The sequence below is a fragment of the Hydractinia symbiolongicarpus genome, chromosome 1 (assembly GCF_029227915.1).
Source record: "Hydractinia symbiolongicarpus strain clone_291-10 chromosome 1, HSymV2.1, whole genome shotgun sequence".
NCBI classification, from domain to species: domain Eukaryota; kingdom Metazoa; phylum Cnidaria; class Hydrozoa; order Anthoathecata; family Hydractiniidae; genus Hydractinia; species Hydractinia symbiolongicarpus.
The window spans coordinates 3,197,593-3,341,771 of NC_079875.1; the positions used below are offsets into that span (position 1 = coordinate 3,197,593).

Genomic DNA, 144,179 nt, shown 5'->3' on the forward strand with positions numbered 1-144,179 from the left:
ATTTTACTTAACTAACCAATTTCTTGGAAGGTTTACATAATTCTTAAGGTTATAAATTGACCCCTTATGACTTGATTACAGAAACTCTTCCAAGAAAGGTTTTCACATTTGGAGAAAAGTTAATTAAAACAACAGTATGAGCTTTCTGACAAAATAAACATTAAACTTTTTTGAACTAGCTAGCTAACTATATTCTTTATGCAATGTTATTTCACATAAACCTAGTTGAAGTTACAACCACGACTTTTTAGAAGTATTTATTGTCTTTTTAAAGCTAGTAACTAAATATGAAAGCTCGCGTTGCTTTTGTTTCCTTGTCAAAATAAAGTTCTGATTTAGTAAAATTTAATAAATTTTACAGATCGTAGCTCATTTTACCACCTCTAAAAGAAAGAGCTTCTTTTTTTAAAAAATAGCAAATTTCATCATAATTAAGTAATTATTCATAAACAGGTTGTCTATACGGTGAAAGTGCTTATAATTTCTTCTACTTTACATGTCAAGTAGTTTATTTATTACACACCATGTTAAGAATGTGCAAGGATGGAGAGCTTATGACGGAGATCTTACTTGAACCGTTTCGTAGCCCTTAACATCTAGATAGCATTATATCTTTGGGGTTTTGTGACTTCGTAGTGGCTTATCGACTTCTTTACACCAAGAACAAAAAATGGGTGAAGTATGTGAAATATGTAAAGTAAGTAAACCAGAGAATTAGGAAAAAACAACATGATCAAAAAAAAAATCTGGAGAATCATCATAATCGGAAAAGTTTAGGCACGGAATATTACGCTTGGTCGCCAGCGAATTTTCTGCGAAAATGATCACGATGTTTGATTGTTTTTCTTCTATTGTTCTATACTCACGTGATTATTATCAGGAAATCCTTTAATTTAAGCGCAAATAGCTTCACTCAGTCGAACAAATAACATCAATTCTCGTAACATTTAAAGAGGGTAAGATGTTCAAAAGTCGGCTCTGTGGTCATTAGTTCATTTTAAGTCCTGGTTTGCTCTGAGGAATTATTTTGTGTGTATAATTGTGAATACAAACCTGGCTGCCTCGGTTTACTGAGATTTAACCTCTATTAACAAACTCTCACATAACACAACTTGTTATCACATAAGAAACGAGCTGGCGCGACTAACCGGAATGTCGCTTTCTCAAAGGGAGATCCCGGTTATTTCCCGAAAATCTTCCATATCACAGCTTCAACCGGCAAACCAGACTAAATGTCATTGCAGTGCGTATGCGCGATGTCTGCATAGCATAAACAAAATGGTCGAAAAAAAGACAAAGCCGTTCCGATGATTGATTGAAAATTCAGTTATAATTCTTTACAAGAATTCAAAACAAGAATGAGCTATGAAGGCCTCGACTTTGATGGGGACAAACCTTTTCTATATTCCAAAGTCAAGAAAATAATGGCTGCTACATACGATGAAGACAATGTGCAGTAATTTGGTGCTGTTGAAAGTAAATCCATTTTCAATAAACAACGATCAAATGGAAATACTGTCCCAACAACAATATTAAATGTAAAAAAGGAAATGAAAGTTCACAATTCGAGAATCAGTTAGGGAAAAAGTAGACTCTACTCTCTACTCAAGTAAAGATAAAAGAAATTAAACAAAACTTTGCGAAAGCACTCATCAATGGGACACGATCTGGTAGTTGGAAAATTGTTTTTATGATTCATTTGATTTCAACAACAGCAAAAAAACTACCAGGAACAGCTCAACCTCGTCCCCAGGACTATTTGCTTCTTAACGGCGCTGCGCTTTCTGATAGTTCTAGCGAAATAGCCCTGGACCAGGCTGGTCACCGTATCGCATCTGATTGGCCCACGGCATTAACCTAATTATGCAACGCTTTTAGCTGGCGTCAGCAAAAATCCTAAAAGTGATACATAAACAAATATGGCACCGGAAGATGTGGCGTCGTTGTTGGTGGTGGTTTTCAATCCTTAAAAAGCATTATTTTTCCTTTTTAATCTCATTTTCTCCCCCTTTTTTTAAGATGTCTTAGCTAAAGTAAGAATTTCTTTGAAATGTACGATATTTTTTGTTAAAACGTATTGGGTGTTGTTGCTAGCCAGTCCATAGGTAATGCATTCATAAATATGGCTCGAGAGAGAAGTGAAGTGTTGCAGGTGCTCTTCTTGTTCATCTCTCATTGCAGAAGATGTTACCATCTACGCCTAAAAAAGTTTATAAAGGTGGTAAAGGAGTGTGCCGAGTTTGTGCTGAAGAAACATTAGCACATCACTTGACCAGAACTTTTTCAAAAAGTGGAAAGGAAAAATCCTTACATCACAAAATATTTAAAACATGTGGATTTAACGTTTTCGAGTTTGAACCATTGCCTACAACAATTTGTTCCAAGTGTGACAGGTTTATCAATAAAATGTTTGACTTCCAGAATAATGTACAACAACAAAAAATCCATTTACAACAGCAAACAACAGTAAAAAGATGTGCAGCCTTTTCACCAAACCAGCAGTCAAAACCAAAAAAAATCAACATTAAAAATGAAAATTATCCTGCCCAAAAAAAATGTTTCCAGTCAAAAAAATCTCTACAATTTACGCCTTTACTGAACATAACAAATGAAACAGACATAAAGTCAAACACAGAAATACTTCCTAAAGAACTTGGCAAAACAAAACAACCTGAAAGCGACTTCATTACTGAAGATCAAGAAAATAAAATTATTACTGCATTACAAACAAGGAGAATTGATATTATCATTACTACCATAAAAAAATAATTGCCCTAAATTAATTGATGGCATTAAGCAACTTGTTACAGATGAAATAAGCACTGCATGCAAAAACTTGTGCAAGAAAAGTGGTGGCTCTGTCTTGTTTGACTTGTTTGAAGAATTGTGACAACATGATGTTTTTTAAAGAAGGTAATTTATGGTCAGAAGTCACACAATATAATCCATTTTTAATAGACATATTGACAGCTGTAGCAGTCAGAAAACATATTGAGCTTGATCTACAGATAAAATTGTGTTTTATTTACTCAATTTCAATGCGGCACAGATGGCATGAATTGTCCTAAATCCAAAGAATAAATACAGCACTTGTTATTGAAGGTGGCTGCAGCAAACAGGTAAAAAATACATTTATTGATTAAATAACATAAGTCGTACAAATCTTAAAAATCAATTAAAAACAATAAATACAAAAAAACTTCACACCATGGTTAAATTCCTCTCAAATAAACATCCGTTGGTTAGTTATAAAAATTGTTAAATAGTTGTTTAATAAAATTATTATGCTTTATATTCTATATTTTTATTGCAAATTTATTAAATTTAAATAAATAATTGTCATAGGGTAGTTTTGTTTTTTGTGCTTTAACTCTGTTGCGATAGGTAGTAATATATCCTCATATCCTGCTAAACCTAAGCAATTACTCATTCTTATTTCTGTTTTTAAAAAACATTGGCCTGATTAAGTACGGCGGCTTGCCCCGGTTAAGAACAGGGCAGGAAATACATAATCAGGACAACATAATCAGGACAGGCCAGCTTATTACTCAGAAAAAATTATTATGCACTTATAAAAGGAACATAATAAGGGCAGGCCAGTTTGTATACAACAGTCTAATATTATTTCTCACTTATTGTAGAACGCACATAATCAGGGAAGGTCGGCTTATGTATGCCAGTCAAATATTATTTGAGACTTATAGAACGAACGTAATCCGGGCGAACTAGCTTATATACGATGAATCCCGCAAAAAGAATAATTTAGATTCCGTGAAATTTAGTTGCTTCAAAGTATGTATATTATGTTGAAATGTATTTACTACAAGAGTACTTTATACTAAGAATTACGTCGAGACTTATTTCTTTCGCCATGTCTAGTTTTTAGGGGTGTTCTATCTTCCAGAGAATGTTTAATTCACAAAAGTTCGAAGAAAATGCCAATCACAGCCTGCCTGGCCAGCCATTATATCAGCGTTCATAATCCGTCACCACGACATAACCAGTGCAAAAAAAACATAATCGGACCATGCATACATAATCCGGCTGTCCCAGTTGTAAACAGGCCGTTTTCGCAATCTGGGCAGAACATAACCACTTTGCAATTTTCTATTTTCAAAGCTTTTTTAAAATTACGTAATTTTGTGGGTGAAGCAGTTGCAGTCAAAGCTAACATGATACTGTGAGGGAAGAATGCTTGGAAAACTGATAAGTATTTAAATTCTGTACTAAATTCTCCACCCCTAGATATAACATACAGTAATTCATCAATTTTTTAGCTTAACCGTATTATGTGATAAATTTATATTATTCAATTATCATAGCTATACATATACACATATTTTGTTTGTGAAACTTTTTCAAATGGATATATAATATATATTAGTTTGTTTATATATATTTAGTTGCTATATTTAAGGCATATTATTTTTATATATAATAGCTATGTATGTAGCTAGATTTTTAATACGTTATGTTTACAAAGAAAGCTAGCTAGCTACACTTACCATAATTCCACACAATGCACCTTGCCTATCACACAAGCCAAAACATTTTCCTCAAATTTTGATCTTAATATTTTCCTTCCCTGATCTAATAACAGGGACTCTGGATGTGCAAATAAAATTTTACATTTGCCTGCAACAATGCTTTTTGAAATTTTGAAAATAGAATTTGATGCATCATTCAAATCTTCTTCAAACAAGGGTTCGTACTTCTGACTATTAGCTTGGTCTTCGAGTTGTAAGAAACCACATTCAATGCCTACTTTAGTTAAACATACTAGCTGATCTTGAATAATTGATGTTAAAAAAGAGACAACAAGTACAATATCGCCTCTGCCTTTCGTTCTGGAACAAAGTCGGGTAAAAGTTGATAAATTAACGATTTACCAAACCCTGTAGGCAAAACAGCTATAACGTGGTGTTCTTCTCCTAAATACTCGAAACATTGAACTTATTTTGGTTTCAAAATAAACAAGGGCAACTTTTCATACTTTTCAAAAACATTATTGAGCCGCCTGAAAACACGTACCACATCTTTCCAGCCCATCGCCAAAATCGTAAATATGCAGAATTTGCATAAATTAAAAATGAACCAGAATCTGGTTCATTTAATGCCCACGTGACCAGCCTGTGCCAGCGCCTTTTCGACGCCACGGTAAAAGGTGCTGGGTTCGAGCTTGGGAACAGCTGACAATGAGAAAGGGGGTTATACGGCCACTGAGGAGGATGTAATTCTCCCATTTCAAGACGAGTTCAGCAGTAGTAATCAATCAGATAAATATATTAGCGATAAACAACAAAAAAGAAAGTCTTCCATTCCAGCTGGGTAGATAATAAACATGGGAATCAACGAACATGAAATTGGTATATGTGATTTAAAAGACTGCTGTTTTTTAATATTATTTACTATTGAATGCAACCTTGATCCAAGGCCTGTAGCGTTTTTAATATGAGGATGAACTATAGCTTTTGTATCTTATATATTAATTCCCTTGCGTGAGTAAAACTGTGAGTCCACGACACGGAAATCACGGGTCACTTTCTTATGACGTGGCTGTACGCTAAAATTTAACTAAAAAGATTAGGGATGTACTTCATAGAAATCGCACATAAGGTGTAAATATATAACCCGCTGCTAATAACGATATAAATATATATACCCTTATGCCAAAAAAACTCTATGTTAGCATATATATATATAGGTTTCGCTACGTATGACACGGTATTAGATATTCACAAAGCATACGGACTGTTAAATGAAGTTCATAGCATAAAACGGAAATTGTGTTTACGAAAAAGATGGCTGTTCTTTTTGAGTATTCTCTACTCTTTCATTCAAAATAAATCTTTAAAAAAACATTTGAAGAAGAGCATGGTTTTATAAATTAATCATAGCAAGGTTCTGTAAGGTTTTTTCATGTTTTATTTTCAGTTTTGATTATATTATTGTTGCCAGACATGTTTTATAGCTAGCATCATAAAAAGCCAACCACCACCAACAGCTAGCTAGGAATATATATATATATATGTAGCCATGTTCTTTATACCTAGCTAAGTCTCCAGTTTATATTTAAGTGACTAGCTATTAGCTGCTGTAGCTAGCTAATGCTAGCTTTAAACTAAAGATTCCCAGTATATATATTCCCACAAAACACATCAAACGTTATTAACCCTGAAAATTTTAAACATTTTCCTGGTTTTTTTTGGTTTGCGAAGTTCTTTTCCTCCAAATATTCTGAAAATAAAGTTCAGAAATTACTTATTTTTAAAATGTAAATTTAATTTGTTTCAAATTGTGGTTTTGACATTTTCATGTAAGAATTTGTGGGCAAAAACCTTAATCAGCATGCTAAAAGAACTGACTTTTCTTAATTTAGAATTACTAAACACAACCATTTTCTTACATTTAGTGTAAACTTTTGTGCGTATGGCTTATATTTGATACACCCAAAAGAGCTACTTTGTTGATTTCAATTTTATACTCTTTGTAAGCTATTTTTTTCTTCTTTTTGACATTTTGAATTAACTTGTTGTTGTAGAAGGCATATAATATACATGCATATAAAAAAATGGAATTTTGCAAATTTCTGTTTTACCACTCAATTTTTACATTTTATAAGTTATTTGGAACAGAATGGTATGAAATAGACCAAAATACCTGATCTTAGTTGTTTTTAATTTACAGGCTGTGTCTGTGAAACTTTAAGGGGAACATTTGGTGGAAGACAATGGCATGACATATACTGATAGAACTGATTTTTGTTGTGTTAGATGTTATATCTGAACCTTTTTGACATTTTATGTTAATTTTGCGAGGAAGGACCATATATATATACACAGAAGAAGAATTCAATTTTACACCTTGCAAGCTTTGTTTTTCTATATTTTGTATAAATTCTTACTGGGGAGGACTCCGTGCAATATATCGAAATGTGTTCTAAATCGTATATAGTTTTGGAAATTTTGTGTAAGATTTAATGGGTAAGGGCTAGATGCAATATGTCAAAAAAACTTTTTTGTTGAATCAGAAGCACTCCCTACAACCATTCTTTTTTTTACAGTTTGTGAAGCTTTTGTGAGAAAAGAGTGTATGCAATATTATCGAAATAACTGATTTTTGTTGCAAACTGTTTTTCTTTGGCATTTTGGATTAAAATATTGTTTTAGAGGGCAAATGCAGTAGATATATGTACCGAAATAATACCTCTCATTTTTTACATTTTGATTAAACATTTGTGGGAGACCGTCGGTATGCGAAGGACCAAAATAAGAGATTTTAGTATTATTTAGAATTTGTATTTTGTGTTGCAAAATTGGTGCAAAAATTGACATAAATTGAACTTATATACAGATTGATTGCTGTTGTTTAACATGACTCATTATGACTTATATATATATTTTATGAAAAATTGTGACAGAATACTATGTGAGATTTGAAATTTTGTTTACTTTATTGATGGTAAAACAGCATGCAAATTGCTAAAAGGACTTTATTAATTTTAGATTTAAACACCGTTATTTTGTTGGCATTTTGTCTAAAGTTTGGTGAGGAAGGACCGTATGCAATATATCAAATAATGTTTTATTGCATTATAATTTATCCTTGCAAATCCCTTTTTAATACCTTAGATAAAAATTTCTACCTAGGCAAAATTTATTGTTTATTTTTCACATTTTGTGTCAACCTTTGGCAGGGTTTGCAATAAACTAACTGATTTTAACATATACAATGAGAGAGATTTGTGTTTAACATTGATCAGTTTTTTTGTATATATGTGGCGTTTTGAGTGATTTCAATTTTATGGGTGAGTTGTATGTTGAAATGCTTTTGAAAACTTCTTTCCGAATAATTTTCGCATTTGTCAGATGGTCAGATCAGTAATTTTAGTAGATTTAGATTTTAAATGTCACATATATACTGCAGTTGTTGGACACCTTAAATTTTTTTGGTCATTTATATAATAATGCAGATGTAAGATGCTACATAAATTAAATGAGAATACAGTGGATTCTTCCACGGGAAACAGCTAGTATGAGGATGAAACGCGTACGGGTTTCATCCTCGTAACAAAACACGCTACAAGCCCTGGAATCGAGGTTGCCACTGAATGCTAAGACGCAATATAAAGAAGAAAATGTAACACTAATTTTTTCGAACTATTTTATATTTATGTCATTCCTATTTAATGTAAACTTATTAAAACTTTCCAAAATTTGAGACTAGAACGTAATCATTGAAAATGTTGATAACAAGAACTTTCAACAAATTTTTATTAGCAATCCAAATGTCGTTAAAACAATGCACGTCACCCACGATAACACCAATTCCAAACGAGAAAAATATTGACAGGCAATTTCCTAAAGTAACTTAAAATATGTTAAACATGTATAAATAACCTGTTAACCTCATAAACAAAAATCGCTAATGCAATGCATCCCAGTTTAAGTGTGTTAATTAATTAATCCTCTGTAACTGAATTTGTTCTCTCCTTCCTTTCTCGTTGTTTGTTTACAGCATGCTACCATTTTAGTTTTTTAACGCTTGACTATGATCAGGTGTCTAGGTCTATTGTTTTATTGAGAGATTACCGTTGCTGACATCAGCGTGCTGAGACCAATCTCTATATATTATTGCATATCATTTTTGATTTATTAGGAAAATTGGACCTGTCGTCTCTTTTCTTATATCTAACATCGAGCCGGACACCAACCATACAAACAGTTATTGTAATAGCTATAAATTTTTCTAAAGAATTTATTGCTGTTCTAATGAGAAAGTTATCGCAAACTTCTAGGTAATTAATAGTCATATGGGACTTTGCTCGACATGTAGTGAAGGGGATGGAAAGTCGCAAAGTTTTGGACTTAGAAGTACCATCAATTAAGCGTCGCATCGCAAACCAGCTCTACGTGAGGTATTTTTGAAACCATTTAAAATAGTTTTAGATTTTGTAAAATTTATTTTCAATATATAAAATTTAGAAAAAATTTTTTTATAATATGATTTGCTATTTTGCATATACCTAACAAAGAATATCAGATGTTGTCGCATTCACAAGATAAAAAGACGTTACCTCGATTTAATTAAAAACACAGGCTGTCCAGCATGTAGTATTATGGGTTGTTAAGTACAATACCGTCATTGCGAAAAGTGATGTAACATTAAATTTTAACTTATGTACTGGATAATTCTACAAAATAATCTATTTAATCATGAAACTATTTGAAATTCTTTTAAATGCGATGAATAAAATGGTATTTAAAAAAAGTATTTTAATTAATAATTAATTAATAATTCATTTTATATGTCTACAGTTATTAAATAGCATACGGCTATGATATATCCTCACGAACTTATATGGCGGTAAACTTAATTTTAGGTAATAATTTTACCCGATTAGTCCTGCTAGCAATTTTGAAGTAGGCAGTATATAAAACTGTACTTAAAGTTAAGTCCCGTGACTTCTGATTTTTACAGAAATATTTAAAAAATGACTCTCGGTATAACGGATTTATACCAGTTTAATGAAATAGGGTCAAAATTTTTTGAAAAATCATCATAGTTCTAAATTTAGACATTTTTTGTATGCAGTTTTTGAATTTAGACTTTTTCTATAGACACTTATAACATTCTCCGGATTACTTTACCAGTACAAAAAGTCAGCCAAGAAAATTGGTTAGTGAGGTTCTATAGTAACATTTCCTAACGAATTTTTAGAAAGAAAAATAAAACAAGGACTGTTTTGAAGTTAAAATGAATAAAAGTCATGCCACAAATCTTTCTTATTGTTAGTTGAGATTTCCTCTTTCCTCTTTCCTTGAATTTTCAAAGCTTTTTACTCTATGTACGAAATAAGAAAAAGAAAAAATCTTTATAAATAAAGCATATATTCGGTAAAAATTTCTCTTATCCTCGAAAAAATCACAGAAAAAGAGTGCGGGATGACCCCCCACCGGTTAGGGTAGATAGGCAGTTTGCAGTAGGGCACGTAGTCATTTTAATACATTGGAATCCAACGGATAAAGTTTTAGTTGGAAATCAGATGGCAGATCTCTTACGGTTTCTTGCCTCACTCCGCTAATAGCTAGCTAGCAAAATAATACCTAACTAGCTGTTTCCCGTGGAAGAATCCACTGTATTCCATTTAATTTATGTAGCAGATATATGTCCATCAAAAAACAAACAATACAGCAGTGCGCATCTTACATCTGCATTATTATATAAATGACCAAAAAAATTAAAGGTGTCTAACAACTGCAGTATATATGTGACATTTAAAATCTAAATCTACTAAAATTACTGCTCTGACCATCTGACAAATGCGAAAATTATTCGGAAAAAAGTTTTTAAAAGCATTTCAACATACATCTCACCCATAAAATTTAAATCACTCAAAACGCCACATATATACAAAAAAGCTGATCAATGTCAAACACAAATCTCTCTCATTGTATATGTTAAAATCAGTTAGTTTATTGCAAACCCTGCCAAAGGTTGACACAAAATGTGAAAAATAAACAATAAATTTTGCCTAAGTAGAAATTTTTATATAAGGTGTTAAAAAGGGATTGCAAGGATAAATTATAATGCAATAAAACGTTATTTGAAATATTACATACGGTCCTTCCTCGCCAAACTTTAGACAAAATGCCAACAAAATAACGGTGTTTAAATCAAAAAATTAATAAAGTCCTTTTAGCAATTTGCATGCTGCTTTACCATCAATAAAGTAAACAAAATTTCAAATCTCACATAGTATTCTGTCACAAATGTTTCATAAAATATATATATAAGTCATAATGAGTCATGTTAAACAACAGCAATCAATCTGTATATAAGTTCATTTTATGTCAATTTTTGCACCAATTTTGCAACACAAAATACAAATTCTAAATAATACTAAAATCTCTTATTTTGGTTCTTCGCATACCGACGGTCTCCCACAAAAGTTTAATCAAAATGTAAAAAATGAGAGGTAACGACAAAATCAAAGTTTGCAAAATTTAATTATTTCGGTACATATATCTACTGCATATGCCCTCTAAAACAATATTTTAATCCAAAATGCCAAAGAAAAACAGTTTGCAACAAAAATCAGTTATTTCGATAATATTGCGTACACTCTTTCCTCACAAAAGCTTCACAAACTGTAAAAAAAAGAATGGTTGTAGGGAGTGCTTCTGATTCAACAAAAAAAGTTTTTTTGACATATTGCATCTAGCCCTTACCCATTAAATCTTACACAAAATTTCCAAACCTATATACGATTTAGAACAAATCAAATTTAAATCAAGAAGGATCAGTCATTTCGATATATTGCACGGAGTCCTCCCCAGTAAGAATTTATACAAAATATAGAAAAACAAAGCTTGCAAGGTGTAAAATTGAATTCTTCTTCTGTGTATATATATATGGTCCTTCCTCGCAAAATTAACATAAAATGTCAAAAAGGTTCAGATATAACATCTAACACAACAAAAATCAGTTCTATCAGTATATGTCATGCCATTGTCTTCCATCAAATGTTCCCCTTAAAGTTTCACAGACACAGCCTGTAAATTAAAAACAACTAAGATCAGGTATTTTGGTCTATTTCATACCATTCTGTTCCAAATAACTTATAAAATGTAAAAATTGAGTGGTAAAACAGAAATTTGCAAAATTCCATTTTTTTATATGCATGTATATTATATGCCTTCTACAACAATAAGTTAATTCAAAATGTCAAAAAGAAGAAAAAAATAGCTTACAAAGAGTATAAAATTGAAATCAACAAAGTAGCTCTTTTGGTGTATCAAATATAAGCCATACGCACAAAAGTTTACACTAAATGTAAGAAAATGGTTGTGTTTAGTAATTCTAAATTAAGAAAAGTCAGTTCTTTTAGCATGTTAATTAAGGTTTTTGCCCACAAATTCTTACATGAAAATGTCAAAACCACAATTTGAAACAAATTAAATTTACATTTTAAAAATAAGTAATTTCTGAACTTTATTTTCAGAATATTTGGAGGAAAAGAACTTCGCAAACCAAAAAAAACCAGGAAAATGTTTAAATTTTCAGGGTTAATAACGTTTGATGTGTTTTGTGGGAATATATATACTGGGAATCTTTAGTTTAAAGCTAGCATTAGCTAGCTACAGCAGCTAATAGCTAGTCACTTAAATATAAACTGGAGACTTAGCTAGGTATAAAGAACATGGCTACATATATATATATTCCTAGCTAGCTAGCTAGTTGTTGGTGGTGGTTGGCTTTTTATGATGCTAGCTATAAAACATGTCTGGCAACAATAATATAATCAAAACTGAAAATAAAACATGAAAAAACCTTACAGAACCTTGCTATGATTAATTTATAAAACCATGCTCTTCTTCAAATGTTTTTTTAAAGATTTATTTTGAATGAAAGAGTAGAGAATACTCAAAAAGAACAGCCATCTTTTTCGTAAACACAATTTCCATTTTATGCTAGGAACTTCATTTAACAGTCCGTATGCTTTGTGAATATCTAATACCGTTTCATATGTAGCGATACCTATATATATGCTAACATAGAGTTTTTTAGCATAAGGGTATATAGTTATATCGTTATTAGCAGCGGGTTATATATTTACACCTTATGTGCGATTTCTATGAAGTACATCCCTAGTCTTTTTAGTTAAATTTTAGCGTACAGCCACGTCATAAGAAAGTGACCCGTGATTTCCGTGTCATGGACTCACAGTTTTACTCACGCAAGGGAATTAATATATAAGATACACAGTGGACTATCGACATAACATAACCAACCTCCAAGGGAAATAGGATAAAGTTCGTTATATCGATAATAGTGAATATGGAAAGTGGTTACGACGTTGAAGTTGTTTCAAATGATCTTCCTGCGATGTATTGTCCAATTTGTCTGAAGTTGATGTACTTACCTATTCAGTTTAAATGCTCACATGCATTGTGTAAGCCATGTTTTGATATTTTAAAGTCGACATTTGAAGAATCAGATGATAGTGATGATGATGACGATGATGGTGTGTAAGTAGAAAAAAAAATTGCACTGCATTCACTGCATTATAGGGCATTTTTAGTTTCTCTTAAACCATTCAAAATACTTCTTGACAAAGATTTGCTAGCGGCTAGCTAATTTGTGGTTATTCCTGACAGACTTTCTAGAATTTACCTAAGTTATCTCTGAAAGAAATATATAATAGTTTGTACTTAATTCTATTGACCTGTCAACAAAAAAGACAACCCTCAAAGAAAACAGTTGTATGACTCTATTAACCATGTGTTTATTATCAAGCAAATTGTATCGAATTAAGCTTCTTCAAAAACTCAGTCCCCAACAAACAGTCATTTAAGATTCAAGGTTCAATATTGTAGTACTGATAAAACTCTTGCCACTACACCAAAGCTTTCTTTTCTTGTTGAGAGAGGAAATAATGTTGACTGAAATTCTTTTTTTTATGGACCATCTTTTATACATCAAAAATATATATTTTTAAAATAAACAGTTTTTATGCGACTCGACATAAAACACCTGCACCTTTTACAGTATATGTGATCATCATGGGTGTTAACCATGATAAAGTGTCAGCACCGATGTGTGTTCAGTGCAAAGGTATATACTCTTTTCACATAAATATAAAAAATGCTTTACTGTTACAGAATCCGATTCACACCATCTTGAATTGCCCAAAAGCTTAAAGTCCAATGATATTTTTATAAGAACAAATCCTCGCTTCTGCAAGCTCTAGCATCTTTTTTGCTTGTCACACAGTAGATTTAAAAACATTGCCTAAAATGATAAAATTAAAAATTATATATATGTCAATTTTGTTTAGTTCATGGTAGCTACAATTTTGCCAGTCAAGTAAAATGTTGAAAATGTTTGTTGTGATGAGCAGGTTAGCAAATGCTAAAACTGCTTGTGTTAATGAGTATTTTTAAAAAGTACATCTAGTTTGCTTTGCCAGATATTAAACATCTTTTTTCCTAATTACACAAAGGTCAAGAAGAAGGACAATATTCAGCTTAATCCACAGGGTGCAAAAGCAATAAAAGAAGAAAAATAGTGCTCAAGAATCTGGTTGAGATCATGTCTTTAGTGTACAGTTATATTGTATATCCTTCGACAAATATAAGAAGTAGAGGAAAAAATTACAAACATGATCATTCAACTAAAATTGGTTTCAACATTGGAAAGTTCATTGAATGGATAATAAAAAAATCAATTATTTGATACAAAAAAGATATACTTTTTTTATCTCCAATTGCCAAAATAATGTTTACCCTAAGGGTAAAAATTTTCCCAGATAGAAAATTTGTGGATTTGGCCGCAAACCGCAAAATTAAATATACCTGCAAAAATTTTCAAGAATCTCAATCCATGAATTAAATACCTTAAAAATATACCATTTAGCCCCTTGCGAAATTAAATACCCGCAAAATTTTGTACCATTAAGGTAATTAAAAATAAAATGAATTGATTACTGGGATATTGCCAAACCAACTTTAAATTTTTATTCAATTGTCTCAGGTGATAAAATGTTTTTGCCAATGTTGCACGCATATCAAAATCACAAGCACTAAAAAACAAGCCTCTTGTTTAAGCCTCTTGTTTTAAGAATAAAACTATATAAAATTTAAAGACTCATATGTTGTCTAATGGAAAGGCCCGTTTATTATTACACATTTTATTGAGATAGGCATTGTTAGATTGATTCAGAGATCTCTGCAAATCAAGTTTTTGGTGTGACACTTTGTTTAATGGATAAATGTTACATTTACTTAACCTGTAAATGTAGTCAGTATAAATAAAGTTGAAGAGCTTGTCTGAAGTAAATAATGTTACGTAAATAATTTCTCACCTGACAGAGATATTATACCTTTTTGACTAATTTTTACGCGTATTAAATTTCATGCGTATTAAATTTCGCGCAGCTAGACAAATTTTTTTCTGCGCATATTAATTTTTGCGTAATAGTTAAAAGTATTTTTCACGCATATTAATTTTGCACATTCGAAATTTTCTTGAATTTAAAATTTTAATTGACCACTTTGAAAAGATAGATTACATATTATTTATTTTGTATAACTGACTAACTGTTGACTGTTTCAGTTATTTCGCTAGCAAAAACTATTCTCAAAGAAAAAATAATTTATGCGCATATTATTTTTTCGCCATCACCATTTTGAACTTAAATTCTGTACTAAATTTTGCACAAAAACAGAAATTTTTGCACGACTGTGTGAAAATTCATATGCGCAAATGTTAGTACGAATTAGTTAATGATTTATTAAAATCATTGACCAAAGATAATATTATTTTGCTTATGTGCTGTGTTTTGTTTAATGTGTTTTGAAGGCAACAAGTGTTGCTGACTGAATTTTACACAGTGAAAAGTAGTACCTTCACAAAACATTGCTGAGGCAAGATTTATATACCTTTGCAATCACTGATTGCAAGGTAAATTGCAAGGGCTGTTTTTCACTACCTATGTATGGTGTGCTACAGGGTAGAATTTTACAATCCATACTTTTTAAGCTTTACCTTGCAGAATTATTCACATGCATTGAGTCAAAATCAATCCAATATGCAGATGGCACAACCCTTTATGAGTTGTGTAAATGCGTCAAAGTACTGCCTATACAATACAAACACTGGAATTGTTCAAGATTTTGTGTAAAAAGAGAGGGGGGATCTGCCAACTATACCTTAATTGAACCATGTGCTACATAAAAGGTGTGTGCTAAATGCAATAATTACAATATATATTTTTGTTTTTAGCCCTAATTTGGTTTGTCCTACTTGCAAAAAGGCTATCGATAAAATGGAGGTAATTTTCCATCTTATTCATTGACCAACGCTTTTTAAAAGTTTCTTGATTCAACGAACCACATGTTTAAAAAATTACCACTTAACTATTCAGTCATTGAATGACTATATATTTTACTCTAGGCTTCAGCAGTCTTGATGGGCCATGATTTTTGTTGGTTATTATAAGTTAGGGAGATAATTAGGGGATTGAAAGTAACCAATCAGATTACAGCAATTAAAGTAATTAACATTTTCTCGACCTAGATGGAAACTACAGCTTGATTAAAATCCCAGTCTATAATCATTCTTCAAGCTATAGTCAGCAATCTCTCTTTTTTTCTGTACCAGCATTACTCATGGCCTTTTGTGTTTCTGCAGACAAACATCCCTACATTAAACATCCCTACCAATTGTAATAAGAAAGGCTGCAATAGGTGACTCCAACTTAATTAGATAGTAGCTTACGATCGGTCAGCCTGTGAAATAAAAATAATTTTTTGATAATGTTTTGTCGGACGACAACAAAAATAATAATAAAGAAAAACGCATTAACAACAGTGGTCGTATAAAGTATATTACGTTATTGATTCACCTTGTTTAGTAGAATTATAGATTGACATTTACAGCCCTTATAATTAGATTTTTTTATGGCGGCAGTAAAACTGCTGACGTGAAAAGTTTTTGAGAAAATAAGGGTTGGTTGGGCTAGTAGAACAACTATTTAAGTTGGGGTATCCATAACAAATTAGTCAGGAGATTCCAAAAATGTTTATGCTAAAGCAGCCTCCCCAAGCTAATTTAAGTGATATATTAATATTAATTAATAGCCGTCGTCTGTTTGTGTGCCTGTTACGGAAACACGGTATATGATATATAAAGGATGGCGAGCCCGTGGAATTTTTCACCGGGTGATGGCTAGTACCAAAGACTTAGTGAAACAGAAATGAAAAATAACTGCGTAAAAACAGAAAAGTAAAAATGTGTAAAAATGCATAAAATTAAAATGAATTAATAAATTTTTTTATTTTAGTGTTACCAAGACAATTTGTTGCACCGCATGATTCTTAGTGTGGCAGTAAAATGTCCAAATCATAACAATGGCTGTACATGGGAGGGTGATTTGGGAAACATTGACGTATGTATCTATGTTATTAATTCCTACAACTTAATATTTTTACTTGTAATAGAGAAATAAGTATTTTTGTAAAACAGTATGCCACAAAAGTATGTTCTGTAAAGCTACATATTTTTAAGTACATATAAATGTACCTGAGGCTTGTTGTGTTTTTGTTTTACCCTTTTTGGATTTAGTTGTTCTTTGTATTCTGCAAAGGTAAATCTTGTACACTATTGCTTCCCTTAAATTTTTTTATAAATATTTTAGAGAAAACAGAAAAATATGGGTCAGGTTAGGTGTTAAAGAGGTTATATGATTACAAACAGATTTGTATAATAAAAGGGGATCTTTTGTGTATTAAAGAAAATATCTGAAATTACAGATTAATCTTGTCCTTCTTGCCGACCCAAAAAGCAGCGCCACTTTTTTTTTAAAGGAGGGAGGGAGGGCGCAGTTATTAGAGCGGGGTTTTATAAAAAAATATGAGATATCAATTTTAAAACTTGATCACAAAGGTCAAAGTATTATTCAAGAAACCTTTTGATGCCATGCAGCATATTAAAGAGTTTCTCAACCGCTTTACATCATCAGAAAAGTATTATATTACAGTTGGCTGTTTTTTGTCATTTTTACATCCATTGTCATATAGGCTCACCTCAAAAACTCTTGTGCTGCTGTTTTGGTAACATGCTCCTTTGAAGGATGTTTGGAGAAAATGGTAAAGGCGGATTTGACAGAACATCATGATATTTGTCCATATCGCACAGTTGAGTGTGTATATTGTGACAAAGAGTATTGCATGAAAAAAGAACTTGTGAGTTTATTGATGATTTTTATTTATACACCTACAAATCAAAAATATGGAATTACCTAAATGTGTGGAGAATTATGTCACTTAAAAAAAGCAATGGGTGGAATAAAAATTGAAAATTTGACTGCTGTAGTCCAAAGCGTTCTCCACATAATTTAAAAGCAAAAAAGTATTAAATGCAGACCATGTACTCTTTAACAGACCATAACTTTCTTATTTAATAAAAAGGTTATGAGTACTTGGCCAAACAGTAGATAATCAGTGTATTTATCATTTAAAACATAAAAAATTGAAAATTTCTTGTGAAGTATCCACCATTTTGAATGTTTTACTTTTCAGCTTGGCTTTTAACTTACTGTATAGTTTTGTAAAGGGAACTTAACGTCAGAATTACTTCACAATAACAAAATAAACACACATTTCTTTTACGGATTTAAACTTTCTGCTTGGTTGGCATTAAGCTTGGTATCCATTTTAAAGTGTTGAGACAGTGTTGTACAACAGTCACACAACTTTATTGAAAACACATGTCATACAACTAACCGACGCAAGGGATGTCGCACAACAAAGTCAAACAAATACGAATTTTAAAGAAACCTAACTGTAGACAATATGTTACCCTTTCTCTATTATCACTATTGATTGTTGCCTTCTAAGATTTAAAATAATAAAATACACAATTTAAATAACAGTTTTTGTACTTTTGTTGAACCTATGCTTTTCAGGTAAAGTGATTTTGGTAACTAATTATATTTTTAGAGTCACAATGCCCAATGTAAGCGATACCCAATTAACTGCAAATTCAATTGTGGTAATGTTGTTGCAAGAGACAGTGTAAGTTTTGTTTTTATCATCGACCTCTAAAAAAATTGCAGCACTAAATAAATAATTATATACTCGTAAGTAAGTAGAGCCGCGTATTTTATATTTCTAATATACAATAGAAGTAATACAATTTCGGGTTGATTTCGATCATCAAATCGTTGAAGGTCTTGTGTTTGGGACTTATTTACTATACCAGATTGCCTGATGTACGTTTTGAAATGTTCTAAAATAACAACAAACACCTTTTTGCAATTTTGAAAACCCACACAATGGAAGAAGTGAATGCGTAAAATTTAGATTAAATTTTAAAACAGGGATTTATTCCGCATTTTACCCTATCCTAGATATTTTTCATCGTAATCTAAGCGAATGAGGGAAATGCAAGGAAATTTAGTCAAAAATATTAGGACAATGAGTTAATCTTGAGTGGACTTCTTGAATTTTTTTTCTTTATCTTCACAGGCTGCTGAACATTATGAAGAGTGTGAACTCAGAGAAGTAGCATGTCCCTATCAATTTTGTGGTTGTGAGAAAAAGGTATGTAAGATTTTTTGAACTAGAAAATTTTTCAAAAATTTAGTGTCGCAAACATGTTTTAGGGTTTTTTACACATTCGGTGGTAAAAAAGTGTGTTTTTTCAGATGCCTTTGTCGTGGTGGCTGTCGGGTAACACTATTGCGATTTTTCGTCCACCTTATCAGGAAAAAAAAGTCGGGGGAATTTTAATATCCCTGTAGATAACTTCACAAGGGAATTTGAATCAATTTTTTTTATTTATCTATGTATATCTTTCATACAAAAACAACTAAGAAATTAAGTACAAAACTCCAATCCAAAACAAATATGTCGTTTTTTTTGGACTATTGATTTTATAGTTGTATGATTGTTTCATGTTTGTTTAAACATAAAATTTCTATTTTTGTTTCCATTATGTTTTTTATGTCCCGATCCTTTTTTGTAATCTTCTTTACAATTTATTAAGGTGGTAACAATGAGAAAAAAACTGTAGGATAAAAGAAAAAAAATCGGGTAATTGACTTTTTTTTTCCCGATAAGGTATTTACAAATTTAAAATATCGATGAGCACCATATCATAGTTTAGCGTCTAAGCAAGTATTTATAAATGCCACGAAATGGGACTCCTCGTCTTTCTAAACCACTCGGCCACCAACCACTTGCATCGCCGAACTTTATAGTGTTGTTTTTCCTTTTTCCAAATATCTAATTTTTTGAAGTTGGTTAACCACAATGTATTATTGGAACTTCTCTCAAAATTAATTTAAACATTGCGTTCAAACGTAGTTGATACTTGTGTGCTTCTTTATTAAAAAAAATTATCAAGATTTAAGGACTATATTCATCATACATTCATACAAAACATGCAGCATGTATTTAAAATTAAGTAAGTAAACTAAGTATTTAAAAAATTCATTTGTTTTCACATTTCAGCCCACTTCATTAACCCTATGCATAGGTGTGAAGTTGAGACACACCAACGTATTTTCCCACCCCGAACTTCCAAGGATATTTCAAATTGGCCAACTAAAAACTAGTTTTCAATTTTACGACATCTTACAATGAATGTGTGATCAAACTTGTTGTTTTTTCTTCTGATGTTTTGAAATCGTTTGTAAGAGTTTTGCGCGTTTTATTTCAATATTTTTTGTGAGATGCAATGAAAGTGTAATTTTTAAAACATAAAATTTAATGTTAAAATTCACAAAGTTTTTTTCTGTACTTATCTTAATTACCTATATTAAGTTTTATGAAATCTGAAATATTGTGCTACAGCATACTAACATGCAGTAAAACTGATTTTCTGAAATATGAAAGTAATATAAATATGGAACATTGAAAGCAATAGCATCTCAAGGTTGCCTCAATTCAGTTAATTGACATGTTATGGTAGTGTGACCACTCCTTGCATTTAAATATCTCTGTGATTCGATTACAAACAAGTCAGTTATACTTGCCCATCTCAATATATGTATAAATAAGAGTGAGTTGGAATAAACGGAAGGGATAAATACTCTAGTATGAAATAATCGTTCACAAAATTTAAATCCATATAAAGATCAAACCACTTATTTATTTACAGGTTGTCTGGAAGTCTGTAGAAAAACATATTGCTGAAGCAGTGGAATATCACCTTTCTCTGACGGTGAGGACTACTGCTCTACATAACGTCTCCTGCGAAAAATTAGGTGCAAAAATGGACGAAAAATTTGAAATATTGAACAAAAAGATGTCCGCAGATATGTCGGCTTTAGAAAACAGAGTCAATAGAAAAATTTCAACTGTTTTAAATAAAGTTGAGATTCTGAGTAACAATGTCATGAAGAAAGATAGGATGTTGATGAACACAGCAACAGCATGTGTTGCATTTGTGTCCAAGTTGGTAGAAAATGCAGATACTTTGTTAAATCTAAAGGAGATGGTGGCAAAATTTGACGAATGGTGCGTTGAGACATTTGAAGAAGGAATGTTTACTGAATTGAAATTCGATATGAAAATTTCCGTAAGTGCTAAGTACAATGAATTGAAGACGAAAATAGAGGACATAACAGAAGAAATTCGTGAACGCAAGGAAAGGCTTCAACTTTTTGCAGATGAACTTGGTGGCACGATGGATACAGATGGATTAAGTGAGGATCAATCTTTAGCATCGTCGCTAAACAATACCAACAAAATTGAAGAAGAGATAGGTGCGTTAAAAACGGTTCTCGCTAAAAAGTATCGCGAAAATTACTGTTTCGCTTACCAAGAGAGGTTTAAGATCTTCGTTGAAAACTTAAACAAAAAAGCATGGAATAACCATCAATGCGTTTGGAAGATTGATCTGTCGAAATTACGCGAAGGTAGAAATATGTTCTATAAAGTCGACAGGGATTATTTTGCTGCAAAACTGTTACCAGAAGAACAGGCTACCAGGGAAGAAAAAGAAATCACCATTGTTACTGTTAATGTTGTTAATAATGAAGAAATTTCTGTTGTTAAAAAGGAAAATGAGGAGTATTATCCCCAATTACACGTGCAAAAAAATGGTGACGAAATAAATTTTGATTATCGTTTTTACAAACAAGCATCGTGGATTAATGCTTCTGTTTGCATTTTCAACCAAACTGATTTCGATCATATCAGCTCGTATCGAAATCATATTTGCTCGTCATATAGTGCCAAAAAAATGAGAGACGTGCATGAAGTTCTGTCCAGGTTTCGTCAAAGCGAGTTATTGGCAGAGAATCGGATATATATCCGATTTAATATTACATGAAACTTTTTTTACGTAAACAACACAAAGTTTTGACTAAGGCCTAATTTTGCCGAAGGTTTAGCAATAATTATGAAACTGAAAGTTTTAGAATGTTTTTTTAATGTTTGTTATTTTCTGCAAAAAAAATCTAGAATGTTTATTATTTTCTCCTTTTTTGAGCAAAATTTCCAAAAGTATGGAGAAAAAAAATTAGTGTTTGCTCTTAAAATTTGTCTTGAAAACCTCCTAAATTTCACTGCACTCTCCTAGAGCAATTTTAAATCTGTGGCCATCTATCACAAACTTTCGCGAATGGTAATTTTTAAAACTATCACAAGACAAAGTTTGCAAAATACTTTAAAAATCATAAAATTTTTGTTTGATCAATGTAAGCTGTATAATCGTTTTTTGTAGTGTTCTTTTGATTGTAAAAAACATATCTCGTTGTGAACATGTAGTAAGCTTTTAGGGAGTTTTCTTGTATGTATTTTTGTGTATGTATGTATTTTTATCAATAAAGATTTTAGATAGCTCTATTTTAGATAGCATTTTTTGGTGTGAGTGCGTTGCCAATAGAATTCTTATGAAGTTTTGTTTTGTTGGTTTAAATGCAATAGTGTTATGTTCTTATTTTTTCTTAATTAATATTTTATATACATGTTTAAATATGTAATGATGCGTGTTGTGAATCCTATGACAAAAATTGAATGAACTATTTTTGTAAGAGTAGCACAGGATATCAATTTCAATGTTTTGATTTTTTTATTACCCGATTTATAATTTGTAAAATTATCGGCCCTTCTAAAAGAGTGCAGTTAAGATTCTACAGTGCAATTACGATATAATTACTGTAGAAGAAGCGCCAATCAAGAAAAAATAGGTCATCGTGTGATTAGAAGATTAAAGGTACTGTCCAGTAAATATATAATAATAAAAAAGTAGCCTGAACTGAATTCAATTTATCTTACTTGTTACTAAAATATAATTGCTTCTCCCTCATAACTCGAAAACATTTCCTTATGTTTACAAATATCCCATATTGCATCTTTTCAAAAGCAAATTCAGATGGCAGCGATCCCTTATGAAATGGAGGGTAAAATAATATGTTTGTTGTGGCAGAAGCGTTGAGTTCTCCGGGAATCAAAACGTAAATAGAAAACGATCGTTATTGAGAATGGCATGGTCAAGTTAACAAATTTAGTTAAACTTGTGAAAGTCAATTTAGGTTGTATTTAAATGCTTTGTTCTTTACTTTTGTACCAAGATGTAAGTAATATCAAGTTTTAATTCTTACCGGACAGCACCTTTAATAACTCCCCCCTGCAAATTTCTACTAACGCGCATGCTCCTTTCTTTAAAAACACGCCTCACTTAGAAAATATGTAATGTTTTCTCTTAAGTTTGTTAAAAGGTTGTTATTTTTCTTTTTTTTCATAAATTTTTCATATCTCCCTAAAGTTGAAAGTTTTTTGTAAAAGGGTACCTCTCTCCTCTACGGATGTGTGACAAGGCGTATATATATATACCTTTGTACAAGTGCTCAGCCCAGTGTCACGATTAATTTTTAACTTATTCCGCACAACAAAATAATATTGGCCGACTGTTGTTTTGGGTAACAACGGGTTGTAAACTGTGTTTTTATTCCGCTGAAGTTGCAGGAAAGTTTTTTCTTTTTTAAAAAATATATTTACACCCGAAACTCTGATTAATCGCTCCACAAAGTATATAACGCCTAGTAACATAGTCACTTTTGTCTTTACCCGTCCTTTTAACACTGGGTCTCCCAACTACTTTTATATTGTGGAAACACACAAAATTGACGTCAATATGTTTTGTTAAACGAAATTATGTGAAGATATGTTTAAAGACTCCTTACAATAACTACAAAACATTCAAACTAGAGTTTTAACCCTATTCAAGCTGGTGGTAGGGGCTAAAAAGGAGCCCCTCTCGCGTATTGTGATAACTTTTAAAGTACGCCATATTATGGGCTAAACTTTTCTGACTTTTCATCAAATTTAGTAAGCTCCACGAATATATAAAAATTTTTGATATGGCACATCTGTCAACAGGTGGTATCAAAGAAAATTAAAAATGTAGAAATTGTGTTTTTATATTCATTTTATGTATTTTCTATAGGTTTTTTAAACATTTTGTTTGTTTATGGGTTATAATCCTTAACTATATGTCTTAAATTAATTTTTCAAATTTGTCATATATTTAATCTTTCTATATTTCTTTTCTATAATATCGCTGACGCATTGACGTCATTCATTTTTTTTTTATCTCAACGATGTTCCAATGACTTACAACGATGTTCCAATGACTTACAATGATTTTCCAATGACTTACAATGATGTTCCAATGACTTACAACGATGTTCCAATGACTTACAATGATGTTCCAATGACTTACAACCATGTTCCAATGACTTACAACCATGTTCCAATGACTTACAACGATGTTCCAATGACTTACAACGATGTTCCAATGACTTACAACGATGTTCCAATGACTTACAACGATGTTCCAATGACTTACAACGATGTTCCAATGACTTACAACGATGTTCCAATGACTTACAACGATGTTCCAATGACTTACAACGATGTTCCAATGACTTACAACGATGTTCCAATGACTTACAATGATGTTCCAATGACTTACAATGATGTTCCAATGACTTACAATGATGTTCCAACGACTTACAATGATGTTCCAATGACTTACAACGATGTTCCAATGACTTACAACGATGTTCCAATGACTTACAACGATGTTCCAATGACTTACAACGATGTTCCAATGACTTACAACCATGTTCCAATGACTTACAATGATGTTCCAATGACTTACAACCATGTTCCAATGACTTACAATGATGTTCCAACGACTCACAATGATGTTCCAATGACTTACAATGATGTTCCAATGACTTACAACCATGTTCCAATGACTTACAATGATGTTCCAATGACTTACAACGATGTTCCAATGACTTACAATGATGTTCCAATGACTTACAACGATGTTCCAATGACTTACAACCATGTTCCAATGACTTACAACCATGTTCCAATGACTTACAACCATGTTCCAATGACTTACGATGATGTTCCAATGACTTACAACCATGTTCCACTGACTTACAACCATGTTCCACTGACTTACAACCATGTTCCAATGAAATAGACCGCCCGGGTTAATCTTAAAAATTTGGCAAGTTTTCCAAAATAGGCGCAAAAACACGGATCTCTCAATTTACTTAGAGGAATTCCTCTCCTGTTTTATACTTGTTTTGATTTGTTTCCAAAATATTAGCTGGGAAAGAAGCTTCGTCCCAGCCACCATCTTTTCTCCCGAATGTAAATAAATTGCTTTGCGGGAGAGGTTGTGGAGTCAACTCACAAGGTAATTTTGCTGGCTTAGTCGTGTCTGACGATTTGTGTTTTTTTGTGTTTTAATATAACATGTACTGAAAATGAGTAATGACTTGTTCTGCTACTTTCCTCACGAAAAAAGTTGTGGGCTTTCGGTTTAGTAAAAAGGTGTGCAAATGTGTAAAAAAAGTACAGAAATATCCTAATAGACAGTGTTTGTTGTTTACATTTTGACTCGGCAAACGTCTTTGATTCTCTAGCACCCAGACTTAAAATTCACGCAACCTTGTCCCAAAGGCCTATAAAAATTTTTTGATATAAAGATGAAAGACGTCCATGACACGAAAAACAAATAAACTTGAAGCAATAAAAAAAGAAAGAAAGAAGAAACAACAACAACAACAAGTACGTATTTTATCCCCGATATTACAAGAACGCTACATTTCCTGCGATCGACGTTGAATGAAACAATAATAGCCAAACAATAAATAAGAATAATGACCAGCCTGGTTAGAATTTTCATATTCTCATAAAAAAGCCGTATCATAGAGAAGCCCTGGCCACACCACAAATTGACTCTGTAAATGAGCTCGTTGTTTCTTAGGAATGCTGAAAAAATGAATGCTTTCTTTAGCGCTAAGACATTATATAATTATTCACAAAATTAAACTTAGTTATACTAGTTTACCTTCTTCTTTTATTCTAAGTTTCGTTTAAGGGGTTTTGTGGCAGAATGTTTTTTTGTAATCCTGGATCCGTCAAACTGGATTTAATCGGGGAGAAAAGAACAACAAAATGACGGCTTTCGATTAGTATGCTGTAAACACAAGTAGGTGGCTTGATATTTGTTTTTTCATTTCGAATTTTATTTAAATTTTTGCGGTACAACACGAGGTAATTATTTATTATTATGTAAAGAAAGACCATTGCTAAAGCAAAATTTTTTTCAATTTTTAGCTCTGCACATAAGCCAGAAATTTGCCAAAAATTGGTTTCCTCCATTTTTTTCATGTTGCGTGATCTGTCAGAACAATTTAGGGCGGCAAAATAAAAGTCCATTACCAATCTAAAAAGTGTCGCGTAGCCTATTCGTTATGGCGTTTGTTTAGTAATCACAAGGTCCGTGGTTCGGTGTACAGTGTGGGCATGTTTAGCCTGTGTCTTTATCGCATGTGTAAACACATGCCATGCAAGCCAAAATGCGAAGGAAATACCGAATTATACTCGATGTATACCTTCAGAACACATTGGTAAAAGTGTTTCCAATAAATAAATATTCAGAATAATAATTATAAAACCATATTAAACAATACGTCAGAGAAGGACAACAATATTTTTGGCTAACTATTTCCTTACCGCGAAATAAGGTTTACTCAAAATTATTCACCACGGAGCCAAAACTAGAAGAACAAGGGTATGTCGAAAAATGTCTATTGATGTAAACACCTCTCGATGTTGTTTATGTTAAACCTATTTACGTACAAAATATGCACTGCAATATCACTGATTCCATTACCTTCCTCACCCTATGACGTAAAATATGTTTCAATAAAAACTTCGAATGGTTTCAATTTCCAACGACATTCGTAGCTTCTATCAATTATTTATTATTTTTAGCGAACTTAATTTTTTGTTTTTATTATAACTCTTCTTGGTAAGTAATACTAAAAAACGCTATGACGCTCACAAAGAGCTGAAAGGACCGCGCGAGAGTATATTTCTGATTATGTGTTCCTTTGAAAATCATAAACCGAGCCATTATAATTAACAAAACATAGACAAAACTATTCAAACTATAAAACTATTCAAATTACTTAAGTTTGTCTCGTTTCTACCCAATCAACGTCAAAAGCAATGATAACGATCAAACGTTGTATTAAAAAAGCTAAACAAAAAAAAATGAAAATCCTTGAGTTTTATTTTTGAACAGCTTTTTTACACATTTGGATATACTGTATATACATTTACATGGTTTAACCTTTTCATTATTGAGAGACTCAACAACATTTGGATATGATGGTGACAGAGATACTCTAGTCATTCGATATCACTTTTTAAGGAGCCTTCGCAGAGACATGCAAACATAATCATACAATAAGCATAAAACTGTGTTAAAACTTCACATTACACAGCATGGAAAGCATAGCATTTTACATTGTGCAGTATATCTTGATTATAGTTGCAATTTTTACTAATTTACTTGGAATTTACTGTTTGTACGCACAAAAACAAAGAAAGGACAATCAACGTATTTTTTTGTACGCACTTAGTTCATGCGAAACATTATTGGAGGTGACCTGGATTGTGATATGGGCCTTTGAAATAAAACCTCCAATGAAAATGATGAATCTAGCCCTTTCCGCGTCAATGGGATTCCGATTTACATTCTACTTGATAATGCTATCAATTACATTAGATAGATTAATATGTGTTTTGCTTCATATAAAATATAACTATTACATCACAAATAAAGTTGTTCGTAGAGTAATGTATGGTTGTTACTTTGCTGGCCTGACACTCATAATAACGATATATCTTGGTAATCCTTTCGTATTATTTGTAGGGGTATCATACGCTCTCGTAGTTTGCGACGGTTTGGTGTTCTTAACATTTCTTTTTTCCTATGCTTGGATTGGATTAAAATTAAAGCGTCATCGAAATGACTTATCTCAAAATCAAAACAAAAGATCTCTAAGAAAGCAACATGGCATTCCAGCTTTAATTATTATTTCGTATATTCCGTTATATCTCATACCAGATTTGTTGTTTCAGTTTAAATTTTCTGGAATTGAGAAATGGATTATTACCATCCTCTGGAGCATTGCTTTTATCCTAGACCCTATCATATACACGTTTCTAGATCAACGAACCAGACATGTAGCATTGAACCTATTTAAGTGTTGCTCCTCCAAAATTAATACTACAGGTGTCTATTGTAATGCCAATTTAGATTCTAAAGTGTAATTCCTATTGAACGCAATCGGTCGTTTAACATGAAAGACTGCAAAAAGAGATTCTATCATTAATTTTGTTGTAACAGCAGCAGTAAAGAAGAGTTTGAAAATCTGATAGCTTAACGGCGAACTTCTTGTATAAGCGACCTATTTGATTGATTGAGTGGAAATAATGTGAATGTGAAATATATCTCCATATCTTACCATCTCTAATAATCCTAAACTAATGTAAATTAGAATGTAAAATCTGCATGTAAATATATAGAAATTTTTAGTAAACTTTCTTTTGCCATACATATAACAAAGAAAGGCGTATTATAATTTTTAAGAAGATTTTCGTGTACATAGTGCTTATACCAAACAATTTTCTTGCATAACGCCTCGTGGACACTTATCTTCCAAACAAAATACTGTCACCAGATCAATGACCATTCTTTAATGACTGTTATAAGTTATTTTGTATCTGGAATGTACAGGAACAAGACAGAATTTCAGAAAACTGACAAAACACGATAAAACATTCAAATGTTTTTACGATGCATCAAAGACCATGTCAGAGTGTTCAAATGAGATGTCAGCAGAATGAATTTTCTTGAAAATTGTGGCACACCCGAATGTAACTCTTAAATGGTTTACTGCTAACAGAGAAGGTTAACGGAATTTAGATGCACATGTATTTTGCAATCTGGAACTTAGTTACTGGTTTCAATCTATTTAGCAACACAGAGAACACCCTTGTACATTATTAAATTGGATAGAATTTGAATGCATAAAAATATTTCAAACCCTACCTCTAATAGGGGATGGCACATTATTTCACCCTCCTTTCCAAACTTCTGAGGAAAACTTTTGTTGACGATGAGATTTTTCATAGAGTACTTTTAATTTTCTTCAATTTGTCATTAAAAGAGTCCTAATGACGTCTTAGGTTTTGCTAACATCATCAAAATTAAAAACTATACAATCTCATAAATTATTTTTTGAGCAACCCAACGATGTATGTATAAAGAGCAGTTGCAGAGATAGGGAAATGTTTGTTCTAGCGCAGTCGCGTGCGCGTATGCATTGACGTCACAACAAATCCAGTACCCTGCGGTACCATACCATGTATAGCTATGGAATTCAAGGGGTAAAGTACCTAATAGGCGGTGTTGAGTAGGGGTAATTCCCTAATGAGTAATGACGTTATATAATACAGCAAATGAGTCCAAAATTCTAGCGCAGAAGGAATACCCTGATATTCATCAAAAATCAACGCATGGGCAGTAAAAACTAAACTTACTCTGTAATCTTCGGACTTTGTTGAAATATTATAATAAGTGAGTTGTTTCAAAACACAAGACATGTGCAATAAAGCTGTTGAAAAGAAGGACTGGGTACTCGAGCATGTCCCCAACAAGTTCAACGCAGGACATGTGAAACAAAGTTATTGAAAAACATCCCCATCTATGCAAGTATGTGCCGAATCAATTCAGGGCACCGGACATGTGTAACAGGGCTGTTGAAAAATATCCCTTTATGCTGAGGTATATACCGGACCGGCTCAGGACGCAGGATATGTGCAACAAAGCCATTAAAAAGGATCCCCTTATTCTTGAATATGTGACGGATCGGTTCAAAACGCAAGACATGTGCAATAAAGCCGTTGAAAAAGATCCCCAGGTGCTCAAATATGTGTAACGAGACATACGCGACAACATGTGAAATTCATAGGTCATCTTACAACGGGGTTGTAAGATGATACTAATAAATGTGCGTCAACCGTCAATCGAAATTCGATATCTTCGGAACTGCAGCATTGATGACCTTTGTGGCTGGTATCGGCATCTCGCTACCCCTTATGGCCCTGGCATTAGTACAAGAATCGGAGAGGGAGAACGTAGGTTTGTGGTAACGGTAAAATGTTATGCTGGTATTGCTACCATGAATATACCATATATAAAAGGGGTGGCTGCGTATGTACAATGACATGCAATTCTCTGCAGTCGTTCGAAATACACGATAAACAAGATGCTACAATTTGATAATGAGCTTGTCAAACCTAAATTATTCTACTCATTTGCTCCTACCTTTACAGATATCGTTGATATCAATGTGGACTATCTAACAGTGTCGGATCCCATTTCTTCTTATAGGGGTAAAGATTAACGGTATATTATAGGCTACCATACGCGATATCTTGTGGTAGCCCTCGGGGTAAGAACACCAAAATCTAGTTTCCCCATGCAGTGACCAGGTACAACGCAAATGCAGTACCGGAAATGAGTCTCGATTTCGAAGAGTACCCCGATTGGATTGTGAAATATCGTCAAGTCTGGTCCAAAATCGAGGAGTTGATTTCTGAGCAATTGACGACAGGCCTGTGAAAAAGGACCGTTATGTGAACGCTAAATTCTACGGTATGCCAGTACCCTATGATGAACCCTGCCAAGCCAGTACCATCCTAGATTTTTCATCGGTGTATGTGCAAGGTAAAAACTACTACCCTCAGGTACATGTTGTGGAATGTCGGTATAAGGACTTTAAAAAGGAATGGTTGCTGAGTGAGGATTAAAAACCTTATATTTTATAGGTATTTTATGACCTATAAAATATACCAAATTAAGGCTTATACTTAGGTGGTGACTCTAGGTACCGGACACATACTGAACAGATTGAAGTTTTTTTAAAACGTCGTCTTTAAAATGCCTCCCTTCTTCCCAACCCTTAGAAACTAGCTGGTCACGCTCTTGTTCGTTGATGCTATTCACGATCCTATTAAGCCGCTGTCGCATCTGTTCTTTCAGTAGCATATACCATTCCTTTTCACGGCTAATTAGGCTGTACTCGTAGTCACTAATCACACCATTTTCCATTGCCTTCGAGATCAGATCAACAATAGAGTTCAATTTACTTTCGGCAAGTAGCCTGATACATTCATGTTTCTTAGATTTGACACGGAACCTTTTCCGGCTTCAATGACGAGCCAGACCCCAAGCCAGAGGCCATAGCTCCAATCCCTAGCCCCGACGTAATCACGCTCACGCCAAGCAGTCCGTTGTCACAGAAGTGTACCCACGTATTATGCATTTTAAACTTCTTAGCAAGCCTGTTCCGCTCCTTCATTTCATCTCGTGGATATAATTAATTATACACAATTGTGTATTCTTGTACTAGATATTGATAGCCACGATGTACAATATGTTATGACTTCAAAGGTCACAAGAATTTTTTAAATCAAAACTAATTCCTATTGAATCAATTTCCAAAGAATTAAATATGTCTATTTTCTGCTCATTTAGGCATTATTGAAACCAAAGTGTAAACTATTTATTGTAAATAACTATACAGAATTGTGCACTACTTACTACAATGAATTGTACAATAATTATGTGTAATATATTGTAGCACTGAACACTATCTAAAAAATAATAATACGGTGAAAATTTTTTTTCTTAACAAGGAAATATTTTCCAGATGAACAACGCCCTAAAATAATAATAAGACCCACATGTGCATAAAGTAATAGTGATTTGGATTTCATGTGGCCGGTTTTACTAATTTTGAGCGAGACTATCCTATAATTATTTTTAGGAGGACCATAAAGACAGTTTTTTAGTGTTTAAGGTTCCCTTTTGAGCTAGAAAGACTTTTAAAATCAGAAAGCAGCTTCCTATGGAATCGAACTAACGACTACAGCTCAACCGATTAGGCTATTTTCCCCTGTAACAAGACATAGCACTTACTTTGTTTGCTGTTAAATTAAACGTTTTTCTTGCTATTTACTTTTCCGTACTTTTGCCTTAATTGGAGGCGCTTAATTTAATTAAAAGATAAACACGAACTTAAGTCGACTAATGAGCACAAACATCTTACACCCTTTTAAACAGTTCATGTTTTGAGTAAGTAAGTGCGATTATTCGGAGCAAAAGGTTTCCCTGATATTGGTCGCGTGAGCATATAACAATAGAAGTAGCCATCAAAAAATCGCTTTCAGGAAAACATTTCCTAGGGATAATGTCAATTACTGACCAATCCGATGGAAAAGTTGACTGTCACTTCAATTTTTATGACGTCAGCAAATACCCGTATGTACACACAAAAAAATTTATAATTCTGTTTACCCCCGTTTCCACTATTGTGTTGGACTTGAAACGCTGATAAAATGATGTATAGGATCACGTGCTTTCGACGAACGGTTAAGGAGATACCGGGGTTTAAAAATTATACTGATGTAACGAAGGGCCTGCCAAAGTACCAATCTTTTTTTAAAAAAAATTTGATCAGCAGCTACTTTTATTTTATAGAGCTTACAACGCTGATCAAGAAAATGTTTAGAGTCATGTCCTTTTGAAGAACGGTTGCAGAGATATTATAATTTAATGGTTTGTTGATGACGTCATCAACCCGTCTGTTCCGAAACAGAAGGTTTGATACAGGTTTGAAAATTGGTCCCACTTTGGTTCCAGGTGGTCCCTAGTTACCTAGGAAGGATGACATCAACTATTTCCATCCATTTCCAGGATATTAAGCCTTAAACTAATGTATTAATGGCAACCAGTAGCTAGTTTGTTGGTAAACATATGATACTTATTGTCGTTGCAAAAGTCACAGACTAACATACGAGAGTTATTATCATTCTCCTGCCTAAGTGGATTTTTCGACGGTCTTCATCGACTATGGATTTTTATTTGAAATCTGGTACTTTTTCAAAGGATGGAAATATGAAACACTTGTTGCACAACTCACTATCGCCTATTATTCTTGTGGTGTGCAAATAATGACCACAACCTCGTTCCCAGCGCCTATTGTCTTTTTCCTATAAGCGGGACGGCGAGAGGTATCGCCGTCCGATGTTAAAAAAATACAAGATGCCCTGGGGACGAGGTTGCATTATGACGCAATACAAAAAGCTTTCTCTTATATAAGTGATTTCACAACAAATAGGGCGGTATGAGAGAAGTGAGAGAAGTGAGAGAAGTGTGAGAAGTGAGAGAAGTGAGAGAAGTGAGAGAAGTGAGAGAAGTGAGAGAAGTGAGAGAAGTGAGAGAAGTGAGAGAAGTGAGAGAAGTGTGAGAAGTGAGAGAAGTGAGAGAAGTGAGAGAAGTGAGAGAAGTGAGAGAAGTGAGAGAAGTGAGAAAGGTGATTTTAAAGGTTTTAATTAAAACTTTTTATCGAACTCAGACAGCAATATCATTATTTGATTTGTCGTTCTGATTATGTAAAATTTGATCTAGCCAAAGTTTTTTCTGGATGGGAGGTCCCAAGTTTAAAAATATTGATTTAAAATACTTTTCTGATGAAATAAATCATTTGATATTCACATTTTCCCTTTTATATTTTCTTTTTCTGTTGTCGTTTTCCAAATATGCACCTGTTGAATTCCATAAATCAGAAGTTTCTTTCAAAAACAAATATGATGACAAAAATGAATTTAAAGATTTGAAGTTGCCGCTTAAGGAAGCTTTTGTTAATGTAATTTTTGATTTAAATACGGTGACCTTAACTATTGAAAGAAGGTCTATGCGCACAAGTCAATCTGTAAGAGTAGATCAAAAAAGTAAATCCATAAAAATTAATTTCTGACACGGAATTCCCTTTACAGTGTATAAAAACACCATTTTAATGATTTAGAGGCAAATTATAACCAAAATTTTCTTCAAGAAAAGCGCCTATTTAATTCCATTTGCCCTGACTTGACGCTGTGAAGAGAGGTAAATGACTTTAGCTGATAGTAACACTAAAAAAAGTCTCCATTTGATGTACACTCGCAATCCATTTCTATAACCCTTATAATGAGCTCAAATACCATAGAGAACACATGGGCTGCAACCAATCGAAATCAGAAAAGCGTTGAGACCTACTGCTGTTTTCCAATACAATATTAAATTACCATTGTTTTAAAGGATTAAGATTTGTTTGCACGTAGTATTTTGGAACAGTTGTTTTAGAAAAGAAATTATACTTATAATTTCCATTCTTTTTCTTCTTTGTTTTAATTAAAATGTTTATTTTTTAAAACAGTTGTTTTAGAAAAGAAATTATACCCTTTATTTTTATTCTTTTTCTCATTTGTTTAACTAAAATTATTTTTTTTAACAGTCATCCACCTGCCAATGCAAAGTTTGACAGATCGGAATGCTCCTTAAACAAAAGAAAGTTGAGAGAGTACAAAAGCTCAACTGAACAAAATATTTTTTATACCATTGAATCTTAGGAGGGAAACAATATCGTTGTTGTTGGACATTACTCATAGTTTGGATATTATTATTTATATACAGCCAGTTTTATGAGAGATTATATGAAGTAAAAAATGTCAGTCTCTTGAATATTTAGACATCACTGGTATCTATAAGATTTATATTCCACCAAGATTGTTTGTAAATATGTAAAAAGAATATTTTTGTACTCACTTAGCAATGTTGATATCAATTTGGCATGTCAAACTTGCATTTGAATTCCTTTTTTTTATGAATAATTTTGATGTGCGGTTAGTTCTGAACTTTCTGTTTTATGATGTCCCAATTTGAAGGGTTATCGAGTGTCTACAGATCTTAGAAATTGGGAAAGTGTATTTTTCCGCTTCCCTTTGTTTGGAGTATAAAGCTTATGCATAACAATGTGAACAAACACTTTTGACGACATTTTATGTTAAGGATATCATGTATCAAAAAGCTGTTATAATAGAAGATTTATTATGTGAAATATGAATCATGCATTCTGTGCCAGAAAAGAAGAGCCTGCAGTAGGACATTTGCTGTTTAAAAAAAAAAAGTTATTCTTTAAAGCAACCGAGTTCACTGTACTGTACCATATATATTCTGCGAGTTCAGGAGATCGAAATAGTTTTCGTCCTTTTTTCGTATTATCAAACTTTTTTTTAAATTTAGTAAAAAAGCTTTTTAACGCAAGGTTAGGATAGTGCTCTTAGATACTCTCAGGTGCTTAATACAAGGGTGGTCTTGATAGCTGGGGGCAGCGGGGGGAAGTTACTGAGAGAAGAGATACATGAAACGACTGCAGTGTACAGCAATACGCATCACTTCTACAACCAAGAAGAATTACATTCGAAAACAACATTCGGCAACAATAGTAAGTAAATACTAGCAAACACACAGAATGTATGAACGTCCAAAACAAAAAACAATTTCCGAAATTTTTTTTTGACTATTAGGAGCTTACTTATTGGCCGAAATTAATAAGCGGGGATGGTTCTTATCTTATAAAGGTGTGGGTTGGTGGGGAAAAAAATCTGAAAATTAATAAACGTCCACCTCCCTTGTATTACTCTATATTTTTCAGTAAGATTTTACCGCAGTGAAGAACAGAGATCTCACAAGCTTAACCTGCACTTATTTTGACCTCGCGGCTTTGCATCTTACAGTACCGCATCAAAACCAGTCAACACCTGTTTGGCATCTCTCAGCTTAGTCATTTCACATCTATAAAAACTACTAGACTGTTCTATGGAGGATTTAATTTTCTGATCCAAAGTTACAGGCAATATGCGCATAGTTATCTCTTGACAATCAATATTCGTTTCAGGACGCCTTCTTTTCGAAAGGAGCGAGGATAAACTAAAAGAGTTTCTTGGTAAATCCAAGACGTAAGGATATAATTGGAAGAATCGAGAAATACTCCGCTCCCATTGTGATATTTAACTCACTGTTTAACTTCCTAGACATTTACTTGTCATCAATACCACAACGGTTTATCTCTATCTTTGCAAGTTATTCATGTCATTAGTAGCTCTGTATGAAACTAGCATGGAATATATTCAATTCAGTGTACTCTATTTATATAGCGACTTTCCTTTGAATAAAAAGAAATTCATTTACCTTTATTATTTTAGAGAATCTGTTTAACATTCAAGCTTGTCTTAAATTAAATCAGATGAATGCTTTAGACTAATAACCAATATATTTTAGAGTGTACATAAAAAGTTATGGGTGAGATATGGATTTACAAATTTATTTTCACAATGTGCATAATCCCATTACTTCTGAATATATTAGGAATTTATTGTTTGTACATGCAAAAGGGGCGAAACGACAATCAAAGGATATTCCTGTACTCACTTAGCGCAAATGAAATTATAACTATTATTGTATGGGTTGCACTGCTTGCATTTGAATTAAAGCCTCCCATTGATGGAAAGATTGTGAAGATGGCGATATCTGCATTTGGTGGTTTTCACATTACATTCTACTTGATAATGCTATTACTTACATTAGATAGATTAATATGTGTTTTGCTTCATATAAAATATAAGTATTACATCACGAATAAAGTTGTTCGTCGAGTAATGTATGGTTGTTATCTTGCTGGTATAGCTGCTATAATACCACTGTACCTTGCTGAAGATGAAATAACTAACAGTATTGTTTTTGCTTACGGGTTAATTATTTGCGACAGTGTGGTTGTCTTTACTGCTATTGTTTCATATGCTGTTATTGGATTGATTTTAAATCGTTATCGCAGGGAATTACCAGATCAAAATCAAAACAAAACAACGCTTAAGAAGCAGCATATGGTTCCAACGTTGATAATCATTTCTTACGTTTTATTTTACGCTATACCAGATTTCATTTTGCTTGTTAATGGATATACTGGAGCAGAAAAGTGGGTCATATGTATTGGTTGGGTAATAGGATTAACATTGGATCCAACTATTTATATATTCCTGCATGAAAGGACAAGAAAGATCGCATTGAATGTGTTTAAATGTGAAGCACACAAACGAAAGACTGCCACTTTTCAAGATTCTTGTACCGAAAGCAAAATATAAGTTTTTTAAATGTTTTTCCTTCAACTGAAGTAACCGAAACTTTTTTCTCATTTTTGTCACCTTATAACCATTGTATTTTTGCGCCGGGCCTTTTCTATTTTCAAGTGCTGCTAAAAAGTTATTAAATGACAATACTTTCAGTTATTATAAAAATCTTATATGCTCATTTTATGTCTAAATATAAACAGATAAAGAGAAGAACCAAGACGTATCAAGAAAGACTCACAAAGAAATTAAGTATATATCACAGCCGGGGAATAATATTTTAAACAAAAAACTACTTTTATTTTAAACATTTTGTTGACATTTTTCGGTTCTTTTAAGCCACCTTCAAAATAAAATGCAATGTTGAAAACTATATATTTATAGAAGACTAAAAATGTCGTAATAGACAAACAGTTACTCAATAGATCTAATTAGTTTAATAAAGTTGAAAGATAAAAAATAGACCAAAGAAATATATGTTGTTTATAATTCCAGCTATAATGATAAGACACCTCAGAACAAAAGGAAACTCAAACAACTTAAAACACCTTCATTCTGTCACAGTATGTTTTACTAACTTTTAAACTAATTATTTTATAATAATTAACGTGACTAATATTCGATTTGATTTAAGGATCAAATAAGCACTCCACATTCAATATCAAACAGAATTACACGCCTTAAGGACACAACTGATCAGGTCATTATCAATCTAATTGGAGTATCTTTATTCCCTGTGCACTTTTGTTTTGATAATTATTCTCCACATTTTCTTTTTCCTTTTGTTTTTTCCGTATACAAGTAAAGCTACTTTGTGCATCGCTATAGTAGCCGTATCCAAGCGAACTGCACTTCTTAATGACTACGCTTATACTCATCCCTCTTGATCGGGGGTGTTTCTATTTTTTTCTTTCAACTTGCGGATATTAAACTAAATCGATTGATTGAGTAACTATTTGTTAATTGCGACATTTTTATTGCTGCAAATGTATAGTTTTAAATATTGTATTTTATTCTGAAGGTGTATTATAAGAATTGAAACATTTATACGAGAAGATTTTTTTGTGAATTTAGCGGATTTTATTTACCATTTTGTGAAATTTAATTTTTGCGAAATATTTCAGAGCGCTTTAATCGCGAAAATATGCTCTTGTAAACAATTTTTTCAACACACAATTTGCGAAAATGTATATTATTATTGTACCTTTGTGTTTGATTGGTTGTTTGATTTTGTGAGCCAATGAAATTGTGTAATCTAACTACAATTGCAGACAACTTCCGATAATTTAAAACCATTATAACGTAAACAACCGGGTAGATCCTTTCTTTTTTTGACTTGCTTATTACTCATCTCCTGTATTGTCGCAAAAAGTAAGATTTCTGTGTAAACCACTTGACTTATGATGGTCAGTAGCGATAACACGTGCACAAAATAACATATCAAAATATCAACAAAGATCAAAAATTATAACGAATTTTGCCAACAAATAAGCGCAAATTTTTTTTATTAATAGCTAATTTGAAATGAAAACAAAACATAGACACACTGGATGCGTACGGCAACAGAAAAGCATTGTGATTTTTTAAGACATAACTGACTCGACCATACTACTAAATAATCAAGTGAATTAAACGGACAATTAAAATCCAACTGTCCGGAAACTTTAAGTTTATCAAGAAGGCAAAATCTTTCTAACCAATCAGGTAACTAATATATTTTTATTTCGCCCAGTTTAAATTAACGAGAGGGAAAATACAAATTCTTAGCACTGATTAAACAGCTTGTTTAGCAAACTTCAGACTCCATACTTATCCCCTAAACACTTATTTTTTTTCATTAGAAACTTTTTCATCCTAGTTGCACTGTAGCAAACTCTTCTTAGTAGGTGGTGGGGGGGTGTAGCGATATACATCACTATAGCAAGCTTGTGTGTTGAGTTAACTACATTCGCAATAAATTAGGCTAACTAAGGTAAGAGTGATCGAATGAACGTCACAAGCGAAACAAATTTGGTGCTAATGGACCGGACAAGTAATATAATTGCCATCCTCTTCTATAAGCCACGGTAACACCTTTGTAATAATAATAATAATAATAATAATAATAATAATAATAATAATAATAAATATTTAAAGTGGCTAGCCCAGAAAATCACAAAAACCTATAGTTAGTGGATTGTTTCCACTGGGGGCTACTAGAACAAAAAAGAAACAAAAAATGATAAACCTTAGACTGCCTAAGCTCAATCAAACATAGTAACATTTATAATCTGTGAAAATTGAAAAGAAAAAGAATAAAAAACAAAAATTAAAAAGTTAAAAAGTGATCTCTATTAGAATTTGCCAAATACATTAGAGATGGAAGTCTTAAACGAAAGCAGACTTCCATCACAGGTCACTTGGTCTGGAAGATTAGTCACAGGTTTAGTTTAAATGTCGAAATAGTGAATTTAAGGACTATTTTTAGTATAAGATGACTGAGAAGTCCAAGCATAACAAATATACCAACTATGTTTAATCTATAATATTATCCTCCTCATTGCCACATCCCTTTTACGGTAAAATAAGAAATTATAGTGTATTATCCGTATTTTTTCTGTTTCAAATAGATGCGTGCAGCTCTGTGTCCCCCACAGAGTAATTTGTTGATCTTATGCTTGTTAGAAGCAAACAAGAATGCATTAAATACTGATGCGGGAAATATATGTAGCTAGGACGAGCGAATTGCTGCAGATGTTTTTACAGGCTGACGACTAATTTATTGTACATTAGACCATAAAACTCTCTGATTTTTTCGGCCATGTTTTCAACACTGCACTTCAATCTTGCTCAATATTTTCTTTTACTTTGTATATATATTCAGCTGCGTTATAAGTACCAATAATGTTTTTGTTAAAAGTTGTGCAATCAAAAAAGAAAGAAAAAAACACTAAAAGTGCAATTAAAAATATTTTTACAGTGCATAAGATTAAAAAGCTTATGCAAGCAACAAAAAACTAAGCAATACAGTATAATTAAAATTTAATTACGACGTTTTTTGCACAATCCTAAAAAATAAACGAGACAATAACAAACATTTTTATGACTTCTGTTACACTAAATTTTAAGTAGCTACAATATATGTCTAAAAAGGGACTGGGATTGAATATTAGCATTATCTATAAATCTGAGGAATTCATTTAAATCGGAAATCACGTAATTAACTTTGCAGGTTTTGTAATTATGAACATAAAGGTTATCATTCAGGTACATCGTTGCTAAGAGGATGGTGAGTTCGAAATCTTATGTTGTTAGAAATACTTTTATTATTTAATAGAATCACATTTGTTTATGTATCAAAATCTTACGATATCCACTGCTTTTCCTGAGATTGATAAATAAAGTATCTTATATGCTTTCATATAACTTGGTATGCGGTTGATTTGATAGAAATTCTAATTTTTTATGACTATCCTTTTAAACTTTTATAAACAAATCAAAAGTTCCTAAGCCCTTCTCTGGCTTTTTTTCTGAACTGGCTTTAAAAATATAATATTTAGTAAGTTCTACAATTTTCTTACTTTTTAAACTTTACTGACAAAGTTACGTTTAAAATGATGCATGAATATGCATGAAGAAAGAAACAGATGGACATTTTGTTCGAATTGAAGTTTGCGTATAAGTGTGTAGCTGAATTTCTTTGTGGCTATCATTTGGTATAGTGTTACCATATGTTCCTTCTTAAGTTTCATCAGTTGTTTTAAGAACATAATTTATAAAAAAAATCAAAAAAATTCTTGTGGACGCAAGAAATTTTATTATTCTTTATCATTACAGTATGGAAAAGCGTTCTGGTTCGCAATACATAACTAATAAACTCTAAACACCTTCTCTATCCTACCTTTTTTCAGCACATACAATAGGACGAATTACAAATGTAAAAATAGGAAACTTTTAGCGCTTAAAAGCCTACTAAGTTACGCATAAAAAAATCGTTTCAATCTTTTCTTTTTAAAATGCGCTTTATCTCCATATCTACAATCCTAATAAGTTGCGTGTAATTCTTTGCGTGTTTAAATCTGCTATTCATGACACTTTTATATAACCTTCTGTAAATACTTCCTCCCATTCTTAATTTGTGTAAAGTAAATACACGCTTTCTTAATGAGAACCTGGAGTTGGCTGTTTTTATTTCTCGAGCCTGTTTCAATATGGTTTGTTTCTTGCTTGTTCTTAGTTAGAACACTTAATTTCAGAATTTAGCCTAATTTTGTTCTCATTTATGGAATGTTCTTCTCAAATCTCTTTGAAATTGTGATGTTCAGATAGAAATAGGTGTTATTTGTTGTTAATGAACCTATAACTGTGTTCATTAACAATCGAGTCATAAAAGAGAAACAACCACAAGCAATCGTTAGCAAGACAGTATTAAAAGGGATATACATCCTGATTGTTTTTATTTTATAGCAAGATTCAAACTGTAGGGGCTCTTAGTTGATTTTGAGCATAAAGCTGCTCTTATTTTGTTCTTATATTGTGAGAAATTTTGACGTCCGTTTGCTTAAGAAGTTGTTGTTATAAAAAAATTCGTGTAATACGCTCAGAAAAACGCAAACACATCCACATTTAAAGTTTAGGTTCATGAATGTGAAGGTACTGCAGGGTTCATATATTTTTTTATTATTTTGTTTTTCCATACTATAGTAACAGAGTAACTAAGCCTTCGTATATTGAATAAAATCAATCGTTGAGAAAGCTTTTTGTTTGTTTATTGATTAACGTGCTATCCAGCGTACTTACATAAAATCAATTAATTAGTAATTATGCAAGCATAATTAATATAATCAATATTCTCTATTACAAGATTTTTAAATTTTAGAAATTTAAATTAGCAAAAATGGTGTGGTATCTCAGATCTGTATTTAATTTTATGAAAAATGTCAGTTTTTTTGTTGGAAGGGCGTGGGACATTACTTCTTAGGAAAAATCTGTCGGGTGTGGTGGAACGTTAAAGAAGCACTGCTTGCAGTCTCACGATTTTAGCAACTTAAAAAAAGTTAACGCAGGGACCCACAAAGGTCAAGGAAACGAGAAAACAGGTAATGCTAACGTCAGCAAGAATTAACACAGTTTGAATTTTTCAAACTAAATCAATAGTCTAAAAACAGGAGTCGTAAGTGCGTTGTGGATTTGGCCAGTCAACTTTGCGGAGTTCAACATGTGTGCATCTAAAATAAAAAAGTCGTAAATCATTGCTTGTGTGTATGACCTTTGAAAATAAAAATTTTTGAAATTTTTTAATAATGTTTTTTAAACAGGATTGCGGTCAAAATTGTTTATTATTTTTGACGGTATTCAATACCAGAGACTTTCATAATGGGCTTTATAACAAAACAAATTCTATGAACTGTGGACAAGTCCAAAATATTTGTCCAACTCGACATAAATTGGAGTGTATATAAAATAACTGTCATGTTTTATACTATAAGTTATAATATTTTCAGTAAAATTTCTTAATAACAAGTTTCTTTCGGTCCCATTATATAGTATATTTTTATTTTTTGGGTGGTCTAATATGAAGGTTCTTATAAATTATTTTCCTATTGACAAAAAACCTGCGACAGTTGGCGAGGTGTGTCTTAATACTTAATAAAAATAGGTTTGTCTTGCTAAACGTTATAACATAAATCTTAAAGAATATTTTTTTACGTTGTTTCATCTCTACGACAACCATTTAAATGCTCTCAAGTATTGTTTATTCTTTTGTAAGATTGTTTTCTTGCGCCATCTTGATAATAGTCAATCAAAAGTGTGCAAATAAGTATGAGAAAGAAAATAAATATATACTTTTATATTCTACGAATGTGCAAAGCTGTGTAAGAAGTTTTATTAAAAAAGAAAACTTGGGTGTTTTGTTAAAATCTAACACATCACTTGTGGAATATGTGTGTCAAAGAAAAGGTAAAAGATTTCATACTAATGTTAAAGTCTATGTGCTAACTCAGACTGTATAAAGAGAGTATAGGTTGTGTAAGGTAGCAGATAGCCCCGTATCGCTAAACCGTCCAAAACTTGCATTGTCAGTTGTATGAAAATAAAAATTGTGGGCCAACCCACCTGCTATTAAATTTAGTGCGTTTGATTATATCTATAGTTGCCATACTTTCACCTAAATCAAACTTTTTTGGCGTGCTCCAAGTTCTCAAATATTTTCTCTTCATTTGTGCGGCTTCTGTAACTCTAATAGAAGTTTTAAATGAGTCAGAAGCTTTTCTTCCTACTTTTTTCTGAATGCTGTGATAGCAAGAACCTTGATAAATAAAAACACATTTACTAAAGAACACAACGAACATTCGTTACAAATTCCAATTGGCTAATGGAATCGTACCGCTACTTGTCGTTTAGCTATACTTAGTGCCGCTATTTACCGTTTTCTTGCTTATTTTGCGTGTTGCTATTTGTCTTTATGCTATGTATCGTGTTGCTATTTGTCTTTATGCTATGCATCGTGTCGCTATTTGTCATTACATTAAATATCGTGTTGCTATTTTTCTTTACGTTCTGCATCGTGTTGCTATTTGTCATTGCACTATGTATTGTGCTATTATTTCTCGTTATGTCATGTATCGTGTTGCTATTTGTGATTACACTAAATATCGTGTCGCTATTTGTCTTTACGTTATGTATCGTGTCGCTATTTGTCGCTTCTCTATTTACGGCGTTATGCTTCTTATTATTATAGGATTTATATTGTTTATATTCATTATTTGATAGCTATTATGTACTTATTCTTTCAATAAAAACACCATTTAAAACAACGGAAATAAAGCTTGAGGCTGCCTTAGAATGATTTAAATTGTTTTTCCTTATTTGCGGATGTAATCCGTTCTTGCATGTTGTCAAATTGCTCAACAGGTTGTGTTGGTCCAGGGTTGGTAAAAAAAACCATCTCCTAAATACTGAAAAAGTGAGCGCATATAAAGCAGTAGTCCTCCTTTGTCACTTCTCATTTCTCCATGTTCATATTTCCTCCGAATCACAATTAACAACACAGTTTCCATGGCAACTCCCTAAATAAGTTTTAAAAACATTTTTATGAATAGTTACTAAACAAGACAAATATTAAAATTAACCAAGCTAGAGTGGAGTTATAACGAAAGAATTCATTTGGCGATGAAGCACAGCCACCCCCCACTGACACCCACCCATACCCACACCCACGAATTTCCCTTATCCCAACCAACCCAGTATGCATGGAATCAAAGCCGCTCAAACTAACAAATGTCTTACGCTTTAACTTCGATTTGCGGACTTGTAATTGATAAGATCGAAGGGGAATGCCAACTTTTTATTGCATTACGACTAACATATTTAAAATACCTCCTTAAGCTTTATATTATTTTAGTGTACATTCGCTTTGCATTCCTTTCTTTTCCACCCATATGAGTTTTTAATCCGTATAATTAATTAATCTTATTTTATTGCAAAGAGAGTTGATCAGTAGAATTTGTTTACATATGGTATGGAATCGCGTTGTACAGTTTGTCTACAGAATCGCCACACACTAAAAGTTTGTGAATAGTGGTTTGAGTTTCCTCACCTTAAATCGAACTACGTTTTCGTGTAATTTTTATTTAACAACCTATTCGTAACTATATTTCTTGTTTTAGTAATGTTTGAATTTCTGTGATGTTATGTTTTTTTGCTGTTAACTGTAATGAGTTGGCACATTATACTAGAATAATTTTAGGAATAGCGTTGTATTGATTCTGTCATTATTTTTTAATTGGTAATACTAAGAATCAAAATGCTTGTTTTAAGACGATAACGTAAGGAATATCTGTATGAGATTTTTTAAGATTTAGGTGGTTAAAAAATCACTGTTTTTTAAGATTTTTAATGTAACGAGGCTTGAAAGAGCTTACACGTGTATAATATTTAACTTTTTGCGCAGAAATTACTTAGCGAGTTTGATGTCCATTCTATTTGCCAAAGGATCAAAATTGCATATACCGTGGTTTCGTCAACGAATTTACGTAATCAAAGTTTGCTGCTTTGGACATTTTAGTGCGTTAAACCACGGACATACATATTCTCGATAATTTACTTATAAAATTTGCTCATTAACTCTCACTTTCGCTTTTTTGAACTGTTTCGGCCGTCGTTTTTGAGCTTGCGTTTGAGAGCGATGATTTTATGTGACTATTATGTTAGAAATGAGGAAAAATAAATGGAACCAAATATTGAAATTGTAAAAGTAGAATATCACTGCAAACAAGTCCAGAACTGACCATAGCATTTGTAATCACGTAAAATACAAAAAAACAGTTGAAATTTGAAGCACTCTAAGCACTAAAAAACGATTTAATAAAAAGAGATTTTTCTTCTTTTGTATATTTTCAGCCTTTAATGTTCTTATTTCTATTCTCAAAATTAGGAAAACATAAGGTCAAATTTAAGGATGCATGATTTATTTGGATTGGAAGAAAGAAATGTTGAAATTTGTTGAAGCTGTTCTAAAATTCAAATAATCTATGAAATAACTTAGGCTGAGAATGTTCTTAATTTTGTGCTAAATATTAACTTTAACGTTCTTATAAACTAGGTTTTTAAAAAAGAAAGTTTATACGAACAAAATGGTACCATCTTTGTTTTGAATTAAATTTATTGTAACCATGGAGACATGATACTGAAATATAAGCCAAAAAACTCCATGTAATCGTTGTCATAGCAAACCAACATCTACCGTACTAAAAGTCGCATATCGATTTAAAAGAACTACCCAGCTAAGATCCTATAACTTTTAAAAAACTTTACTTCCTGCAAAGTATGACCTATGTTGTGATTCCTCTTCGCCCTCCTACTTAGATCATATTTTTTCCACAGCTTTGGTCTAGATAGAAGTTTACATCACGCTCGCTTTGCACCTTTCGTTCCAGCATTGGCGAAAAAACAGCAAAATAATTTACAAATAAAGTTGGGGTCAAGGCAATAAAATTATTTTTACATTATTCGAAATATATATAAGCTTGGGTTTTTCATAAGTAGGTTAGTTTACACGCTCTGCAGGATAAAGTACACTTCAAACATCAACGATGAAGAACAAAATATTTTACTCTCCCTCGCTGTGGTTATCTTTGTTTTTCTTCCTCTTGTATAAATAATTTACTCACTGCTGAACTCTCTTTAATTGAAAAAAGAACAAATGAAAATTTATGAATAATTTTTTGTCAAGAGAAGACATGTGTTGAGTTTGAAGTAAAGGTTAACATGAAAGTTTATAAGAAATAAATTTTGTTATAAGTTATATACAACATAGTGAAATAACGATGCATGAAATAGATTCAGAATCTTCGAACAAAGAAAATGAACTGTCTGAAATTTCCAAACCGTTTGAGTTTCATGATTACTTTGAAATGATGAAGACATCTCAAGATCTTCTACATAACTCAAAACCAAAAAAATCATATGATATTATAAATTCTGTATATCGTGTCTGCCCCAGACCGTCAACGCGGTAAGTTTAACTTTTTACCGGTGAACGCAATTTCGCGCTGTTTTTTATGATCACATGAAAAGAATCTTTTTTAGCCCGAGTGCAAGCTAAATGACTCGATTTTTAGTGATATCTTTGTTTTTTGATGGAGTATGGACGCTTTAGGGACTGTGCTTGCATGCAGTGACATTTTATGCTTCTTTGGATACGATTTTCGTAAAAAAAGGAGAAAAATTACTTTTGTATTTTATTGATGTAAAAAAAGGAGTTGTGGCACCTAACTACTTTCTGTCTTTCTTATGATCTTACAAATACAATTTTTTTAAAGATCAAGCTATAGAAAAACATAGGATTTCTTCACAACATGTTAAGAACATTCAAGCCTTTATCAATATTAAGAAGTATTGAAATGCTCCTTTAAAATTCCAAAATCACAAAATGAGAGGGCGATTAAGAATTTGTTGAGAACATGTTCAGGCTTTCTATATTGGGTAGGGGAAAGGTTGCTATATTGGGTCCAATAATGTTAACACGAAATAATTCCTTTTACATTGATAAAAATAATATCTTTAATCGCGCAATATGGACACAATAAGATTAATGTTGAATTAATATAGCGCAATGTTGGACATCATAATAGAGATAGATTATTTATTTGTATGTAGGATAAGTGGTAGGAGTGACAGATGTTATCAACAAATTAACCGTGGCAAACTAGACTTTAGCCTACGTTCATGACTCCAACCTCGTCGCCAGGGCTTTTCTTTTCTTTTCGTTGTCTGAAATTATCAGAAAGAGAAGAAAAGCTCTGGAGACGAGGTTGTCCAGACCCCTTTCTTTCTCTTTCTGTCAATGATTATAAACTGATTGTTTTAGGTATATAAGATGAGTTTGATTCATAAAGTTAAACAACTTCATTCTGACTTAAGATAGTTACCTATTTTAGGACAACTTTGTTTCCAGTACTAGAAAAACTTAAAGTGCACTAGGTGTGAGGTTGCTCTATGAAGGTAAACAATTTACTTCTGGCTTAAGATTTTATTTCAAGATAACTACTTAAACAACTTCGTTAGCGCTAAGAAAACTTAAGATGCCCTGGGTAAAAAGTTGATTTATAAAATTAAATGTTACATAAATAGTCCTTGAATAAATGTTTTTGTTTACTTAAGCATATTGTTTTAACCTCGTTTTCGCGTTATTTTTCTCCATCGAACTGTTACGGTAATATTGCTAGGGACCAAGACCATGTATAAACTTTGAAGATAAATATAACTCCGGAATGATCTTCAAGTTTTATTAGATAGTGCGTCCACACTGTTCTGGTCCCAAATACTGGAGCATTGTCACTATGCAGTAAAAAGTAAAATAATTTAGCTTCTATTTCGTTCTGTCTTTATGTAAAAAGTCTGTCGCGCTACTTCTGAATGAGAACTGTAATCCTATATTGAGTGAATTAGCCAGTAAGTTAATTAAAGTTAATTAACTTGGAATGAGGAATGTTTATTCCGTTGTGTATGTGTTTTACTCTGAGTAGTGTACTCCGAAGCACAGTTTGAAAAGGAAAAAGATTGGTAGTAAATGCCGGTAACCGAAGAAAAGCTGGTTTTTATAAAGTTTGAATTCGGGCGCCAAGGTTTAACGTAAACAAAAATGAATGAATGATTTTTTTAGTATTTATATAAATGTTTCACAACTGTATACAATCTTTTTATACTTTAGAAATAAGAAAGCCATGGCGTCTCCCGCAAAGGCTTCCACCTGTTTCATTTGTGGTAACGAATTTCCGCATGCTGAACTGTCAGCACACGAAAAATCATGTTTAGAAAACATACAAAAAACCGATATTCAGTACACTCGCCAGAATACCGAAAGTTCGGAGACTTCCTTACCACATACTTTTGACTCGTCAAATTTATCAAACCATTCGGCGTCAAGTAGTGACAGTTATGAAAAAAAGTTCGTCAGATGTTATATTTGCGGAACTGACGTTCCCACATATTTGACGGCGATTCATGAAAAGAATTGCAAAAAGAGCTGGGAAACAGGTTTGTTTAACTCCATCTGTGCATCGACAAAAAAATCAACCTCGCTTTCTCGAGGAACAAGTCGGACAGACTTACGACATGATTCGTCTACCAGTGGGATGAAAAAATCTAAATCCAGTTCGAACATTGCAAAAAGTCCGACAACCGATAAAGTATTCTTTGATGATGATATTACATCACCCAAACCAAAGGGGATGTCATCGTTGAAGTCAAAATCGTTTTCCAATCTTTCCAAAACAAAACCAAAAGAGAAAAAACCCTTTGTAACAGGGGTCCGAAATACCGACTGGAATAAAACAAAGTCTTTGCAAGACATCCGGAGTGATAGGCCGGCACAAAAGAAGTCCGGACCGGGTCAGTATGTGTTATGCAATTTTTGCGGTAAACTGTATTCCATGCATTCTATAGGAATTCACGAACGTCAATGCGAAAAAACTCGAAGCCTTCAAAAAAATGCAGGAACTGGATCTGATTATAAAATTAAAAGCAAATCGATGGTTGATCTATCAGGTATAAAAAAAGGAGCACCATTAACTCGACCTTTAACTCGCAACACAACTCGACCAAGTACGGCTACGTCTACTAGAAAGACTGAGCATAAGAATTCTCCGAAACAGAGACCGTCTACTTCACATCCACTGACTCGTGTTACTCGTATAATCGGAGTTTCTACGAACACCGGAAACAAAACACGTTCCCCTGATAAAAGTGAATCTAAAACAACTTCACTTAAAAATGTCAATGTTAAACCCACGGAGGAGAGTGGAGAGCAACATAAAGATGTTCAAAAAAAGATTAGTAAGAATAGTGAAGATTTAAAAATTTCGAACGGAATTAAACAGGAGGAGAAAAAAACTGCTTCCCCTGGTCTACAAAAGTGTTATTTATGTGGACAATTGTACGGTACACGATCATTGCCTATACATGAAAAACAATGTTTAAAAAAATGGGAAAGAGAAAAGAAAGGAGAGAAAGTTAAAGAGATGAATTCAAAGAAACAAAAAGAAATAAAAGTCATTCCATTTGGAAGATCAAAATCTTCTCAGCATTCCCAAGAAACCAGCCCGGAGACCTCATTATGCCCTGACGACCAAGCTATATTTACACCAACCACTATATTAGAATCACAAGTGGTTGTAGAATCAAAAGCCTCTTCCGCCACCAACGAAACTTTGACTGAACAACCGGTAGACGAACAAAAAGAAATTGTTATAAACGGCACTCACAATTCCGAAATTTCGTTAAATGAAAGCAATATCTCGTCAGACGATGTAGATGATTTTGTTCAACCATTAAATTCTCCTAACAAATTTGTTATTTGTGTGTATTGTGGGCGTAACTATGGGCAACATTCGATTCACATTCACGAGAAAAGTTGCCGAGACCGAAAACTGCTCGAAGAAGAGGCTCAAAATCGAATCGAGGCAAAATTAAAGGCATACAAGAAACTTTCAGCGCTAAAATCAAGTAAAAGCTTGGGAGATATTACGTCGGATAATTTGTCGTATCTTAATGGCAACGTTGCTAATGGCGACGCCGTCGATTTGGTAAAATGTGACGAATGCAATCGTAATTTTTTATCTGTAGATATCGAAAAACATCGCGTTAGTTGTAGCGTATTTGTTTTTTAAAGATTTATTTCAATGATTCAATATATTTTGAACGAAAACGTAGACAAGAAAGCCTGGGTACTAAGCTGCCAGACTTGTCTTTGTTTTTGTTTTTTTAACGTTAACCGAAGTACTAGATTGCTTTTAATGTTCAGGATTTGTTTTTATATTCTTTTTAATGAAAAACTTGACAGTTTTTTTAAGTTGAATAAGTTTTAAAAAAGTAATCCGTAGTTCGTACCCACGACTTTTTACTAAAATTGCCACATTTAAAAAAACAACAACTGTAAACCAGGTTGTGTAGTTTATATTTTTTTGAATAAAAGACCGTACTGCATGTAAAATAAACGCCTGGGCGTCTATTTTACATTTAAGGTAAGGCGCTTTAAAAAAGATGGCGCTGATAAATGTTTAGTCTGAAAAATGCATTTTCCGACTGGCATTTATTTGAAAATTACTTTTTTATAAAAAAATGAAGAGAACTTTCGCGAATAGACAACTTGTTTTTTATGTTTCAGAACAATATTCTTCTGTAAATTGTACGGTGATATTTATATCAGTTAAAAATTTCATCAACGATGCAAACAACAAAGAGCGAACAAATTTTCTTTTTATTTAAATATTTTATATACTAGTATATTTATTCTTATAATCGATATTATTATTATTATTATTATTACTAGTATTTATGTTATCAATTTGTTTATATATTTACGTAGTTAATATTCTTATCAGGAAATAAAAACACATCTTTTTACTCACGTCAATTTTCATATTCACACAACATTTAAGTTAGCTGCAGTAAAAAGAAGCTGACCATCTTTTTTATACACTGTATACTAAGTGACGTCATTGTGTACAAAAAATGTCAGGTGAGTGTGACCGCGCACATGTGCAGTCGTCACTAACCGATGTATAGAAATGGCCGGTGATAACTTATTCAATTCGTTTAAATTCATTACTTTTCGTATTACTGTGGAAAGTTTATCATTTCTTGAACATGATAGTTTAGTAGGCGACGTTTCGGGAGATCCTTCTCCCATCATCGGGCCAAAAACGTCGCCTACTAAACTGTCATGTTCAAGAAATGATAAACTTTCCACAGTAATATGAATACTGAACAGACAAACCGAAATAATATCTTCAATAATTACTTTTCGTGTCGTTTAAAAACATTACTTTTATACCTTAACGTTATTATGACCCAAAAACCACCTTTTGAAAAGTCCATTTTTTCGCCGGAGAATAATTTGCTATTGGTGCCTCAAGGGTAAGAGCTAGATGGTTTCATCCTCATCCCCAGGGTTTTTTGTCGTCATCTCTCACATTAAAAAGACAAAAACCCTGTGGACGAAGGTGAGATGGTTCATGTTTGGTACCGTTGGGTAGCCCTTTTCATTCTCTTTCGAAAACACTTTTCATATCAAACGGTTATGGCGTTCCAACTGTGTTCCAACTTTTTTCCCCGATTTCCGACCGTAAGTTGGCGTAGTCCGCCAAATAAGGGTTAATCATTAAAAAAGGCTTAATTGATTCTCTTGGCTGGATGCTTTGTTAGCTGTTTCTTGTCTGGATGCATTGTTAGCTGTTTCTTGGCTGGATGCATTGTTAGCTGTTTCTTGTCTGGATGCATTGTTAGCTGTTTCTTGTCTGGATGCTTTGTTAGCTGTTTCTTGGCTGGATGCTTTGTTAGCTGTTTCTTGTCTGGATGCTTTGTTAGCTGTTTCTTGTCTGGATGCATTGTTAGCTGTTTCTTGGCTGGATGCATTGTTAGCTGTTTCTTGTCTGGATGCATTGTTAGCTGTTTCTTGTCTGGATGCTTTGTTAGCTGTTTCTTGGCTGGATGCATTGTTAGCTGTTTCTTGTCTGGATGCATTGTTAGCTGTTTCTTGTCTGGATGCATTGTTAGCTGTTTCTTGGCTGGATGCTTTGTTAGCCGTTTCTTGACTGGATGCTTTGTTAGCTGTTTCTGGGGCAATTTTAAGTTTTGTGTACACATCTGATATGGAATTAAAAAAAAAAAAGCGAAAAAAATCCTAGTACAGCAAAACATAAATTTATAAAAAAAATTAAAAATTCTCTTTTTTTTAATGTAAAACTTAATAGAAAAACTTTGTATAAAGCCGGTATTGAAAGTGGCAGATTATCGAGTGAACTTTCGTCTTGTTTGAACTTTGCTAGGTTCAGGAATATCTTCAAGTGCGCTACAACAAAACACTCCACTGCGAGATAATTCAATGTCGTCCTCTGGTATTGTTTCAAAACACCGCAATACAACCAATTTAGCTGAATCATCTTGAGGAAGTTTGTTGATATCAACCATGTGATCTTTTGGAACCTAGATCAATCATCACACAATAACTTAAAGTATTCACAGACTTCGCAGACCAACCTCGATTCCTTTTTACCCCATAAGGATTAAATTGGAATATTTTCGTGAATTTCGATACATCTTTTTACTACAGTTCAGAAATGTTCAGTACATTAAAAAACTAAGAGTGGTTATTATTCCTCTTTAATGGAACTAGTACTTTTTGTGAAACTATCTAAAATGTTAACTTCTTTTAGTGTTCTTGCATAGGAACGACGAGGTGAACATAATGTAGTAAATCGGAAACGAGGTTGACGCTAGCCCAGATACTTTGTTCGTTAGTTCCATTACATAGTTTCACTAAGCTTGAGGTAAAAAAAGTTGATTTGCAAGGGTCATTTGATAATGTATAAAAAATGGTTGACGTAATGTACGACGTCGTCGTGTTCAAGACCGTGTTATGAAAACCAGTCACAATGTGCTTGTAAATGACACATATGATGTGAACTACCAGGCAATTTTTTTTATAAGCAACTGTATTAAAATTCGCAAAAGTTTCAAGACAACTTTAGTAACTACTATCGCACATTGGCTTGCAGTTTTAAAATTGCATTTGCGACTTTAAAAGTTGCATGACGAGTCTTACACCTATTTTAACTTTTAACAACCCAAATTAAAGGATGGTGGCGCAAGATGGCATTCTAGAGTCTCTTAGGGTTTAAACTTGAATGTTCAAACAAGAAATAAAACAAAGCTCATTCACTTACGTTGAGATTAACATCCAAATCACATAAGAAAATCTTTTTGTGTTCGAAACATTTACCATGTTCAGACACTTGATATAACGGGTATCTTTTCTCGTCTTTTTTATATTTGTCGGATTTTTTTGTCGTCATGAATTCCTTCACTCTCGTCCAACTATTTTTTCGTGCATTCCTTTTCCCCTCCTTTGAATATAAATACACGCCGTCACCTGCTTCATACACAATAATATCCGACGGACTAGAAGGGACGTCTTCGTTGGATCGACTGACGTCTTGTTTTAGACAAGCGACGTCTTTACTAGAGCCGTGAATGTCTTTGTTTTTGTATTTATGCTTTGACGTTTTTTCGGACGTAACTTTAGTTTTAGCACCTGATTCTTCGAGTGCATATGTCCTGGAATTTTGTGTGGAATTAGAAACCATTTCTACATTTTTCGATGTGCCTGCTCCTCTAAAGACTTTCGATTTTGTATTTGTATTTTGCACATCTTTGTCTGCCATCTTATGATAATTCGTCGCTGTGCTTTTATTGCTTTTCGCATGGCTGTTTTTTCCCTCACTGGGTTTCAGCTTTCTGAGATTGCTAACCATTTTGTCATGCGCGATAGGAACAGCATCTTTTCGTTTGCTCGCAACTTTTTCGTCTGCATCGACTTCTTTTATATTACCCAAATGATGGAACGGTACTTTATGTCCAGAGGAGTCAGACATATTTATGTCACAAATATTCAACTTTTTTCTTCAACATGTCTTGTAGAATAATTCAAAAAAAACTAGTAGAAAGTATTGGTGCAGTCTCGTACCCAAGCCTCGCATTACATATTTGCCCAACCTCGTGCTTAGTACCTAAAAATAATCTGACCCAAATAATCTCGCTTTCTCTCCAACACTTTGTGTAATGAATTTATTAACGTGTTTATGTATCCAGGTATTGGGATCGAATTTGCTATTGTTATGAGTTTCTATTTTTATAAACCAGGCGAATTATTTTAATGCTTATACTTACTAGCTGTGGATGATGTTGAGAGAATAAAAACACCTCGCAGTGTTTAAAAGTAATATAACTCAAGTGTGAAAGAATTTAACACGCATCAGAATGCGTGTGAAAGACAAAAATATTAAAAAGCGACACTGATAATACACCTCTTTTAAACTAGATGCTTTTTTAAAACACCACTATGATTCGAATTAACGTCTTCTACTATTAGATCCTCCTTCGGATAAACGCCCCCGTCAATTATTTTTTAAGTGACTAATTCTTTTAGTCATGCCGATTATTACTTTTTTGAAAATTAATTTTTAGTGAGAAATAATTTTTGACGAAAATTAAATATAAACTTTTATGACTTTTTTCTAACAACTCTTTTTATCTGTGTTTCAGGGGCTTTTCTGCAAGAGGCATAAAATAAAGACAGCTAAAGTAAAAATATCGCATATCTTTTATATATACCCTGGGTAAACCAAAAGAAGAAGAATAGTGGATAAATTATTGCGAAATTTGCGATTATTCATTCCTGCGAATATAATCCCCTTTTAGTTGTCAGCAGACTCTTTCAAACGCTAAAACTACAAGAGGATAGGTGCAAGCTATACGCAACAGAACATTCACTAGCTAACTAACGCGGTGTTCTAGTGGACTTATAACAAAAAACTCGGTAAGTCGATAAGCATCTGCAGAGTTTGTTACTTCGCAGCATTTGAGCAGGCTCATCAATTTTATGTGTGGTTTAAGGAATATGGAAAGTTATTTTGGTATCAGATTGGTTTTATTGTGACACCTCAGTGTTTGTTCAATGTAACTCCTTATTTTCTGACATTCCAAACATTTTCACGATATTCTATTATATCTCCAACTATATTGGGCCAAAGTTCTTTAGTTATCGGAACCATGGTTTACCAAAAATACTCAAATTTAACGTCAAGAATATTGAAAATATAGGCTATAAAAAAAAGTTCAAATTCTTTAAGATCTGATTTCAATTCTTGTCAATTTTTGATTGACAGCGCACAAACCTAAAGTGCCTGACATTTCCCTGACATATTAAAAAAAAAACGTTGATAAAAAAGAATTCCTGACAGATTGTGGCCCGCTGTATTCAAAATTTGGTAAAAGACAGGATACCACTAAAATGGAAAATGTGGAATCGATTGTCGAATTGATCGTCAAGTCGATTAACAATAAGTAAGAAACAATCCTACTTTTGTATCGATCGATGTCGAAACACTCAATTTATATTTCCGTTTCACAAAAATATTATATTTGTGGTTGAAACAATGTTTCTGGTATTAAAAAAAAAAAACAAGAAAGTTAAGTTAAAGTTATAATTTCAGTGCACGTTCGAAATTTCATCAAATTACAACGGCAAGGAGACTTGCAGGAGAATTTGGGGAGAGAAAAACACTAATTAAAAATAAAAATTGTCATTCTTTAAAACATCATACGACCTAAATTGAAAATGACTAAAATAGTGAGAAGATGAGTGTTACAATTCATGTCTTCGGATTTCTCTGAACAAATTAGGATATTCATTGGAGATTAGAAATCCATTCCACCACAAATTTCATACTATTGCTGTTTGAATTTCTTTTGGCCACCAAGTTTTCGCTTGCGCAAAATCCACATATGTTTCATCAATTGCAATGCCACTAAAAAAACGTATGGAAGTATAATAGACTAGTCATAAGTCCGTGAAAAAAATGCATGGTACTCAAAGCTACCATCTTTGACTCACACACAGATAGCATTATATTCTAGAATTTAGGATGTGATTCTTGTAAACGCTTTTTTTAAACCTCGTAATAAAGAGATGATCACTTCTGTCACTATTATTTATCTAAGCCAGCGTAAGTTTTGTCTGTTTTGCTTTTTGCAACCTTTTCGTAGCAAAGAAATTAAAGTTTGTACTGAGATAAAGGCTTAGATAAACACTAAGGTCTTTGCTGAAGTTTGGCTGAATGCCTAAATTTCTTTATTTCATAGGTTCAACCGTTGTTACTTGTTGACTACCTACTCAGAAAGTTCACGAGTTTGCCTACTCAGATAGGCTGATGCACCAAGTTTCACTCAAACTTTTCGTCAAGCTTTTAGGACAAGATATTTCCCGTCAGCAAATGAATAGTCGTTGTTTACACGTGTCTTCGTATTTTAAAGGCTTCAGTCTAAGTGGCTACAGATTTTATTTTTTATTTTGTTGCAAATTTTGCAAATACTTTTAAAAAATAGAGAATTAATAAAAAACTATCCTTAGTGATTGATCTTATTTTCGAAGCATGATAACAAAAACAAAGAAAGTCGGGACAAATAATTTCAAGTGATTTTAGGAGAAATATTTTTTATCCAAAGTTATTTATAACATTTTAAAGTGGCCTGCCTGGTTGCTTATAAGAGCTTGCTTGAGAAAATAAAAGCAAAAATTTGTTTGAATTCTTTATGGAAACAAAAAAAGTCATTTACAGCTTACTTCATTTCGTAAAAATCCACCCTTAAAAGAGAATGTTTTAAGTCTTTCGAGGACTCTTGATATATGAACCTGATGATGTTTTTATAAGCACCATGCAAACGCAACATGAAATTAATACTTACCCGGAGTGTATGCGCACAAACAAAAGCCAATTATAGAAGAAAGACTGATAGATATGTTAAGTGTGTTTGGTAACGGATACTCCCAACGTTTAGAATCCTTCGATATCCAAATTGAACGATACATAATCAAAACTAAATAAAAAGTTAAGCTTAAAAAACCGTTACAGTATTTTTTCATTGACGTCACATCAAAATCATCAGCTACCGGCGCATACAAAAACACATGCCACCTTAACTATCAAGTCAATAAACGCCCTAATATTCGCACACATTTACGCTAACAAAAAAAGTGAGGCGTGTTAAGGATTAAACTCGCATCTTGCCATTAGAAATAAAATAGACTATAGTTAACACCGCAAACCTTTAGGCGTGAGTAATGAAAATGTTTTTTTTTACCTTCGCAAGACATTCCAGCGGGATACAGAGGAATCCATGCAGAATATCGCAACCACTCTATTACTATGTTAGTATATCGGTGCAATGTTATTATGTAGAACGGATATCTAAAAGCAATACATCATAACCACACACGTGTAATGTACACGTATGTAACGTCCTAAAAATTCACCGTGCAAGTGAAGTAAGAACATCTCTTTACAGGTTAATATACACTGATACTTCATTCAATATTCTGGTCATTGTAAAAAAATGTATGAAGATCCAAGAGAGCCTGCGGTGTAAAATAAAATAAAAAATTTCCCAACTTTTTAAACCAAAAACAATTTGAAAGGCTGGATTTGTTTTACCCTATCTCTTTCTTGTCACCCTGATAATTGCACTCTTGCCTCGAGAACCTTTAACATCAGTTACATGTCCAGAGTTTACAATACACAAGGCATTCAGTAACCTTCACACCCACCCTACACCCAAAAACATTTACATTAAACTGCTCTCCTATCCGCTAATATGCAAAATAGACGTCAGTGCAGGCATTTATTTGCGAATTTTCGTCAAGTTTGTTATATCAGCGCGTGTTCAGAAAGTTATGTGAACCAGCACATATTCGGAATGCAGGGTATTTTTACGCGGATTAGCAACGGAGGGTCAGCGAAAAACTGGAAAGGACTATTGAACATCACTCCACTTACCTGATCACTTCAATAGCTGCCCAAGCAAAAAATAGCACAAAAACTGTCCAGTCATGATGAAACTCTTTCACAGGAACAATTAAAACAAATAAAACAAAATTTCTTCCTCCAACCTATAAAAAATGCATAAATAGAACAGGTTTCGATTGCATAGAAGAGAAAAAAAGAAAGAAAAAAAATGTCGAAAACACCGACGATAAAGCACACGATACCAGCGTCAAAAGCAACTGCGCTAGCAACGAGTACAATAGAGGCGATAACGACGAGGATAATAAAAACTCCCACCGCCACCTATCACTACAACAACCATCTGCACCTTCGCCACAATCACTACAACCATCATCATAACCATTCTCACCACAAATATGGCCATCTACCACAACCACCGCAACCACCACAACCACCACCACCACCACTACTACCATCACCAATATCAAAAAACCACAATTATAAGAACCACTATCGAAACCACCACAACCACTGGCGACATAACGAAATGGATAAAGATGACCACCAGCACAGCGATTACCTCTATAGCAAAAATATCTATCAAATTAAATTACCTGCATAAGTGGAGCAGTAACGCCTGTTTTCACAATTCCAACCAACGGGTTGATCACTTCTATAATTGCAGCTAGTTGACAGGTTAGCAACAAATCGCTGACATCATCATAAAAATGCAGCCTTACATCTAAAAAAGAATATACCACAAAATATAACATAACAAGAAAGGCAATTGTTAAAAAAATCGTGGAAGAATGATCAAACAAATGAAGGTTTTAGAACTTGCTACAACTTGCCATAACTTGTTACAATAGTCCTAAACAATGTACAAACAGAAATGCCGTAGAATTGAGAGAAAACATTAAAAGCTTTTCACAAGATCATTATTAAAAAAAGGAAAAACAAATATTTTAAACTTTCATTCATTTTCATAAGATGCTGCATTAGATAACAAGTACCACAGTACACATACAAGGAGCAGGCGGTCTTGTTTTCAGAAAACTCGTTCATTAGAAAACGAGTCCACCCCTTAAAAATTAGAAGCTTTTGAGGCGCTTGAGATTAGGCACTGCGTCAATGTCGCATATTTACCTGCACCTTTTTCAAAGAAAAACGTTGAATATACTGAAAATTGTAGTTGTTTGTTACTTGTTGCTTAGAGTACGTGGAAATTCGCCTTTTTTTAAGAAACAACATTAAAATTTTTCGTACTAAATCATGGAAAAAAAGAAACCTAGAATACTGGGTCCTTTGCTTTGTAATAGTTTACCCATCAAAAACTGCTAAAATTAAAAATCACTTTGATCACTACTTCGCAAAATATAGTCAGTCATTTCCGGAGATCAGAAAGTATTATCATCCTGGCAGCACATCACTGGAATGAACTTGCGAATTTTTTTTTTTCTGCAAGAACCTCTTCACACTTTAGAAATACTGATTTAACCACACAATTGTTATTCACAGACAGTGATTATAAAAACTTAAAAAATAGCCTATCAATGTCAAAATGAATGTGATTCTCTTTAAATTTCTTATAAAAATTTAACTTTTCTTCTTCGAAATTTGGAAAAAAACTGTCCATATGAACAAAATCATACTACAAAAACAGGAAGTAATGTCTGCAACACATGGTTTTCCAATGGCAGATTCTGATAAAAAAATCAAGCAAGTGAGTGTAAAGATCGTTAATCAGGAAAAGTTAACCTTAAAAAGTTTCAACGAGTGAATCGAGAACTTATTCGTTTATTCTTAATACATAAAATTAAATATTTTTTTTCTGACGGGTATGCAAAACAATAGCTACAAAATATCATCATAGTGCGAAACGATTTTTTTCTTTCTTTTTTTTCTTTTTGCGAAGATTAACATTTCGGTTTTGAAGAAATTTCTTTTCGCGTTTATAAGCTTTTGGAAAACAAAGCTTTTCGATAATATTGGGATATAAACATTTGCCAATTTTTCGTCCAGCAGGTTTCTGCATTTAAAAGTAGTTTAGATGGAATTTTTTTAGAATAACGTGCAAAAGATATGATGAAGCAAAATGACAGAAAAAATTTGTGTTTTCTCATCTGTCTATATGATAATAGCCGTATTCTGTTTATCTGCTCAAAATGATTTCCCTGTAGCTCTATTACAAACCACTGTCTGAGTAATTTCATTACTTCATGTTAACAGGCGGAAAAATGTCGATGATGGTAATATGTACGACGGGTGACCTAAAGAACCAGCAGACCTGTGGATTTCCCTATAGACTAAGGACTAGTTTTTGAAATTTCGGTGTACTACTGTAAGCGAATTTAAACTACACAACTCATAGTTATCAGTTGTGCATGCTTTTTCCTACGGTGAGAAAAACTTTGAAAGTAATTCAGAAGTAATTCAAAATTAGATGAAAGCGAAGAGTTCATACTTAATGTTCCGAAAACAAAGTTGTTATAATCCTGATATGCTTGTCTTGCCTTTTTCTTATAATCTGGATTTTTACCTTCGAAATTATTGTTATTAGTGTTGTCATGATCCCTAATGTTAAATTTGATGTGTGCTTTTTATTGATGGCATTTAACATACCTATGCACTCGGTTGCACTCATTCTAAAAGCCCGGAGTGAGAGATGACTTTGAGGTATTTTATTGACACAGAAAATTGTCCCTCTTTTTAGCATTTAAACTTTATGTTAACTGCTAGAAATAATTCATTGGCTCTGTGTTTATTTAAATGTTGTTTTTACAAATAATCACTTCTTTTTTTGTTTTGTGCAACCACTAGTTTTACGGTCAAAAAAGTTTGTGGAAAACTTCCACGTTATACAAGACACAATATCATATATTTGTGTTATTTACTCCATACAGCTGAAATCTTCGTAGTTTTCAGTGTTATAATCCATATTGAGATTAATTGAACATTTTATTCGTTAATGCGTGATTCTACTGCAGCGAATTGGTGCAAAAGGTGGCATCTATGTCACAAAACGGGACAACATTCTCATTATGTGCATGGACATATACAACACGATGTTTGGTTATGTGTTGGTCGTTTACATAACAATCTTCTGTCCATCTAGAGTTCCGCAGTACACGCCACTTGTGGATTTTTGATCAAGAAACCGGGTTCCATGCTCAAAGTTGCGAACAACCAACCAGGTTTCTGATGGTTTCCCTTTACATAACTCGCCTAGATTGATCACTTTCTTCTTGGAGAACTAAAATGCATCAATAAAAGTAATGTTTCAACATAAAACGTAAATTTTCGCCAAAGGCTGGTCAACGTTCGAAAATACTCTTGGAAAGTTCAACCATAATATTCAAACCATAAAAACAGATTCTCGTTTCTTTTTATCAATAATTTTAAAGCCTACACTATGCCACAGGTCTCTTTATATATTTGGCTAATATTTTCTTTTTTTCCTTAAACAAACATACAGTACAAAGAAAAATTTATGGCATAATAAATAAAACTAAAAAAACCATAGAAAACAATACTAACAAAAAACAAACCAACTCACCAGATTATTCATAGGCACTGCACATATTGAAATTCTCCTATCAAATAAATGTCTGCATTTCTCATGCACGTCTGCGACACATTCTGTTATCTTTTTGCATGCATCATCTAAAAAATCGTCTTCATCTTCTTCTTCATTTCTAGTGCTCCCTTCTTCTTTCGTTGTCTTTTCTTTTTCTACCTTATAGCCTGCATCCTGTGCATTCCCATCTGCTTTATCTTTTTCCTTTCCAACTAATACTTCTTCTTCTTTTTCTACTCTTGCTTCTTGCTGCGCATTTGCAGCAGCTTTCTTTTTAGTTTTTGATGCATTTTTAAAACCACTAGCCGTCAAACTATTCTGTTCGTCTGTGTGTTTATATTTACTGCTTAAATTCACATTATCATGAATATCGCCTGCAGTGCCTGTCTTGACAGAATTACCAGAACTTGACACATTCTGCTTCTCTACTTTGCTTGCTTGAAAAGTTTTAAAGTTAACCTGCTCTTCTTTTTTTCTGCGCAAATCCAATCCCTTTCTTTCTCCATTACCAGTGTAGTCGTTGTAGTGAAAATAACTGCTAGGATGTTTTAAATGCTGTTTTCTTCCCACGTATGGTCGATCTTCTCTACCTCTCAACTGATTATATTCAGACTCATTTATCAGCCATACATACTCCAAATCGTCATATCCACTTGCTGCATTGCCTATACGATGTATGTGATTGTATCTACCTGGGACAGGGAGATTCCAATGTGGATTATGAGTTTTCCTGTAATCTGTGGACATTGTGGAAAAGTTTTAATTGCTTGTTTTAACATTAAGTAGTTTAATAACAAACTCCCTTCCTGATGGTGTGAATACAAAATACATGAGAATGCTCTACAGTGTACTTGAAATACTCAAACAATAGGAACTCGTTGTTAAATGTTAATAACCATTTCTAACAAGTTGAAAACATTAAAACGTTATTCAAGGTCACAGCTTATACATAATCAGAATTTATCTGAATCACATTTCATACGATGAAAGAATATTTATTATTTATTTATTGGTTATATATAAAGTTATTTCCGTCATTTTGATTTTCATTTTATTTATCATATATATGTTTATTTTAAATTTAAGATAAAAAATTTTTTAATATTAAAAAGATTAAAAACGGAAAAATATAAAACAACAACATCTTTTTCTAAGTTCTAATAAAATTTAATTTGTTCACAAATAACTAAAAAACAATTTTTGCTGCTCTATCTTTAGGGCTAAACGTGCAAGCGTTTATCAAACAGGACTGCTTCTGTTCATAAAAAATTATAACATTTCAATTTGGAACTAGACCTTACAGCACTATTCGATGAAATTTATCTGGCGTTTAAAAAATTTAAACTTTTATGTAATTTTTTATTATTGCAGTGTATATATAGCCATAGCTGATGTGTTTCAAGTATCCTTAACTAACAATAACCACGACACAGGCAAAACTAGGCAAGAAATTCAACAAAGAGATTTTTTGCATGTGACAACTTTAAGGGAGTTCTCAAATATATAAAACTTACAATATATGATACTAAGAATATCAAAGTATAAAAAGAAAGAATGATCCCATTTTTTAACTGTACATTGACATAAAATATAATTATTATTCAAAAACAGATAAACATAGTTCAAGAAAACTTAGATCAAAGAGAGCTGGCCACCATCATTTCTAAATTAGATATATTGGAATACACCAACAGAGTAGGGACCAAACCTTACAGCTTGCAACTGCAGGCTGCATGTACTCACCACAACAGCATGCTGTCATGAGTATGATACCTTGTTTGAACATCATATGGAATACACCAACAGAGTAGGGACCACACCTTACACCTTGCAACTGCAAGTTGGATGTACTCACCACAACAGCATGCTGTCATAAGCATTGGAAATGATAAACAGATACATACCTTTTCCATGTTGATATAAGTTGTAGAGTAGTTTGAACAAAATAATCATGAAACACACAGCCTGAAATAAGTTGTATATTGTCAACCATGCCACCCGCGTGTATATACCAACTAAATAAAAAGACAAGCAAGTAGAAAAAGAAAAACTCCTGCAATAGATCACATACAACATCCCCTTAAATTATTTTCGAAAAATGTCGAGTCAGTTTTTTTTGTTTTTTTAAGTTTTACCATTAGGGTTACTAAAAATAAAACATCCAAAAATGTAATCATAAAGGAAAATACAAACAGCAAAAGTCTTACGATCGTTTTTTGCTTTTTCCACTTCACTTTTTATTCTTTGTTCAAATGATATTTTCTAAAGACAAATAATTATGCTAGTATTTCAATAAAACTGTTTTAAATTTGCCAGTTTAAAAGGCAACCAACCAATCATTAAAAACGGCAAGGCTACAATTTTTCTTGTATTTTCTTATTATACAATTTTTCTTGCCACAAGTTGCCAGCTAGAAATTTACAATTAGAGTTTTTAGGCCTGAATTGGAAATTTCTGTGGGAGAATTTCCTAATTTTTGAAATTCTATTCTATTAATTCTTTGCAACATTGATCAAAGACTAAAGTTTTTATCACGTTCTTAAATTTTCAATTTCTTCTTTTGTATCAACTACAGAAGTCACATTTATGGAAGCATCTAAAAGAGCACTATGATGAATTGAGTAACGCATAAAAAGTGCAACAACGCAACAAAATCATGGCTAATACTGAGAAAATGAAAATAAGGAAAGAGTAGTAAGTCATAAAGAAAGGCTGGCTAACGCATTTGGCTATTTTTACATACTTTATACCTTCTGAAGTGGAAAACTATTCTACATAGTACCATCAGAATTCAACATGCCAAAGTAGTTCGTTTTTGTTCACATTTAACCACTTAAATTGACTTGATCACACTTAATAGAAAAGCAGGAATTGATTTCTTCTAAGCAGATTTTAAGTTACGTACTCCCCTTAAAGCCTTGTTTTTAAAGCAAGTGCAAGTTTTAAGGAGAAAGTTAGCAATCGAAAATGTCAACATATTTTGGATATATATGACATTAAAAATAATCCGTATATTTTCAACCCTTCGTACATATTTTTCACATCGATATTTGGTGCATTAGTTGGAATAAAGTAATTAAATTACTCTGTGCAGGGTTTAAAATAAAGATGCGCACAACCATTTGGAATAGAATACAACTACACACTTTCTTTAAGAGAAAACCAATTCCCATCAGGCTGTTCATTATTTTTATTTCTCTATTGTTCTATAAACAAGAGACCTATGGGTTATACGTGAAAATCTAGCCTCGTATTCTTATGAAGCAAATTCTTATAAAATAAAAACTGATATGAAAATCATTCAGGTGTTCACAATAGCAATCAAAGCGTTTTCAATATCTATTCAATACATAACCTATAACTCTTAAGAGAGAAACGTCACAACAGCTAACTGATATTTTTATACTGATAGGAAACATTATTCAGTATCATGTGAACATGCCTAAAATAAAATTTATTCTAGGTATAAGTAAAGCACTGTCCATGTTTGGTTAATCATGTTATTGATACTTTGGGGCACTTTTTTGCATAATCCACAAAACAAATTATATAACAAATTTTAAAAGGTCAAGGAACTATCAGCGCATATTTAGGGAAAAAAAACACAATTTAATCTTACATTTATGCGTTCTGTTTCATCTTCTTCTCCCTTGTCAGAATCCTCTAGCCTCAGTTTATCAAAGTCTACTTTCAGCCATCCAGGTTTCTGTTCACTTTTTAAAAGGCGAGGCCATTCCTCTACAAAAACAATAGTACACAGCCATTTTATTTAATAGTCATAGTAAACTAGTTGTAAGACCTTGTGAAAAAATTCGCTCGTACACAGGTAGCCTTTTGGAAATTTTACTAAATTTGCTCCTAAGAGGGCCCTCTAGTTACCTATGCAGAGGATGATGTCAATTATTTTTATCCCTCCTCACATGCCCTGTCAACTATGTTTAAAAAGTAGTTTAATGATCTCAAATTTAAAAATTAAATCCAGTGGCATCGTTTTGTACCAAACAATTTTTTGGTTATTTTAAAAAAAAGCAAAACATCTCCCTGTTCAAGCAGAAATTACTGTATATATTACATGGCCAACTAAAAAATTCTAAAAAGAAAAAGTGTTCTTTTCTAGCCACCTTAAAAACATCTCTACAAAGATCAACATGCTTCAAAACTAGGTTGAAATAATTGAAAAAAGCCATTATATAAGATTTGCATTTGCAGGAAAAAATTTTGTATGTATATACCTCCTTTAACTTGCTTTTTCAATTGAAATGATACATTTCGTTCAGTCACTTTATAGTTGCTGTCCTGTGAAGAAAGTGCAACACACAAAACTACAGTTTACTCTTCTGATAACATGGTACAGTTTTAAAGTAAATTAGAGAATAATTCCTTACAACCAACCATTAAATTGGAAATAATTAAACCAAAACAAACATTTACCTTGTAGTCAATCTTGCTAAAAAATTCCAAATTAAATTGATATATGTTCTCCCCTTGTGCACCATGCCCAAAACCTAAAATTATATTAAGCAATGATTGAATTATCTGAATTTGCTGAAATAACTCAAGACACTTTTAAATAAAAATTCAAGATAATGTTTTACAAAACGCAAACCTCGAAATTCCAACGTTGTTTCATCCAAAACTATCTTTGGTTTCTAAAATTAAAAAATGTGTAAATCAAACTGCACAAATAAAAAACGCCTGCTATGCATATACTGTACCATAACATAATTTGATCAGAGCTTTGGTAGAGCTTGAGGTAATTTTAGAGCTGACCAAATACAGACATAGTTTGGCTCATGATTTTTTATGGTGTCATTGCTTAGAGGTCTTCGATTTCCACGACATAATATGGGCAGTCTTTCAAGAATATGTAAATAGGTGTGCAATGATTCACTTGTGTAAATCAGGTAATGTGTGCGATGTAAAACACACGTGAAAAGGATGTTAGTGGGGGAAATTTTGAATTATTAACCCTAACAATGATGATTGAGCGTAGCAACTCTCTCAATCTTAACTTCCTTTTTTTACCTGTCCGAAATAGTATGTATGACTATACTGCAATATGCTTCGTTTTTAAATTAAAAAAATCTTTATTTACGTGGCTTAATATATAAAACTTCAAAATTCTTTCAGAAAGTTCAGCTATATTTTAACAAAATTTATACAAAAAAAAAACGCATATACTTCATGACTCGTTCATTTCATGGAAAATGGTTATCACACGCCTGAAACGATTTAGGTGTGTGCCAAGGCGTCCGCGTGCAATCGCACGCCTCTCCTGAAAAAGATTAACCCAAGATTAACCCAAGCTATGTGAGGCAAGTTGAGGAGATAACACACTGTGTGGGCTGTTGGATATCACAGGGAATTTTCTGGTAGAGAGCAAACCATAATTGGGTCTGAGTATCTCAAAATGAGCATTAAATATTCTAGGACCACCCATATGGAACCACCTGGAAATAATAAGACAGGGTATATATATCCCTATATCTTTCAATATTTGTAAGGCTAACCATGTCAAATATGCCCATCTCTTTCTTTCTCTCCTCCCGCTCACCGATTACAGTTTATTCAATCTTAAAGATGTGATTTTCTTGTTTGTGCTTTGTAAGAATGCTGAATATTTAGCCAACACACTCACTGAAATGTAAGCCAACTCAGTGGCTTTGAGAGTAAGCAAGGGCAGGGTGAGAAATACAGCAGAAATACATTTGTAGAACTGGTTTTATATTTAGCTCGTACTACATATCCAAAGTAACATTAAATGCCTTGTTGACACTTGTAAAAAATATTATTGCACTTTTTATTTCTGACTTGCTCAGAGTTCTAAAAACGTGGAAATATGTATAGCTAGCTACGTAAATGTAGTTAATAAGAAAATTCAAACCTTTACGTCAATTAGGTCTACCGTAAGATCTATGGTTGGACCATTTTGAGCCCAACGAACTATTGGAGTTAAAAATTCAGCCATTGTCTTGTTGCTTGTCCTGCGCTGGCTGTTGCAACAAAGAAAACTAAAAAATTGAAGAAGTTGTTGTACCGATACAAAATTCAATATGGGTACTACTTTCGTTTATTTAACCGGGAGATTTCAGGAAAACTCTAATAACAAGTGCCAGGTTGGAGGGCCTATTTTGCTCGGCGACTAACTTAAGAAATTCGAGTAGCTGACATATGGAGGTCATTCTTGTCTCGATGATTCATGAGACGCGCGAAAACTGCGCACACGAGATTCGGTTTCTCTTGGTTTGCGTTATAATTTTTAATCTATGATCTATTATCATGGAAAAAGACCAAGCAAAGATTGATTCAACCGATTTTAAAAATAGGTGAATTCACTGTTTTTTTTATTTTATTTTTATCTCTGTTTATCGTGAAAAATAGTCATTTTTGATATACTCGTGTTGTAGAATATGATGGAGAATGACTATTTTCAAGTGACGAAGAAGATGATTCGTTCTTTAAATCTGATGCGATGTAAAGAAATATATTTTTTATTTTTGTGTTTATACATTATTAAAATTCTTCTACAGTAGCTATAATAGCGCGCATTTTATTTATTTATTATAGAGATGAAATTTTAAAAATACAAAAAAATCATGCGCAATCTCGTAAAAGAAAACTTGGTAAATCTATACAATAAATTAATTATTCATGATGTTTTAATTGCAATAATCCTTTTGTTAAAATCATAGTGGAGCAAAAACATAAAAGTAAATCTGACATGGAAGTGGAAAAAACCCAGAGATTGTAGAAAAAGCGCAAAGAAAAAATATTATTTTGCTAACAACTTTTACTTGTTTGCATTAGCTACGATTTGGTCACAAACTTAGAACAAGGTTTTCTTAATGACGTTTTAACATCATTTCATTGTCTTTACAAAAACGTGTATGTTATACCGTCGTAGACATTTCTTCTAATCAATGAAACTATACTGCTTTAGAAAGTTAGACAGAATGTGTCGACTCCTTACGAGAAGCTCAAGAAATAATTCAGCAACATGAAATAGAAACCGGAACATCGTATTCTAACTACTTTAAGGATGAACAAGAAGCCCTGGGGGCTCTAAGAATTTCCGCTCGCTACCAAAATATTTGATGAAAACCAGCTAATTCGTTGTGTTATTGTGCTAAACATTTGAGGAGGTTTGGTGCATGAACCTCTGAAGATAAAGCACACAAGTGACATTATATCTTACAACAAACGCAAACAAAACGAAACGTGTCATAATAAACTCACATTTTAAAATAAATTGCTAACAAAAAATACAGCCTAACATTCATGGTAAGTCTTGCGATTGAAACGTTTATGGTCTTAAACGGCATTTAGTTGACAAAAAATCAAAATTTTGCTGTGACCATCATTTTCAGCATACTTTTTTTATTAACTGTGCAAATTTTTGTCGAAAATAAAGCAGTTTTAATTTTTGGTTAAATTTTGGCCTAAAATGACATTTAGGTGACAAAAATCAAACTTTTGCACCATCATCATTTTCAGCATACTTTATTTGTTAACTGTGCCAGATTTAGCCGAAAATAAAACGGTTTTAATTTTTGGACCAATTTTGTCCTAAAATGACATTTAAGGTGGCAAAAAATCAAAATTATTATGTCACCATTATGTTCAGCATACTTTTTTGTTAACTGTGCCAAATTTTGTTGAAAACAAATACTAATTTTGTCCTTAAACATCATTTAGATGAGTTCCCAGTAGTTGGGGAGCTTGGGTGCGAAGTTTACATCTGTGACGGAGAACATGTAATCCCAGGGTCGATTTTTTCTCAAAAAATGCTCCAAAAGAAAAAAACGACGGTTTTAAAGAATTTCCTACGCCTTCGGGCGCGGAAATTCAATAACATAACATGAATACTGAACAGACAAACCGAAATAATATCTTCAATAATACTTTAAGGATGTAGCTTTCGGTGCAGACAGTAAGTTTTGACTAAATATTTAATAGAATATAGCTACATAAAATGTGATTTAAATTAAATTTTAATTTAAGCGTGGAAATAAGTTATCCAAATAAATTTTTGAATTAAAAGGAAAATGCATTTTGTTTGAAGACAAAAAATCTTCCATTTCTCAAATAATGTTCGACGGGATACCGTTTATAGTTGTTGGAACAAAAAGCCTATGGTACTGATAGGAACGCTTCTCACAAGAAAGAAAGAAAAGAAAATAAGCTAGAGCGAAAATTATCCTTCGAGATATTGTTTCCTTTCCAGATTACAAGGTGAAATAATATTTTTCCATTCAAGATTACCCGTAAATGCTATAGGATAACACCGTCCTAATATTATTTTATTGTTTATTTAGATAGACAAGTTAACTGAATGGAAGAAAAACTGCGCCAAAAAGTTGAAAAATGAATGGGCAGCTAATAAATCCCAAGTGAAGACCAACAGAGAAATTTGGATAAAAATATTAGATTGCCACGCAGACCATTTGTAAGGGGAGGTATTGTCAATATAATATAATGTAACGTATAAATACACTAAGGACGCTGTTGCAATTATATTAAACTTGAAATCGTTTCAGCGCGGTGGTATCAGTCAACAAATCGATTCAAGAATAATAACGAAAATTCACGAACTCGATGGTCAAGGAATAAGGCAAGTAAAAGAGATGGAAAGACACATAAAGATATATGTTCAAAACAAGTTGTTTTGTGATAAAATGGTTCCTTCACCAACAAACAGAACATTTTTTCCTACACGACGTGACATCACAAACCACATGTACATAAGCACAACAAAGTTACGTTTATCATAGATCGATCAAAATTTCTTATTGTAGAGGAGTTCATCGACAATGTGATAGATTGTAATACTGTAACTCCGCCTCAATCTCCACCTGTCATTAATTTGACCTCACCCCAGAAAACAGGAAAAACTGACGTTGTCCCGGGCCAGTTACTGAGTGAAAAAGAATTGTTGACGTTGCGTGAAATGGACAAAATTATCAACAACCATATGCTAACCGTGTGTTGTGGTATTTTTGGAAATGAAAGGATGGCGCAGTGTGACAAGTGCAAAAAATGGTTTCACGGAATGTGTGAAAACATACCAAACAGCGTTTTTAAAAAGTCCAACCAACAAGAATTGGTATTGCAAAATGTGTAAAAGTGTTTGTTGTAAATTTATCTTATCTCATAAGAAAAAAAAACAAAAACGAACGAAAGTGTTTTATTCCATTCCGCGTGGGTATTCAAGCCGTACGGGCATAGTTTGTTTAGATATTCGGAACAACTCGCGAAAACTCGTCCAAAATATTGTTTTTTATGAACCTCCGACCCGGCACTTGTTATTAGAGTTTTCCGAGATTTCACGTGCCAGGCTGTTTGTTTTTATTCTCCAAGAGGAAAATAACTTTTTTTACTCTTTCCACTCTTTTTCTCTTACTTCTTTATAGAAATACACCTAGATCTATGAAGAGGCACTAGATGTATCAAGATACGGGGTAATTTTATGCGATTTTTTAAAGCATCATTTTGTGTGCAAGAATGGTTTGGCCACACTTGTGTGGATATTTTCCACGAAGAAGTCAAGGGCTATGAATTCCAGCGTAATGTTATTTGTTTACTTTTTAACGGTATGCTCTTTGGCTCTGGCATTTGCGTGGCAAAAAAAGATGCTGGGATTCGGTAAAGAGATCCGCCTGTGGATTTTTTCTCATATGGAATCATTGTTTGAGGTTTTAAACTATTTATTATCAGGTGTTGATTGACAATGCTTTTCTGTGACGTAATAGACTGAAAATAATCTTGCTTCACCTAGCGCCCCCATTTATTTCCATCAAACTACACTCGATATCAGTTTCTAACCTCAGTGTTGTTTCTGTGAGAATAAATCCACAGAAAAAGACCTCTCTTCACCAAATCCAAACATCTTTTTTTCCTGCCACGCGAGAGCCAAAGAGCTTACCACAGAAAAGTAATCAAATGACTTCACACTGGAATCCACCAGAGTTGAAATAGGATACCGCAAAAAATGTAAACACAGAAATTCATCTATAGTCAAGGTAAGTAGTGGCTTCCGAAATAGCTAATGAGAGATTAAAAAGACATTTTGAAATCATGGTCACATAAACTTTCATTCTAAAATACACATAATTGCAATTTTTTTCTCAAGAGTGTTTGAGGGAACCATGAAAGTTTTTTCTAGGTTACACATGGTCTAAGTAGATGACTATGGTCTAATTTTTTGGCATTATAGCTTGGTGGTTATAACTCTTGGTGGACTTGCTTCATCTTTTGCCGTTGTGGAGGTCGACCACGATGGCATTTACGATGGCAAAAGCTAATTGTCGTCATGGATTCAAAGTGATGTCTACCTATCTCTATGTTAAGCCACAGTAGCCCAATTAGGTGTTTACCCTGACTGCCAGATTCTTCCTACCCCACCTCCCCCCCCCACGCACAAATTTTCTGCAGCACAAAAAAATTTTGTTGTCAAATAATTATTTTTTTATGTGTGTTTGGAAGAAGGCCACCATTATGCGGGGAATTCCACCATGATATGTAGAGAATTCCATTAGATGTATGCAATCGCATGCACTCACACCCACACATGTAAATGCTATCCAGACATGCGAACTATCTCACGCGCAAAGAGTTCACCTACAAACTTATTTTGAACATTTATCTTCTGATTTACTGAACAATTAAAATATTTTGCATTACTCAGTAAAGCCTGTTTTGTGTCTCTACAACTTCCAATATTATTCTTGAGTACAATTTTGATATTATTTACTAAGTTTGCATGCATTTTTGTATTATTTTCTATTTTTTTTAACTGTATCTTTTTTCCTTTATTGAAAAAGAAAAATGTTATGCAATAATCAAAGAATGTTTCGGCATTGTTTATTTGCAATTTAATTTTTGTCTCTTGAGGGACCTGTTTTATTTTTAATACAACGTAAAAATATGCTACTATAAATACATCTTTTTTTAAAGAATGGTTATAGTCTTTCAGTAAAAAAAACTGTCAAAAAACTTTATTTGTTAAAAACCCTTGCGAAAAATGGTTTCTACAGTGAAAGGAAATAAAATTGAACTTTCAATCTTTAACTTTTGTTGTCTTTTTTTTACTTACAGCTCTGTTTTCTCTAACCTTAAAAGCAAAAAAGACCTCAATACTTCTTTCATCCCACTGTTGAGCAAACAGGGTAATCCTGATTACCCGTGCTTCGCTCTCGTTGAGGTCGGACCTATCTAAAACGCTCCGGTCTTGGCGCGCTAAGTCGAAGAAAGAAAAAAGAAGACTAAAGCTTGAAGAGCTCCTGCTTTGACAGCTAAGTCCTTTTTGATTTATAATATAATGTACTGCCATCTTTACTTCATTTATATCTTTTCTTTTCTTTAATTTGTTGTTTTGTAAGTATTTCTATTTTTTAATCCTCTTGTCAGGGGACATCTGCCTCAACCCAGGTCCTGTTAAGTATCCCTGTTCTTCATGCTTAAAACCTGTGGCAAAAACACACAAAGCACTTTCTTGTGACAAGTGTGGATTATGGGCTCATAAAAAATGTGAGCGTATTTCTGATAAAAAATATCAACAATTTATGAAGACTCCTGAAGATAAACTGTTTTTCGTTTGCAGTCCCTGTCTTTCTCGTAATTTGCCCTTTGCTAATGAGGAGTCATTTGGTGACGAAATTCCGGACAACATCAATATTACTTCTGATGAAAACTTTGATTTTGAGGCAATCAGAAATGGGAAGGGCTTAAAAATGGCCCATCTCAACATTAATGGTCTGTCATCCAAACTAGACTATGTTAAACTTCTGCTACATCAAACAAAACTTGATGTATTCTCCATCTGTGAAACCAAAATTGATGACACCATCACTGACAATGACGTTAAAATTGATGGCTATGTTTGTTATAGGTATGTTAGGTATGTTCTAATTTTTGTTAATGAAAACTTGGATAGCCACCTTTTGAAACACCTTTACTTCGAAAATGTTGAATCACTATGGGTGAAAGTGTGCCTGAAAAAAACTAAACCTATTTACGTGTGTGGGGTTTACAGGCCACCTGGAGGTAGTGATTTGCAGAGTACCGAAAACCTGTGTACTCATTTTAAACAGTGTTTTAACAAGCTCCCAAAAGAAAAAGACGTTTTTATCTTGGGAGATTTTAACTGTAACATACTTTCAAAATATGCTCTTTCCTCCAAAATAAAGGAATTATGCTCCACTCTTTTCCTAAAACAACATATTACGGAGCCAACTCGTGTTACTGAAAATAGTAGCACTCTTATAGACTTGATACTTTCTAACAGTTCTTGTATTTCTAAAACTGGTGTCATGGATTTAGGCATCAGTGATCACAATTTAGTTTATGTGATCAGAAAATTCAAAAGGCCAAAATTTGAACCTAAAACATGCAAGGTTCGTAGCTACAAGAACTTCAGTGAAGAGGCTTTTCTGAAAGACCTCAGGAATTTAGACTGGTCATATTTTAATAATTATGATGACCTTGATGAAGCATGTGAGAAACTGAATAAAAATGTTAAAACAGTGGCTGACAAACATGCCCCTTTCAAAACACATAGATTTTCTGGCCGTGTTGAGGCATGGGTCACTGATGAATTAATAATAGCCATCAAAAAAAGAGACTTCTTGAAACGGAAAGCATCAAAAACAAAATCCATCATAGACTGGGAAGCTTTCAAACAAAAAAGGAACCAGGTATTAGGTCTCAAAAATCGACTTAAAAACGAGTACTATAATGACGTTTTGCAGGACTTTCAAAAATAGCCAAAACAACTTTGGAAAACCCTAAAAAAACTGGTTCCTGATAAGTCAGGCAATACTACCTCGATTAAACGAGTAGTCCAAAACGATGGTACAGAAACTTCTCACCCAAAAGAAATTTCCAACACATTCAATTCATTTTTTGTCAGTGTTGGTGCCAAACTAGCCTCTAAATTTTCTTCTGACACTACTAATGTTAATCCACCTGTTAGCGGACACGATTTTCGGTGGGCTCGTTTTGAGACCAAAAGTGTCGAAAAAATAATTAGTTCACTAAAACTTAATAAAGCTACAGGCTTGGACGGAATTGGTTCACGACTGCTAAAAGCAGGTTCGTCAGTTTTAAGTATTTATTTATCAAGTCTTTTCAACAAATCTTTATTTACTGGTTATGTACCTAAATGTTGGAAGACTAAAAGGGTCTCGCCTATTTTTAAAAGTGGCAATAAAACAGATCCTACTAATTATCGGCCTATCTCCATTTTGCCAATTCCTATGAAAATTTTTGAAAAGTTAGTGCATGAGCAAATGTCTCATTTTATTTCTGAGCACAACTTCCTGAATGACAGACAGTCCGGATTTCGAATACTCTTTTCCACAGAAACTGCAGTAGTCGATGTCTCTGATTTTATTCTTACTGAGCTCGACCAACATAACTTTGTTTGTGCTGTGCTCATTGACCTTAAAAAAGCTTTTGACACTGTTGATCATAAAATTTTGTTAAAAAAACTATGGTGTTTTGGCATCAGAAATGCTGCCTTTGACTGGTTCGAGTCCTACTTAACGGGCCGAATGCAGCTGACTCTTGTGAACGACACAGGATCAGATCTGCTTCATGAAGACGCTTTTGGGGTGCCGCAGGGATCTGTGTTGGGGCCCCTGCTCTTTCTTTTGTATATTGATGACTTAAAATCTGTCATCAGTTCAAACTACCACCATCTATATGCAGATGATACAATAATTATTTCGTCTCATAAAAACTTGGATACCCTTGTCTCCCAGGTCGAGTTAGAACTTTCTCAAGTCGACCTCTGGCTGAATAATGACAAAATGACTGTTAATACAGACAAAACTGAAACAATCTTTTTCGGCAACCACAGCCAGTTAAAAAAAGTTGAGAACAAAACTATCAACTATATGGGTATTCCTTTGAAGAGGAGCGAAAAAGTTAAATATCTCGGGGTGACATTTGATCAAAAAATGCAATGGGAAAAGCACATTAATGACATAAATAGAAAAATACTAATTAAATATTCTAAAATTAGAACCATTGCATCCTGTTTAACACCTCACACAAAAAACCTTTTAATTAATGCACTTGTCATGCCATATTTCAACTACTGCTCCTCGGCATGGGCTTGTGCCACCCAAGGTAGATTGGGAAAACTAGAAAAACGATTAAAATGTGTCCGTACCTTTCTTGGGAAAGAGAGGGAATATTCAATGAATAATTTACTCATCAAAAACGATGCCATATTAGTTTTCAAAGCCATAAATCACATTGCTCCTGATTACATGCGCTCAAAATTCCTTTTGACAAAAAACTGTCATAATCATCAAACAAGAGGAGCTTCAAAAAACAGGTTCACACTTCCCTTGGTCAACACGGAATTTGGCAAAAAAGCCTTCCCATTTAGAGCTGCAAAAGTGTGGAATTATCTTCCAGACCAAGTGACTTGTGATGGAAGTCTGCTTTCGTTTAAGACTTCCATCTCTAATGTATTTGGCAAATTCTAATGGAGATCACTTTTTAACTTTTTAATTTTTGTTTTTTATTCTTTTTCTTTTCAATTTTCACAGATTATAAATGTTACTATGTTTGATTGAGCTGAGGCAGTCTAAGGTTTATCATTTTTTGTTTCTTTTTTGTTCTAGTGGCCCCCAGTGGAAACAATCCACTAACTATAGGTTTTTGTGATTTTCTGGGCTAGCCACTTTAAATATTTATTATTATTATTATTATTATTATTATTATTATTATTATTATTATTATTATTATTATTATATAGCGTATGAAATTATAATGGTCCGTGATTCTATGTGCGATTATCTTACACCCTAAACACATTAAATACTTTACATGTTCCAATTTTTTAAAAAAGAACCATTTTTAAGGAACTTGGTGTTCTTTAACAACTTATTAAAACATTGTTATAAAAGCGGAATGTATTGTTCTATTGTTACTCACAAGACAAGAACGTGTCGTTCCCATAGGGAATTTGATGGAATTTATGTGACGGTATATATCGTTCCACTCTATTTGTTCCGTTGAATTCTTTTATATATCATAACGATAATATATGCGAAATGATTATCTTGAGGAATAGTTATTTAATTATGAATACTCTGCAGTCTAATTTATATTGTGCCACTTGAAATAATTCCGTTTTCGCTGCTACCTTAACTCTGCTATGGAGAGCGTCCTTCATTATAAAAAGGAATTGTTTTAATGAGAAGTTTCTCAACTAATACTTTGTATACGAAGTAAAGTATAAGGTAAGTTGTTCAAACTTTAAATTTATAGTTAATAGGATTCTTTTTTTATTCAAATGAATTCTTTTTTTTATCCTACTTTCTATGCTTTGTTAAAAACTAATATTGTTATAAACTTTCTATAAATTTTGTTTCTAGAGAACTTTAAAGAAATCGGAATGACAAAACGAGTCTTGCAAAAGCCTGCGTGGAAAGAGGCATTGGGAGCCTCAATGAGATCGAAAAGGCTTAAGTTAATGCCTGATAAAGATAACCGCTTTTGTTGTCCTGTGGCTGATTGTGACAGCGAGTCGTATGGAAGTAAAAGAGGGTGTAGAAAACATGTCTATAACCGTCATGGATGGTTTTATTATTTCGATAAAAGACCGAATATCGACGAAGTACTTCCCCACTTCAGTACGAGAAATCGCATAAAAGATCCCCAAAGAAAGCGCGCCTCCACATTTTCAATGCCGTCTTTTGCTAAAACATGTAATTTGGCAGTTGCATTTAGGACATGGTTAAAAAGTCCAGGTGGTGGTGGTAAAGATCATTCTCAGGCCGATCAAATAACTTGTAAAGTTTTAAAGTATGCCAAATATTGCTGCGAGGATTCTCCTTCGGTATGGGAAGTACCATTCCCTGTTATCGACTACTGTGTTGGCTCTATTAATATGCTTTCTGATTTCGTAGATTTTTTGAGAGACCAATGGAAGGTTGGCTTCTCAGGAATAATTGGCTACATGAATGCTATTGGGCACATGCTTGATTACAGACGAAGCACAGGTACGACTGAAAAAAATTTGTCGGTATTTGTTGCTGCAGAGATTTATTTGCACCGTGTTAAGAAATTCCTCCTTCGTAAAATGAAAGCTGAATGGAAGTGTATCTTAAGTGTTGAATATCTAAACAGTATAGACTGTTGGGCGACACTATATGATTTACAAAAGGTGATACCATACCATAGTGAAAAATATAAACAAATTGTGTTAAATGCTAAAAACGCAAGTGCATGTGTCGCAGCACACGATTTATCATTTTCGACTTCCTTCATAGTAGCTGTATTATTTTTAATGGTGAAGGCTTCAAGACCCATGACGTATCAAACTCTTACAGTAACAATGATTAAAGGCGTGAAAGAGGATGGTTTTATAGATCAGAATGTCTTTAAAACTGCGGAGAAATACGGATTTGACTCTCTTTATTTTTCCATAGATGTACTCACACTAATAAACGAATACATTGACAATGTACGACGAAGATTGAACCCCACCAACGATTATCTACTAGTGTGTCGAAATGGTAAGCAGTTGACGCGTATTTCGGACGTATTCGGTAGAATTGTTTATCAAGCAATTGGTAAGTATATAAATCCTACACGATATAGGCAAATCATCGAAACCGAAAGTGTTGCACACTTAGAAACAAAAGAACAAGCAATTCTTTCTCAAGATCAAAAACACACGTCGCAGGTAGCTAAAGTTCATTACCAGAAGACTGAATCGCGCAATATAGCTGCAAAAGCCAGGTTATGTATGGATAAATTACGAGATCAAACAACGTGTACTTTAACTGTAAGCGAAATCAATAGTAACACCAAAAATGTGAAAACGTCTGGAAGTACTTTGGAACACGAAACACCTGTTCAAACGAGACAGAAAAAAGTTAGTTTTAGTGCCATGGAGGACAAGTTTTTACAAGCTGGGCTACAAAAATATGGCAATGCAAAATGGACTTCCATTCTCGCAGATCCCAACTACTCCTTTCATTGTAGCCGTAAAGCTAGTACATTGGCGGTTAGAGCGAAGACAAAACAATTTATATAAGTTTAAATTGTATTTATAATAAAAATAACTTTGTAAATTTACAAAGATTTTTGAAAACCAGAATATTCAAATAGTCTTTTAACTTTGTTACAGTCAAAACCGGCGTACACATAAAGGCTTTTTTTCCTCTTTCGATTTGGCCAATAATCTGGTGTATTAAGTACCCTCGTGTGTGAAGGCGGTTCGCAAAAACTTGGTTCTCCCTTCAAAGCCGCTATCGGTATAGTTAGGAAAACTTCATCATCTGATAAGCAAACAATATTTTTTTCCACGGAAATTGCCAGCGTTGAACAGGAATGCGAGAACGGTAAAACCTCCTTAGATGCTGAGCATTCGTTATCCGAAACGTTTACCACAACTGCCTCTTCATTCACCATTTTAGCGTACACATAAGCGTCCACACAGTTTAGGTGAAACTTACACGCTGTAAGCCTTTAAGTATGCAAATAATGGCGCAAATGCGACATTCATTAAACGCACACTCATCCCCATTCCTACTTAAAATGACTAAAGTGATTCTTGTAACACCTTGTAACGCATGGACATGCTGATTGTAACGCCTTGTAACACGTTGTAACGCTTTGTAACCTATTTCCATGCAAAAATGACTGTGAAATTTTTGGAAATGGCTAGAGTGATTCTTGTAACGCCTTGTAACGCATGGACGTGCTGATTGTAACGCCTTGTAACACGTTGTAACGCTTTGTAACCTATTTCCATGAAAAAATGACTGTGAAATTTTTGGAAATGGCTAGAGTGATTCTTGTAACGCCTTGTAACGCATGGACGTGCTGATTGTAACGCCTTGTAACACGTTGTAACGCTTTGTAACCTATTTCCATGAAAAAATGACTGTGAAATTTTTGGAAATGGCTAGAGTGATTCTTGTAACGCCTTGTAACGCATGGACGTGCTGATTGTAACGCCTTGTAACACGTTGTAACGCTTTGTAACCTATTTCCATGAAAAAATGACTGTGAAATTTTTGGAAATGGCTAGAGTGATTCTTGTAACGCCTTGTCACGCATGGACGTGCTGATTGTAACGCCTTGTAACACGTTGTAACGCTTTGTAACCTATTTCCATGAGAAAATGACTGTGAAATTTTTGGAAATGGCTAGAGTGATTCTTGTAACGCCTTGTAACGCATGGACGTGCTGATTGTAACGCCTTGTAACACGTTGTAACGCTTTGTAACCTATTTCCATGAAAAAATGACTGTGAAATTTTTGGAAATGGCTAGAGTGATTCTTGTAACGCCTTGTCACGCATGGACGTGCTGATTGTAACGCCTTGTAACACGTTGTAACGCTTTGTAACCTATTTCCATGAAAAAATGACTGTGAAATTTTTGGAAATGGCTAGAGTGATTCTTGTAACGCCTTGTCACGCATGGACGTGCTGATTGTAACGCCTTGTAACACGTTGTAACGCTTTGTAACCTATTTCCATGAAAAAATGACTGTGAAATTTTTGGAAATGGCTAGAGTGATTCTTGTAACGCCTTGTAACGCATGGACATGCTGATTGTAACGCCTTGTAACACGTTGTAACGCTTTGTAACCTATTTCCATGAAAAAATGACTGTGAAATTTTTGGAAATGGCTAGATTGATTCTTGTAACGCCTGGTAACGCATGGACATGCTGATTGTAACGCCTTGTAACACGTTGTAACGCTTTGTAACCTATTTCTGTAGAGAAAACCGCTTTTCGCATGTCACTTTAGAAAAGGAGTATGTGATGGGATATGAGGGAAGGAAAACGCAAAAAAGTTTTTTTTTAATTGTCTTCTTCGTCCGAACTAATGCAGATAACATCACAATCGAGAGAAGTGGTTGAATTATCTGCGGAAAATAGCTCTAATTTTACTGAAGAAATTTCAGGAACACTTTCATCATCTGACACGAGGTCTATAAAAGCAGTACTGTTATTTGCTGGACAAAACGGCATATATTCTTGCTTAACAGTGGAAACAGGTTTTGTCGACTTAGCATTGATTTCATGTTCTTCTGTTTCTTCTTCTTCCCTATGACCTTCCTCCTCTTCGTTTGTTTCCTCTTCTTCTTCCTCGTTCTCTTCGCGGTCGTGGCTACTACCTTCTCCTTCGTCTTCGTCTTGCTCAATTAGTTGTGCCCAATCAGGGTAGAGCTCCTTCATTTCTTTCGTCGGGAAGCAATCGCGGCAGGAGTTTGTAGCAAGCAACCACGTGTCGTAGAACGTGTCACTACCCTGCCAGTTGATCCTTTTACGGCGTTTGAATGCTACCAAGGTCTCATCGTTATTAATTAATGGGCAGATTTCCTCCCATGCCCCAGCGGCTATCTCGTACATTTTGCGCATATATTCAGCACTGTGTAACTTGTTTTCTATGTCAAACAGTTCATGATCAAAGTTAAGCGCATGGTACAAAATGCCATCCCTATCGTCGGCCGCAATAATGGCATAGTCGATAGCCTCTTGCGGAACTGCATTCTCAATCTGAACTCGTGTGCTTAGACAACTGCTAGATGCTTCCAATGTTTGCTCTTCTAAAAGACCGACGGATCGCAATCAACGTCGTTGTACACAGCGCCTACTTGATTTTTCTTCGCAACATTGGTTTCGCTGGTGAAAAGCGAGATGTCTTTCAACTGGCTGGCAACGTACACAAATATTTCCATGCAGTGCATTCTCATCCACTCTACGGGAAAAAAGTCATTACTTATTTTTATGCATATTGATTTACACCATTGTTATCATTTATTCTCATGAGATACTTACTTGTTATGCTATTGTCCTTCACTCGAAGTGTCTTAGTTTCGAAAACTTCAAGACGACGCAGGATAGCCTCACCATCTACACCATTTCCGAAGTCCGGCATTATATTAGTTGTTATAAAAAAACCCGAATTGTATTGAAAACGGGCCGGTTCTTTGTGTTTTTGCGGGATCATAACCAAGCCGCCTATAAGAGAAAGTGGTATCCCATCTGCACATTGCCACATTTTATTCAAAGTAAATGTTCATGTACTGCATCGACATCGACTTACCTTGCAATATTCTTTTTGCATCTTCACAACATAGACTGTCGCTAGTCCATTCATCCATAAATACGACTTGTGTATTTCTATTTATCAGGTGGCCTGAGAATCGACCATCCCGAACCACGCCAGCAATGTACATTTCTGGAATAATGCCTAAAAGGACAAATGTATGTCAGTAAGTGCCGTCTAAAAGTCAGAAGTTTTCACGAACTTTATTTAATTACCTTGAAATGGAGCAAACCAACTAGTCTTTCCACTATCAGGAGGACCTACCAGCAACAATTTCTTTTCTTTCATGGGATACTGACCGGCGAGCAAAATTTGGTACCATTTTTGATAAAAACGCAACCGCACATTTCTATCTGGGAAACTATTTTCGACACCTACAAATGTAGTTCAGTGCACCTTTTTTAGAACTACGTTACAACAAGTTACAATACGTTACAACACGTTAAAAGAAAAAGAGCCAACATTTTCACTGACAATGCGTTACAACAAGTTACAATACGTTACATCACGTTACAACTACCACCTTGATATGTTACAACACGTTAAAAGATAAAAAAAAACATTTTCTTCATTGACAATGCGTTACAACAAGTTACAATACGTTACAACACGTTACAACTACCACCTTGATATGTTACAACGCGTTAAAAGATAAAAAAAAACATTTTCTTCACTGACAATGCGTTACAACAAGTTACAATACGTTACAACACGTTACAACTACCACCTTGATATGTTACAACGCGTTAAAAGATAAAAAAAAACATTTTCTTCACTGACAATGCGTTACAACAAGTTACAATACGTTACAACACGTTACAACTACCACCTTGATATGTTACAACGCGTTAAAAGATAAAAAAAAACATTTTTTTTACTGACAATGCGTTACAACAAGTTACAATACGTTACAACACGTTACAACTACCACCTTGATATGTTACAACGCGTTAAAAGATAAAAAAAAACATTTTCTTCACTGACAATGCGTTACAACAAGTTACAATACGTTACAACACGTTACAACTACCACCTTGATATGGTACAACGCGTTAAAAGATAAAAAAAAAACATTTTTTTCACTGACAATGCGTTACAACAAGTTACAATACGTTACAACACGTTACAACTACCACCTTGATATGGTACAACGCGTTAAAAGATAAAAAAAAAACATTTTTTTTACTGACAATGCGTTACAACAAGTTACAATACGTTACAACACGTTACAACTACCACCTTGATATGTTACAACGCGTTAAAAGATAAAAAAAAACATTTTCTTCACTGACAATGCGTTACAACAAGTTACAATACGTTACAACACGTTACAACTACCACCTTGATATGTTACAACGCGTTAAAAGATAAAAAAAACATTTTCTTCACTGACAATGCGTTACAACAAGTTACAATACGTTACAACACGTTACAACTACCACCTTGATATGTTACAACGCGTTAAAAGATAAAAAAAAACATTTTTTTCACTGACAATGCGTTACAACAAGTTACAATACGTTACAACACGTTACAACTACCACCTTGATATGTTACAACGCGTTAAAAGATAAAAAAAAACATTTTCTTAACGCGTTAAAAGAAAAGTAAAAACAATTACCTTCTATAAATGGCTTTGGTTCGGGATTTTTTCCCTCACGATGAAAGTACCGTACGAATGCTCGGGGAGATCCCTTTAAATTTGGCTTGACATCGAAACATTTTTTGGCGATGTTATAACAAACTCCATTTGGCAAGCATTCAATGTAATTGTAATCCAGAGTTATTTGATCAATTATTTGACACTCGCCGTCCGACAGCAAAAATACCAACTCTCGTAAATTTGGCGTAATTTCGTTGGCGATTGCTTTGTTTTTCAACGAGCGATAGAGATAGCTTTTCACCGAACAACAGTAAACGTATGTATATCTGCTTTCTCCTATTTTTTTGTATACACCTCCATTGCACAGTCCAAAGCTATTCCTCTCCATCATCCTTCGAACTATATCCACGGATTGACAAAGTTTGTTAGTTGGCTTAACGGGAATAGTTACTTCTGTGCCTATGCGTGTAACAATGTAAAAACATGTTTTAACTTCTACAAAAAACTTAGTCTTATTATTGGAGAAGTAAGTAAATTTGTTCGTGGCAACTTACCTTCCGATTTATCAATTACTTTTAAATCAAGCGATGTAAATCTGATTTCGGATAAACCACGAATTACATCTTGATATACCTCTTTATCAATATTTTTTGTTAGAATTAACTGACAGGGTTTCATCGAGTACTGTTCGCTTTCCATTACAGCAACGTGGTCAAGTTGAACACCTTCATCTCTAGCTGCACTCCTAATCATTGTGCGATGGGATATCTCAACTATCCGTTTTGCTTCTTCCCTATTGTGGTCTTTCAAGACTTGGTATAACGATCCTGAGAATGCTTGCAATGCACTGGTTTTGCCTACAAATATCAAATGTGGCGTAAAATATTCGAAAAACATTGACAGTATTTCAAGTACTAAAAGGTTCAAGTATTTACCTCTTGTCTGTATAGCATTGCACGTTGTTAAATTCAACCCGGCTTGCATAAAAGACTTCGACAAATTTGTTTCAAATTGACTTAAGGTACAGTTTGGCAAGTCGCACGCGATCCAGAAAGAAATGCCAGGAAATGTTTCAGGCGCATTTGCGCCGTTTCTGTTATCACCTTCACTGCTAGAGTCGGCTCCTTCTTCTTCCTCCCCTTCATTCCTCATCGACTTTCTCTTACGAGGTCTGGCCATATAGGTAATACAAGAAAAAAAACAGGATACTTGTTCGTTGCTAAGCAATATGTTCTCCATCTGCATTCTCTTGCCCCAAATGACCTCGCGGGCATCAACATCACTTCCCCACATCGCACGAACGGCTACTACCTGATATTTTCTTATTACCGGTTGGACGATGCATGCCTTCAGGGCGCGTTTCAAAACTTCACTTCGCAGTTGCCTGTTAGCCATGTTCTGCTAAGTAATACAAACGAATGCTGTAGCGGAACAAAAATAATCTCCTATGGTTATATATTATTATTATTATTATTATTATTATTATTATTATTATTATTATTATTATTATTATTATTATTATTATTATTATTATTATTATTATTATTATTATTATTATTATTATTATTATTATTATTATTATTATTATTATTATTATTATTATTATTATTATTATTATTATTATTATTATTATTATTATTATTATTATTATTATTATTATTATTATTATTATTATTACGAAACTCAGATCCTAAATTGAAAATGTATCCTGCTTTTGTTACAGAGAAAAGATAACCCCTTGTGAAAAGATGATCAGGGGTCAAGTTGAGGGGCAGATTGACACCACAAACAAAATGGCGGACCATCGCAGTAAATACAACTTGGAATGATGCAGCCTCTCTCTTTGTTCAGTGTTTTAATGTAATCCTGCAGTATATACTTGCTATATGTCACTTCCTATGATGAAGCAATGTGTTTTTTTAATATACTAGTTGTTAGCCCGTGGAAAAATCCACGGGTTCGCCCGTCACAGCTAAGCTACCATTTTGCGTGACAGACAGACGGACGGACAGACAGACAGACGTATACGGGTATTATAATGTAGATTTAACACTTTTATAACATGTAGGGGGCAAACTAGGCAAAGTATTTCCCTGAATGTTCCTGGAATAAAAACTTTTTAAATCTTACTAATTCTATGGCTATAAAATGAATACAGGGTTAAATATAGGATATAATTTTCATGCATATATACAGAATTTTATATTGATGTTGCATTGTTTAGTTTTTAGTAAACAAAAAGTAATGACAAGCAAAAGGAAAAAATCCTCCATTGGTTCAGAAATTGATGGACAAATTGCTAGGGTCTGTTTGAAGAATTTTTTGTAAGTAGATAATTTTTCTGTTATATTTTATGTGACAGACCACACCTATGCTTGTATGTGCCATTATTATATATTAACATGGTAATGGGATTAATTGAAAGTTTTCTTCCATTGTTCTATTATTTTTTATTGGTTGGTATTACATAGATGTATGAAAACATGGATGGTAGCACAAAAGCACTCATAAGTTCTTAATAAATCTGAAAGATCGCATGATAGGCATAATATGCGTACAGTAATATAACTGTACACGATCATGCATGTGTACCTACTGGACCTTATTTAATGCAGTTTAAGTTTTCACCCTTTACAATATATTCTACATGTATATACAATATTTTTTTTTATATGTATTTAAATTTTTTATATATTTATATTTTTTATGTATTTATATTTTTGTGATTATGCTGCAGCATGGTAGTTATCATTTCTAGATGTTTTTTTAAATTTCATTTCTCTTCATCTTTCCTGCTAGCTAGCCACTCCAAAAAAAAAGTACTTTTAAATGCGTGTTGTGCTAAGCTTTTATGATAATATTCCCAGAGTTTTGAAGGTATAAAATTAAGCTGCTTTAAATTCCTAGTTCACAGAAAATCCTTTATTGTTTCATGTAACAATTTTCTAATTACATTCAGTTTATTGAACCTTTTTGTAGGACGTACGATGAGTGTGAATTTGAACCTGGTAGTGGTTTAAATGTTATTTTGGGACCTAATGGTAAGTCATTTTCAAAATGATATTACCTTAATTTTAAATATTATTATTTAATTGTCCGGGTTCCTCAGTAAAAACACATCATAATAGTAGAGAACATTGTATTATGAAATAAATTTATACAACATCCTTCGCACTTGAACGCAATTGTATATTTGGGGCATGGATTGGGATGCCAGGCAATAAGATTAAACAATAACAGGCAGGACAGATACATGTGCAGATACAAAAACAGCACTAACCCCAGCATATGCACTTAAATGGTATGAGACACTCACAATGACATGTACATCTTGGCTGCACTCCGTTGTGAGTGTCTCCCATGACATATCTCGTTCTTCTCTTCATCATAATGCACTTCAATGGTATGACCCACTCCCAATGACATGCAATCTAGGCTGCACTCCATTGTGAGTGTCTCCCACGGCATTTCATCATAATGCACTTCAATGGTAGGACAAGCTTGAATGTCCCCCACGGCATTAATTTCATCATATGCACTTCAATGGTACGACAAGCTTGAATGTCCCCCACGGCATTAATTTCATCATATGCACTTCAATGGTACGACAAGCTTGAATGTCTCCCACGGCATATCTCATTATTCTCCTGTCACAATGCACTTCAATGGTACAACAAGCTTGAATGTCTACCACGGCATTTCATCATCATTTCATCATAATGCACTTCAATGGAACGACAAGCTTGAATGTCTCCCACGGCATTACATATGCACTTCAATGGTACGACAAGCTTGAATGTCTACCACGGCATATCTCATTATTCTCTTCGTCATAATGCACTTTAATGGTATGACACACTCACAATGACATGCACATCTTGGCTGCACTGCAATTGTGAATGTCTCCTGAGGCATTACTTCCTCACATCTCATTATTCTCTTCTATTCTTCAATATAAATAATAATAATATTATAAATTAATAATAGCATACAGTAATAATATCAAGTAAAGATATAATCAACAGGCCACACACGTGTATCTGTCCAAACTTCTGGCTGACTTAGGAAGCTCGACATCCCCAAATTGTCCCCAAATTGGCACAGGCATAACACAGGAAAATCTAAGTATCTTGGTGAGAAAAACTATGTTTCCATATAATCAACAACAATATACGCATAAAGAGCAATACAACTACACAATGTTAATTGTTATAATTTTTATACAAAACGTATATCCCACAACTTGGGCACGTCCCTTAGGTTAGCCATGTTGGAACACCAATTCTTAAGAACTCTGTCTGGGAGATGTATATATCGACGGTAACCTGCTGCCGACGCCCCACCAATTCTAAAACTATGTGTATTGAGGTCAAGGCTGTCTGTAACACTAATTTTTTTTTTTTTTTTTTTTTTTTTTTTTTTAAAAAAAGCACAAACCAATTTCCTTGTAACGAATTCTCCAGTGGATAAGACAAACCAGGGACCACAATGGGTACCCCTGTACACAAGATACTGGGAGAACGCTGCCAATGGGCACATGCTACCGCCAATTCGTCCAAAACGAATTTTAAATGTTTTCCGAAAGGGGTCAGTCTTGGAGCTTTTAATTGTCATGGTAAGGGTACCATTACACGAAGAGAGGCAAAAATCAGATGGAGATAGGTGAATTTTTGAATCAAATGTTGTTTTTGATGGGCAAACATACTCTTATACTCTTTAAGGCCAAAATATGCGAACAAAACTAGGCATTTCCACATAGCTTTATCAGAAGGTGTAAATCTGGATTTATAAATAAATGTTAACATTTCCTGTAAGTGGGATGGTGTGATGGGTGCTCTCTGTCGTGTAATGGTATTTTCTGTTCGCCGAATTCCCCTCAACACGTAAAATAGTATACCCATGTCGAAATTTTTTCTCTGAAGCCGGAAACCAAGCTTTGGTACTGTATACCACACAAGTACACTTTGATTGTAGAGTATTTAACACGAGCGGACATAAAGGTGACATACAATTGGAGTCTTAATTGAACTAGCGGGAACATCCGAAACCGAAATTGATTGCAAAACATTCTATAAGATTTTAGTCCAGCACGGTAAGTAAGTCTGGTATTTGGTGAAAGCGCAGCATCAAGAAAATTATTTATGGTTACTCTAAGAGGTCCAGGATCAACGGCGAAAGAGGGGTGGGGTGCGGCTCGGCGTATGTACACTGCTTCTTAAACTGGTTGACCTGTAAACGGGAGAGTAAATCAGCGTAAGTATTTGATTTCCCATAAATATGATGCATTAGAACATTTATGTTATGGTTAGCAATGAAGAAGAACAGCAACCGCAAAAGCCTCATGATATCCTTACACTTACAAGAGCCCGTTTTCCATATGTGCACAATGGCTTCATTGTCTGTGTAGATAGTAATTTTGGTATCAACCCATTGTGCACCCCAAGTAGTCACGGCAATTACAACTGCAAGTAACTCAAGGAATGTAATACTGTAACTATTAGAGTTATCGAAAGGTATAGAAAACCATTTTCCATTGTAAAAACCTCCCAGGCCACGCTGTGAAGCATCAGTAAACATATTAAGGCTTTCAGATGTGAAATGTTGATTTTGAATTATTGCCCTGCCATTCCAAGTGGGTAAAAATTCTAACCACCACTGAATGTCTTTCTGAGATTCAGATGTCATGGAGATGTGATGGTGAAGACTACTGACAGTAATGGAGAGGTCGATCAACCGACACAAGAAAATCCGACCACATTTAACCACCTTACATGCAAATGATAACCCGCCAATAAGAGAAAGGAGTTCCTTTTTCGTACATTTTTTCTTGCCTTTCCACACTTTTAAAAGGGACAACAGAGCTTGAAACTTATCCTGTGGCAACCGGGCCTCAAATTGGATGGTATCGATTTCTATGCCCAAATATGTAATCACCTGCGATGGTCCCACAATTTTGTCTGGGGCCAATGGCACCCCTAAGTCCTGAAAAACCTTTTTTATCAACTTGATAAGTTCTCTGCATTTTACATCAGACTGATTGCCTGTGATAAAGTCATCAAGGTAGTGAAGGAGATGTTGAATAAATGCTATGTACTGGAGAATCCAGTGTAGCAAGTCCGAAAAATGATTGAAAGTAAATGGTGAGGACCTACCCCCAAAGGGAAGTACAACATCGAAAAAATATCGTCCTTTCCATCTATACCCTAGTAGGTGCCAATCGTCCTGGTGGACTGGGCATAATCGAAATGCATGTTTAATATCCAGTTTGGCTAAAAAGCAATTTCGTCCAAGAAGACATACCATGTCAATAGCATCATCGAAGGAAGAGTAGCTAACTGAGTAGTCTTCCTTAGAAATTCCATCATTAACAGAAAAACCACGTGGGGAGGAGAGATCTAAAACTACCCGAATAGTACCATCATTTTTAGGTGCTGCTCCCAACAGGGAGCAATGAAAATTAGCAATTGGGGGGTAATCAAAGGGCCCTACTGTATGACCACGATTCAATTCTTTTAAAATAGCCTCATCCACTTTATGTGAGTTCTAATAGGAGGATTTGTTATTGGTTGTTGCTGACACAAGCGTACCTTGGTGAAAACCTAATTTAAAACCATGAGTAAACCCTGAAAGAACAAAATTAACCAAAATCCAATTGGGGTGAGAAACCAGCAATTGGCTTAATAACGTAACATTTACAGGAGTATGCACTGAAAACTTAACAGGGAAAAAATTACTTGGCACTTGGTTGAGAGGGCCGGAATGAACAGCGAGTTTCTGGGTGGCTTTTGAAACATGCTTTGCATTTGTGTGTGAAGGGGCAGTTGTTCCCGCAGAGTAAGCCTTTGTTAAACCTCCAGCAGGGGGGGCGAAAGCCAGGTGACAACCTGACCCTTTGGTAGGAACCTTCTGAGACATTCTGGTGGGAGGCATTCCGAAGTGACTCAGATCCACCACTGCCTATACCATGGGAGACCTTCCTAGGGCAATCATAAGAAAAATGTCCCCTCTGACCACAAGAAAAGCAGGAATAAGTGGTGCGTGTGGAAGCAGAGTAAGAAGGCTGTTTAGGTAATGCAGGAGCCCCCCCGCAAGTGCTGTGTAACAAGCAGGTCATCTAGTTGGTCCCATCGACGAGAAGGATCGTTTGCCAGTTGCAACCGATGAAGTCGGTCAAAAGCACATACAGCTGGGAACATGTATTGGTTGGCGAATTGAGCAATGAGTGCCTGGTAGGTAACCAATAGAAGCAAGGTGTGGGAAAAAATAGAGAAGACAACGTAAGTAGTTACTCCACGCCAAGCACCAGGAGGAAAAATCCTTAACCCTAGCCTTACCTACGGTGTTCCTACTTAAAGAAATTTGTGGAATGCCCTCTGCCGTCCTTATGTTTAAGTCATACTCACCTTCAACTTCTGGTAGGGAAACCGAGTTTAAGACAGGGGGCAGGAATAAGTCTAGATTGACGTACTCCGATAGCTTAATTTTATCAAGAACAGCCTTAGGAACAGCAGGGAGGGATGGCAAAGGAAATTGCGCAGACAAAACACCAGAAGAAAAAGGAGCCTCATTGCGCTCAGTGACTATCAGTGGGGCATCCTCAGCCAGCGCCGCCATATCCATGTCAACATGGGTAGAAACAGGGTCCAATGAACCGGCGGGCCGAAGGCGAGAGCGAGAAGACAACAAAGATGGCGCGGGTTGGCGCTGCCCAGACGACGTGCCCTGTTGAATAAAATTTACGTGGTTTGCCTCTACTTGGCTGTTAATTTCTGTTCTCACAAAGTCGAATAAGTCCTTTTTTAAACTTTCAAAATTGTCCTTTTTGAACGATAGGCGCTTTTTGGATGCTTTGGTCACTCTACTTGCTACGTTTTTGTGTAACTGACGTACTTCATTGCCAGAGGCATTGCTGCTTACGTCGGCGTCGTCGGATGACACGTTTGTTTCCCCATGACTTCCTGGGACACCACCGTCCTCAACTGGCGGGGTGGAGGACTCAAAATGGGCCATTAAAAGTTGTATAATTTCTGAGATGGCTTTCCCTTTTGTATGTATGTTAAGCGAGTTTGCTAGGAGAAGTAGTGCTTCCCTCCCCATGGATGCCCACTGGTCAGCTGTGCGCATGTGAGGCTCTATGTCAAATAACAGTACATCAACAAATTCCTTACCGGACGACTGCTGGGACATCATGGATGAAGATCCCTGTGCACTAGGTCTGCTGCAGCTTGATAATTTTGAGCCTTTTCTGATGACTTGTTTATTTTTAGGTGCCATTATTTTTACAAAGCCAAACCCGAAATGGACAATGTAATCCTTAGCTCTGGTTAAATCTTTAGCTCTAAATCTTTAGCTCTAATCTTTAGCTCTAACTGGTTGTTTGCAGAGCCAAACTTGAAATGGGTAATATACAGGTATTTATAGGCCTGTCCTAATAAGCGAGGCATCTTGAAGCTGGTAGGCGAGGCAAGTCTCCCATCCTGTATTGACCAATATTGTTTCAAGTAAAGTTTCCTTATATGTGATCCTAAGAACATTAGTAAGTACAAGGCAACCGAGACATTACTGCAGTCACCACAATTAACATGAGCTAAATGTTCATTTAGCTCCATTTGTATAACATCTAAAAAATCCTTTTGGGAATGTTTTTTTTTATTTATTTATTTTAATTTTATTTTATTGATTTGAAGTTCTTACACATATAAAATCAAGCAAGGTGAATGAGTGTTTTGTTTAATAACTGTTTTAGGTACAGGGAAATCATCAATTGTATGTGCAATATGTCTTGGTCTGGGTGGTGCACCATCTTTATTGGGAAGAGCAAAAGATGTATGAATTATTACTTATAGTACTCTATTACTTTTCCATTGTGGGTTGAAAGAAAAAATTTATATATTTTCTCTCATATATTTTCTGATGTTTTGTTATCGGTTATTAAGATTACCTTATTCAGCACTTTTCTTTAGGCAGGGGATTACGTAAAACACGGTTGTAAGCAAGCAGTAATTGAAATAGAATTGTAAGTTAAATTATTTTTTTCAACCAAATTTATATTAATTTTTTTATCCCAATCAATTCCTGATTCCTTTAAAACATTTTGTAGAAATTTTGTAGACATTTGTCTTGATTAACCACAAAAACTGTCTGTTCTATTTCTTGATATTCCATTTTGACAGTATTGTTGTTCTTTAAAATAGGGGATGGAACAAAGAAATACCCCTACAAAAATAAAATTAGCGACTGTAACGGTTAAATACATGTAAAAAAAAAATTCTGCTAACATTTAATTAAATCTTGAATATGCAGCACTTAAAAAAGAGTTTCAAACCAGAAGTTCATAAGATCGATTCTTTCAAAATCCTGCTGTATCATGACAAGATGTTTGTAGAACATGCTTTTTTAACAACTGTTATGATCACCCACCTCGGGGTTAATAATCTTTTTTGGTTAACCCTAGCCAACAAAAGCCTATTCAAAGCCAACCTAAACATCCTAGAGTTATTCCACCAAATTTTGCTTTTAAATAATTTTTAATGCATGGTCGCAGGAAAGTTAATGGTCTTAAAGATCAGCACTAAAAAAATATTGTTGGTGAGGGTCTTTTGACTGTATTAACCTTGAAAACGACATTATTTTTAATTCAACTTTTTCCCACAAGATTTATTCTGCAAGAGTTCAAATGTTAATAGGATTCTTAGTTAGTCAAATTGCACAAATAAAATTTTGATAAACTGGTTATATATTTTAAAGATGCAAGTCTGACCATAGAAATATTTTGATAAAAAAGAATTTGTTCTAAAACTGTGGGAATGCAATTAGCAAGAAAATAAAACTCTTATCAGTCATGACTCATTAGAATTAATTAAATCCTATTTCACCCAAGATGTAACGTTACACCTAAGAAAATATTACTTTGTACTCTAGGAACAAATCTGATGGAAACATGATTGTTAAGCGTGTGATAACCAAAGGTAAAGGTAAAGAAGGAGTTCGTTCAAAATGGTTTATCAATGGAAAAGATTCTAACAAAGACACTGTAAGTACATTTAATCTAACAGTTAAAGCGCAACCTTCCAAGCCAGATTGTCTTAACTATAATTGCTGTAATTCAGTCAAGAATAATTAAATAATTAAATTACATGCCTGGCACATTGTAAAAACACATTCAGGCTTGCAATTTTCTAGCCTTTTCGTCATTGACAAGGGCATATTGCAAAAAAAAATTTTACAAACAAGAATTTCAAAAGCTTGAATATCGTTGTAAATTAAATTACAGTTTAATTAGTCCACTTACAGGACTAAATTGTTGTATTTTAGTTTGGTATAAAATCGAACCTAATAATTTGAACCTTAAATATCTCCATTATTTAAAAAATATCCACACCCCTTGACTATGAATGCTTCCTTTTTTCTTTTCTTCTCTTTCATAAATTCAATGGTGTGTATTCCTGGAGAAAACACAAGGAAAACTTTTTAGTTTAAACCAACCTAAAATTTGGTGTATTAAAATTTAACAACATAAATGGGGAGCACAATTCTAACATCCTAGAAGTTAAAGCCATCATTATCAAGGAATCAACAAGAAAATATCTCCCTAAGAAGTTGATTATTTAAGCCTTATATCAGTCTCTACTGGTAGACACATATACAAAATATATTTGAATGCAAAAACACCTCAATGAAAACACAAACAGGTTAGGCAGGAATTCGTCTGGTGCATAGGACTTCAATAATAAATACTTTGCAAGTTTTTAAAAAAAAGTTTATTGATTTTAAAAACCTCGTTGGTTTATAATTCTGTAACGCTAATGATTTAAAAAGCAATGTACACAATTTACAAACATAAAATGTAGGGTAAGTAAACATGGGTGGGTGAACATGGGTGAGGTGAAAAAAACACAAAAATGGTGCATTGTGTACTGAAAGATTGTTCTCCTAAACAATGTTGTGTATTTGCATTGGACTTTACAGTTAGATGTAACAAATAGTGGTGCATTATATGATTGGTCTGTTTTATATAGCCAAATGGAATTCAAATTTTAATATTTATCCTTTTTTACTTTTTTACTTTTTTCTATTTTTTTATCTTTTTTAGGTTATAGATGCAGTTGGTAAAATGAATGTCCAAATGAATAACCTATGTCAGTTCTTACCTCAAGTAGGTCTCTTATAAAGGTTGCTTGTTTTGTTTTCTTTCTTTTTTTTTGTTTGTTTGTTTGTTTGTTTGCTTATTGATTCTTGTGCTTATTTTTTTTTCAAATATGATACCATGAACTGCAAGAGAATAGTTTGTACTTGCAAATGTGCTTGGTTTTTAGTATATATACTATTTTAGGATTTGGTATATAAATGTTCAAGCAGTGTTCCAGTACTAGCTGTATTGCTGAAATGGACTAATTGTCTTTAAAGAGACTAGTCAGCATTTAGATTGTATTAGTATCTTTTAGGTAATATTTTATTAACTGTCATATTCTTAGGACAAAGTTGTTGAATTTGCTAAAATGTCACAACAGCAACTTTTAGAAGCAACAGAAAAAGCGGTAATTATTAATTTTTTGTATGTTTGTTGTGTGTGATTTTTTTTAAGACAGTTTTCTTTTCTTTTTTTTTTTTTTGTAAAAAGAAACTGAAGATTGATGAAATATTGAGCGTATTTTATTTCTAACTGTTTTTATAAGGTCTTCACCCCAAAAGTATCTCATTTCCTAAAAGGAATGTTGTGTTGTTGTTTTTTTTGATATTTTTTCTATTTTCTGATAATTGATTTCCCCCTTAGACAAGTTTATGATTGTAATTGTACAACATTATTGTATATATAAACATATTGTATTTGTTATATGACTTGTGTACTTAAAAATAGTTGTCAAAGGGCTGAAACTTCAAAAAGTTGTGCTAATTACTTTTCATCCACATTCATTATAATACACTAGGATAATTAATTTGCAATTGATATGAGAATGGTTAGGTGGATGTGTAACGCCAGTCTGAGAGACAGAAAGAGTTCAGATGAGCTAAGAAGCAGGCTAAGTCTCCGTAGAATGGAAGATGTTATCCAGATAAGAAGATTGAATTGGCTGGGGCACTTGGAAAGAATGGAGGAGGATAATGGGGTAAGAAAGTGTAGAGACTTGATAGTTCCTGGGGCAAAGCCTAGAGGCAGACCGAGAAAGTCTTGGCAGGAGGTTATAAGGACAGACTTGATACACAGGAAGTTGAGTTTAGATCTAACACAGTCTAGATCAGATTGGAAGAGGGTCATTGATATACCCTGTCCAACCCATGCTAGCATGGAAAACGGACGTTAAGCCGAGAATGATGATGATGATGAATTGTACTGTGATGAATGTGAATTGTTGATCATCTTCCTTTTTTCTTCATTAACACTTCATTGCACATCAGCAAACCCTAAAACTTATGCAGATTATTTTCGCTTTTGCGTAGTAAAAAAGCTGGGTGCTGGTAAAATTGACAATATTTTAGTTTATTTTTTCACTAAAAAAGCAATAATTTATGTTAATTCTCTTTAATGTTAAAAATTCCTTTAACTGAACATAATGACAACCTAATTATTGAATTGAAATTATGTTTAGGTTGGGCCTCCTGGCATGTACGATGACCATATGGCATTAATCAACTTGCGGAAACAATATTCGGAGTTACAGGTATGAGACTATACTAGATACATGCTAAATCCACCTGAATGTTAACATTTTAATGTTATAAAAACAGAAAAGTGGCCTTTTGCTTACGAAACATCTGCAAGTGTTGACCTTGACCAATCGAATTATTTTTGGAATTCTGAAATGCTTTTGTTAATCAGCTTGGATTTTTTAACACAGCAAAAAGTCCATTGTTAATTCTAGAATTCAAAAAATGAAAAAGAGAACGCAAAGGAAATTATCGAGCATCGAAATTTACAACTGAAACGTGACGTTGATCGACATAAAGAAAGAGAAAAGCATCAAGACAAAATAGAAACATTAAATAAGAAAAAGCCCTGGGTTGTATGTACCTTATTTGTTTTCTTTGTTGCTGATATATCTCGTATATCTTTCTTATTATTAGTGTATCCCACAATGTTTTAATTTTAAAACAAGTGATTGTAAAATGTTTTTAATGATTTGCTTGAAGCCTTTAATGTTTTGAGCATCATGCTCTGTTTAGTGCTTAAGGCTTATTCATTCTTAGACTTTTTGTATGAGATCTTAACATTAAATAGTCGCTGATGTGAGCATATTTATTAAGAAATACGTCAGCAATTACCACTGCAAATTCTAAATGTTGACACAATTAAAGCAGAGTGTTTTAACTAGTTTAACAATTGTGAACCCTTTTTTATTTTATGAAACAGGAGTATGAGAGTGCTCGAATTAAATTTATGGATGCAAAAAAAGATAAAATCAGATTGGAAAAGGAATTGAGTGAAGAGAAGAAAAAAAACGAGCCCCTGGAGAAAGAAATCAATAAATCCAAAGAAGCAGTTAAAAAGTTTGAATCGAAAGCAAAAGCATTGGTAAGCGCTTAATTGCATATATTTCATGTTGTAAGAATTTCAGCATGATGATTGGATCATACTGACTATACTTATACTGACCATTCATTTTCACAAGCCACTTGCATACAATTCGTGTAACTTTAAATCTTTCATATAGCCTTTTAATAGTAAATTCTATGCACAATAATCAAACATTCTAATAAATGAAAAAAAAGGTGATTGAAGAGGACTACCCAGTAAAAAAATATTCCACAAGCTATGTTAATTTACAGTATGATGAACGATTTTGCTTTAAAGTGCATGATTGCATAGTGTAATTTTGTTCCAAAAATATTCTGTTTGTAAACATTAAAAATTTTGGAATAGCTATTTCCAGTTTATAGAAAAACTAAGTAAAATAATTTCTGTATTTCGTTATTAGCTATTATTCTTACGATTTTTATTATTCAAATAAATTAATTCTCAAAATTTCATATGGAGGTAGCATGACAATTTGAACATTTGTGCAGTCAGTTTGTAATGTGAAAATAATCACCGAGCCACCAACAGAAAACACAATTTTTGAGGACAGCCTAACAATTCTTGTTTGATACTTATTTACCATCTGCTTTGTTTGCATCATATAGAATGAAGATGGTGCTAAGACAGTAAACATGGTAAAATCTTTAAATGACAAACTGGAGAAAGAACAAGACAAGGTTTGCACATCTGAATTTTCGTTTCATTTCTGTAATACTAAATTTGTTATTAGGTTTAAGTCTTACGTAAAGGGAATACCACTTAACCGTCAGTGATATATACTGCTATTCTAATTGAGGCGAGCTACGACATATTAATTTGTTTCAATTACCTTTAGGAAGTTTTGTGCTAGTCAAAAAAAAGTTGCAGTAATTAACTGTCACGAATTTCGATATATTGCAAGAATAAATTTTTGTGGTTGCTTATTTTGGGATCTGATGGAAACAAAAACGACTTCTTTCAGTAAAAATTGCTACACACATCATTAAAGACACTACAAGCATGTATCCTTAAATTTTCAAGAATTAAGTCCTTTTTTTAAATTAAATTAAATTTACACTGAGTGAAAAAAAACAAAAAACTTGACAAGAAAATCTTACCCCAAAATTTAGTTTCTCATTAAAGAATTTTAAATGAACTGTGGATGCTAATTCATAACCAAGGGCTCCAAATCATTAAGATCAAGGTCAATAACAGTGAAATTTTTTATATGATCCTGGAGCTCAAATAGCTGTTGTAAATGTTTTTTTAACTAATTGTCATTATTATTCTTTTATAACAAATTTTATTATTCTGAAGGTGTGAAAGTCTCATGAAAGAAACTTTATGAAAGTTTCACTTCAGGCCTTGATTAAAAAACTTTAAATATTAAATATCTAAACTAAGTGTGTTTTGCAAAAAGAATTCTAAAATAATTTAAACTGCTTCTACTTTTATTTTAGTTTCTTATAAAATCAATTTTGTTTTAACACTCTACTTGTACACAAACAAAATGAAATGAATGGCAAAGCGACAAGTTTAGTTAACATGTTTTCAGAAAGTACTCACAAGCCTGTGACAGTTTATTAACACTGCTTACTGCAACATGCATGAATTTATTCAACATTTAGATTGAGGAAGTCATGCAAGAAAAAAAACGGCTAAAAGAAGACGAAAAAAGAAGAGAAAGCAGGTAATTATTAAATCTAACTAAACACCTAAAAATATTTTTGTGATATGATGTGAAAAATGAGTAAATGCACTTTAACTATGTCACTTTTTATTTTCTAGTAAAGCGTTTTTTTTTTAACCAGCCAAGTTAAATATTAGTATGCAAACATAGAGAGAAGCTGTTTAGTTTGCAACTAAATTATTGATTTGTATTATGTTGTATTATATTATATTAAATTGTAGTTTAAGAACATTTAACATATTTTCCATCACTTAAATGAAACACCCTGTTCTAATTATTTTGTTGATCAATTTTTATTGAAATTATGCTCTGGCCATGCAAGTTACGAAGTTGCAACCTGAAGATCCAGCAAATTATTTTCTTAATTTAAATATAAATTGGTATTATTATATGTAACTGTTTTGGGGAATTTGATAAACGAATTAGTGTATTAAAATTTTAAATACCAAATATTAAAATTGTATCACTTTTTTCTTACTGGTAAGACACTTATTTGACATGCACTAAAAATGCTAGAAATGCCAGACCCAGTTAAAAACTATCTTATTTGCCAATGCAATTCTGATTTGTATGGCAATTTTTTGGTGAGGTAATTTTTGTTAAATTGGGAGGGCTAAATTGTCCCAACCAACTCAATCTTCTTATCTGAATAACATCTCTAATGTCACGAATACTTAGTCTGCTTCTTAGCTTATCTGCTAACTCTTTTTGTGTTGCAAGCTGGTGTTACTCATCCACCTAACCATTTTCATATCATTTTTTTTAAACTGTTATTCATGATTCCCTTACTGTTTATATTTACTGTTGTACAAATAAAAAGAAGAAAACTCTCTCTGTGTCAACAATCTGCAATGACAAAAGTTTAATGATATCTTTTTCTTTTGTGACAGCGACAATACACAAAATTGATTAAATTTGAGTACAGAGATTTAAAGCAAATTACAAAGCTCCACGAGGTATATTTCCTTATCAGAAATTATAAAGTCACAAGCTGAGACAAAAAAGTAAGCTAAATAAAATTTCAGCTCAAGACAAGTCCAAACCATCACGTTATTGACATTAAATAAATATTATGCCCTAGCATTCATATTCCTAAGATTAAAAGAGATGCCTCCTGGCAATTCATGCTACAAGAAAGGTCTCTCCGCATGCTTTAGATTATTTGACACGCACTGCGAAAACAATTAGCTGACACAAACAGATGCAATATTTTTACTCAGACAGCTTCAGGAAAAGTATTTAGGAAAGAGAAAGAATCTCTATTTTGCCTTTGTAGATTTAGAGAAAGCTTTTGATAGAGTGCCACGTAAAGTTATTTGGTGGGCTATGAGAAAATTAGGTGTGGATGAGTGGCTAGTTACGATGGTTCAGTCTATGTACAGCAATGCTAGAAGTCGTGTCAGGATTAACGATTCACTTAGTGATGAATTTAGTGTAAATGTTGGTGTACATCATGGTTCTGTACTTAGTCCTTTGTTGTTTATTCTAGTCTTAGAAGCGCTGTCGATGGAGTTCAGAACAGGTTGTCCATGGGAGTTATTGTATGCAGATGATTTGGTTCTCATAGCAGAGTCGATGGAAGAATTAGTTGAAAAGTTTGAGAAGTGGAAAAAAGGACTATAAGAGAAAGGGCTGAAGGTAAACACAGCAAAGTCTAAAGTCATGATAAGTAGCATTGCAACCAAGTGTGACCTTGTAGTTGGAAAGTGGCCTTGTGGAGTTTGCAGGAAAGGGGTTGGTAGTAACTCAATTTTTTGTCAGACTTGCAAGCATTGGGTACATAAGAAGTGCAGTAGTATTAGTGGAAGGTTAAGAGCTGACATACAGTTTGTATGCAAGCGTTGCAAAGGTGAGATTATAGAGAATGAAGTATTTCCAGCTTTAATGATGTACAACAGTGGCTCGTTAGAGATAGTTAAGAACTTCTGTTACTTAGGTGATATGTTGGGCAGTGAAGGGGGTGTTGGAAGAAGTGTTACTTGCAGGATAGGTTCTGCTTGGAAAAAGTTTAGAGAGTTACTTCCTTTACTGACTAGCAGAGTCCTGTCAATTGAGGTAAAAGGTAGGTTGTATGAGGCCTGTGTAAGAAGTGTTATGTTGTACGGTAGTGAGACATGGGCAGTGAAGCAGGAAGATCTTGACCGTTTAGAAAGGAATGATATGAGAATGGTTAGGTGGATGTGTAATGCCAGTCTGAGAGACAGAAAGAGTTCAGATGAGCTAAGAAGCAGGCTAAGTCTCCGTAGAATTAAAGATGTTATCCAGATAAGAAGATTGAATTGGCTGGGACACTTGGAAAGAATGGAGGAGGATAATTGGGTAAGAAAGTGTAGAGACTTGATAGTTCCTGGGGCAAAGCCCAGAGGCAGACCGAGAAAGACTTGGCAGGAGGTTATAAGGACAGACTTGATAGAGAGGAAGTTGAGTTTAGATCTAACACAGTCTAGATCAGATTGGAAGAGGGTCATTAATATACCCCGTCCAACCCATGCTAGCATGGAAAACGGACGTTAAGCCGAGAATGATGATGATGATGATGAAAATCGCAATGGTATAATCCAGCTTGTCAAAGAACACAGAGTGTTATAATATTATTATATTGTTTTAAATGTTAATTACTGTTCGTTTTAGAACATTGTAGTTATAAACCTAGAACTTTAAATAATCCTGCTAAAGCGTTTATATTACCACTTTAAACACTATCTAAGCTGAAGGTTTGTTGTCAAATTTTCCAAGTCACATGTTAGCATTGCATTTCTTGGCAGAACACGTTAGCTGGCATGTTTTTATCCATGTGTGTAATTTCAAACTGACCACGATATATTGTTGTATTCATATAGCAGTATATTCCATTTAAAACCTTAATTTTTTTTAGCCTTAAGTTAAAAATTCTGTTTAGGATATTGAAACTTCAAAAAGATATAGCAGCCCTTCAAGCAGATTATCAAAAAGCACCTGACCCTGAAGAATTAAAGGTAGTCTTAATTTTTATAACTTGGATATAACCTGAACTGACAGTAGATTTTTCATTTTATCCTTAAGTATATCATTTGTTTGTGTATATAGGAGCACATCTTTGCAAATGCTAAGTGCCAACTTTTGAAGGTAAACAATGCTTCTGGGGACTCAAATCAACCAAAGGCAAGAGCGGATCCCTCTATTCCTAAATATTACTCAGAAATGGGAAATTGGAAAGAGTCAAAAATTTTAACGCAGTGATTTTGGAGTCATAGCAAGAAAATTTACCTTGTGATTGAATTATTTCTGTCGGATTGAAGGGTTGCAACAATGATTCTACACAAAATTGTAAAAATGTCACACTCCAATATGTATAATGTTTAAACTATAAATACAATGAGCCACATCCCGCTCGTCCATAAAAATGTGTTATATTCTTTTTATTTATATGAAGTTGTTTACTTAAACTACGTATGCTTATTTCATAATATAATTCCCAAGTAGAACAAACATCAAATTGGTTTCTGAATTTAGAGATATTTTTAGCACAGAACCAAAGTTGAAGACAATACTTGTGTAATGTTTGATAGCATTAGAATAAACAAAGAACTTATGTTATCTTCCTGTTGATTATATTTCCCTGTTTGTTAAAAAATTATGGCTTATATTGGTGTGTTTCTAATATGTTGTCAATTTTTTTATTAATTATTTAATTGCTTTTTTTACATAACAGACTGGTATTTTAAAAATAACAATTTTAAAAGATTTTAAAAGCATGCCAAAAAATCTCAGAAGGCCAGACCTGCATATAAATAACCGCATCTGGTTCTGAATGGACCAGCTTAAACCATCCTTTAACACTTTAGTAATTTTACATCTTGACGTAATTAAAAAGTAGCTAGCTTTGGCACCTGTTGTAATGCTTCCCGGTCGTAAGGGATTTTAAGCAAGCAAGTAAAAAACTGTGGATCTCAGGAATTGCCGAATTGGGAAATAAGAATTAAAATGATTGCATTTTTATTAAAGTGCGAGAATGAAAGAATGTAAATTTAGATGAGACAAGTCTAACTTTTACAGTTAGTTTTTGTTTTAAAGTAATTGTTTACTGATGTGTTATGTTTGTGTTTATAGCCTACTAATGATGAACTCACCAAACAGATTCGGGAACTTGATAAAACAATGAGTCAACTTTCAAAAAATGGTCAAGAGTTGGAAAATGAATGCAAACAGACTAAAATTCAAATACAAAGTATGTCACATTAAATATTTCTTATGTTGTTCAAGAGAATAAATATAAAAATCATACTTCATAAAACATGTAGAAAAATATAATAAATAATCACTAACACTTATGTTACTTCTATTTTTTTAATAAATATTTTAAAATTAATAATTTTAGGTATTAAAAATCAAATACGTGAATTAGAAAGCTCCGACAATCAACGGCTGGAAACTCTACGAAAAATTGATAAGAAGGCTTATGATGCTGTGTTATGGCTTCGTGAAAATAAGAGCAAATTCATTGGAACTGTGTATGAACCAATCATGACGCAGGTAGGTGGTACTCCTTTCAGAATTTACCAATAGTAAAGTTAACCTTTTTCTGCTAGTACAATTAAAGTTATAATGCATTGATTAAGCACACAAGTTTAAAACTAGCCAGCCAAGCATGACAGGTCTTCGTCAATGCACATTGCGCGCATGGACAAGTGTCACGAACGCGCAATGTGCATGTCCTTCAGCATCGAAACTTAGACAAGTATTATTAAAAATTAAAAGGAATTTGTTTACTTACCAATGTCAACAATGATAAAAGAATTTCATTAAATATAAAATATACGACACCTATATTAAGCTCCTATCCGGAAAATTAAATTAGGAAAAAGCATTATAGGTTAAAGTTATTCGTTGTGGATGATGGGTTTGTGGGGGGGCAAAAACTGCCATGCACAAATCTTTATTCATGGCCCAGATGTTTTTGGTGAACTAAAAAAAAAGATCTTTTTCAAACATTAAGTGAAGTTTCATCACAAGTGAACCTAAGTTGTTTAGGAATGATTTAAGGCTTTGAACCAATTTTTTCTTATCATCTATTTTTTAGATAAACATGAAAGATATCAAGGATTCTGTTTATGTTGAGTCATTTATTGGATTTAATGATATGAAAGCTTTTGTTTGTCAAAATAGGCAGGATCAACATACATTTTCCAATCAGGTATTGCTTTTGAAAGCTATTTTTTGCCTAACCAAACAAATAACAGTACAATAGAAATAGTTGTATCCTGCCAGCCCATGTAGTGTTTTATATGGTCACTAACAAAGTGCCTAAGGAGTTAAAATCTATGTTTTCGACACTGTATAGCAGAAAAATGATTAATAAAATTACTTTTTGGATATTAGTTTTAAACATAATTGAATTTTTTATGCATGACATGATACCAATTGGTACTATTATTGCTAGTTTAGTTGGTGTTAGAATGTAACTGTGATGAATAAGTGTTGTCCCGTTCACCAAAAGTTCTTTTCATTATTTTGGTTTTACACTTTTTTATACCAATCAAAATGTTAAAAAAGCATCTTTTCAACTATTTAAATGGATGTTTTATGGGACTTTCAGCTACTTGTGCATTGTGTGAGTGTCTGTACAAAGTACAAAGTCAAATGACAGTGATTTCAATTTCGTTTCACAATTAAAGATAGCACTATTTAAGTAGGGAAGCGAAAAAAAGGTACTAGTTACTATGTTTTTTAGACACTTGTCATGAAAAACTGTTGGAGTTTTCCATTGATTTTAGCCTGTTTCTTTTTTACAGTAGTCCAAAAAGTACCGCAGGCTTTTCAGAAAGACTAGTAATTCTCTTTGGTTTATTCATATAGACTCGAGATGTTCTAAAGCTGAACGTAGCAGCTGTATGTCCACCATCGGATTCTAAAGATGTTTACATGCCTGAGAATAATCTAGATGAATTGGAGTATTGTTGTTATTTTTTCATTTGTCACATCATTGTTATCATAATATGATCATTACAGTTAATTATTATTAAATTTTAATGTTTATGCTTAATGGTTTGGCTTATGCACTAAAAAGTTTCATTTAATTTTTATTGTCACTCATATTGGCTTGCCTGAATTTTTATAGTAAACAGTATGTATTATACCACACGTCCTCTTCCCTGTTTTTTTAATTTAGTTGTAACTTCATGCTTTATAGACAATATGGCTTCCAACAATATCTTACTGATTTATTTGATGCACCAAAAACTGTTATGCAATACTTGAATGAAAATTACCGGCTTTACAACATTCCTGTTGGAAATCAGCTCACAGAACGAAATAGCACTCAAGTATTGTAAATTATAATTTACAGCTATCAATACAATCTTCTCTTCAAATAGTCTAAATCTGCATGTACTTGACTAAAACTGTTGATTTTTCTACATTCGATTATAGTTGTGTTAATATATCATCATATATTATTTAATACTTGTCAGCTTTTACTCTCTAACTTAAGATTTCTATTAGCATTATCTTGTAATCGATTGTAACAACTTTAAGTAATTGATTACCCACCCATTTCCCCACTTTTTAAGAAGTACCCCTCCTTGTTTTAAGTAGTTCAATGTGTCTGCAATTCCTTGATTAAATCCAGATTATTTTTTTTTTTGTATTCGAAATGCACTTAATAGCCACTTTTTGAGGCTTGTTCTAGGATTGTTCTTTGTCAACTCCAAGAGCTAACAGCAAATTAATTTATGTTATTAGCAGCTAGTAATGTGAAGTTGAAAGGGACTGATGATATAAATAAAAAAATGCAAGGTACAATGCAACAGAACTGTTTTTAATGATGTGAAACCTCCTGATTGTAAACACTCATACACTTGTTTTTGTAATAAAAAATGTCTTACTTCTGGCGTTAAAATGATTAACTAGATCCTTAATATTAAACCTTACTTTATCCAACATTTGTACTTACTCTGCACAAAAAATTTACTTGGGCCTTCTCTTTGAAAAATTTTGCATTTTATGTAATATATTTCCTTGCTGCTAAATCGTGCATTTTAATTCTATTTTTATTTCTTTTGACTATTTCCCTATCTAATAGTTGACCTTTCCTAGGTTATCGAGAAAGTACATGGTTTATCTCAGTTTTGCACACCAGAATCTATGGTAAGTTCCAATGTTTAAAAAAAGTTTTTTTGACAGAATGTATCTGCACCTTTCAGCTGGGAAATAATTTTTTTTCATAAAGTGATCTGTTATACCACTTTTACACACAGGCAGTGTGCGATCTTATCCCAGGAAGATTTAAATGAGTGGAATAAAATGTTTGCATGTGATTTTACCCTGCAATATAATCAGCATGGGGTGAAGCATTTATTTTTCTAGCTTTACAAAGCATAACACAAAGTAAATGTTACAAATTATGATATCGCATTGTTCTGAAAAATAAATAATTAGCACAATAAACAGACAACATTAGTTTGACATCCATTGTTCAAATGGTGTGTATCATAATTGAAGTGGTATGAATTTATAATGAATTATACTTTTATTAAAAAAAAATTTAAGATTATAATTAAATAAAAACCACTTTCTTCTATATATGTTTTAATACCAAGTGTTTTCTTTGCTTTGTCAGTCTTATCAGGTTATTGCGAAAGGTGTGAACCTTCAGCTTTCTCATTTTAAAATAATTGTTTTTACACGTTTTCTCTGACTTTCCAGGATGAAATAAACTAAACTGGTTTACAAGTATGATCTGTTCTCTTTTTTTAGAAATCTATTCTTTTTTTTAATGCATTCTGAAAACTTCAGTTGACAACACTTTTAAAGAGAATCTTTAGAAATATTATTGTTGGAATAATCTTGAATTCACTTTAGAAATGCATTGTGCAAATTGTTTAATGACAAGATTCTATGATCAACATTTATTTTCAGGGTCTCCACTTTGTCAGGAGTTGTCAGGAATCCAAAATATTGTGAAAAAGTCAGGAAAAAGTCGTGAACATCAGTAATTTTGATGTCAGGAAAATGCCTAGATTTTTAATGATTAAATTTAGAACTGACTCCAAAGGTTTTGCATTATTATTTATACAGTCTTTTCTATCAATATGCTTGTAATTAATTTTAAGATAATCCAATGTTCCAATAAGTGTGAAATTTTGGGTCAGTCAGTAACAAGATAGAAGGAATGTCAGTAAAACAAGGTGTTGAAATTGAGTGGCACCCTGAAAGTAAAATTAATTATTTTGAACACCAATAGTATGTGGATACTAGAAAATAAGAAATATCTTAAATTTCAATTTAACATTATCGGGAATATTATTGGAATAGGCAGAGTAACTCTCGTTGTTGCAATGAATGATGCAGATGTAAAAACTTATAATTTATTTTATTTTAATTAAACTGAAGGGTTGCGTTGTAAACTTATAATCACAAGGACTATGATTATTGATTATTTGTATATATTTGTTAAATTTGTTTAATTATTTTCTTATGTTGTATAGTATACAATCCGGAAATCAAAGTATAAACAAGAAAAATCAACAAGTGTGAATTCTCTAAAGTAAGTTTAATCTTATTAGTGAATGTATCACATTATTCCATCTGGCAGCCAACTCATTTTAAGTGCACACTATGAATTAATTCAATATTACTCTTTTGATAGAAGTGGCGCTTGTAGCAAAAAATTTAAGGTAAAAAAAACAAGGAATACATAAGGTCTCAACTGGTTTAAATGCTGATGGAAAGGGCAAACTTTTGTCTGCACGCAGCATTCTTGTTGCAATATTTCGTCATTCACGTATATAAATCGAATATTTAATTGAAATTATACAAATTGGTGTTACCTTGAAACTATGTACATTGAGTTAAAAAGACATGTTAAAAAGTCTGTTAATACCTACTGCATGTTGTGTTTTAGGAGAAATGCAAACCTACTTAACGTTGGAGTTGATTTGGAACTAAAGAAGAGTTTAGATGGTGAACTAGCTGTTAGTTTTCTTACTCAGTTCAAATAGAACTTTTATAGCTAACCTTCTTAATTTCTAAAAGTTCTTTTAAATACTACAAAATTTTATGAACCAAAAAGAATCAGTGCAACTATTCCCATTGTAGTAATTATAAAGCAATCGGTAAACTGAAAGAAATACCAGATGAGATTTCTGTGATTTAAATTTCGTCTTCATGATATAAAAAACCATGTTTTCAGTAACTAAGAAAGACTGCTTGGGGGAATATCCAGTTTTATTGGAATCTTCATACAGTCTTGCCACAAACACAGTAGATATTCCGTTTTGCAGCTATTTTTTTTTTAATAAATGCCTACAGAATTTTTCAAGGATTTATTTGTCAATTAAAATCACACCAAATTCAACAAGGTTTTAAATTTAGGACATTTAGTCCATGCATAAAATGCCATTTTACGGAATTACAAATACTACCCAGAATTACAAATACTAAATTTTCTCCGCTTAACCTACTTTGGTTTGTGTGAGAGTTCTGCTTTGTTTTTTGCTCTATTGTAACAAAATTTACTTGTAGGAGTTGCAAAAGAACTATAACAAATACTCCACTGAATATGAAAAGATTCGCAAAGAACACGAAGTGTTAAAGAAACAACAAGAGAGGCTAAGGAGTGAAAAGGCAAGCTTTTTTCTTTAATAACAGTTTAGAAAGACTCCTATTATTTAATTTAAAATTTATTAATAACCAGATTATATGATGACCTGGCTGTGAGTTGCTATATTTAGTTCAATTCAAATTATTGCCAACCCCCAATAAGTACCTTGGTATGGTAGATTTTCAAATGATACGGTTTTCGGGTCATGAATGTTAAACAGGAAGTCTATTTTTCTATTGTAGAAAGAGCTTATACAACAAATGAGAAGACGTGCAACGATTGACACACAAATTGAAACTAAGAAAAAGCGGTAGATATTCTTGTGTTATTTTCTAAAATGTTGCTTATTTAGTTACTACTGATGTTCACAGAACTTTCGCATAAAAATGAAACATCGGTCTACACGCCGCAATGTTATCTTAATGTTATGGTGTTTGGTATAGTTTGGGATGTTGAATTCTGAACCCTTTATTTATTAGTTTGGCTAATGAAGAAAAAGATGTTCCTGATATTGAAACAGAAGAGAGAAAAACAGCTAAAAGGATATCAGAAATCAATAAGAAAAGGATTTCCCTTACAAAGGAATATAAAAATCAAATACAGGTACACATTTTTGCCAAATCGCAGTACTTTGTGCGTTTGTAACATACTGTCTAGCGGTGAGCGGGATTCAATCTGCACTGCTAAGAATTAGGAGCCGTAAACAAGCCCACTACACTATGTGTCACAATGTTACCGACACACTCAGATAGCGTACCCAAATGGCGTGGATATAAAGGTTAAGGTTTATCTTGGCGCATCGATGTGTCCATTGTCTCCTGGGAATTGTTCACCACATTTTTGTGTGTATTTTCCTTCTAGCAATATTGTTACCTGGTGTTGGTTGTTTTTGTGCTATTTTCTTGTAGTGTATTATTACCTAGTGAATTGTTTTAGAAATGTGTTGACATTGGAAAAGAAAAATTGCTACTTACCATCAAACATGTTCAACAACGAATTGAGCTCGAAAATATCGAACAAACATACAGAGAATCATCAGAAACCTTAAGATCTTTAGAGGTGTGTACTATTTTCACATAGTAACCTCGTGGTTGTAGAAGTTTCGATTTGTTGTAGGCAGTTTAACAATAAATTATCCGGTTTCTTGTGTGTTGAATTGTTAAACGTTAAATTCATAAATATCTTAGTTGTTTTTAGGTGTCTACAGTTTTTGTGAGAAAATAACTAATAGGAAGGTTTGCTCACAAAAAACATTGAAACTGGATACCTTAATGAGATTAGTTATTCGCGAAATTCTTATATTTTCACATTTTTTCCTCCTGGCGAAAAATATAGGCACCATTTGCAGAAGTAAATCCAATAATTTGCGAAATCTTCAAAAAAATTCATAAGATTCACATATAATTTTACTGTGTCCAGCTTCTAACCTAGCATTTAAAAATCAGAAAGAGTATTCAAACTGATGATGCAGTCACAGTTGGTTAACATGTCTGTAGCTAATTTATTGTGTCTCATTTAGGAAGCTTTCGCACGTGTCGCACAGGCCTGCATTAATCTCAAAACGTCTGCTCGACAACTACTTAAGAGAGCACAAGAAAGCACAGGAGGTGCTAGTGATGGATCTATTCCAGATCATCTCCAACAGGTTTGTGTTTTTACTCGCTGTTTGGTCTGTCTGATACTTTTTGTTTCTTATTTAATCATAGGTTGATTTCTCCTATAATTGACTAATTTCTGTAATAGGTCGTAAATTTCTCCATTACTTTATTTGTTTATTAGGTGATGAACTTCCCCACTATTCGATTTATTTTTGCATTAGTTGCTTCCTCTCTCCTTTGGTTTATTAATTCCTACATTAGTTGATTCATGTTTCCTTTAGTTGATTACTGATTAATTACTTTAGTAATTGATTGATTTTTTCGATTTATTTTTCTATTAGTTGATTTATTAATTGAATTTATTAATTGAATTTGAATAACTTTTATTGGACTGATGATTCTAGCTTGATTTATTCTGTTATCAATTTGTCCATTAGATATTTGCAACTCTTCCTAACACCGTGGAAGAAATTGAAGCGCTGATACATGAAGAACAAGCCCGTTTAAATTGTCAGTACGAAAGTGATCCGCAAGTCATCAAGAATTATGAGCGTAACAAAAAGGATATTACTGCATTGGGGAAAGAGGTGAACAGAATATAAATTTAGAAAGCAAGATCTTGTTGCAACTTCTTTCTTATTATGTTACTTGCAGCTAGTTTTACAAAGCATACTTGAACAAAGCCGAAAAGCGAGCCAAATAGAAGATCAGTGAGAAAAATGTTGGCACATGACCGCAATGTATTCCGTTATAGTAATTTCGACTGTTTCCATATTAGACTTACACAATTTGAACTTGTCAATATTTACGCCGGACTTTAGGACTTACGATTTTAAGTTGTTTGGTTATAGCCCACCTCTAAGCTGTGCTAAGTGCTGATGACGTCAGCATGACTCTTTTGCGATATTTCGGCGTTTTACGGGACTCGACGTGTAATATTCCATAATTACGGCATGTTAGAAAGTGCGACTAGTGCATTCTAAATGATACTTAGCATATACCTACGTATATATAGCAGTTGCACTTTCACAGCCTCCCAGCTGTAGAGTATTAACGAGTTGATGCTCTCTGCAAATTCCTCAAAAATTGTGAAAAACACTGCGGCCGTGCCAAATTATTTTGTCACTGATATTATATTATTGGTTTTTATAGAAAATTTAACATATCTACTAAATCAACGAAATTTTTTGTTTTGATAATTTGCTCTAAATTTGGGCATAGAAGTAAAATTTCCTTCCATCTGACTTTTAACATTTTGTATATTTAGATCGATGAACTGTCGAGTCAGTTGAATGACTTACAAGAAAAGATGGATGAACGTCTTAAAAGGTAGGTAGCTACGTTGTTTCTTCATACTAACCTCTGATTGCTGAATTTCTTTGATCCAAAAAGTATATTCCGCGTTCGTTTATGGTTTCAAAATCTTATACTTTTAAAGAATTTTCATTTACGCTTCCCCATAAGAATTCAGCAACACATTAGGTAGATACGAAAATGTTCGCTCATTCTGACTGACAGTTTCGATTCCGCATGTCTTACTTGCAAAACAAAGCTAATGATAGCGATGTTTCTAAGTGATCTGTTTTATTTTAATTAAGCAAGTGGATCTCCACCACCCAAATCTGCATTTATTCTAATCAATAGCTTTGCTGTTAAAAGCTCTCTACAAAATTTGTTTACTCAAGTTATGCAAAATAATCATCTTATTCTAACGGATCATACGTTTTAATTTCTTTACCATCAAGTAGCTTTAATTTAAAGTCTAAAAATAAACAATTAAGTGGATTAGAAATTGACAACAGTTTTGTATATAAATACTGATTTTAAAATCGAGTTACTTACTCCTGGAAATGAAATAAACTCCTGAAAATAATAAGTTTTAAAGCAGCAAATTTTTTTCTTTGAAAAGCCTGAGTACAACATTGTCTGGGGGTGTGGGGGTGAAAGTGTGTGAATAATTGGGATTTTAAAAAGTGTCTTAACACTTTGGGCAAAGAAGAAGTTAAATTCGTGTGAAAGAGTTAAAAAGGTTGTGTTAAACTTTTTGTTTTAGGTGGTTATTACCACTGGAGAATTTGATCTCACGTATAAACGAGCAATATTGTGATTTCTTCAAACGAATGGGATGTGCTGGAGAAGTTTGTCTACTAAGGGATCCGGTATATTTATTTGTTTCCTTACCTGTTTTTCTTTTTACTATGTAATTTTGTCGGCTTGTTTGTGTCGTCATTGCGTACAAATGTGCCTTGTTATTAAATTCTTATTTTACATTCCTTGTTTATTTTTTTTATATAGTATCCTAACAGTGTTATTATCAAATTCGAAATTTTCGTTGATTGCTATGTTCATTTAAAAAGATTGTTTTCTCAAACCTTGCTTGACTAATGAGGCCCATTCTTCTATCTTTTTTGTAACTAAATAAATATCTGTAATTCATTCAATGATAATTAAAAATAATGACGTATCTAAATGAATTAAATTTCAGCCAGAAATAAATTTCGCGATTTGACGAATTCTTGTGCTTTTCGTGAATTGTTTTAATCGCCGATGTCGTTTTCCCCGCGAATTTTTGTCAATTTCATCATTCGCGAAATTCATAAATAATAAGTCATTGTGTTTGCGTAAATTTATATATTTATAAAACGCTCGCACTTTCGTAACAGAAATAACTTTTTCTTTTTTACTGACATTCAGTGACTTTCTACTCAGGTACTGAGAATGACGAGTCCTTCCATGAATCTGATTGGGATATAAATTCGATGAATAGCCGCAGACTTGCCATACTCTCTTTTCTTTAATAAAGATTTAAAGAATATCATGCCTTTAAATTAAAAATAGTTGGTTTGTAACAACAGAGAAATGAGAATAATGACCAACCTGATTAATTCTTTTTTTTTTTGAAAAAAAGGTGTGTTAAGAAGAAACATGGAACGTGCAATACACCGTTCTCGTAACTTATAACGGAATGATAAGGTCGAAATAAAAACGAGGCAGAACATGGAGGTCACAAAAACAAGCGAATTTCTCACAAAACAAAGTGCTTTTTATACGAACCGAGAATAAAAAAGAGTACAGACAGAAGTAACATTATTTTAATTTCCAATTAAAGATAACGGTAGGCGTAAGTGGACTAATGCGAAAGGGATCCGGTATCACGTATACAAGTATAAAAAATAATTTCTTTGTGAATTTCACTTTAAAAGTCTTGGAATTGCTCATGAAGCCCTGCTGCTGTCAAGCCCAGAGAATCTCCAAAAAACACGATTAATTGAACAGGATGAATAAAGAATCTCCAAATGTAAATCCACCTTTTACAGGAAATAAAGTTGAATGTGCTAATCTGAATGACATTTTAACAGTTACCCATTTTAAACCGGATCCCTACATAACAATAAAAAATTTGAAGGGGTGGCTAAATTAAAAAACAATGAAATATATTGCTCCTTATTGTTATTATACGCTGGTCAATACGCACAAAATAATGAAACAAGAAAAAGTTGTATATTGAATGTTTTCGGTCTGTATATTTATTTAAATTTAGCGCCATCTCATCATAACAAACTTGCTCCAGAAACAACTTCAGTTGCTTTTAAAAGCATTAGCACTATGGTAGTCTGACTAAAGATCCTTTTGTCCACATCCGCAATTAGGCTCAAAAAAATTATTGGAATAAATGACAAATTTCAAAGGTCATACACACAAGCTTTGATTTACAATGTTTTCATTTTAGATTCACACACTTTGAACTTGTCAATTTGCACGACGAAGTTTTGTTATTTACTTAGATCTGAAACCTGAAACTGCTATAATGCTTATTTTCTTGATTTTCTGGACCTTAGGAGGTCGTTCCATTGATTATTCCACAATTCAAACATCGCAGAATTTGCAGCTAGCGCATTTTCTCACCTCACCGACCCCACACATATGCCAAAGGAGCATTCAACAGGAGATACTGTTTTGCGATTTTAATAGCAAAAAAACTGTCAGTTTCCAAAAATGTATGAACAGGATTACAGATTAATTAATCAAGAATCTCCTCAAAGTAATAATATTTTGTAGTGATTTGCTATTCTCGAATTCATGTCAACATCATACGTCATTATAACGTCCTTTTCTACGTCATTTTGATTTTTTGCACCTCAGGATGATGACTATAAGAAGTTTGGTGTAGAGATCAAAGTGAAATTTCGCGCTGAGAACAAACTGAAAGCGTTGACATCAACTTTCCAGTCAGGCGGAGAGAGAAGTGTCTCCACCATGTTGTATTTAATATCGCTTCAAGAGTTGACTAAATGTCCATTTCGATTGGTTGATGAAATTAATCAGGTGCGTTTCTCCTTTACTTTCATTAATTGAAAAATTACAATGTCTAAATAACTTGTTCATGAATTTTAAATTTGTCCCTTAGAACAGCGTTACATTTGGAATTACAAATTGTTACACCTACACTTTTTATCTCCGACAGTCTGATGTGTCTTTCTTTATTCTTTTTTTTATTTTTTAGGGTATGGACCCCAACAATGAAAGAAGGGTATTTGAATTGGTCGTGGAAACTGTATGCAAGCCGAACACTTCGCAATATTTTCTTATCACACCAAAGGTAACGTATTTAACAGATATTTTATTTTGGATGAAATGTGACTACTATGGTGATTCGATTAAACACCCAGGTCTTAATATTGCTATTATTGTTATCATTTTGACTCAGGGGTTTTATATGAGGGTGGGTTTTATTTTAAAGATGGGTAGGGAGCGTTTCAATATAAACTTTTTGTATTATGAACTGTATCTATTGTTTATTGTCCTTGGATTTTTTTTTCTGTGTTCTTCTGTACCTTATGTTAGTCTAAAAGGTCGAGGTGCATTTTTACGATTCCTTGTAACAAGGAAGAATTTTTTCTATTCTTTGTAACAAGAAAGATCAGTGGAGAATTTTCAGAGTGTCAAACCTCGACATAGCTAAAGGCACCCGTCTTAGCTGTTTTGTCACTATTTAGTATGGCAAATTATAGCTGTGTAGTCAGTCAACCTGTTGTTTTGTTTATTGTGTCAATATTTTATGAAGTTATTGCCAGACCTGAAATACAAAGAAGGAATGACGATTCTTACTGTATTGAACGGTCACTGGATGTTGCCGCACAATCAGTTTAACGTAGCTGATGTTATACGGAAAAAGAAACGCTCCGCGAGAGGCGATGTTATGATGTCACAATAATGATGATGATAATGATGCACCAACTATTGTGTAACAACTGGATCTTAGAATATCTTCTGATGAGATATCAGACTGAAATGTTGTTGAATACGTGAGTACATTACCACATCCAATGAACGTAATTTATTGTAACTTCAGTGAACATCTTGCACAGACCTTGAGGACTTGTATATAGACGGCTTGATGTTGAACTAACGCTGTTATTCTTGCTGACAATGATTTTTGTATGTTAGCAAATAATCCATGCTTTATTTCGTCTGTGTGATGTATGCTTTCCGTATGGTATTAACTTCGTAAACTGTTTGGTCGAATAAAGAAAGGAACTTTCGCAAAAGGCTCGTTCGTAATTTTAGACCAATTTTTTATGAACTTTTTGTTACAAATGTTTAAAAATGATTTGTTTTTTTTATCATTAATATTTTTTAGTAACTACACACGCTACTTCAAGACTTCCTTGAACAAATAATAACCAACTCCTCTGCCTATTGCAGAAGGTCATTCATGCGAAAGGGGCATTTTCTATGATTTTTTCTTTTGATTTTGCGATTTTTTGGAACCGTAAAAGTTTCTTCCTTTAAAGTACCTCTTTTTTGTATTAAATATTTTTCCACAATTCACTTCAAAACAAAGATAGTAATTTGGACTGTTGCATGTAATAATTGGACGGTTGCATGTAATAATTGTGTGCCAAAATTTTAAACTCACTTTTTAAACTTTTATTTAAAGAGGATAGGGAAGGAAATTAGCAAAACCCTCGTACTTGAATCATTGTTATTTCAAACAAATTACTCTTATCTTGCGTTTTTAGTGTTTTTAGTGTTTTAGTTAATTTTTTGAGGATTAGAGACTGATTTAAGAACACCGTTATTTCGGATTAAAGGTAGGATAACGCCATTTTATTTTAAACCATTTTGTGTATATGTAAGGTTTATGTAAATTTTTTGCCAAGATAAACTCGGATAAAAATGTTTATTTTTTTTATTTACTGTTTCTTTTAAAAAATTTTGGCAATGTTGCAAAGATACGTTGTGGAGTATTCTTTGCATGCCTCCAATTTATTGTGTGTGTTGTTTATTTTGTGGCTCAAGTCTGATTTCCACTGGTAACATAAACATCTCTGTGTGAAGATTGTCAACATAAATATGAGAACTCACACTGTGAATGACATAACAAAACTTTTTTTATTCTTATGCTTATGTCATGCTTATTTTACGTCAAAGTAGAACACAACACCACAATTCAAAATGACCCCTAAACAGACTGCCTAATAAATCCAAAACCTATTTAGTTTTCCCATAACCCATCGCTCCGGAAAATAAAGCCAAGGTTCTCACAAGCAAAATACCAAAGATTTCAAAATGTTTTAATCTGCGCAGCCATTATCAAAAACGTGTGTTCTGCTTCCCCTCACCTTCAACTGTCTTCTTTATCTGCAAAGTAAAACCCTCCGACGGATTCTCTACCCTTTTACCACTTCCATGGACCTTATTCTATAATAAATCTACGAACAAACTTACTGGTATAATAAACACCCATATCCATTCCTCCCAACAACATTTCCTTCTGCACATTTTTATACTCGTGCAACCGGCCACTAATGAAAAGTCCTAAAGGCAAACTACGCCATTCGAGTGAGTGCTTCAAACATTGTTTAGTAACGAAAAAACGCTTCAAAACTTTGTTCAGTCATGGTTTACCTGAATCAGTTTATTATACAAATTGTTTATTTTCAAATAAATTTATTTACCCTTTAGTCCATATGGTTAAAAATATCAAGAAATTTGTTTTGTGTTGTATCTATTCTGTAGAGCTTGGAACACTGAAACACTGACAATTTTAAGTTGCTCAATACTCGGAGAACTCGCCTATTTTGGCTTGAGGATGTCCCTGGTTGCTCACGTAAGTATACAACATACGACGTTCCCACCTTCGTCCAAGTTTTCTACCCTCAAGGTTATATTATCTTGAAACTTGCTCTAATGATAAGAGTTTCGTTCTCTGTAGCTTTAGAGTTCCAAATGTTAAAGGAATCTAGTAACGGTTTTTAGACTCTTTTCTGTCCGCCACAGTGGCGAAACACCGCGAAGAGGAAGAATGATTAAGGGGCGTTTGTCAGGATCCAGTTCTCAGCAATTATTATTAAAAAATTATTCTTTATGGAGATTCTTGTCCCGGTAACCTACCTATTGTTTCATCGACAAGACAAGAATAAGTACCATGTGATGGCTGCAATAATTTGACAAACGAAGTAATTACGCAATTTTATAATAGAACTCTGTCGCAATAAAATTCTCTTAACGGGTATTACATACAGTATACTATCTATAACTCGACTTTCTCTTACTCTAACCTCTTCTTAACTTGAACACTTCTGCTGACATATTCAAAATTCCTAATAAACTCTCATAACTGACTTTCTATTATTTTAACCTACATAACTCGAACACTTCCTTAATTTGAATAATTATTTTATCTCGTAAGCATTTTTTCCATCCATCATCCATTTTTCCGTAAATACATCGAACGAGGCAATTAACGTAATTTAAATGATATGAAAGATTCAAATGGCAATCAAAAAAGATCTCAAACATTGTAGTAGCTTAAGCTTCACAACACTTACAATCCTACAATCATGCGCAATAGCATCTGAAAATAGCCATTTAGGGACTAAATTTGTACGCAATTTGCGTGCTCGGTTACACGGCACATTAGTGCCAGCCATTATTAGTGCCAGCCATAATGTTCAAAAAATGTGCAGCAACTCCCACCCTTCTCACAAGTGCATTAACAAACAGAGATATAATAAGTTAAAAAGAAAACCTGTCCACAAACCATATTACAACAGAGTAATTGCCTCAACTTTAAACTTAGAATTTCTGTATGTTTTCTTTCTGAAAAAATGGGTAAATGAAACCAACGTCATTTGGCTACGAGGTACCGAAGATCTATAAGAGATACCGTTTTGAAATTTCACTCACTGATTATATTATTTCTAAACTTTGAGAAGATGTATATATATTAACTTCATTTTTTATTCTTACTGACAGTTCCACAACATAAAATTTTGGAGTCTTTCAAGATGAAATATTCCACACGCAAAAATCGTGATAAATTAAAATAATATTCGCGATATTTGCACTTAGTTAAGTTGAATTGGCAAAGTTCTGTTCTTACATTATTGTTATAAGGTGACATTCGTTAATAATTATTTCTGTATCAATACTCTTCAATACCAATAAATAAGAGGAGTAATAAGGAGTGATACTGGATGAAAAATTCCAATTTCCCTAAATTTTTATTCCGTATATTACTTTACCCCACTTGCGATAAAGTCCTTTATGTATTGTCAAATATTGTATGTATTGAAAATATTTATTATTATCCAACGAATGGATGTTCTACCACATCTATAGATAAAATTTGATATTGTGAACACTGACCTTAGTAGAGAATATTGATAGAGAAAATTAGGTCAGATATGACATTTGCATTTTTGCATTTATGTATTTACTTATTTACGAAGTTGCATAACTAAACACCGCGTTATTATTGTGCCGTTTGAAGTTAAGAAAATAAATAAAGTTATTTTTTACATAAGCACGCGAAATAAAAAGTATTCATAAAAAATAGTTTCCCGTGCATGTTTGAGTTATAGAGAGTCTATTGTATTGTCATGTTTGTATGTATGTACAAAACAGACATATTGTACATATTTACATATGACAGTGTTTCTATATATATATTGTGTTTTTTGTGCTTTGTTTACAAATGACAGTTTTGTTTACGCACTTACTTTTTATCAATTTATTTTAGGATGTTTAACAAAATCGATTTTCAAAACCTATTAAGTAAAATAAACAGTTCACAGCATGTAATGTGTAAAAAGCATTCATGTTAATCCAACTTGTTTAAACATGCATTCTAGTAACATATAATTTGAAGCTGAGGGCAGTTGTTGGTAAAAGTACGTAAGAGAATGCTGTGAAATATTGTGTCTTACGGTTAGGTTTGCAAGCGTTATATTCCATAGCGTGTCACAGGTAAAAAACGTAGCAAGAATAAACATTATGTTTAAATAATTCGCTATGAGTTAAAAACGAGAAATATAAGTTTACATAATCTCTTTATATATGTATCGTCTTCCCAACTACTGGAAGCTTTTCCAATAATATAGACAATTCTAGAATATATTATATTCTTATTTACAATGAACTTAAAAATACCGTGTGAATAATGGTTCAGTTAAGTTGAACTCTCATACAATCAATTTCACATTCAGCTTATGATCTTAAGGATTCTTTAAAAAGTTTGACTAATCAATTTGTAAGTATAATAAAGTTTGGAAGCAAAATAAAGATATTATTTTGACATTGTGACAAAATATATTACAATGTATTTGGCTACTACTTGTCACCAATTTCACTCTTCTAACACCCATTTTTATTTTGACGAACAAGGTTTATTAAATTTGCCATCTGTTAATTTAATTTCAGTAATAATGATTGCAACAAAGCCTTGCAGTGACGAGTTTCCCAAGGTTAAAGACCAACAAATTGTAACAGATGGAGTCAATTTTATGACAGTTGGTAGCTACTTACCGCCCACCTATTTGGAACGAATACGTAATATGGAATTGAAAGAAACAGACATCTTATTAGCCACATTTCCTAGATCAGGAACAACAATAACACAGAGATTGTTGTTGGTAATGATGTATGGAGGTGATCAAGTGCTTAACAATGGTAAGGAAAAAATGGACGAGATATCTCCTTTCATAGAAATAAGAAAAAACAAATCAGGCTACGTTGGCTACGATATTGCAATGTCTTTACAGGAGGCTCCTCAACGTATTTTAAAAACACATTTGCCAGTTTGGCTAGCACCAAAATCGAGAAAGGCAAAAAAGGTTGTTGTAGCACGAGACGTGAAAGATGCATTGGTATCTTTTTATTACTTATATAGGAATGATTCCTCAAACCCAAAAGAGATATACAACACACTTGAGTTTGAAACATTTTTCAAAATGTTTGTATCGGGTTCTACCCTTTATGGAGATTGGTATCAATGGTATAGAGGTTGGTTAGATGCTTTTGATGGAAATACTCTTTTGTTACATTATGAAGATTTCATTAGAAATTTTGAGGAGACAGTTACAAAGCTTGCGAAATTTGTTGATGTAGAAATGACGTCTGAATTGATGTCTACATTAAAAGAAGCAGCTAATTTCCAAAGCATGAAAAAGGTTTGGGATATTCCATCAATTAAAGATTTTGTTCGTAAAGGCGTAATTGGTGACCATCAGAATTATTTGGATGAAGAAAAAATCAATTTCTTAGATGATAAATGCCGGGAAATTGTTCCTGAACTTTTGAAATGATTTATTAATGTTTCTTTTTCATTAATAGTGTTTTCCACAGAATTTATACTGATTTTTTATTATTGTAATAATGCGTTTTAAGCAGGTTGTAAATTGTTTCAACCTGAGACTTTTATTCATAATACCGTAAATAATCTTTTGGACAAAGAAATTGAAAAATAACACGCAAATTTGTTATTAAAAAAAACAGAATTGATCAAGTATTATTAAATCTCTTTGCTATTTTTTATTTTAAAGTCAATATATATTTTGAAAAGTAAGACCTTTTTGGCTGACGCCATCATCAGTACTATATAAAATTTAAAATTAGCAAGTTTGCTCTGTTTTATATACAAAGTTAATACATTATAAAACAACCTAATAGATGAAATAAAAGTAATTGAGTGTGATAAAAGAAATAATTAAAATAAAATTTAGGTTACCAAGCATAGTAATTATAGTTGTATACATAGGGCGAGTTTCAGTTTGAAAATAGATTTTGTTTTTATATATTTTGAAACAAATTTACCTGATATATCATTTAACGTGACATTTGAGAAGTAAATGTAAAATTAAAATAAAGAACTGTTACTTCGTCGGAGAAAAGCGGAAACATTCATAATGTCGAACGCCATAACCTTAATATTCAGTTAATAATGGCTTATCAGTGGTCAGTGCTAAAAATACACACAGAGTTGCGTGATTAAAAATGAGCAATTAATATGCCACGATACTTTAGCTAAAATGATTGAATATACTTCCGCTAGAGGTAGTAGTATGTACGAATACATCCAATTTTAATTTTGGGCATGCTTCTCATATTTTTAATTTTTTTTTTCTCTAAGATATAATTCTGGTGTGAAAGATGCACAGCAAGGTCTGCAGTAAAATCCTTAAAAAACATACTTTGAGTTTGACAAAAGGTAACAAATTCCAAACTTTGAGCTTACAATTGGTTATTTAGGGCAAACCAAGGCTACTACTATTCATTCTAAGATTTATTGAACATATTATGACCGGGGAAGTGTGCATTCGACCCCCCTCACCCCCTCCATCTCTCCTTTCTTTAGCTCTAGAAAAAACTCTGCTTAACGTTTGACAGCTAAATAGAAATTATTATACATATTTTCTGTTTTTTACATAATTCGCATAAAAGGCGCCAAAAATCACCTGGTAATATTCACCTATATATTTACAGAATGATACCCTTTGATGAAATAATTTGTGTGGTGAAGTTCTAAGGATAATCCTAACGAAAGATATCATCTTTCCTGGTTATAGGGATTTTAGAGAAATTTAAGGGGTGGTTTTGAGTAATGGCCAATAGTTAAGGCTCTAAGGGGTATGGGAACTATGAATTTGGCATGCAGGTATCCAGATAAATATAAGGCTAAGAGTAAAATGATTCTTCCAACGTTCATATTTATTTTCAACTCGCAAAGGAAATTTTCCCTACCTATATTTAAAAACACTTTTTTCACTGTACATAGAAAATAAGCACTAGCAAAGAGCTCAATTGAAGAAGTCATCTTCCTTGCGTCCAAACACTGCGTAAATCAAATACTAGAGGTTTAAGTTAGTTCAAGCAGATTAACAGGTTGTTTTTTATTTCACGCATAGCGCGTACATTCCGCGTGTTTTGAATTTAACGGCTTAAACTCACTTTAAAAAGCTAAAAACTCACACACATGTCAAAAACATTTTGTGTAGTGAGTTTAATTTTCAAAGACAACGACAATTCTTCAAGTAACAAAAATAACAGGCAACACCAAAATCTTCCACAAGACAATTGTAAATATTACAAACATTTATCGGTAATAATGGAACTCGTTATCGTAAAAAAATTGTTTAAAGCTCCGAGACCCAGTATTTGTCTGAAACTCAATCTAACCCAGAGTCCTGGTTTTACTCTATTTTGGTATTAGCTAATATTCCGCTAGTGTGAGATGCATAGTGAACAATTAAAATCGTATACGCAAACTCACTAAAAAGCCTAGTGCGAGCCAAACAATTACAAGTTGACGCAAGCCCGTAGTAAAAATATTGTTTCCTGATAATGCACATTTACACAAACAATGTCAGACATAACAGTTTTCTACGGCGCAGGTAAATTTTTTATTAACAGACTATGAGACTAACTTACTTTCTCATAATAATTAATCGAGGGACGACTCATTCTTGGCAGAATTAAGGATCTAAAAAAATTTGCTTTGCTGTTGCGTTTACATGCTTTATTAAATTGAATATTTTTGCGGAGAGAAGCGGAGTGCGCGCCAGCGCACGGAGCGTAGCGGAGCCCATTTCCTCATTAAATAAGCCAAATATAAGGGACGGAGGAGAGTGTATAGGATTTCCGCACGTATACATCAAAATTTAAATTTTCGTAGGACGTTTTTCGACTGGGTTGCCCAGTAGCTTACTGTGGTCATTTTTCCCGTAAATTTATGATTCAGCGAGACAACATCAAAGGCACGGTGATGGAGTGCTTTTGTTACTTTTAAAGATGGCCTAACGGGGATTTCCAGTTCAGATTAAGGTACCTTTAGCCACGTGATATTTAGTCACTTTGACTAATATCACGTGACTTTTTCTCGGATAACATAGCGCCTCAAACTCAAACTTCCGTTAATCTAAGCTAGCTATATCGCAGCCGAAGGAGGAAGGGCTTGTTCAAGAAAATGAAGAAAGGGTATGTTTAGCTCGCTTGTATATCACTATTTTTTACATGTAATGAACCCATTCTTATTCTCACTCACACCAAAAGCTAGCTAGCTTAAAACTGCAGATTTAGATAGAATAATAATAGAACTTAGATAGCATTTAGCTACCTAGCTACTGTAAGAGTTAGCTAGCATAAAAACAAACAAATAATGCAATATAGCTAGCATAAAACTAGCTACAAAGCTTGCAGAAAATTAACTACTTAGCTGGGATAGAACTACCCTTGTAGCTAGCAATAAATTGCTATTTTTGCTGGCATAAAATCAGCAACATAGCTAGCATAGAAAAATTGTTTGAGACTGATTTTCTACCTATCCCTCTATCTAGCTAGCTATTATACATAGCTATATACTGCACAGTGAGTGAGATAATTCTACTCTGTAGGAATGTCCCATCATACAGCTTGTTCTAGCTACAATCGTCCACAAAATGGCAAAACATAGCCAGCTAGATATTTTGCAGATAGTAAATGTTTATATATATACAGGTATGTCACGTGTAATTGTTTATGTTGCTTAGCCACAAATGGGCAGTTCTTAACATTAAGGGGGAATAGAGAGCTATATTTTCGTGGACGGTTGTAGCTAGCTATATATATTGTACACACGTCAGGAAATAAACTTTTTTAACCCTGCCGCTGAGCATACATCAGTGCGGCTTAAGTTGCAAAAGCGAAAATTATTTCAATATATATATATATATATCGGGATATTTTTACAACATCAACATTTGTTATTACTGAGGCTTTTTAAATTCTGAATAGCGGTTCTCGTTCAATCGTCGACATGTATTGAAAATCTGCAAATGTATTCATTATTTCTTTTTCACGATATGTATATGTTTTTTTCAGTTTTGGATAAGAGCTTTTTATCCTACCGTCATGAAAACTTGTTTGCAAAATAAACATATACTGCTGTTTGATTTTTAGCTGGACATGATAACAACAGGCTGTTTTCGCTGTGTTTTTTTAAACCGAAGTTGCAAGAAAGTTTTTTGGGAAAATGTGTTACGCCTATCAGATGTCACAATTAATTTTTGATCTTTCACAGAAACTTTTCCCATAAAATATTGCAGTTTTTTTTTGCTTTAAGAGGGTAAAAACAGGTTATAAACTGTATTTTTATTTTTAAATGTTACAAAATTTTCCACAAAGTAAAATTGTTTTAGGTGCGTAGGATTACAACAGCTTGTTAACTGTCTGTTTGTTTGAACCGAAGTTAGGATATATAAGATGCACATGTAAAGTTTTTCATATATATATATATTCATGCCCTGTTGGTCTAATGGCTATGACACTCATGCAAATGAGAGATCCAGGTTCAAATCCTGGACAGGGCTAGGAAAAATATAATTATCTTGCATCTACAACAAGCAGGTATTCATAAGTATATGATATTAGCTATATTGAGTATAATAGGTAATCTTTTGAGTTGTACTTAATGCCTTTGCCTTGGCAACCTCTCCGCAACACTTTCTATACTAGTTTCTCAATCGTGTTACTTGTTGGCATGGCTTGCAGTTGTAACTTTAACGAATGACAATCAGCGTGAATATATTACATGCTGTGCCAATTTACATGCTAATTCTTAAGTGTAATTTCGTGATGATTCATAAGGTGGAAAAGCATCTGAAAAAAGTTCCGCTTTGCAGGTGCATTGCTATTTTTACATGCATGACGTAAAAATCAGGTAAACCGAAACCAAAATTAAAAAGATAAGTGCAATGTCATCGTATAAATAGAGTTTCTTCCAAACGGTTAGGGAAAGAAAAGAAAACGATAAATTGCGATACTGGTATTTTACAGAAAGTAATAAAGGGCTTATTCGTTTATTTATCTATTTATATAATATCTATTTACTATATTATTGAGGGCCTTGTGCTCTTAATATATGCATTCGAAATGTGACAGTGCCAGCTTAAACAAATTTTATTTAATATTTTTCCTTAAGAAAAATTATCAAAATGATGCGTTTGGTGTTACTTGTGGCCATGGCTGCAGCTGTCTTGTGTAGGTACCACTTATTAAATTCAATGATTTTTTTCTCGCGTTATAACTTTAACTACTGACAATTATTGAACACAAGGCATTTAATATTGTTAACTGATTTAATCTACTACCGGTGTTCCAGATAGTGTCTGTCCGTAACAGGCAAATAGATGTGTTGTTTCCATTAAAAGTGACACTTACTAAACGGTTATCTTTATTCTGTCATTTCTATACTGAATTTAATTTTACTGTTTTGTTAAAAAAAATCATCTATAAATTGCGACACATAAAGTTTACATAAACGAAAATACCCATAGTGGTACACCTTGGATTGAAACAGTACAGTTAAATTTACTGCTGTTAATTTAGGTCAATCCGACTTTGGTCCACAGCAGCTTATATCCAAAAACTATCCGAATTATTGCGTTGGTGAAAAACATGGAAACCAAGTGTATATCATTAATTCTGGGAAGTTAAACATGCCCGTGCTGTGGACCGAACCACGGACGTGGAAATTGCAAAGCGAACTCCATAACCAGAAGGTCACACACCACGAATCTTAATCCAATTTGCAACATTGTTTGTATATGTTTTCCTCATATTAGCGTTGCTATTCGTTCTATTTTCAGACAACGATGAAGAACTTCCATAATCCTGGAACTGAGATACCAAGACCATATGGCAACGAATTTGATATAGGAGCTTTGTTTCACATGTCAAAAGATAAACTCTTTAACCTTTATGTCGAGTTTATTTCAAGCTCGCTTCTTGATTGATATTTAAAACGTTGTCACCGAAGTTGAATTCCCAAGAAGAGAATTAAACAGTTTCGTTTGTTTTGATTTATCTCGGGAACATTCGCTTTGCCGAAAAGTAGAAATTATCATTGTAATATTATATAATTATTGTTCGAAAAATCTTCACTGGAATAAAAATAATGTTTTTATTACCCCAAAAAAAGTTTACATTCGACTGTTTGTTTTTGTTTATTTGTTTTGTTTTGTTCTTGTAATTTAGGTAATTGACAGTGTGATTCAACATTTACAATTTTCTTCGTGAACATCTGCCTTAAGAAATGATCAATAACTTCCTTTCACTATTAGTAAATAAACCTTGAGTAAAACGGTCTTCGCAAATAAAGAAAATTTTGCGATTTTTCCATCCCATCAATTATTTGCTTCACCTATTGCTTCATCAAAATCTATTCACCATATAAACCTCCTAGGAAGACAATTATGCGTTGATTAAATTTGCTTAGGAGGGATAAGGTAGAGGGATAAGGAGAGATTACAGGAAAGGTGTATGAATATTCCTTCTTATTATCCTCATGGAAAATGAAAAAAGGTTAATATAATTAATGTAGTCTCAGAAAAAATCAAAGTTTCTAATTCATGAAAACTCATTTCCGAAAGAGTTGCAAATAGCTGATTGGTGAATCTCTCTTTTCGTTAAAATAAGACAACGCGTGAAATTACATCCCTAAAGATAGTTAAGATGATTCAGTGATTCTAGATTAGTTCACAGAGAAAATTGTATTACTCTTATGGTTGTGTAAGAATATAGCTGAATAAAGTCGTTGATAAAAACTTGTAAGACACTTTTAATTCTTAAAGAATCCCTTTTCGTATTTTTAATTCTTGTCATAATTGCCTATGGAAGATGTTTGTTTCAGCATTTAAACAGAGCAAACATTTAAAAAATGGTTTTTGAAACAGTTTCGTCACTATTTGTGCGTGTGAAGTTAACCGCAATTTTTGTTTTTGTTCTGCTTTAATAAAATTTTTGTTCATGTTGCACTATTCCCCATTCAGATAGAATATTAAATTATCATGACAAAACTGAAGTTATCAGAGCAATATAATATTCTGGTTGGATTTTATTTTAATTTGAAAAAAATAATTATTTTGAAAACGAGGCTATTCTTAGAAAGCTCGGCTATATGAAGGAACAGAATTAGTTACGAAATTAGGTAATTTGTTCTACCTTTTGTTAATGAACTTAGGGATGAGAATCATTTTTAGTATCGACCTCTTTTATTAAATTTGGCATAATTAGGAAATTCGGGAAAGGTCTATTGGTTAAAAATAAATACGGAAATTCGGTTTAAATTTGCTCGCGTGTTGAATTCTGTACCTAGACCGTCTTGGCGGGTTTTCTCCTTATCCTATTGCGTTTCTCTGATGGTATTTTTGGCAACACATTACTGCTTAACACTGGAGAACTATTCTGTACGCTCAAATAAACGGTTTTCAATTGACTAGATAGAATAAAAACAAGAAAAAACAAAATAGTAAGAGAAGTACAATGTCGTTTGTAATTAATTTTTAAAACTTTCGACTTTGTTCTCTCTATCATCAGTATATGAATACTAGTGCATCTCGTTACTTGTGGCACCATTTTGCGCAATATAGATACTACGTATTATATAAACTGACCATATATGGTAATTAAAAACGAATAAAGTATTCCTAGACAAATAATTACATATTATCAAAAAGATATAATAGAAATGATGTGATTTTTATGAATCATCAAGATTTCTCTCATTTCTCAAGATTATTAGGAACTCATGTGACAAAACTAAAGTCATAAAAATAAGCTAGCAAATAATGTTTCTTCACTGCATATAACTGGGCACTTCGACAAAATTTTTGCAACAACAAAAAACGATGCTGTTTAATAGGGGCAGTTTGACTAGTTATTAATTCGGTATTGTAAAAAAATTGTCAAAAAGTACAAAAAAGTAAAAAAGTAGGGCTAAACAATGACTCAATTTTTAAATTGTATTTTGAAGATTTTTAATATAAATGCATTTAAGCAAGAACTTTATCTTGTCAAAAAAAACACAATTTGAAAGCTGAACATTCACAGGAAGCGTAAAAAATAACGCTGACAACGGTTACAAGTTTCATGTTCACGTAGTTTAACCATTTTTTATATATTAACACGTCATCGATTTAAACAAACAAGTTTTAGTTTCTGCGAATGTTTTTCTTCTTATGTCATGATCAAAATAGATACAAATTAAATTTCTTTAAAACCAGAGAAGAAGAACTTTTTTTGTGTTTTTATAAATACAGAATAGATGCTTTTCTTCAATGCAGTGAATTGAAAAGTATACTTCTTTATCCGAACGTGTTTTTCTATTCTGGTGAAAAGCTAAGGAAGTGTGACAGGGAGGAACAGGGCGGGAGCAAAGATGTGAAGATATGACAAAGGCATTTATAGCATTAGTAAGGACACAAAATGACACATCGAACTGGAAACATACTTTTCTTGGTAACGTTTTATTTTGAAGACATGTTTTAATACATAGAAGTGTTTAGTAACATAACATTCAGCCATATTTGGTTTCATACTCTCCTTGACTCCTTCTCTTATTAACTGACGTCATAAAAGACTACATGACTTGTAAAAAAATGACACAGAATAATGTTCAAAGAAATTGAGTTCTACTTTCGATCACAAGCGAGAGGAGTAATTTCGGTGTTTTCCTTGTTCAGAAACTGCCTCGCAAAAATTATCGTATTTTTTAACCAAACACATGTAATGTTTAAACACTCACGCTGTCACGTAATTTGTTACTATAAAAGCAGATTACACTTTCAAACATTTAAATATAAAAAAGTAAAAGTTTAAATCTTAAGAAAGAAAAATTATTACATTGCTCAAAACTTCGTAAGTATCATCATTTCTTTACAATCCAATTTTTAAATGTTTACAATGTTACGTTGTCATTAGCCCGTAATCTTCATCAAAAATTAGAGGGCATTTCTTAACATTGAAAAACAAATGGTCACCACTCTAAGATTGTGCCTCTTTATATGCGTAGTTTAAGAATAAGTAGTTAAAATGCATACGTTTAGCAATTTTGGGTTTTAAAACAATTCATCCACGAGAACTTAGAGGATGGACGCTGTTTACGTCGTCACTACATTGTCAACATTGACTTGTTAAAAGGGCATTTGTCTAATAAAAAAGGAAGCAAATGTTACACTTGTAATTGTGATCTTGTTATATTTGTAGCTGTAATCCATTCTAACTGTTTGGCAAATTCTTTTTTATTATGAAAAATTATGTAAAGTATAACAAGCGACATCACTAACTTATTACAACAGATCCCTTAGTAGGGATCGACAAGATGGCGCATCCAAGTTAGACATGTCACATATGCTCTTCTATTTGTAAATACCTTCTCGGAAAAAAATCGTCGGTAAAAAATAGCAGTCAACAAGGCAAAGATTCGTCACTTTTTACCTACGATTTTTTTACCGATAAAGTGTCTTTTTTATATGCTAGTGCTCAATACCACAACAATGTTTTCAGCGTAAAATGTTCTCTACTTCCACTCGCCTTTGTCTATCTCAGATTACCTGACGTTTCATAACTCATCATCTGAGTTGCAACAATAAAAATTGTTTACAGAAATTGAATACAGTGTCACACATTGGAGAACAAAACGTAATTTCGGTTATCACTCCGAGTTTTGTTTTTTGTTGTTGTTGTTCTATTCAATCACATATATTGGAAACAAAAACAAACAAATCATTCAAAAATTCGAAGATCAAAAGCAAAAAGTTAAATTTAAAAAGTTAGATGAAAACTATCATTGCATTCAGTCTGAAAAATCTATCAGTATAGCTTCTCCTTGGTGGGAATAAACCAATAGTGATGATAAAAACACTTTCAACCCACTAACAATTATAAAGTACAATCTAAAAGAGTTATTGGTACCTTCTGTGTTTGGTTATGTCAATTTTAAACTTAAAAAATATATTTTTTTATATAACTAATTGTAGACTAATAATTCAATAACTTAGTTCCATTTGTATGTAGCTCATCTTGTCGGTGTAAAGATTGCTTCCTAAAATTGCAATTTTTGCCAAAACAAAAATTGAAGGGTGGTCACTGCAACCTTGATCTTGTTTTTCGACCACAACTAAAACGTTATAGGCAATACAGGCAATATCTCTCCCGAATCACCAGATAATTGAAGAATGTGAATTAAAGTGCTTAAAATCCTATATAGATTAGGTATATTTGGACTCGCGTAAATCAAAGTCAAGAAATCATCGCATCGTCGTAATCTGTTTTTAGGTTGTCACAGTATGGAATCGTCAAATTCATCAAATCATGTTAAGCAAACCAAATTCAAATGGAACAAAAAGATATTGGACTCCATCAGAATTCATCGTAAAAATTACCAAGAAAACGTAAAGAGAAAAGAAGCTACAACGACAGAAAACGAACAAACAAACAAATACTCGCACGTTACTTTCGCAATTAAAGAAGAATTCTGAAGCTCTCGAAAAATACAATCACAAAGGAAAAACTGAATTTACTGGATGGTTTCACACAATTTATCTGCTTTAGGTTATTGTTGACACGAGTATTACTTACAATATTTCTTGGAGTGGGAAGTCATTTTTGTATACGAGTATAAGTGATTGGCATTTAAGCTCATCTATTTCCCTGCGACTTATGGCTGCTATTTCGTACAATTATGCACCCAGAATGCCTAGTAATAAAATGTTTAATATATATATTTTAACGCATTGTAATAAAAAAATTTTGTGCACAAATTTCTTTATCAAGTACAAGAGACGGATTTTTAATACCCTTAGTGGAAAGAAAAAAATGATGAAATGATGATGTGTTTGTGTAATTTTGTGTCAAAAAGGAGACACTCTGAAGGCTTTCAAATAATGTACTTTAATCGCGGATACAATGGGTTTGCAGTGAAACATCTCGGTATGTCAAACGGGTTCAATAATTCACTCATTTTTTTATTTCATTAAACTTGAAATAATTTTATATGGAACAAATTAATTACGCATATTTAAAAAAGAAAACTTCCTTCCAACTCATTTATTTTCGATTCCAATCTCGAACATAACTATTTTAAGTCAAAAGTATTCAACATAAATATATTTAACATAATCCTGAAAATAAATAAAAAAAAACACTTTCCATAAAAGCTTTTTTGGTCATAATGCGAAACAAAGTATGAGCGGAATTTTGGCTTATCACTTATTACTCGTGATGAGTGGCCGAGCGACGATATTAAAAATAAAATGTAAGGTAGCTTTTTTATTTAAGCAGATGTGACCACGTAAAGGCAGATAAACAAGGCAGAATTTAAAAAAAAATGGTGGGAAACGTCACTACTGACCAAGACGTTTAATTTAAATAACGTTACTAGTTAGTTGGGCAAGTTTTAGAAACAGTGTGACTATTGGTCAAAAGTTGAATCTGCAATAACATGGCTTGTCAAAAACGAATCAGAAAATTAAAAAAGGCACAAAGTCGATGAATCATATGGCAATATGGAAAGAATCATTTGAAACTTTTACTCCAAACCCTTAAAAAGGTGTAGAAATCAGATAAGTAACCCTGTTTTAAAGACCGAGTGAGATGTGTTGGCCAAAAAGATATTCCCCCCTCCCATCCAAAAATTGACAAAGGACATGTTACATTGCCATAAATTTTTGTTACCTCATATAAAATAAAGGCGGCCCCCTTGTTTTACATTCCCTACTCACCAGCTGTACATTACGTCACTTACCCAAGGCGCAGTGGCGCTCTCAACCAATTAACATCTCACCATTACAGGTGCCTTTCACCTACCAATTATATTTACCCATAAAATCACGTGACTTAGTCTTCTTTAGTAACTAGATAGCACATTTTTTCCCTTTCCTTTTTCACCTCGCTAATAATCGCACGCGGTTTATTATCAATCACTAATCAAATCTGTTAAGGATGGCCAACAAACAAATCGAGAAAGAATTATTTAGAGGTAACCCTTTCGTTATAAACAGACCCTTCATAATGACCGACCGCTTACGCCAGGCCGGGTTGTTCTGATTCTATCACAGATCAATTTCACTACCCGAGCAGAAAGTTGTATAAGAAACAAGGTTTGTGCGTCTGATGAAGCTCTTGTTTCTTAGGTCATCCCTTTACCCACACAACATCCTTTCTCTACATACGATACTTCGAATCCTCCACTGGAGAGTAGGGACACCCAATCAAAAAACAAAAAAACATTATATATTTTTAAAGTCGAACAAAAGATGAAGTAAAATAACTTGATAATAATCAAAAGTATTTACAAGGACGTTAAGAGAAAAAATTGTAAGATCTTTTTCCTGACCTTCTGTTGCAATGACGTCAAGTACTTGATTAATAATGCAACGGTTTTTTCACCTTTTTCTAGCCTCAAGAAGACTTTTAACTACATTCTTTTTTTATTTGCTTCTGTAGACGAGCATTGTAAAGTCTTTTTCCGAGAAACTGTTGGTCGGTTTTGAACGTGTTAAAAGATGTTTTTGGTTGATGCGCATTTTCCGAAGTTGCAAGAGGGTACTGCAGGAAGTGCAGAGGTGGTTTTGGTACTTTTTCTGTCTTAAAGAAGAATTATCCTTCGCGACAGTTCCTTAAAGAAGCCGGTAACTCGTACACACAAACGAAATAATTTGCAAAAAATTTGATTTAAATAATTCGAATTCAATTCGATTAGGAAAAACTGTTTCACCTAAATTTCAGATTAAACACTTGTTTTGATAGACCAAGTTTGGAATATAGTATTTTTTTTAGCGAAATGACTCCTTTAGCAATATAAACAAGATGCAGAGACTGCATAAACTATCTCACTTTTAAAAAGGTGCAAATCAATACACTCATAATACTGACACACCCAATTCTGTTGTTTAATACACACTTGGGAAAACCAAAGTAGTGTATGCTACATAACATGTGGCCACAAATCATGTTAAGTTTTGAAGCCTATTAAATGAATCTGGTCAGTTGTTAAAAGAACTTTGAGACATAATACAATACATAAGATGTTAAAACAGGCTTGATCGAAATAATTTTTTGTGGAAACAATATCAAAAATATTATGCTTCACGGTATACACGCTTTTTATAAAAAATACAAAATTCTAATCAAGCTGATCATTATTCTTATATCTTTATTGTTTTTATTTCTCTGTATTTTTCTACAGAACACGCCTATTTCTTTTTCCTTGAAACACCGGACGAGTGATGAAGGGTGCTAACATAAAGCAATGAGGTGAACGGTGTGATTGGGTAGCGAAGCTTTAAATAGAGTGAGAATAAGGTACACATACACTATTTTTTATAAGAATATGCTTTATAAGAATATCATGCTGGGTTTTTCAGTTAAAAACATTAGGCAGACCTATTGTTTTTAACAATTTTGCTTAAACAATAGAGAAATAAAGAATAATGGATTTAAGACCTTAATGCATCCGGTCAATGACGTGGACGTCGTGTTCAGTATTTTGAAGAAAAAAATAATATCTTATGCGCTCGCGAAGTGTTACTGCAAGCATTGTAATCATCATTTTACTTAAGTTATTTCATTTATGATAGTCACGAAATGGGCCTGGGCACAATCATGACGATATGATCACTACGGTTTAACTGATGTTTGTCTTTTTTTGGTTGTCCTCTTAATGACTTAACCGCTAGAACTAATTTCATAGACGAGGCAACAACAAATCAAATGGTTTAAAGACATCCTGTAGTGCCATTGGCTTTCGGCTAGTTATACATTAATACAAAGTAATTTATTCCTCTTCCTTAGGTGGTCCAACAATGAAATACTTCTCCATTTTTCTTGCATTGACTGTTCCTCAAGTTTGGTCTGCACCAAATAGGTCGTTTTATGGACCGTCTTAGTGTTGACAACGTTTTCTTGTGAATTGCTGTTATTATTATTTCATTTTTATCACAAAAATATTCTTAGATTTTTCTGACAGTTATAAACATAAAGAGGTTTGTTAACTAAATTGAAAGTATGTTTATTTTTACTTTTTTATATTTTGCAAATACAAGAAACAATATTAAGATAATAACACAAGTTTGTACCTACGTAATACCTCAAAAGTCAATTAAAAGTTATTAAAACTTCTAAGAAGTGACACAATAAGAAAATTGCATCGTCATTGTGATAAATTAGGCAGTCCAATGCTATCGATTTTACAAAAAAAAATTTAATTAGAATCTCTAAAAAACAAATAAATCAATAAGAAAACATATCATGGCCCTCTTGGTTTGAAAAGAAATTATTTTTTCTTTCCAACGCTTTTTACCGAGTTTTCTAAGTTTAAAAATAACTGATCAGTGCCGGTAGAAATCAATTAAATACAAAATTTTACAAATACATAAACAAAATACAAACAATCATTTGTATCTAATCGAGTTCGTCTGCATCAAGCATTGTTTCAAGAGTCAACGCCATAATTTCGTTAGAAGCTTTTTCCATCTGATCCAACTGACCGTTTAACATTCGATATGTTCTTGAGAAGGACAATCCACTTGAAATCAATGTTCCAATGCCAAGAATATATCGACTAACTTCTTCTACGGCCATGCTTGACGAAAAGGATGCAAATAAACTTAGAAGGTTCTCAGTTGTATCTATAGATGTTAGTATTTGCACGTTGTTGAGGATGTTTTTCTTGTCTGAGTGGACTTTCTCTGAAAGACTGGCTAACGTTTCTTTACTTATACCAAATTGTTGTCGGTAAAATTGTAACTCATGTAAGATAAGTGCCGTATCTATTGCTATGGAAGCACCAAGAAAAGGTATGCAGGCACCAGCAGCAGACATAAGCGACACGTACCATACTCGATTCTGAAGAATTTTCTTTTTCTCGACAATCATCGTGTCCGACAAGGATTGCAACGAAAGTGTCATCGCTTCTTTTTTTAGCTGTGGAAGTGCATCAATCAACTTCAAGCACAAGGATGGAAATTCATACTTTTGTGGGTCAAAATTAGATATTAGGAAAATATCAGGATTGCCAAAATCGGGTTGGAGTTTTTCAACACAATCGTTTCTTATTTCTTCCATGACATCTTTAACTTTAAAGTTGGCACGACATCGTTTCTCATTAAATAAATCCTGATCGATTTTGCTTCGGACAAAAAAAAAGTTTTTTTTAGCTTTTCGAATTTGTGACGCCAGCCAGATGTCATTCTCGCTAAATCGGTTGGCCGTAATGATCAAAAAGAAATCAAATCTGTAAAAAAAAATCAACGATATACCATGATAATGACAAAACACAGAATAGCTGCAGCAATATAAATTGGAATAAAGTCACCCTACCTTTCAAAACCAATCTTTTGTAGATAACTTTCATCTTTTGGAAACTTCGGGGTCCCAACACCTGGCAAGTCCCAGTACTGCAACATTGGATTTTTAGGGTCCGGATAAGATGTTGGTTCAGTTGTACATTCCACAACACCCACACTCGCTGCATTCTCATCACGAGGTGTCAGACCCCGAATTGTATTTATAAAGCTGGATTTTCCAGTGCCAGAAGAACCAGTAATGCCACAATGGAGAGGTTGAGATTTCCAACCATCTAGCTTTGACTCCATGTCGGATATTACTAAATCCAACCCTTCTGTTTCCATTTTTTGCTTGATATCTTCCACATCGTCGGGCGTTACTACTGTGTATCGTCTTCTCACGTAGTCATCAATAAAAAGACCGGAACATATTTCATCCATTTTTTCAGAATACGAAGAGATAATATAAAGAATGTTGTGTCTGGTTTCTTATTTTTGATCTGCACATCTAGGCGTTCAGAATTTTAATAAACAAATTACAGTTGACTGCGTAAATAAATTCTTAAACGAATGAGTGATTAATTGTACTGTTTATATATTATTTAAATCATTTCCCGGAAAAACATATTAGTAAGAAGAATGCTTTGTCTTGCGAAAGCCATAGCTTATTGGACATAGCAAGGAGGTTTAAAAGGAGAAGGAGATACATCTAAGCGACTTCCATTTAAATTCTATTGAAATTTCTTTTGTTTACGCACTCCTCTTGAAAGCCATCCGTTGTGCCCCTTTTGGTGTATTTTTAAATGCCGAGAGTGAGACGAGTGTTTTAACGACAAAGCAGAACTTTTAAAAAACATGTTAGAACTAAATCGAAGATAAATTAAACACATAGCTCTGGTGAACTATAAGAATTTATGCAGGTGAAGTTTATTTTGTCTACTTACAAACTAATCTAGCTGATATTTGGAGCTTGCATTGTGTAAATTGTTGCCCTGAGATATGATATAATTTTATATCTTGTAGATATTTCTGTATGTTCCCTCCTAGCACAGCGTCAGTTTAAAGATTGATAAAACTTTTGAAAGAATATTACTGCAGGAGGGGTTGCATGTTGGTACATTTTTTTTTCTTCAAAGTTACTAAATTTTCGGTATAGAATCAGTCTTCAGTGACTATTGTTTCTTTCATACAACAAAATATTGTTTCTATTTGTAATTATGCGAAAAAACTGAAAGAACTAATACAGAACATTTAGGAGAAAAGTAAATAGTCTAGTATTTGAGATTTAAAGTTGACAAGAAATAAAATTAAAAAGAACAATACGTTTCTTCGGCAATCAAGACGTGCTAATTTCTTAAAATCTTCCCCCCTCAGATAAAAACTAAATTTGTCTTTGCGGAGACACTAAATTGACCCTGCCACCTTTTATCTCAGTCTAAAATAACCTGTTTCATTCTGATGGCATACTTCTAAGCATACGAGAAAACAAATTCTCCTCTGTTGAAACTATCAATGCGATGGGAAGTAGAGAAAACAGTGAAATTCGCTACCCTAGAGTTACAGTAGCAGCTTCAATCATCAGAACTTCATTCATGTAGATGAACAGGGCTGCGCATGTGTTTATATGGTGACAAAACTCACCAGTATTATAATATACCGATCAAACCGATCTGTGTGAAAGAAGAATAGTCCTGGGTACAAGTTTGCATATCAGTTGTCTGTTTAAAAAACATCGCACAATAACTATTAATAAATAAGTTAAATAAGTGATACGTTTTATGACGTCAATTTAAGTTTCTTGAATGCAAATACCAGTTCCATTAATTTGTCGAAACAAAGGAAAAAACAATTCAATAAATAAATGTCTACGCTATGATAACAATAACACTGTCAAAAATGTGAATCAAAACAGCGATTACATTGAAAAGAATGTCTAACGCTTAAAACAACTCTTCTTATATTTCAGCTTTGTGTAAATAATCTTTAGCTAGTGGATACTGGGGAAAGGGGGCTTTGTACTTATCTTGCTCTTGCTACACATGTAAAAAGGGTATACTGCCATTATTTTTGATCGGGATTGTAGCTAGCTAACAGTTGGAAAACATTTTTCATATTCTTTAGGGAACACTTTGATGACGTTCTGTCCTCGTGCTATTGACCCTAAGCACTTAACTTGTTAAGGTCAAGAAAATTTGGGCTCTCTGAAGATCCTTGAATATTCTCTAGCATAAACAAGTGGTCTATCCTTTCATCTGTTATTTTTGCATCTGGTCTAAATTATTCTATAGTATTTATAATTGCTGTAGTTTTCACTACAAATATGACACACCACAACATGACTAGGAAACCACTAAGGATTGTGTTTATTCTGTACCTCTAGCTACAAAAATTTCAGTTACACAAATTCACGCCACTAAAACACCATCTTTGATCGAAACGTCGTGCATACATTACTTTTCTCTGCATGCTTAATTTTGGGCGAATTTCTGTCTGTTGTGCCAGGGCCTCGTATCTTCATATCAAAAAATGCTACTGGCCCTGGGTTCGAGATTAGCGTTCAGGTTTTCTTTCGCCGGAAGATAATCACTTCATATTTAACACAAAGTCCTGTGACATTAGATTTGAAGTGACATTGCAAGTCGAAGTCGCCATCTCTTACACGGTCATATCATATAAACTTCATATAAACTGTACATAAGGAGAAGAACTCAAGGTTTTTAAAGGAAAAAAGAACAACAACTCTTTTAGGTGACATATATTAAAGACGTTCCGGCTGTACGACGGCCATTATCAAGGTTTTTATTAATTTTTCAGTTTGCGTAAAAATAAGTCGTAAAATGAAGTTAATGAGTGCGCCCTTAAAAAACCCTTTTTCTGGGATGAGTGCCCCTCTTCAAAATTTCAGAATTGAAGTAGTGGGCATTTATATGATTAAACACGGCACACCCATCGTGGGATGGATCGTGGGACTTGTGGGAATGGATCGTGGGACTTGTGGGAAGATAGTTGTCAGTGAGAAGTTCTTGTCTAATTAAATCGCTAAAAATGTCATAGATGTGAAGTCTTCTACAATCGTGGATAAAATATGTTGAAACAAGACGGCTAAATTCGACCGCCACCACAAGTAATTGCGTAGGCTAACCATCATTATGGTAACTGCGTACCATTGCGTTAAATGTCAAGTTAAGCGGTTCAGTGGTAAAGTAAACTATGCCACGAAATTTGGCCGAGCGTGTAGTACAGATATACTTTATGTCGTACAACAAGGAGTCAAACCGAGAACCGGCTTGTGTGATAGGCAAGTATGTTCGCACTGTGCTAAATGTATTATTGGCAGTAATGTAAGATTTCAACAGTCGGAGAGAATGAAGAGCCAACAGTGAGAATAGAATCTCCAAGGACGCTGAACTTCACGTTACTAACTTACTAAACATTTTGAAGATCAGTAAATACCGACAAGCTTTCGTATTGGCAAACATGTACTATCATTTTACATCAAACTGGTTTTACCCTTTTTTATAAAAGCCGGGAAATTTGACTTCAGCTGAATTTTTCCATTTTTTTTACATGTTAAGACCACCTTAATTCCTTTATTTCTTGGTTCTTTCAAGTTCTCCGTACGTCTTGCAATCCAGTTGATCTAGGTGCAGGTTTCGTAGGATATCAGAAAATAATTCTGAGAAGATTTTTGAAGGATTTGCTTTGTTTGTTGCAGACAAGAAGCTTACATTCTAGAAGATACAAAATCTCACGCTTATAACACGTAACTTCCTAACAAAGGATACTTTTCATTTGCGGAGACGTGGCAAGAAGTTAGAACAATGCTACGTCTGGCGGTAATGTTACATAGTTACAATAGCAGTGGAGGAAGAACCAGACATTAGGAGGGATTCTCCAATGATATTATAACTTCCCATTACTTACTGCAGGACAAAAACCTTTATTTTTTCTGGGGTGCATTTTCTTAAAAATATTTCAATTTTTTTCACTGACAGTTAATGATTTCACAAATATAGGACGTAAGATTCTGTAGAAAACCTAAACATGTTGGAAACTATAAAATACTGCCCTGGCAAATGCGTGATTAAAATATGGTTAAAACGGGCTGAAATACCCTATTTTGACAAATTGACCTCCCCAAAAAATATTTAACAACCAAATATGAGTTTGACAGTCGTTGAATATTAAAATACTATTTTTTACGAAGTAGAAACAGAAAAATTAGAAAAAATAGAAAAACCTTACCCCTGACAAATGCACTTCCAAGTTCATCCACTTCGCAATTTTTTTTAAATAATCAACGTAAATAGAGAATTTCCAAGATAAAAACGCTGTATTTTCGTGTCGTTATCGCAAGACCTATCTTCATTTTACTAAGTTGAAATTCGAATGTTTATATTTTTAGTTTCGTGAAAGAGATTAACCAGATTTCATTCCCGTGGGAGATATAGGCATCGAAAAATCTTGTTTTGTACTTCTATTTTGTTTCATACTACGATTATCTACGAATTGTACATTAACAAAGTTATGTTTTACAGAAGATGATAAGAAAGGACAGGGTTCATTACTGCTTTCTCAAAAAAAATCAGAGTTTGTCAATTTTACCCGCCTCCTAGTGACTTAATTAGGATTGTCGCAATGATGACCAACTAGATGAACTTAAAACATAGTTTTCCACCCTTGTACAATTAAATTTAAAAAAACAAACAAAACAAACAGACTAACTTGCGCGTAAAAGATTTCTTCCGCGGCGCGAATTTTCAAGGCTCAGGTTCAAAAAAGAAATGCACGCGTGTTTTTGCCGCGACTGGGGAAAAACTTAAAGTAGGAACTTTATCGGCGACCATGCGGGTTAATTATTTTATAACGAAAATGTCACACATAATTATATTTCATTATTTTTGTAACAAATCAAAATAGCGCATTTATGCAGTCAGGGGGTTAGGGTATAAATAAACGCAGAAAAAACAAAAAAATCAGTTAGATTACAAGTAAAAGCAAACGAGCTAGATGTTAAAAATGAGCTAAATACTTTCTTTTGCGATGTTTCTTTCTTCTATAATACTTGTTCGTGTATTTGACATTCAATATCTATCTTTTTGATAGATATTGGATCAGGGGGATGGTAATAGTTCTTTCACGGGAGCTTCCTATGCTACAGGTTTTTCCCTATAGTAGTAGTAAGGAGTGAACATATACAGTTTTCGCTCTTTCCACACCTTTACCCCTAAAAAACCCCGCTTCACCACTTTCACCACCACCTCCATCCAAAATCGGGAAACCTGACGTCATCCGAAAATAAAATCCGAGAAATACCGATTCTGATAATACGCATGCGCAAAGGCATATATACTTTATATGCTGACATCAACAAAATTAGAATATGAGTAGGGGGAATTCCCATACTCAAACTATGACCACACCAAAAATTTTACTGATGTATCTTAGTGTATAATAATAAGATGTCCATTAATGATCATCTCAAGAGATAGGATGATGCCGATGTTGGGACAAGTCATCCCTCATGATCTTAAGGCAATTCAGCGTTTAAAATTCATGCTATTTCTTGCGACATTTCATCCTTTCCGCTCAAAATTGCTTTATCCCTCGTTTAAAATTCACGCTATTTCGCGTGAATTTAGGTGTGTTTTTTTTGCCTCTTACCTCTTACCTCTTTGTTATCTTATGTAGCCTTATAGTGTCCCCGCGCATAGGTGCTTATTCCATCATTATGGATAATTCTTTTGTCATCATCTGCATTGAAAGCGAGTTTGTTTGTTTTTATGGTGTGAACATCATGTTTAATCGATCGGAAGGTCATCTGCTCTCTGTAAATGTTTACACCATCGAACAAGCATCTCTTATAATCGTCAAACCCCATGGTCTTCTTTACTACGCACTTCTTGACTCCCTTGCACTTTTTGTCCTCTGTTCCGTCTAACTGTTTATATTCATAGGTCTTCGCTCTAAGAGCGACAAACTCTGTCATTATCTTACCACCCAACTCATCTTTCATTAGACCGATGACCTTTTTATTCATACCTATGGTTAAAGGTCTGTTATCTTTCTTGTCATATCCTGAAGTGTCCAATCTCACAGCTACATCGTCAGCGATATCTTTGTAGAAGTCGTCGGTTTTGATATGATAAACGAATGAATCTGTGTCCATGTAGCAAAGCTTTAGATTGTCACCATATTTTGGTCGCATATAGTCGTAGTAGAACTCTTACATAACTATCTTAGACAAGTCGAGAATTGCAGGACCTAGATAGATTGGCTTGTTCAACACGACTTTGATTTTCTGCATTTCAACACCCATCAGTGTTTCTGAGAAACAGATGCTGCCTTTGAAGTTGGGCTTCATCACTAGTTTCTCATATTGTTGTTTCTTGGTAGCCAAGCGTATGCCTTTGTGTTTACGTTGGATTTCCATAGTTTTACCAAAGACCGAATTATTCATCAGCTTGAAAAAATCTTTCTCGAAGTCGTTCTTTGATTTTGTACGCAAATCGGTGTTAAAATCAATGTTTCAACCATGCGCTTTGCTCAAATTCTATCACCCTATGAACCTTATTAAGAACAAGACTATGTTTCAACGCTTGATCAAGCGCACGGATGTGAATAACATAATTTTTTCTGTCAGAAAGGCATGGGGTTAGCTTCTCGACCCCATTAATCTCCATTCGGGCAGGCATGAAAGGAAGATCGTTATGCGTAGCATGTAGCTCTTTTGGATATCTCACATCCACCTCGAGTATGTAACTCTTTTCACCGTTTTCCTCAGCCAACATAGAAATGAGTTTAGTCGTGAATTTATTAGGATCATCAACCCACTTGAACTGTCCCGTTGGTAATTTTTGAATCATAGCCCATCCATACAGATTGTTTGCATCAAGATACTGGAGATAGCTGGTCTCTTCGGTCGTCTTATATCGAACACCCATATATTTGTTGTTAGCTTTAGCATGTCTTTGAACAGCCTGAGTGAGACCTCCTCTAATACCTTTCTCCATAAACAGAAACATATCCATATCATGCAGCAAATCTAGCTTAATCTCGGTCTTTTTCAAACATGCTTACCAAACTAACCCAGGAGCAGTGCAAAAATGTGCAGGATCCAATTGATAATGTTTTAGGCATGTTTCCCTAAAAGTCTCAAAAACATTCGAAAGCAATAGAACGTCTGTCTTGAGGTAGATATCATGATACACACCCATATTTTTGATTTTCATGTCTTTCCACACCTTCTGCGCATGCGCATAATCAGCATCACTGATTCCGCTCATGTTCAACTTGCTGTAAAAAGCATCTTTTGCCGAAAACTTAGTTTCATTGAACTTATCGAAAGAATCAACGTATTCTATGGATAAACTCCTTTTCTTCACAATAGTTTGAATTGCTCATCACCCTTAAAGAATTTTCGAAGATTTTTACACTGCTCATCAGATAGATTGTTTACCAACTTATTAAGGCTACTAGCCATGAAACGAACTGAATCAATAAATCTCAATTGTATCTTTATGTCCTTTTTCTCACCTTTCTTCACATATTCACCAACCTTAACATCCAGCGAGAAAGAGATGTATTTCTCTTTGTTTTCGGCGATGACGGTAGTCTTTTCATCTCCATACTGTTTGACCAATTCCTTGATAAATAGATGCGCATCGTACCCACTCAGATTATGGAAGACGATTGGGATGTATTTAGGTACTTTATAACGGAGATTACAAGACCGATGTGCGACTCCACGAAACTTACCAGTAAAATGACAATGATCGGCAACACGCATATCCTGGTTGAAATGTCTCTTGCATATGTGGCATTTATCTGAATTGTTATATCTTTGTAGCTCTTCATCCGTGAGATCTTGCATTCTTCTTTTTGGAAACATATTGTATAGTCTTTTCACTTCACGTACTACATGATTCACAAAGCGTAAAACACAGTCTTCACCGCGGTAAAGCGTCAGAGGGTCTGGAACTTCACCATGAGCAAATTTGCTGTAACAACAGAAACCTGTGGGAACATGTTTACCTAGTTTTTCAGTGGATGATCCGCTATTTTTCTCTTCTTGAGCCACCTTTTTTGTGAAAGCTTCGAAATCGGCATACATGATAAATGGGGCTTTAAGCTGGTGTTGACCATTGTTAAATTTAACGGTGCTACCCTTTTTAGGGAGTTGAATCTTAGCAGCATAATTATTCTTACAATATTCAAAGTGTTCACCTCGGATTTCCTCACTATTAAAACCTGAGAGACAATTTAAGCAATAATGCTCTTTATGTTCATGTTTCGAGTTGACCTTACCTAATACACCGCTCAAGTTCTTTACAGCTATATAATGCCTCTTTTCCTTCTCACACAGTAAAAACAAAACAACCGTTTCTTTGCGGTCAAGATGCTTCGACTTACGGCACATATAGACACCTTTTCTCACGTCTTTTGTCAAAACATGCACAGCGATATCAGGGTTTCTTCTCTCAAACAAATCTATTTTATTTAGCGCCATTGGGAAAGATAGACCATCCCAATTATACTTATCATGCTTCTTAAGGTTTGAGATTCGTTCAGGATGATTATCGATCTTATCATGATTGAGAGCTGCGATAATCGCCCACCTGAAACACTCATCATCTTCTTCATTTTTAGGGTTGATTATCGATTTCTTACCGCTGAAATTCTTAGGTACCGGCAAGTAAGAGCTGCCTCTCGTTATTTTTAGCTTGTGAAAGTCTACATCAATATTTGAAATTTTATCGATAACAAAGCCGGATCGAGGTAACGCAGGGTTTTCAATCTGCTCGATTATCTTTTTGAACATATTATTAACAACATTAGATATATCGTTTTCATTGTGAATTGTTTCCATATAGCTATTGAACGCCTGATCAACATAGATTGTCGCTTCAGGATTGGATAAATCCTCCTTTCTCCATTTGATCCACACAGTTGCTTGAATTTTTATTGATTTTTTGTTTTTGAGTTCCCTCTTAATCAGATCAATTAGGATGGGTCGAACCTTTTTGAGAAACAAATCAACATCCTTTTTTCCATCTGAGTTTATCTTGAACCTTTTGTAAGAACCATTAAACGCTGTTTCAATAGGAGTAAATTCTTTTTCCTTCTTCTCTTTTTCCTCCTTTTTCTCTCCTCTATCCTTTTTATACAAATCCAGAACCTTATCTCTCAGGGTTCTGAAAGCTTTACTCGTTTTCTCCTTAATAGCTTCAGGTACATGATTTATTAACCATTCTCTCCATTCATTCAACTTGTTTTTTACCTGGGGTCTATTTTTTGCCATTTCTTCCTGCTCAAACAAATCCATGTCTTGTTGGCCAGGAATAATTGTAACAGATCGGACTGGTTTGAACCGTCTAGTAGATCTTGGCGGTGAAACAAGTTGACCATTCCTCATCGGTCTTATAGCAGAAAC

At 33.4% G+C, this 144,179-nt stretch overlaps 13 protein-coding genes across 18 annotated transcripts; 7 read left to right on the forward strand and 6 right to left on the reverse strand.

Moving 5' to 3' along the window:
* Nucleotides 1-12,741: 12,741 nt before the first annotated feature.
* LOC130630445 (TNF receptor-associated factor 5-like) lies at nt 12,742-22,565 on the forward strand. Its single transcript, XM_057443940.1, has 7 exons — nt 12,742-13,031; nt 15,787-15,835; nt 16,847-16,951; nt 17,583-17,747; nt 18,504-18,578; nt 19,032-19,106; nt 20,668-22,565. The coding sequence occupies exons 1-7, from the start codon at nt 12,841-12,843 to the stop codon at nt 21,841-21,843; spliced, it is 1,836 nt and encodes a 611-aa protein (XP_057299923.1). The 5' UTR covers nt 12,742-12,840; the 3' UTR covers nt 21,844-22,565.
* A 1,558-nt stretch (nt 22,566-24,123) lies between these two features.
* Nucleotides 24,124-25,014, forward strand: LOC130640147 (uncharacterized). The gene has a single exon (XM_057449624.1). It carries the CDS (start codon nt 24,124-24,126, stop codon nt 25,012-25,014), a length of 891 nt encoding a protein of 296 aa, XP_057305607.1.
* A 2,321-nt stretch (nt 25,015-27,335) lies between these two features.
* Nucleotides 27,336-28,166, forward strand: LOC130650306 (uncharacterized). Its single transcript, XM_057457467.1, has one exon. It carries the CDS (start codon nt 27,336-27,338, stop codon nt 28,164-28,166), a length of 831 nt encoding a protein of 276 aa, XP_057313450.1.
* Nucleotides 28,167-40,029: 11,863 nt separating this feature from the next.
* Nucleotides 40,030-50,965, forward strand: LOC130630451 (zinc finger protein 474-like). 4 transcript variants are annotated; one of them, XM_057443961.1, is made up of 2 exons: nt 40,030-40,176; nt 48,103-50,965. In XM_057443961.1, exon 2 carries the CDS (start codon nt 48,116-48,118, stop codon nt 50,057-50,059), a length of 1,944 nt encoding a protein of 647 aa, XP_057299944.1. In that variant the 5' UTR covers nt 40,030-40,176; nt 48,103-48,115; the 3' UTR covers nt 50,060-50,965. The 4 variants fall into 4 exon arrangements, with proteins under 4 accessions (XP_057299944.1, XP_057299962.1, XP_057299952.1 ...); XM_057443979.1 differs by lacking the exon at nt 40,030-40,176 and adding an exon at nt 41,371-41,986; XM_057443969.1 differs by lacking the exon at nt 40,030-40,176 and adding an exon at nt 42,732-42,848.
* Nucleotides 50,966-51,552: 587 nt separating this feature from the next.
* LOC130612031 (circumsporozoite protein-like) lies at nt 51,553-52,091 on the reverse strand. The gene is made up of 2 exons (XM_057436368.1): nt 52,082-52,091; nt 51,553-52,037 (listed from the first exon to the last, which is right to left on the reverse strand). The coding sequence occupies exons 1-2, from the start codon at nt 52,089-52,091 to the stop codon at nt 51,553-51,555; spliced, it is 495 nt and encodes a 164-aa protein (XP_057292351.1).
* Nucleotides 52,092-52,168: 77 nt separating this feature from the next.
* On the reverse strand, nt 52,169-53,933 carry LOC130644556 (uncharacterized). The gene is made up of 2 exons (XM_057450597.1): nt 53,117-53,933; nt 52,169-52,376 (listed from the first exon to the last, which is right to left on the reverse strand). The coding sequence occupies exons 1-2, from the start codon at nt 53,822-53,824 to the stop codon at nt 52,182-52,184; spliced, it is 903 nt and encodes a 300-aa protein (XP_057306580.1). The 5' UTR covers nt 53,825-53,933; the 3' UTR covers nt 52,169-52,181.
* A 1,585-nt stretch (nt 53,934-55,518) lies between these two features.
* Nucleotides 55,519-67,355, reverse strand: LOC130630474 (very-long-chain (3R)-3-hydroxyacyl-CoA dehydratase-like). Its single transcript, XM_057443990.1, has 12 exons — nt 67,195-67,355; nt 65,917-65,959; nt 65,742-65,815; nt 65,543-65,606; nt 64,930-65,048; nt 63,518-63,572; nt 63,215-63,325; nt 58,348-58,475; nt 57,785-57,897; nt 57,093-57,199; nt 56,697-56,828; nt 55,519-55,759 (listed from the first exon to the last, which is right to left on the reverse strand). Exons 1-12 carry the CDS (start codon nt 67,276-67,278, stop codon nt 55,680-55,682), a joined length of 1,110 nt encoding a protein of 369 aa, XP_057299973.1. The 5' UTR covers nt 67,279-67,355; the 3' UTR covers nt 55,519-55,679.
* Nucleotides 60,479-63,208, reverse strand: LOC130630483 (uncharacterized). The gene is made up of 2 exons (XM_057444002.1): nt 61,290-63,208; nt 60,479-60,986 (listed from the first exon to the last, which is right to left on the reverse strand). The coding sequence occupies exons 1-2, from the start codon at nt 62,055-62,057 to the stop codon at nt 60,822-60,824; spliced, it is 933 nt and encodes a 310-aa protein (XP_057299985.1). The 5' UTR covers nt 62,058-63,208; the 3' UTR covers nt 60,479-60,821.
* An 8,454-nt stretch (nt 67,356-75,809) lies between the features above and the next one.
* On the forward strand, nt 75,810-80,521 carry LOC130630502 (uncharacterized). Of its 2 annotated transcripts, none has more exons than XM_057444023.1 (2): nt 75,810-76,564; nt 76,700-80,521. In XM_057444023.1, exon 2 carries the CDS (start codon nt 76,720-76,722, stop codon nt 78,364-78,366), a length of 1,647 nt encoding a protein of 548 aa, XP_057300006.1. In that variant the 5' UTR covers nt 75,810-76,564; nt 76,700-76,719; the 3' UTR covers nt 78,367-80,521. The 2 variants fall into 2 exon arrangements, with proteins under 2 accessions (XP_057300006.1, XP_057300012.1); XM_057444029.1 differs by having other exon boundaries at nt 76,459-77,326; nt 77,756-80,521.
* Nucleotides 80,522-80,907: 386 nt separating this feature from the next.
* Nucleotides 80,908-84,477, reverse strand: LOC130630516 (uncharacterized). Of its 2 annotated transcripts, XR_008982085.1 has the most exons (4): nt 83,556-84,477; nt 83,020-83,460; nt 81,128-81,772; nt 80,908-81,047 (listed from the first exon to the last, which is right to left on the reverse strand). XR_008982085.1 is itself a non-coding variant. In XM_057444041.1 (3 exons), the coding sequence occupies exons 1-3, from the start codon at nt 84,394-84,396 to the stop codon at nt 81,606-81,608; spliced, it is 1,449 nt and encodes a 482-aa protein (XP_057300024.1). In that variant the 5' UTR covers nt 84,397-84,477; the 3' UTR covers nt 80,908-81,605. The 2 variants fall into 2 exon arrangements, 1 of the variants encoding a protein (XP_057300024.1); XM_057444041.1 differs by having other exon boundaries at nt 80,908-81,772.
* Nucleotides 84,478-85,108: 631 nt separating this feature from the next.
* On the forward strand, nt 85,109-116,333 carry LOC130630491 (structural maintenance of chromosomes protein 5-like). The gene is made up of 32 exons (XM_057444014.1): nt 85,109-85,325; nt 85,981-86,042; nt 91,748-91,827; nt 91,965-92,017; nt 92,923-93,034; nt 94,094-94,156; nt 94,476-94,538; nt 95,589-95,660; nt 95,862-96,002; nt 96,350-96,511; nt 97,120-97,191; nt 98,122-98,183; nt 101,083-101,158; nt 102,273-102,390; nt 102,541-102,695; nt 103,243-103,356; nt 104,019-104,113; nt 104,353-104,485; nt 105,258-105,308; nt 106,649-106,707; nt 107,065-107,134; nt 107,685-107,786; nt 108,006-108,073; nt 108,243-108,366; nt 108,700-108,822; nt 109,283-109,408; nt 109,799-109,948; nt 110,629-110,690; nt 111,415-111,520; nt 113,505-113,687; nt 113,866-113,961; nt 114,427-116,333. The coding sequence occupies exons 1-32, from the start codon at nt 85,150-85,152 to the stop codon at nt 114,574-114,576; spliced, it is 3,279 nt and encodes a 1,092-aa protein (XP_057299997.1). The 5' UTR covers nt 85,109-85,149; the 3' UTR covers nt 114,577-116,333.
* Nucleotides 116,334-118,519: 2,186 nt separating this feature from the next.
* On the forward strand, nt 118,520-119,995 carry LOC130630528 (sulfotransferase 1C1-like). The gene is made up of 2 exons (XM_057444057.1): nt 118,520-118,616; nt 119,070-119,995. The coding sequence occupies exon 2, from the start codon at nt 119,075-119,077 to the stop codon at nt 119,951-119,953; it is 879 nt and encodes a 292-aa protein (XP_057300040.1). The 5' UTR covers nt 118,520-118,616; nt 119,070-119,074; the 3' UTR covers nt 119,954-119,995.
* Nucleotides 119,996-133,454: 13,459 nt separating this feature from the next.
* Nucleotides 133,455-135,286, reverse strand: LOC130630592 (interferon-inducible GTPase 5-like). Its single transcript, XM_057444147.1, has 2 exons — nt 134,781-135,286; nt 133,455-134,694 (listed from the first exon to the last, which is right to left on the reverse strand). Exons 1-2 carry the CDS (start codon nt 135,185-135,187, stop codon nt 133,863-133,865), a joined length of 1,239 nt encoding a protein of 412 aa, XP_057300130.1. The 5' UTR covers nt 135,188-135,286; the 3' UTR covers nt 133,455-133,862.
* Between the last annotated feature and the right edge of the window lie 8,893 nt (nt 135,287-144,179).

What these genes read in the sequence shown, in the direction of transcription:
- LOC130630445 (XM_057443940.1), top strand. Translation starts at nt 12,841, where the DNA reads ATGGAAAGTGGTTACGACGTTGAAGTTGTTTCAAATGATCTTCCTGCG. An exon ending in GTGATTTGGGAAACATTGAC is followed by an intron (nt 16,952 to 17,582) that starts GTATGTATCTAT and finishes ATTGTCATATAG; the next exon opens with GCTCACCTCAAAAACTCTTG. An exon ending in ATTGCATGAAAAAAGAACTT is followed by an intron (nt 17,748 to 18,503) that starts GTGAGTTTATTG and finishes TTATATTTTTAG; the next exon opens with AGTCACAATGCCCAATGTAA.
- LOC130640147 (XM_057449624.1), top strand. Translation starts at nt 24,124, where the DNA reads ATGACTTACAACGATGTTCCAATGACTTACAATGATTTTCCAATGACT.
- LOC130650306 (XM_057457467.1), top strand. Translation starts at nt 27,336, where the DNA reads ATGGAAAGCATAGCATTTTACATTGTGCAGTATATCTTGATTATAGTT.
- LOC130630451 (XM_057443953.1), top strand. Translation starts at nt 46,217, where the DNA reads ATGCATGAAATAGATTCAGAATCTTCGAACAAAGAAAATGAACTGTCT. An exon ending in TGCCCCAGACCGTCAACGCG is followed by an intron (nt 46,405 to 48,102) that starts GTAAGTTTAACT and finishes TTTATACTTTAG; the next exon opens with AAATAAGAAAGCCATGGCGT.
- LOC130644556 (XM_057450597.1), bottom strand. Translation starts at nt 53,824, where the DNA reads ATGTCTGACTCCTCTGGACATAAAGTACCGTTCCATCATTTGGGTAAT. An exon ending in ATTTGGATGTTAATCTCAAC is followed by an intron (nt 52,377 to 53,116) that starts GTAAGTGAATGA and finishes TGATTGATCTAG; the next exon opens with GTTCCAAAAGATCACATGGT.
- LOC130630483 (XM_057444002.1), bottom strand. Translation starts at nt 62,057, where the DNA reads ATGTCCACAGATTACAGGAAAACTCATAATCCACATTGGAATCTCCCT. An exon ending in CAGTGCCTATGAATAATCTG is followed by an intron (nt 60,987 to 61,289) that starts GTGAGTTGGTTT and finishes GATGCATTTTAG; the next exon opens with TTCTCCAAGAAGAAAGTGAT.
- LOC130630474 (XM_057443990.1), bottom strand. Translation starts at nt 67,278, where the DNA reads ATGGCTGAATTTTTAACTCCAATAGTTCGTTGGGCTCAAAATGGTCCA. An exon ending in TAGACCTAATTGACGTAAAG is followed by an intron (nt 65,960 to 67,194) that starts GTTTGAATTTTC and finishes TTTTAATTTTAG; the next exon opens with AAACCAAAGATAGTTTTGGA. An exon ending in GGAAAAAGCAAAAAACGATC is followed by an intron (nt 63,326 to 63,517) that starts GTAAGACTTTTG and finishes CTTTTTATTTAG; the next exon opens with TTGGTATATACACGCGGGTG.
- LOC130630502 (XM_057444023.1), top strand. Translation starts at nt 76,720, where the DNA reads ATGACAAAACGAGTCTTGCAAAAGCCTGCGTGGAAAGAGGCATTGGGA.
- LOC130630516 (XM_057444041.1), bottom strand. Translation starts at nt 84,396, where the DNA reads ATGGCTAACAGGCAACTGCGAAGTGAAGTTTTGAAACGCGCCCTGAAG. An exon ending in AGTAATTGATAAATCGGAAG is followed by an intron (nt 83,461 to 83,555) that starts GTAAGTTGCCAC and finishes TTACACGCATAG; the next exon opens with GCACAGAAGTAACTATTCCC. An exon ending in ACCAAAGCCATTTATAGAAG is followed by an intron (nt 81,773 to 83,019) that starts GTAATTGTTTTT and finishes CTACATTTGTAG; the next exon opens with GTGTCGAAAATAGTTTCCCA.
- LOC130630491 (XM_057444014.1), top strand. Translation starts at nt 85,150, where the DNA reads ATGAATACAGGGTTAAATATAGGATATAATTTTCATGCATATATACAG. An exon ending in GTCTGTTTGAAGAATTTTTT is followed by an intron (nt 85,326 to 85,980) that starts GTAAGTAGATAA and finishes ACCTTTTTGTAG; the next exon opens with GACGTACGATGAGTGTGAAT. An exon ending in GAAAAAAGAAGAGAAAGCAG is followed by an intron (nt 98,184 to 101,082) that starts GTAATTATTAAA and finishes AATTCTGTTTAG; the next exon opens with GATATTGAAACTTCAAAAAG.
- LOC130630528 (XM_057444057.1), top strand. Translation starts at nt 119,075, where the DNA reads ATGATTGCAACAAAGCCTTGCAGTGACGAGTTTCCCAAGGTTAAAGAC.
- LOC130630592 (XM_057444147.1), bottom strand. Translation starts at nt 135,187, where the DNA reads ATGGATGAAATATGTTCCGGTCTTTTTATTGATGACTACGTGAGAAGA. An exon ending in CAAAAGATTGGTTTTGAAAG is followed by an intron (nt 134,695 to 134,780) that starts GTAGGGTGACTT and finishes TTTTTTTTACAG; the next exon opens with ATTTGATTTCTTTTTGATCA.